This window comes from Diplotaxodon limnothrissa, linkage group LG6 (assembly GCF_057381915.1).
Source record: "Diplotaxodon limnothrissa isolate DT_005_m linkage group LG6, D_limnothrissa_male_GT1.1, whole genome shotgun sequence".
In the NCBI taxonomy this organism is placed as follows: domain Eukaryota; kingdom Metazoa; phylum Chordata; class Actinopteri; order Cichliformes; family Cichlidae; genus Diplotaxodon; species Diplotaxodon limnothrissa.
The window spans coordinates 35,328,896-35,473,074 of record NC_140601.1 but is presented as its reverse complement, the minus strand read 5'-3'; the positions used below and the strand labels follow the sequence as shown (position 1 = coordinate 35,473,074).

General features: G+C 41.4%; 2 protein-coding genes and 1 pseudogene across 2 annotated transcripts; 2 read left to right on the top strand and 1 right to left on the bottom strand.

Annotated features, from left to right (window-relative positions):
- Window positions 1-87,502: 87,502 nt before the first annotated feature.
- LOC146631080 (uncharacterized) lies at window positions 87,503-89,701 on the top strand (annotated as a pseudogene).
- Window positions 89,702-98,578: 8,877 nt separating this feature from the next.
- LOC146631079 (BCL11 transcription factor A-like) lies at window positions 98,579-128,056 on the bottom strand. The gene is made up of 3 exons (XM_085356317.1): window positions 128,002-128,056; window positions 124,963-125,355; window positions 98,579-100,566 (listed from the first exon to the last, which is right to left on the bottom strand). The coding sequence occupies exons 1-3, from the start codon at window positions 128,054-128,056 to the stop codon at window positions 98,579-98,581; spliced, it is 2,436 nt and encodes an 811-aa protein (XP_085212443.1).
- A 3,948-nt stretch (window positions 128,057-132,004) lies between these two features.
- Window positions 132,005-143,719, top strand: cep170ab (centrosomal protein 170Ab). Its single transcript, XM_085356316.1, has 18 exons — window positions 132,005-132,109; window positions 132,234-132,323; window positions 133,300-133,378; window positions 133,590-133,648; window positions 134,099-134,261; window positions 135,640-135,777; window positions 135,883-136,341; window positions 136,445-136,803; window positions 136,892-137,011; window positions 137,127-137,259; window positions 138,718-140,181; window positions 140,328-140,571; window positions 140,803-140,911; window positions 141,106-141,267; window positions 141,795-141,883; window positions 142,255-142,348; window positions 143,251-143,302; window positions 143,457-143,719. Exons 1-18 carry the CDS (start codon window positions 132,005-132,007, stop codon window positions 143,717-143,719), a joined length of 4,182 nt encoding a protein of 1,393 aa, XP_085212442.1.
- Window positions 143,720-144,179: the final 460 nt, after the last annotated feature.

Sequence of the window (144,179 nt, the reverse complement as noted above, 5' to 3'; positions counted from 1 at the left end):
TAGAGTTTGGGTTTAGTGCAAGAGTAGGACGTATATGTGAACCAATGTAATTCCACGTAACTCTAAAGAATACCAGTCAAGTCATTCATTCATACACAACTCAATATTACAACGCTTTCCTATCTTCCAGCTCTTCCATTTGTAAGGTTTATATAAACTAACCTTACAACTCTGACCACCAAGTGCGCAGCCCAGGCCGGTCTGTCATCTCAGTGCAGAAAAATCACGCTAATTTCTTCTCTATGTAACAAACCCCAGAGACAGCCAACAATGCCTCCCCAAACGGTTGAGTAAAGTAACATTTAAACTAAAATCAGCCATGTGATAAAACAATGCAGTGGTTGTTTTGGTGGGATTGTACTGACTAGGATACCAGTGATAAAATGCTGCCAAGTTCGAGTAGCAGATGCTTTCATTTAAAGGCTTATCAGTACAACCGCTATATTTACAGACTCTGGATTTTACAACTCTGGACCTGTATCGCAGCATTAATAAAATATTAGATGGAGACAAATATGATGTAAACACAACAGAAATGCAACATTCATTTTATGACATAATAACAAGAAATGAACCTTACATGCTCTTCCCAAAGAGAATTCTTGTGGTACCAATAAGAGGATTTTCAGTAGTGATCTCAATGCATCTCCTACTAATGTGAGCAGCTCTGGAAACTGTCCCAATTTAATTTTCCCAATGTTTTTCAAAGTCTTTGTGGGAAAACAGTTTAATTATCAAATTATTCCTTACTATGACATTTGTGTGGCCTTGAGATTGGTTCTATGCAGAGTGTTGTGTGTACTCGTGTAAAGCACACTGCCAATGGAGTCATGATGAACGAATATGGGTTTGGAGGTTGCCAAGAGAACGGCACTTGTCTGGACTACATTGTGCCAAGGGTAAAGGTTGTTGGTGGTGGTGGTGGTTAGTGTGTGGCCCCTTTGTTCCGGTGAAAGCTCTTAATGCTTCAGCATACCAAGACATTTTGAATAGTTTCATGTTGGAACAGTTTGGGGATGGCCCCTTCCCATTCCAACATGTCTGCTCACCAATGCACAAAGCCAGGTTCATGAAAGACATGAAAGAGTGAGTTTGGTGTGGAAGGACTTGACTGGCCTGCACAGAATCCTATCCTCAACCTGACTGAAAATCTTTGGGATGAGTTAGAGCAGAGACTGTGAGCAAGGCCTTTTTGTCCAACATCAGTGTCTGATCTCACAAATGTGCTTCTGGAAAAATGGTCAAAGATTCCCATGAACACACTCCTAAACCTACAGAAGTTTCAGCTGTTAAAGTTGCAAAGGGTGGGCTGACATCTGAAAACTCTATGAATTAAGAATGGGATCTAAGGCAGATGAGCACACAAACAAAATGCTCCCACATTGAACACAAACTCTAATCTTCTGGATTGTGATTTGATTGAGCACTTCCTTGTTGTTTTGTAAATTGCACCAACCAGCAACTTTGGACATGTTGGACACTTTTTAGAAGATGCAGGGGGTTGATTTTTCAAAAAAGAAAAGAATAGTTTGTGTCCTGTGAATAAAAATGGGCTGTCTTTTAAATCTTAATTTTTTTTCTCACTCTGCCCTCTCCAACACACACACACACACACACACCCTGCCAGTCTGAAACAATTATCTATACTATCATAACTAATCTGTCTGAACACCGTCCACACACACAAACCTCCACCCCCCAGCAAATTTTCCCACACAGATTGGGTCACTATAACTCGCTGTGGGGTTTTTGGTGTGACCAGTGCTACTGAGTCTGCTAGCAACGATGGTGGTGTGGCTTTCCAGCATTCATCTGTGTATGAAAGAAGGAGAGAAGGCAATGTAAAAAAAAAATGTTCGTGTCCACACGAAGAATTACAACTCCCAGAAATTTATATGACTGAAGAGTGGCAGCGTTTTGACCATACCGGGTCTTCATCAGGCAAAAAATGAGAGAGAAAAGAAAGAGGGGGAACATGTGGTAGTAATCTGGTTGTTTTACTGTCTGGCTCTGGTGGTGAAAGTGTTGGGCAGGGGCTATGAGCGGTCTGGATCGTGTCAGAAGCCGCCGGAGTCAGGTTACCATGACAGACCAGACTGGAACAGAGTACAGTTGGGGGAGAAAGACAGAAAAAGTGGGAGTGAGAAAGATGAGGGGGTAAACAAGTAAGTGAGGAATAGGACTGGAAAGTAGGAGAGTGAGGTGGTGGATTTGAGAGAGCCAACCTTCTGACTTATTTTCTCCTCCCTCAGGACATTTATATTAATCTCAGTGTGTGTGTGTGTGTGTGTGTGTTTATGTGCAGTGCTTTTATGTGTATGTGAGAGTCTCTCTCTCTCTCTCTCTCTGTGTGTGCTGTGTGTGTGTGTGTGTGTGTGTGTGTGTGTGTGTGTGTGAACCTGGGCCAGAGGGCTCCAAAAGACAACCACTTGAACTAGCCCCAGCTGAGAAAACAAATGGCCTTGACTCTGTCTCCCTCTTCTCTTCTTTTCCCCTCGTCCGTCCAATTTTCATCTTTTTTCCCTGACGATGGGCATTTAATCAAGCGAGGGAGCTAATCAAAGCCAGAGAAAGGCTCCTGAACCCTCAGCTATCTCCTGCCTAATCCTAAAGCTCTGTTTCTCATTTGCCATTGACCTAGAGGACCAGACTTGTCCGCTGAACTCCCGCCACCAGGGCATAGGAGGAGCTGGATTGCTGGAGAGCTTAGCAGTTACCAAAAAGGTTATTCTGTGTGTGTTCATGTGTGTGCATGTGTATAAATCCATATTCTAAGGCACAGTAAAATGAAATGTCAACAAACCTCTTCAACTGCAGTGTATAAAACATGCAGAAGATGAGATGAATAGGGTCCAGGAATGAGGGAGTACAGAGGTAAAAGAAGAAGTGAGTAAAGGAGAAAAGCAGGGAGGATGTAGGAGGCATAAGGGGTCACTAGGGTTGAGGTGATAAGTCGCCTGCTGGGGAATTAATAGGGAGCAGATGGGGCTACCTTTACTTAATGTAGGGGTGTGGATGCAAGTAGAGAGATTTATCAGTCTGTATGAGAATGGAGTCTGACAATGGCTGATGGGCCAACTCCCCCACCTGAGGAGGATTTAGCACATTCTTCCTTCACTGTGAACTGGGGGGTGTTGGTGGAATGGCAGAAGTTCCTTGTCAGATAGGAGGTTTTAAAATAATAAAACATGATATTTTTTTCCTTTGCATGATGAAATGTGCTGAGGTTCCTCAATGTGAAGAGGTTTGCTATTGTCACTGTGAATGCTCAAGGTTTCTTGATAATGACTACTTTAGGTAGACGAAGGACAGTTTTTCAGTAAAAATATGTGTAAGTGCACAAGGTTATAGGTTTCAAGAGCTTACAGTTTGTGTTATCTTTTCACTTGCATGAAGTCAGGTTATCTCTTTGTCTAAAATACATTATTAAACTCTAATCTTACATCTTTGAATCATCCAAGGGAACCAATTCAAAGTAAATTGTCTCTGAAAAGATTAGCAGGTACAATGCAGTGGTAAAGTAATCCACTTTTTGATAATAGAGAACTCTAACCTCTAAATGCCACAATCAGAAAACTACACAATAACTAAAAAATAATGTCATTCAATGTTCATTAATAGCGGATTGGGGTTGGGGTGTGATGATTTTGCAGTTTTATCCTCTTAGCCTATAACTAAAGAGAATATGGTTCATCCATTAAAAAAATGCATTATACCAAAGCAAAACAGACTTTTTTGGACATAGCAAAAGCCTTAATTTTATGACCTTCATGACTGACTATGTAATGTCTTCCTCAAGATGACCCAGTCTCAGTTATTTCTATGGATACAGCAAAGGAACCAGGGGGAGCTGAGTGGGCCTATCATTCTTATCACTTTAGTGATAATGGCCGTCACATAAAAGATGACCCCATGAACTCCACAAATGCCAGAGTGGCCCAATTAGCCACTATGCATTTCATACAATTTGCAAAGGGCAAATGTTCCCAAGCTGTAATTATGTACTCGCATTGCCCACCTTGGATGACCTGCCAACTAGTCTTGACGTCCATCCGTTGTAGAGGTCGCCATGACAGCGCTGGCAAAAACACAGAGAAAAATGAGCTGCAGGGTCTACCATTGTTGTTGTAATTGGTCAAGTTGTGCTTGTTACCTAGTAGCGAATACATAATGGATAGTGCTGATTGCACTGCAAGATGGACAGGGAAATGTCACTGTGGAGGATGGATGTGGTTGTGAGTAGGATGCTGTTGGTTATGTCTACAGTTTAGCGGTGCTGCCTGTATCATCAGCAGCTATTAGTTATAAAATAGGGCAAAATGGCATTTTGTGACTTTTGTAAGACCGTGAACACCTTTTATTTGCTCCTGTGTGCAAAGGTTTGCTCTCAAGCTGACTACATCTGTTCATCTAAGAGGTAAAAGATATATATATATAGCGATAGATATAGATAAATATAGATATATATATCAGATCTTTGTGCTGTTTCCAAAATAGAACGTAACTTCTTATTTATTTATTTTATTTTTGTTTTGCTGAGCAATAAGAAAAGCAATACAACTCTGATGTATGTGGTGGCGTATAGTGACAACTATAAAAAAAAAAGGAAAGCAAAACTATTACTCAGAAACTAAATAGACACAAAACAGAAATAGTGATATTCAGTTTTAAACAAAACAAAACTTACTATCAGTAGTGTGCGATGGTTAGCCACATACATTTTGACTATAGATAAATAGTATTTTAATGATTTTGCTAACAACCTTTTATGTTTAACACATGGCTGCAATTTTTCAAAGGGCTCACAGCATAAAGGTCCTGAGTTCGACTCCACCATCTGGCCAGGGCCTGTCTGTGTGGAGTTTACACGTTACGTCAAGTCATTTGTTAAACTACTTGTTACATTACGTTACTGTTACTCTGTAAAATGATGTGAAACACATTGTCACATTATTACCAGCAAACAATACAAACTTATAGGCAATGGTCCTAAACACCAACACGGATCCCTATCTTACTGAGGACACAATGTGTGAACACAAAACTCACAATATAAAGCAAAGCTGAAAACCAGCCAAAAAGAGACTTCAGATCCACTCATTGATTCTACTTTGTAAATATGAACAGGTAGAAACTGAAGATACTGACTGCTCAGCATTGCTTTTGTTAGCTGTTTAAGATCATGGTCTGTCAAGAAAGATTCTTCCTTTAAATCACTCTGGGTTCTTGGCTAGTTTTGTGTCAGCATGCTGTCTGCGAAGACAGTTGAAAAGAACTGATATTGTGTTAGCAGTATAATACAGCATGCACTTTCCACTTTACCATTGTCCTTTTTTGCAATTAAAACAAAGTCCATATCTCCACTCCACTCAAAAGCTGCTCTGCTATTTTCCTCCTCTGGCTGGAGCTGAAGTTAGCTGATTGTGGCAGGAATGCCTGTTACTTTGTAACGGGTGACACCCAGCACTGGTTAGCATGCTTTCTGTGCAGATGCCTTCTTTCTATTTTGCCAGATAATATAAAACCTCTGTATTTTAAGAAATGCCATATTTACTGTACAATGCAGTTACAGTACAGTAATGAATCACATCACACGCAACACTGTTCAATTGTTACTCTGTTCTTATAGTTTGCTTACAGGCTCTTTAGAGGAATTCATTTTCTTACCTAATACGAAGAATAAAAGAGGTGAGAAAAATGTTAAAAAAGCTTTTTAACTTTTACATTTTTTTAAAGTTCATCTACTTCTTTACAACGATTAAATATGGTGATATCTCTACATCCTCTTTGAACATTTCTTGGAAATTATTTGAGTTATTTCAAGTGAAAATACAGGCAGTTTTACTGACGACAGTCACAGATTATAAACAATTCTTTTTAAGAGTTCAGTGGGATGACCTGCCTTAGCTGGTTCCAGGTACTCCTGCTGCTGCGGTGCAGCAGTTTTCAAGAGATGCTGCTGTGAGGCCGGCCCTCCCTAATGTCTCCATTGCCTGCACCTGACCCTGCTAGCCAGCAGTGGCCAAATTTAGTTTGGATACATGCCACCATGGGAGACCCGACAGGCCCATTAATCAGCTGGAGTCTCCCCCCTACTCATCCTGCAGGTCAGAAAGGGAGCAGCGCATACACACATAACAAACACACACGTGTCACAATGCACTATAAAGCACACACTGACTAAACAAATGATGAAACTTTAAAAGAAATTTGACAGCAGTGGTCTTCCTCAGCCCTGTACTACCTGTCTTAAATCCTGCATCACCTCCTTTACACTCACACGTGCAAACACCTGGTCATAGCCCTCTATCACTCCCAGTCTGATCCAGTCTCATATCCCAGCTCTCTTCTTCTCATCTGAGCCAGGTTTTTTGGCAGCTGGCCCCTGGTCAAAGGAGATATCCACACACCACTACCCTTTGTTCACAAAAAGGGTATGAGGGATGAGGTATGAGGGGAACACATGTACAATGAACCAACTCACAAACCTAGGCACAAAGAGTTACAGTGACCCTCAAGTGCACAAAAACAAAGATAATAAACCCTTGGACACATAGACAATCAGCAAAATATGATGGACTATAGATGTGAAGTGAGGAAAAGAGACTTGAAATATATGTGGTTCAAGGCCAGACTGAATGTCATGTTTATTATACATGTCAGGGATGAACTTAAAGTGCTCTTGCCTTTGGGATTAGGCATAGAAATCTGTAAATATGTTGAATTTTTTTTTCATGGAATTTCTTACATCACCTGTTTTTAGTATGTGAAACTACAACATTCTGTTTAAAGCAGCAGTTAATTGGCTTGCAATCACTGTTTACCATCTTGCAATTAACACTAAGAGACAATGGGATCTGAAGATGTGCCACCAGCAGAAGGCAGTTATTGGGCAATATCCCTGAGGTGAGGAAAGATGCCAGAAAGTAACCGCAGAGAATGTGTCTGATAACTAGTAAGCTTTAATATGCAGTGTCACTGGTGCACTTATCCTTTCTAATGTGAAACTCTGCAGGGAGATGAATGGTGGGATTGGGCAAGATTAATGAAGGTTACCAAAGTCCCCAGATGTTTCTGTGGTAATTAGAGGCCTTTGTTTATCAGGAAAACAAGTCACATCAAGAGCAAAGCATTCATTATAATTTTTCATAATCTTAATAATTCAAGTGTAGCTGCTTCATTTTGTTCCTAATTTATCATGCTAATGTTATGAATAAATCTACATAATTTCAATACTGCCTGTTGGATCAGCTAGCACCACACTTTGATTAAGTAAAATATTGAATTTGTGCATCTATTCTTGATGTAGCATACATGCAACAAATAAAGAGGTCAAAGTGTACCCAGAGATAACATGCAATTCAAAAAGCACATTGCTTTATCACTATGTCGACTTGCAAAGATATTAATAATTAACCTTTCTCTGCAGTCACTGTTGAGAAGTCAACTATTCAAGGACTGTTTCTTCCTAATATAGCTGCGCGGACACTCAAAGCCGCATTAAAATGTCCATTTGATGAGGTGAACCGATGGCTGAGTGGTTCGGCGTGTTCAACTCCCAACCCAGACCTTTTCCGAATGATCCCTTGCTTTCTTTTCCAGGTTTTTCCTGATTGTCATCGCTTGGCGATAAAGCATAAATTTGCCCAGTTCCTTGATAAAAAAAAGAAAAAAAAATCACTTTTATTATATTACTAAATATATAGACTTATTCTCACAAAACACTTGAAACCGCAGCAATTTAAAAAGTGCAGATTTTAATTGAATCCAAAATAATGATTAAAAGGTAGATGACCGTTCTGGTTTTCTCAAACTACATTTTTGTAATTTGATGTCAGTGTGAGGACTCAGGGACTGAGCTGGACAGCACTAGTTTGTTTTGTCTCGCCCCAATTGTCTTGTTAAAAATCAATTGGAGATCACAACGTGGTTTTGCAGCAGGAGGTCAGCCCTCACTACAGCGTAAATATTTCATTCCGGACTCACGTCAAGGGGCTTTTAAAGATGTGTGCTGGACCATGCTCCCCTCTTGCTGCCCTCTGAAAGTGACAGGGCTTGCGTTTTAGCCCACTTCAGGACCAGGTTAAATCAATTAAAATCTATTATTCATATGGTTGTGCAGTGACCTCACAAAAGCCCTTGTAATTTCAGAATAGAAAGGAGAAGAAGAAACTGGCACTGAACTTTGGCTTCACAAGTTTTCAAAAGAATATAGAGAACAAGTGACCTTGTTTTAAAAACCAGGCCTTGGAAGCAAAATTGCAGCTTGAAACATAGTGTGCCAGGAGAAGATCTGAGTCACAGTCCTAGGAGTGCCCATTCATAAGAAGCCATTATCATTAATACGGAACATAAATGGATGCCGAATTGTATGGAAACGCTTTCGTGATCTGAACCTCATGTCCATGCAGAGCTAACACTCCATGCATCTCTGAGAGAAAATTGGCTCCACATTTTGGATTGCAGGTAAATACAGTTTTCACTTAGGCTGGAATGTATCGTCTTTACCACCAACCTTAAAAATCACCTTCACAAGGTCACTCCTAACATCTGTAGCTGTGCTCTCAAGGCAAAGCATGGCAAGCCTTAATCGATTGTTCAGAAAAGTGTAACTCTATTCTAAGGAAGATTTTCAGTTGCTTCCACAGATGTCAGGAGGCAGTTTGGTTGGATAATAAGCAGAGAGGAGTCAGAAGGAGGGGAGTCATTAAGACATACTCACATATAATCATCCTAACGCCATCACCATTTCTCTTTTTTTTCCAACAGTCTATCCTTTTTCCTCTACTTCTCCCTCTCACATGAAAAGGCTTTTTTCACTGCATGGCAAATGAAAATGATGGAGAAGCTGATAAAAAGACAAGAAAGAAAGGAAAAGATGAAAAGTGGTTTTGAAGTGGTTTGCCACATTAGCCGTCTCCCCCTACTGACCTTTCAATTTAAGCAAACAATACATTGACTCCCAGACACACCAAGCTTGGGTATTCATGGAGACGGGAGTGCAGCTCAGAAAATAGGTAAAAATTATATGGGTGGACAAAGGAAACAGTGCATAGATAGACAGATGGGCTCGATACGGGTTGAACTGGGGAGAGAATGACTGAACATGTGCAATCTTCAGTTTTTGTTGTTTTTAGAAAAAGAGAACACATATATGACCGTACATCATGCTAACATGCTCGCAACATTTCAATATAACATTGAGCAGATGAGACATCTGTGGTGATCTTGTAAATATATCTTATTAGCTTTCAAACATTTGGAACTTAGCACCAGTTGCCAGTTAACGGTTTGAGCTATTATATCTATAGGGATTCATTTACTGAATAGCGTCACAGGGACAGGAGTGTAAGCAGAAATGTCCAAATCTTCCTTTCCCAAGCCAGATGAGAGACATAATCTCTCCAGGGTGTCCTGGGTCTCTAACAAAAACTGTACCTGGTTGGATTTGACTGAAACACTTTACTTAAGAGGTGCAGGGAAGGCATCCTGGCTGGATCCTCAAATCCCCTCAGCTAGTTCCTTTTAATATGGAGGAGCAGTGTTTTCACTTGGCGACAGTAGGGAGAAAGTGATCCTTTAAAAAAGGAAGTGACCTCTAGCAGCATCAGGCTCTCCAACCAGTTAGGATGATGAAGGCATAAACACCAAACAAAGCCATCACACATGTAAATCAGTGCCTGAAAAAAGAAAGAAAGAAAGAAATCTGCCGCTTTTGCCTAGCTAGCTAGCAGTTAGCAGCACAAATAGGGGGGTCAGCTCCTGCTGGTTGAAAACTGTCTAATGGTCTCTCCTAAATGGTCCAGCTGACCAAAAAATAACTTTTTGACCATAATAAGTAGACCATCTAGGTTCTTGTCATTAATCTTATGTACAGTGGGGCAAAAAAGTATTTAGTCAGCCACCGATTGTGCAAGTTCCCCCACTTAAAATGATGACAGAGGTCTCTGCAACTGTGAGAGACAGAATGTGAAAAAAAAATCCATGAATTCACATAGTAGGATTTGTAAAGAATTTATTCGTAAATTAGGGTGGAAAATAAGTATTTGGTCACCTCAAACAAGGAAAATCTCTGGCTCTCACAGACCTGTAACGTCTTCTGTAAGAAGCTTTTCTGTCCCCCACTCGTTACCTGTATGAATGGCACCTGTTTGAACTCATCATCTGTATAAAAGACACCTGTCCACAGCCTCAAACAGTCAGACTCCAAACTCCGCCATGGCCAAGACCAAAGAGCTTTCGAAGGACACCAGGAAAAGTATTGTAGACCTGCACCAGACTGGGAAGAGTGAATCTACAATAGGCAAGCAGCTTGGTGTGAAAAAATCAACTGTGGGAGCAATCATCAGAAAATGGAAGACATACAAGACCACTGATAATCTCCCTCGATCTGGGGCTCCACGCAAGATCTCATCCCGTGGGGTCAAAATGATCATGAGAACGGTGAGCAAAGATCCCAGAACCACACGGTGAATGACCTGCAGAGAGTTGGGACCAAAGTAACAAAGGTCACCATCAGTAACACACTACAACGGCAGGGAATCAAATCCCGCAGTGCCAGACGTGTACCGCTGCTGAAGCCAGTGCATGTCCAGGCCCGTCTGAAGTTTGCCAGAGAGCACATGGATGATACAGCAGAGGATTGGGAGAATGTCATGTGGTCAGATGAAACCAAAGTAGAACTTTTTGGTATAAACTCAACTCGTCGTGTTTGGAGGAAGAAGAATACTGAGTTGCATCCCAAGAACACCATACCTACTGTGAAGCATGGGGGTGGAAACATCATGCTATGGGGCTGTTTTTCTGCCAAGGGGACAGGATGACTGATCCGTGTTAAGGACAGAATGAATGGGGCCATGTATCGTGAGATTTTGAGGCAAAACCTCCTTCCATCAGTGAGAACTTTGAAGATGAAACGAGGCTGGGTCTTCCAACATGACAATGATCCAAAACACACCGCCCGGGCAACAAAGGAGTGGCTCCGTAAGAAGCATTTGAAAGTCCTGGAGTGGCCTAGCCAGTCTCCAGACCTCAACCCCATAGAAAATCTGTGGCGGGAGTTGAAGGTCCGTGTTGCTCGGCGACAGCCCCAAAACATCACTGCTCTCGAGAAGATCTGCATGGAGGAATGGGCCAAAATACCAGCTACTGTGTGTGCAAACCTGGTAAAGACCTATAGTAAACGTTTGACCTCTGTTATTGGCAACAAAGGTTATGTTACAAAGTATTGAGTTGTATTTTTGTTATTGACCAAATACTTATTTTCCACCCTGATTTACGAATAAATTCTTTACAAATCCTACCATGTGGATTCATGGATTTTTTTTTTCACATTCTGTCTCTCACAGTTGAAGTGTACCTCTGGTGCAAATTACTGACATCTGTCATCATTTTAGGTGGGGGAACTTGCACAATCGGTGGCTGACTAAATACTTTTTTGCCCCACTGTAGTAAATTTTGTCAGTGTAAAGAAGAGGCAATAGTGAACACCAATGAACAAACAATGAAAGCATGCATTTCAGGCAAACTAATATATTTATAAATGACTAGATTAAAGCAGCAGACCATGATTTTCATCAATATTGCTGGCATGGCTAAAACTCAATCCAAATCAGTAAGTGATGATTTGCGTATTCAATGACAGTATGACTCATGTACTGAACCTTGAAACAAATGCAGGTGTCGCTGTCATAATATGTGAATGGTGTAAATAGAGCCTGTCATTTAAGACTGTCTAACCCATCAACTCCTTATATGATCCTCCCCCCTTATACCCTCTGGCCTCAGTTGGTACCATGGCATTATCAGTTGAGCAAAGCAGCCACTTTCACAAATATACGCACATATTGTAAATACGAATACACATATGTACACACACACTCATGCACCACCTCCCAAAAATGGCTTCGGGGCCATTCCAGGAATGTCAAAGAGGGTTAGGGTTTCACCCTTTGTATCTGTCCTCTTTCACCAGTGCTGAATGATGGTGGTCTGTGTGGTTTTAGAGTTTCATGGCCCAGAAACCCATTCGGAGTGACTGAGCTTTTAATAAGGCCATCTAGCCTCTGAGGGTAGAATGTGATGGTAGTGCAAAATGCTAGTCAAATCCAGCATGGTTGCCACTTACAAGATATGTTGTCAGAATTAAAAATATAGCAGAAACAGATGTTGTATGTTGGTTTGTAAGGTTTCTGATTCATAGCCACGTTTAATTTCAGCTTTAATGTATTATTCACTACTTAAAAGGTACTATCCACTTACTCCAGTAGAGTAAGCATATTGTTTCTATCTAATTGACACTAAGCTCATGGCTATTACCATGTCAACACTGGATTACTGCAGCCTTTGAGCCAGTGGAGTGGTTGACTTGGCCCACATTCAGGCCTTGTTTTCCTTTCCACTCTGTCGTCTGCTGCTCACACACGTATAGCTGGACAAGCTCACATGTGCATAGTGCCACATGTGCACACAAACGCAGAGACACAGAAGCCCTCTCTCTCTCACTGTCTCTCTCTCCCACACACGCACCATGTCTTTTTTTCCACCCTTGTCTCGCTCTCTGTCGCTCTCTCTCTCTCTCTCTCTCTCTCTCTCTCTCTCTCTCACACACACACACCCCATGTTCCAGCATTAGACAACTGTTCCAAGGCCAATTTCACTGCAGCTGAAAGTTGCCTCTCCCAGAAGCCCCTTTGGTTCAGAGGCTAGACCGGCAAGCGATTGGCCGGTCAGAGGCTACTCTAGTTGGTGATTGGCCAACGAAGGCCCCTGGTGCACGGTGACAGTAATTAGCACACGCCAACCATTAACAAACACAGATTAGGCATGAACCCATATGGCATTCTGCCACTGCCATGGTGTGTGGATATATGTGTGTGAAGAGTGGTATTCCCCAGTGTGTGTCTGAGTGGTTCTCATTTCTGTGGTTTGTGTTTGCCTGTATTCAAAATTTGGCATGTGAAAATATGTTTGCTGCTGGTACATGCATATGTGTATATCTTTTTCCTTTTTTTTTTTTTCAGTCTGCACATTCATCCAACCAGCCTGTATTCACAACTTTAAGTGCATTTGCAACTGCGTGGCAGCACATGCGTGTCTATTTGTGTTCAGCCTCATTTCCTCTGTGCCTGCTGGTCAATTTTGGCATTTGAGGAGAAGTATGCTGTGCGTTCCCCATGGCGCTTTCCTTTCCAGCACTGAATTAGAGATGGGGCTATGATATGTGGAAATAATTTTTTTAAACGCCACCAATCTGTGTTTCTCTCTCTCTCCTCCTTTCACTGTCTTTCTCTCTTTGCAGCCCCACCCCTCCCCTCTTGAGCTAGTGAATCCGCCCTGCTGTGTGCGCTTAATGAAAGATAAGAAGGGTCCTATACCACTGACACTGAGCCACGGACCCTCAGAGGACTGCACTAATCTGCCTGGCTCCTAATGGGGGCCACTTTGTGTCTGCAGAGGATCATTTCATATCAAACAAATTGTGTCCTGTGAAACCCATTACATTTTAGGCCCTTTGGAGATGCTTCGCCCTTAGCTGACACATAGAGGACATCTTCAGCCTGACTTCTGGTGCTGTAAATATTCCTTAAGATGGTTCTACATTCAGTATCTGTTTGGGCTTTGTGCATCTTTGAAACCTGTTCGCTCTTTCATGAAACAGAGATAGGCAGGGCGAGGGTTAAAACAATAATTCAGAGATCCAATGAAATAAGTATAGAGATAAGAATGTGGAAAAAGAGGAATAAGATATAACAGAGGGAGTGATGAAGGGTTAATGAACTCAGATTCTCATTTCACACGTTCTCAGCTTCCACTGCATTCAGGCTTGCAGCATATAGTACTGATACGAGGTAATTCAAATGATATTTTAACTGTTTAAAAATATCTTCATTTACAGTAGATGTGATCGTGACCTTGTGATCATATAATGAAAAGATGATGATGACGCAGAGCTCGCAAATGAATTGTTGTCACTATCAACATGGGTGATAAGTTGTTTATTTAAAGTACAAAATATGTTTAAATGTGCAATATAATAGCCAGCATGAGGCGATGTGGAAACACCATCACAGACAACATGCTCCTAATTCATCTCCACTCACCCTGCAAAGCACGAATGCCACAGTAAGCAGCAGCAGCTGCGACACATGTATAGTAAATTTCTATTTGTATTGACAATAGTGTAATCTGCTGGGACAGTGTTGCCCCTTGTGCAGGTCATCACTCTTAATGTTTATGTTATGTGTCTGTCCATATGTACGCATGTGTGTTTCTGTGCACATTGTCCAGTGTGTGTTTTGTGTGTGCTTGTGTCTCTAAGTGTATGTCATCAGTTCTGCAAGGGAGAAATCGGGGAGGGGGGGGGGAGCAGAAAATGATCTGGGGCCGATACATATGAAACAGGAGGGCTCATACATAAACATAGCTCCAAGGCCCCGGGGCCAGGCAATCTACGAGGCAAATTGCTCACCAGTCAGCCATGGAGGCCGCACTGTTTACTATGCATGAGGTCTTGTGACATGCTTTAAAGCCGCCCCTAAAACAGGATGACTGGACCAGTGGTAGTGAGGCTTCTTCTATTGCTATGGTATTTTTTCCTGTGAAGAATACATAGTGGCTGGAGAACAGATCAGCATTTTACATTGTGGAGATGTTGGGGCTGCATGAAAGACAGAATATTGGTGTTAGAGTATTCCTACTCCTGTCTCTGTGTTGAGTGTGTGTTTATTTGTGTATGAGAGGTGAGAGGTCTCTGGCCAGAATTGACCTGTTACATTGCAACTGTTATTATACTATAAGGGAAATCAGTTGTTTGTGATGAACAGCTTTAATGTATGTCCATTAAAAAAAAACTACAATATCTGAATGTGTATAAAATCATCAAAAGAATATGTGAAGTACTGAGCGGTGCACAGGAGTGCATTGAGCAATGAGTCTTCTCCATTCAGATACGTTCAACCATTACAAAAGGAGAGAATACTCTGAGACGATGTTACCAAAAAGGTCACAATCAAATGTCTTACAGTGCAATAACATGCAGACATCTTTACTGAAATATGTTCTTTGTGAAGAATCTTCTTATCACTTCACAAAGATCGAAACTTGGATACTTTACACCTGCTATGACTTAATCACTGAGTCTGTCACTGTCGCAGTAACACTTCACACCTCACCTTTTTCACCTCACCCTAACATGATACTTTCAGTGAAATCTGGACTTTGTGTTGCCACTCTTCATGACCTAATTGTACAAGCAAATAAACATGGATGGAAACACACTTTTTGGGTAGGATTTGATAAGTTTTACAAAAGTATTACAAAAGACATGGTTTTCTTTTTGTTTTGAGTTGAAAATATCATCTTAGTTTCTAACTTGTGGTATGATTTATTTTCACAAAAGGAATGATTTTTCTTGGAAAAAACTGATGTTGGGAATGAAATTCTTTAAACACAAAGACAAACTCTTTGAGACCGTAGTCAAACTACCCCATCATTACATGTGAACATGAACGAATACGACTGAGCAGGATGGAATAACACGACCAAATTGTAAGCTATGTTAACATTTAAACAAGCCACCAGTACCACAGCTGCTCCAGCCTGCATTTACCAGCCTGGTATCCCAGGGGGAGCCCTCCCCAATTTAATTTCAATCTGCTCAACCCCAAGGGTCCAAGTTCAAGTTCAAAGTCAGGCAACCGTGGTACCAACAGGAGAATTGCCCACCCACGAGTCCCTGCACAGACTGAACTCTTCCAACTATAGATTAGATCAGGACAAATCCAATACAATATCTATTCAAATGTCCTTTACAAGAATGCATTTCCGTGAGTGTGTATGTGTGTGTGGAGGGGTGGTGGGTTGGTGGGGGACTACTGTCACAACACCTTTGCTGCCTCTCTCTCTCTTTCTCTCACTCCCTCTCTGTCTGTCGATCTTTCTCCCTCTCTCTCTATCTCTCAGGCTATAATTATGCTAATAGTATGTATATAGCTGTGGCCCCAGAGGCTTGGGGCGTATTGAAGGCTCCCAGGTCTTTCTCTCCTGTAACAGTATTAGGGTGCTATTGAAAAGCGGATGGTGGGTGAGAAGGGGGGCCGGATAGAGAGATAGCACGGGGTGGCAAATGGGACATGACCACCGTGCTCTCTGTCACGACGCCGCCCATTGTCTGGACTAAGAAAAGGGCCTCCGCCGCCAGTGGGACAATAATAAAGGAGCAAGAATGGGCTGTGCATATTAAACAACACAACGGACCAAGCAGACCAACCTGCATGGGTACGATGAAAGGGGCAAGAGGAGGAAAACAGAGAGAGAGAGAGAGAGAGAGAGAGGCGGGCATAAAAAAAATGGGAAGGAGTAGATGGGAGAAAAGGGATACAAAAAAGGACACAAAGAGGCCATCATAAAGTGATAACTGTAAAAACATGGTGTATGTTATTTTCCTTAAAAGAGATAAGATCTCCTAATGTCATAGGTCTACTTGGCGTACAATAAGGGATTCAAGGGCCGACACTGTTTCCATGCCATTTGTTGTCACACTAACAGCTCACTTGATCTGGGATTTTATCTTTTCAGTTTTTGTGAAAATTAAACTTTTCCTGGCTTAATGGGATCATATCAGAATTCACGACCGTCTTTAACAGTTTGAAAAACATAATTAAAATTACTTAATTACCTTGATACGTCTGCATGGCTGATAAACACGATTTTACACGCATGAATTGGAGAATTGGAGAATGACATTTTTTTTATCACTAAGTGATGTTTAAATTCAATACATTTTCAAATTATTTGGATTTATTTGAAGATTTTTTGTTTGTTTTTTTAATAGGTGGTAAAATCAGAAGGCTATTGAAACCAAATTATTTGTTTAATTTAGTTTATTTTTTAAATTAAGATATATTTGGACCTGTGATGCCCATCTAACATGAAAAAATTAGAAATATTTACTACTGATGGAATTGCTTTTTTCAGTTTATGATTTATCATGACAACATGTGTCCATGCTCAATATGTGCAAAATAATGGGTTATTTTTAAAAAAAGCTCAAAACCAAAGGAAAAAAAAAACTTTCACATTAAGCCTGGATTTAGAATACTTAATTACCAGTTAAGTAAAGTTTAAAAATCAATCCCCACACTTAAATATTTCTGTGTTACACTATTATTTTAATATTTTTATTTTAATAGTTTTATTAGTTTAAACAATTGTAATTTTAACAAATAAAGAAAGCACTGATCTGTAACCATTTTAAAGACCAAAGTTTGATCAGTGCAGTCGTGTACACACTTTTTTGTACACACCGTGTAGACCTAAACCAGAAGTTTAATCCTTTAAAGAATACACTTACTGGCCATTTCATTACTTTGCTAGTATTGGTGTTGTACTGATATAGAGTAATATTACTTGTAAGTGTCTGAAAAGTTGTTGAGATTTGGTTGCATTACACATGATAACCTCAAAGTCCCCAGAAATGGTGGCACCTGATCATGAAAGCCAGGATATGGACAGTACCTTTGTCCTGGGAGCATACAACAGGGTCTACTTGGTGTGGGAACACAAGAAGAGAGGGTGTTGGCACTTGGTCAGGTGGTGAATCAGTTGGTGGCCTTGAAATGGGCACTTCAGGTGCTGGAAGAGATGGCAGATGACTTAGTGGTACATGAGGGTGGAGGAGGTCGAGTGTGAAAACTGACTTTGAATGTGCATGAGTGTGGAATTATAAGACAAAGTGTGGCTGATGCTGATGCCTTTCATATTGTATATTGGGCCTGATCCTGATGCAAGGCAGGATGAATCCATGCTTTCATGCTGTTTACACCAAAGTCTGAAATCAAGACTCATCAGACCACCAGGCAACATTTTTGCAAATTTCCTCTCACCAAACTGTAGCCTCAGTGTCCTGTTGTTAGCAGAAGTGGCGCCTGGTGTTGTCTTCTGTTACTGTAGCCTATTTATTTAAGAGATGCTCATCTGCATACCTTGGTTGTAACAAGTTGTCAGTGTTGTCTTCCTTTCAATTTGAAGCATTCCAGCCATTCTCCTCTGACTTCTGGCATCAACAAAACATTTTCATCCAGAGAAAAAATTAAAGTTACTCAAATTCCCTTTATTCCCGATTCTGACCCTCAGTTTGAAATTCGGGAGGTTGTCTTGACCATGTCTACATGCCTAAATGCACTGAGTTACTGCCACATGATTTGCCAATTAGATATTTGCCTCAGCAAACAGTTGAACAGGTATTTCTTTGTACAAACTTGCCTTCTCTCTATGCTTTCTATCATTTTACACTTCTGCATACAGATATGTTCCACATCTAATCCAGTACATAATGCTAAAACTTTGTGTCCTGCCCCTGTACTCTCCCCACCCCTCCACTGTCCCTTCCTGAGGTGTCAACTGTATAGGCGTGGGTGTTGAAGGTTCCACCATGGTTCACGGCTATCGCATGTGCCTCAGCGGCTGCAGTGTGGCTACCATCTGTCAGCATGTCACACAGTGCGCTGCTCACTGACTTTCTCCCTTTCCCCATCTTTCTCTATCTTTATGAACAGCTTTTGCATTTCTTTTATTCTACCGATCTGTGCTCCTTTATGTTTCTTGGTGTCCCGTTTTCATTCTTCCTCATCTTCTCTGTTCATAGTTATTTCTGTTCCACAGGGTTCTTAGTTACCTAAAGAGAGTCTTTGCAGGAGTAGCTTTCCCAGACAAGCATGTGAACAAGACATGGACACCTTTATCATAGAAAATCTGCAAATACCTGACCATTTATTATGTAATCTTGAATTATTTAAAATGAAGCATCAAGCACATGGAAATGCAACTTCTCTTCCTTTTTGAAAAGGAAGCATCTGAAATCAAAACAGAATGAGGGTGTTACATAGCGTGTATGAAGTAATATTTTAAGAGTGATAGTAGCTAATGGAGGAGACATAGCTGCACCTCTTACAGACCAGTGAGTGGCAGTGTGCCACAGTTAGAGCTAAGTATTATGTGGTATAGCTATAGATATGTTAAATAAACATGAGTGTGTGTCTGTAAAGCAGTTGATATCCATTTTAAACATATTGATGTATGTGCAAGGAGCTGGGGTGCTCCTTGCATATCCATCAATATGTTATATCCATACAAATATGTGTATATTTGTGTAGATATGTTTTGAATATATCTGTGTTCTAATTTGTGTGTGCATGCATGTCTATGTGTATATATCTGTGTGCACCAAGTCCTCAGACAGACAATAAGAAAGCAGACAAGCAGGGTAAAAGTAGTAGCCAGCTAGCCATAATATTGTCATTAAGGAATTCAACAGATTAATAGCCTTAAATACCTGGAAATGTTCTAAGATCTAGTGCTTTTAGCTTGTAATTTCCTCTCCAGGTCCTAAGCACTAAACCTTCTGTGTTGTTCTTGGCATTCCTCAGCCAGACTGGAGAACATCGCATGGACACTGATACCTTCCTCTGGGATCCATTCTCCTCTCCATTTGATGGAAACCAAAAAAGGGCCTTTGGCCAGGCAGGTCCCATTATGTCTCAGTGACAGAGCCTGAGGGTGAAAAGTGCTGTGTTCTTTCCTCAGCGCACCTTCAGTTTTCAACAAGATATGACATACCCTGACGAACAGAGAAGGGGGCGGTTTGCCTGCCAAAGTCAGGTCAAGTGTTTGGTTACCGTTTTCAACTTTGCTTCTGCTCAAACGTGTTTTCTTCTCCTTTTAATGAGCAGATCTTTTTTTAATTGCATCTATTATCAACAACCTTTGTTGGGAAGAATTGGCAATATAATCATTTCATTTCTTTTATTTAAGTGTAAATTTACATTTTTAAATGCAAACCACAATGCCAGGTGCTGGCTATCCTCAAGTCCAGTGCCCTGTTTGCTCCATGTCACATTCCCACCTCATGACCTCATGACTGGATGTATGCATTAAACAGATGTGATTGGCTATGAGGAGCCTGAAACAGGATAGGACACTCTAGGCTGGTTTTCTCTGGCCTTGAAGCCAGGGGCCTCGGGGTGCAGAGGACAAGATAAACACAAGAAATGTGTGTCTGTATGTGTGTGCATGTGTGTAGGGCTCAGGTATTACTCAGGTTGTGGGTATGCAAAGTTTTTATGCAGCAAAATTATGTTGATATGCATTCTGCAGGGTAGTAAAAATCAGATCCCCATACCATAAGTCATTTGCATAAAGATGAAGACAAGTTTTAAGTGGATGGTAAAGTTACGTTACGGTGTTTGGCAAAGGTTAGGCAAGCAATAGATAGTTACTGTTGGGAATTAATCTTCTGGAAATATATGTAAATAAGGAAATAAAAGTCAATGTAATGTGCTTAAAATTTGTGTGTTTGTGCACGCACATGTGTGTGGATGTCTGTGCATGTGTGTATGCATGTGTGTTAAGTGCTTATGTGTGAAAAAGACAGACAGAAGACAGGCAAACCATAAACACCATAGGAAAAAAAACACCACCACACATTTTTACATGATTTTGTTTTCCCACAGTTGCAGTGTTTTTGAATATTTAATAACACAAAAAAATTTTGAAATAAACTTTTATGTAATAAATCAATCAAATCTGATGCATTTTCCTTATTATGTATATTTTGTAACAAAGAATCAGAGCAGAATAAGTAATAATGTTCTCCCTTTGCCTCTCTCTGAATAGGTTATTAGATATTTAGGTACAAAATTACATTACATTACATGTAATAATATTTTGTATATATGTAAAAACATTATAAAAGTTCTGACATCAGTCATCCAAAATAAAACTTTTTTAAAAACTGTTTGTTCAGGTACTTATTAATAGTTTACATTTAAAGGTACACTACATACCACTGTAGTCCTTAGTGGAAAACTGTACTTATACTTGTACAGGGTGGGCCATTTATATGGATACACTGTAATAATATGGGAATGGTTGGTGATATTAAAATCCTGTTTGTGGCACATTAGTATATGTGAGGGGGCAAACTCCTCAAGATGGGTGGTGACCATGGTGGCCATTTAGAAGTCGGCCATCTTGGATACAACTTTTGTTTTTTCAATAGGAAGAGGGCCATGTGACACATCAAACTTATTGGTAATGTCACAAGAAAAACAATGGTGTGCTTGGTTTCAACATAACTTTATTCTTCCATGAGTTATTTACAAGTTTCTGACCACTTATAAAATGTGTTCAATGTTCTGCCCATTGTGTTGAATTGTCAATGCAACCCTCTTCTCCCACTCTTCACACACTGATAGCAACACCGCAGGAGAAATGCCAGCACAGGTATCCAGTATCCGTAGTTTTTCCAGTATATCACCAACCATTCCCATTTTATTACAGTGTCTCCATATAAATGGAGCACCATGTACTTTACCATCTTACCTGTCAAAGATTCAGATTAAATAAATGAGTTATAGTTGGGGGAGAAGAGACCAGAATACATCATGGAAATTAGAGCTTTTATGTAGTCTGGGAGTGATATATTTGTTTCCTGATATCTGTTTATCAACCTTAGTTTATCAGTGTATACAATACATTATATCAACAAACATATTCACTCACAATCTAAATAATTGAAATCAGGTGTTTCAATCATGGCCACAGGTGCATAAAATAAGCATGCAGACTGTTTCTACAAACTCTTTTTGAAAGAATGGGTCGCTCTCAGGAGCTCAGTGAATTTCAGGATCGCACCTGTGCAACAGGTCAAGCCATGAAATTTCTACTAAATCCTCAGTCAACTGTTAGTGGTATTATAGCAAAGTGGAAGTGATGTGGTAGACCATGCAAAATTGCAGAGTGGGATCAGCGAATGGTGAGGTGCAGTGTGCAGAGATCACCAAATTTCTGCAGAATAAATTGCTACAGTCCTTCAAACTTCACGTGATCTTCAGATTAGTTTCAGAACAGTGCGTGGAGAGCTTCATGGAATTGGGTTTCCATGGCCGAGCAGCTGCATCCAGGCTTCACATCAGCAAACGCAATGCAAAGGGTCAGATGCATTGGTGTAAAGCACGACTCTCAAGCAGTGGAGACGTGTTCTTTGAAGTGACAAATCATGTTTCTCCGTGCAATGGACGAGTCTGGGATTGGTGGTTGCCAGGAGAACGGTCACTACATTGTGCCAAATGTAAAGTGTGGTAGTGGGGGGGGGGGTTTCCAGTGAAAGGGACTGTTAATGGTTCAGCATACCAAGATATTTTGGACAATTCCATGCTCCCAACTTTGTGGGAACAGTTAGGGGATAGCCTCACTAGTGCACAAAGCAAGGTCCATAAAGACATGGATGAGCGAGTTTGGTGTGGAAGAACTTGACTGGCCTTCACAGAGTCCCGACCTCAATGCATCAGAAAACCTTTGGGATGCAATCCAGGCCTCACAAATATGCTTCTGGAATTCCGTAAACACAAAAGCCTTTCCAGAAGAGTTGAAGCTGTTCTAGCTGCAAAGGCTGGGTCGACATCATATTAAACCCTATGGACTAAAACTGGGGTTACAATCAACTACATATGTGAGTAAAGGCAGACAAATAATTGATTTTGGAAAAAATTAGTTGATGTGTATGATATGAAAACCATTTTTTGGAAACAAATGATTTCAGATAATGCATGGAGAACCTGATAAATGTTGTCATCACATACTTTGATGGACCACCAGCACGTGTATAAAAGCATGCAGTAGAGCTGAGTAAAATGTAAAAGCATTGACATATTAATTCTTTCAACAGGTAATTCAGAAATAGTATGTTTTATATCATCAAGGATTATGGCTATTAGTGCTAGCCGAAGAATTCAACTAGTGTTGGTGTCTTTTGGCCACTGTAAGAACTGTAGGAGCACATTTCCTAAAAGCTGCAGTTTTTTTTATAGTGTTTTTAGGGACCCCAGTCATCAAAAAGACTATTTTAATAGTCACTCCTGATAGGAAAACATCATGAATGACTTGGCATTTTGGATAAAGTTTCTGACTTTAGATATGAGACAGACATGATAAATAGTTAAGCTTATTACTCTATTTATGAAATGAGACTATTTGACTAAGATCAGAGTCAACAATACTAAAAGACCAACAACTGCGTCAGTGACAAAGTGATGAATTTTGTTTGTAATAGCTGCTCCCCTGGAGACAGTGCTAAGATGGTACATCACTCTTGCGTCTTCAGAGTGCTTATTCATTTGCACCCATTGTTCTCCATATCTCCTTTAATAGACACATTGCTCCATAGAGTCATATAAACCATACACAATGAACATAGAAGATTTATAATGCTCTACAATGACTGCATGTAGAGCAGCCACACACTGCACCCTGCTGCAGCAAGTTCCGTTGCTATGCTAGCAAAGATACCATTAGCAAGACTATCGCCAACCCAGGCGGTAGGCTCTAACTAGCCCACGGCTTCAGACCCATCTATTTTCAACATGCCACATTTTTATTCATTTTTCCCAAAACCTGACATGGCAATCTGATGATGAACCAACCCCATTATTTTTTTTACGCCAGCAGGAAGAGATAGATCCTCTAACATTGTGCTCTATAGAACCAACATTATCCCTCTATGTCAGAGGTGGGTAATATCCTGGCGGTCCGGGAGTCCAGAAGTGCATACAGAATGATGTCATTAATCCTCCAGGGCAATCGCTTTCTCTCTACCTCACACTCTCTCTTTCTACAACTGGCAATGCTGAAAGCAGAGCCACATTTGCATGCTGCATATGTTGCCAGGTGACTCTGTGGGGCTGCAGGTACAAATTAGATTTTCTGACAACATGGTGTAAGTGAGGAAAGACTAGCGGGAGCCAGCAGTTTCTTTGTTTCTTTCTTATGTCTGTTAGTCATGTGTGATGGATTATGTCTTCTCTTATTTTTTTTTCAAATAACAACTAAAAAACAGAACATTTTGCACCTAAAGAAAAGAAAGTGAAAAAATAGATGCTTGAAACCCTTCTCTGAGCAGTCAGCAATGTTTTCTAGTAATGAGCTTTGTTGTTTTTCTTCTTCATGGTATCAGGCCTTTGTGAATTACTCGTAGGTCACGTTTTCACTAAAAGGTGACCTATTGATCAGATGTGGACAAATGCAGCATCTAAAATTAGGCGGCATGCACACATAGACACAGACATAAGACTTCACCTTGACACTCACTGACAATGGGGTAGAAAAAAAACCTCAGCATGTGGGCTTAAACCTTTGATACCTGCAAGCTTTATGCCTATATGACCATTATGTTTACCACGTTGTCCCAAGCAGAACACACAAACAGGCTGCTGATGATATTAGCATTCTTCTATTGTCCAAACTGCCTCGGTCTCTCTGGAGACGATGATAAGGGGCAGCAAAGCGAAGTCGCTGTTTATTTGAGTGTCGTTGTACACCAAAATCAACAAGCAGTCTCTTGCCTTGTTTCCCCCAAACTGACCATTCCAGCCTCATTGATCTGTCCCTTCAATTAACGGCCAGGTTTCTCCCCAATCAATTTCTATCTTACCCGTTCTCTGTTCCACTATCTGCCCATCTCTTTTTCTGCATTCTCTCTTTTTTTTATTTTTCACATTACAACCCCTGCCTCCCCAACTCACACTCCTACCCACCGTTAGTCCTACCTCACACCCTAAGGTCTCAGGGGTCACTCCCACCAAGGTAATTCACATACAGCAGCTTGTAGACAAATCAATACTTTATCAACAAGCCACAAGGGGCTTTTGTACTTATCCTATATGATCTTTGTGGTAAAGGCCTCTGAGTATCCATCTCCTTCTCTGGTTTGCTCCCTAAGCTCTGTTGCTAAGACAATCAAAAGAAAGGAGAGAGGGATGAAGGGAGGAGGAGGGGCTAAAGAAGGGACGGAGAAAGTGAGGGGATTGTGCAGGGTCTAGAGGCTCGCTGTTAGAGGAGGGATTTGCTGCTCTGCTGCTTTTAGCTTGATCTGCATCTGATTAAGGAGAGAGGGCAGAGCGTTGTCCTTCACCCCAGTGCTCCCCTGTCCCACCATTATGTACCCTGGCACTGAGATCCATCATCCACCTACCACAGGCCTGGCTCCATAGCCTGGGGACTTATTAGACTGGCCCTGCTCTGTTCAACATAACACTATGCTGCAAACCATTGATGGTAAAAAGCCTTTGCTTCCATGGCATGCCGTATATTAACTATGCATCCTTATGACTTGAATAAACTGAAAAGATGTACACAATGAACATGTATTACATATATATATGCAAAACACTTGAGATTATGTACCTATTAGTTATTACTTATAAACCCTGCCAATGAATTTTGATTATTTTGTGTGGTTTATTCACAAGTTTTAAAAAATAAATTACCTATTAAATCTACAGCAACTGAGCCCAACATAAGTAATGTCACTATGTAGCATAGCTGTCAGTTTACAAGAGAAGTGCAAGCGAAGTCGCACTTACATAGAATTCATCAAATGCAAACCATATCTATATATAATGTAATCCACGACACACAGAGCTGTGGCACACGTGTGGCCTGCAGTACTCTTTTGTCAAACGTCAGATAGTGTGTTACCCTGCAGCTCTTTCTTTGCATTTTCCCTTTAAAGTTACGGTGAGATGTACTCTCCTTTTCTGTCATTAACCTGAAACCTCAGTTTTCTAAAAAGTGAGGAAAAAGCCCTCAATGTTGGCAATTTTGCCTTTGATGGTGTAGAATCCAAAAATTTCCCTTGCGGTCCTACCATGGCCTATTGATAAGATTGATAAGACTATTGGCCTATTGATAAGACTATTGGCTTATCAATGGGCCATTAGTGGAAAACAAATGTTAAGCTGATGTATTAAAAGTGATGCTTTGCATTCCCAATTTTGGGGCTTCTGATGTCAGCAGATGTCAAAGCCCCCTACCAAACACAAAAAAAAGTTGTAGTTTTTAAAAATTGTTGTACAAAATAGGTATAAAGAAAAAATAAAATAAAGTTCAGTTACACAGAGCCCATTTCATCTTAAGGCACTTCATTTTATTAGATAGAGACCATACAATATTATTGGTTGTAGGGTGGGTTTAAAGCTGATGTCGGCATAGTACAACAGCTCTATTGTATTCAGATTTGCAGTCATCTATCACCAGCTGTGTACAATATAACAAGGCACAAAAAGTGTTATAATGTGCTCAAACTATGCAGCATTACTTACAGCTATGTCAAAACTACAAAACACCCAACTTAACCAAATCAGAAATTTAAATGTAACTTTTCTGTGTTATGTTATTATTGTATGTGATGGATCTTATATCTTACGTTACTTTCTTGAGGTGCTGTAAAAATACAGGGTGAGTAAAGCATTTTGTATCATATCATATTATATCAGATATCGTACGTAAGGTTTATGGCTGCAAAAAAGCTTTTGAATTGCTTTCATTCTTAAACACCCTGACTACTTTTTTGTGTTTGTTTTCCTTTTTGTTATGAACAAAATTTTAATCTAAATTATATTAATGTCATTAAGTTAGAATTAGTTCACCTCTAAAGCAGAAGGTTGTCTCTGTTCTCCAGGCTGTGAGTCTCCCAGTGGGTCTCTTCCAATAAGCCGGCATCAAACCCATCAGACTGAGAGTGAAAAGTGGAGGAGCCCACCATGTGCAAACATCAATCCTAAATTTCCAGCCTCAATGCCATCATGACCTTGGTTTGGAATGACATCTATTTGCTGGCTGGCTGCACACATCTCTTTGCAAATTGTATGGGCCAGGCTAATTTGTTTTTATGCACGTTTAGTCAAGAATGTGATGCCACGTTAGCTTATGGGAGCACCGCCAGTGTGGTGTGGGGTTCGGAGTGACAGACAGAAAAAGGGTGATTGAGGATGATTGTTCTGCCCGGTTGTGTTGATCTATGAAAAGAAAGGCACACTGTGCATCCTGGAATGGGTTCTCGGGAGATAGGTGTCCTTCTGGGACTACCTAAAGCTGAATATCATCATCTGTACTCAGAAATAAACAATGACCTTTAAAGCTGAAATTCAAGAAAAAAGACAGGAGCTGGGTAAAAGCTTAACAAATGTTGGCCAACGTGCTCGAGTGTGTTTAGAAATAAATAAATAAAATTAGAAATCATTTAAACATGTATAACATAATCTATACGGGAAAAAAATATTCCCTTGACCTGCAGAGCAAAGCAGTTTCTGTGCCCTGACTAAACTGAAATGTAAACACAGTTTATGCAGGAAAATATTTATCTTCCACTCAGCTGCATTGACCTCTTAGCTCTACATATGTAACCTTAAGCTGTCATTCTATTAATTCTTTAGTACAAAATAGAGTTTCAGGTTCAGGTATCTTCCGACATGTTTCCTCATTACCGTCATCATGCTGTCTACACTGAATAATCAAAACAATGATTTACAAGGAACCGTACTGGACATATTGGCAACTTTTCGCAGCAAATAGAGATGGGTCAAGTCAAATATACCCATGTATATATATATATATATATATATATATATATATATATATATATATATATATATATATATATATTTTTTTTTTTTTTGACCAGGGCAGCCACCCAACTGACAAGAAGCCATCTTCATATTACATGACAGAAATAGCACTTGGCCCTCACAAAAATATATGGCAGGGTGGTGGGACAAGCATTCAGGTAAATATGAGCCATAACCTCAATTGTCCATACATGTACTGCACATACACTAGCTATTTAAGGTGAAAGGGTAAAGCATATGTGAACCTGTCCTCACACATACCCATCTAAAGATAAATATACATAAATACTGTAGTAATCCACGCGTTGCAGCATACAGCTCTGCGAGGATCTCTCCACCGTGTCATGGCAAAGGTTACATTCCAAAGATGGAGTCTGAATATGTCTTAAAGTATAACAGGTGTATGTTTCTTGCTCAATACAGTTCACAGTGTAGTTACAGAGCTGAGACAAGAAAACTAAGTATGTTTACCGCCCCACATAATACATCCTTGTATGTACAGAGGTGCACCTCTGGCCAAAATAGTGGATTTCAAAGAATTTTTGTTGTTGTTGTTGTGGGCTATAAAAATTTTAACATCTTAATTTATGTTCATAAATAAATAATAACTAATGTCCCTGTCACATCAGATTGTTATTTTTCTGTGCTTTGATGAGATTTCATTTTACTCTGTTTTGTTGGAGACTCAACAAAGGTTTCAGAGAATGTGGATATGTGTACCATCTTTGTGTCTGTCTACCCCAATCAAAAAAGAGAAAAGAAATATCCTATGTCATTCATATTCTCTGAGATTATTATTGTAGCACCAGCATTGATTTCTCCAATAAATTGGGACATTCATGTAACATTCCCCTTGACTGTCACACTATCCATCAGAAAGTGGCATACAAGAATGATTGACAAGTTCTATTAGCAATAGTCACTTAGTGATCAAAGTAAACTGTTTTTGCAGAAACATAATGTAACATTATGGATAAATAAAAACTCCACATATCGTTCCCATACTTTGCAAACTTTAAGTATTCCAACTTTCTGTTTTTCCCCGTCATTCTGTTGTTCATAATGCAATTAGTGGCAATATTTGATCCTGCCATGAAGTAATTCAGTATTCTTCCAGTCTTTGTACATCTGATAAAGCCTTTAAAACTAATGTATTGCTCAGAGTGAAGATATTTTAATGTTGCATCATGTCTGTAGCAACACATTGTACCAATGCAGTTATTTGATGCAGTGCAAATTCTTTCTAAAATCCAACAAACTTTGATCATTCATTCTGACTGCTGTATACAATTGCATCAAACACACTTTAGAGCTGCTGCATGCCTTTGATCTTGACTGTAGAAATAACTACCGATTGCTGCAAAAATATTCGCACCATAATTATTAGTTAGCACCACTTGAGCATCAGGTAGCATACTTGATTTAATCCTAACTTGTAACCCTTTTGTCCTTGTGTCTGAGAATCCAACATGCTCTCAGGACCACAGATAATATATGTCCTTTCATGTGCAGAGGGCCTGATAGCCACACAGTAGCCTCACACCCTTTGGCTGCCCAAGGCTACTCCTTGCCCACATCAAGTGAAACGTTCAACCAACGTTTGATTGAAACTGGAATGAAGAGATACAAGAAAATGTGATATGGCTGCAGGGACGGACTGCAGTTTTGACACAATCTCACAGACGGAGTGGTATCAGAACTATCAGGTATGCTTGTATACCCGGAGGTTATTCCATAGGATTAGAAACCAGCATTATCTCTCCGCAGCCTGAATGTGAAATAGTCGACACCTGGTTTAAATGTGTGTCAGTCAAAGCACATTCACGTCTGCCATCCTAGCAAAGGCTATCAACGATATCATTTACTATTTCAGGCAGTTTAAGCAAAATATACATAAATATCCACAATATGATTCCTTGCTTTACATACATCAATATTGTGGTGAATTAAGTTACATGGAGCACATTTAGTGACAGTATGCTTAAGTATATAATTTTGCTCAGATGGGTTTTTTTTCTTCATGCAGGATTAGGGACCTAATTATCTACAGAGTTACCTGCTTACTGTGGTCATATGGACAGCACAGATCAAGCCCACATGTTTGCCTAAGCCTTAATAAACTTTAACTGTGGCCCTATGGGAATTTAGGTAATCTCAACAGCTGAATAATCACTTCTCTCATCCTTTTCTAATTCCAGTCTTTTTCTCAAGCACTATCTTTACTTCTAATTTTCCATTTTCTGTCTTCTTCTCTTGCTTTCTTTATCTGTCACTTAATTTTACCTTCCATATTGGAATCTTTCAGTTTGTCACTGATTCATGCTCACCTCCTTCCCTGACCCACAGCTCCTCTCTCCGTCCATCCATCACTCTGCTGTCCCGAGGCGAGTGGACAGGAGCCGCACTGACTGTACAAAAGGTCTTAGAGGGGTGACCGGTCTGTGTTGTCTGCTCAACTCAGTGTTCCTTTGATGATGGGACTGTCCATTTTAAAGATAAACTGGTTGTGTTTGAGCTGCAGATGGCAACAATATATTGTTTATGCTAATTTTAACTGTAATAAACAAAATTTGCAAGCAAACATTAGCATGGATCAGGCATACGATCTGAAGATATAGTAACACTGCAAAGACGTGCCTGTCTTTTCCACTGTTCTCAGTTTTTCCAAGTGGCTCACTAGCTATCCAGATAAAACAGGAAAAATATGTAACCCCCATATTTTTCATCTTTTCTACTTCTGAGACACTTTTCTTGACAATATTTCAAAGAGGTCATTCCACATGTTCAACTAAGCAGCTCAAAATTGGAAACTGATGCCTTCGCTCTAAGATGTCCTCTTTTATTCAGCCTTTTAGGTCATAATACACTCTCTCAATATGCTTTTAAATTGAATATTGGGCTCTTCTCCTATATGTCGAACAGTCAGAAAAGGATATTTTTACCGTTACAACAATTTCTCCTGGATCTCCTGGACTTAATTAAAAGGTGAAAACTAACATAATAATAATAATAATTAATAATAATTCTAAGAAAATAATAATAATAAGATGATGAAGAAGAAGTATGTGAACAAAATTCTTCCATTTATCTTTTTTTTTTAACCGCTTATTCAATGAGTGTCATTGAGGTGGAGCTTAGACCAGCAGTAACTGTGTGAGAGAATCTCCACCTATCCTAACATGCCTGTCTTTGGACAGGCATGTTAGTACCTGAAGAGAATCCATGCAAGTGCAGGGACACCACACCAACATATCAAATTAAATGAAATTAAATGAAGTTCATATATTTAATAAAATTAATTTTGAACTTAAATGCACATTTTAAATGGTTTTCACTGCCAAATTTGTGTCATGTTTTCTGACAAAATCTACATTCCTATGAGTATTTGCTTATTTTTGCAGAACTACACAATACAACTACTGTATACATTAGACACATAGAAAAATAGATATTGGAACATAGTGAATTCCAGTTGGCTGGTACAGCATATGACATCAAAAATGTTCTTGTTCTGTTGCTTTTCAGTGTGTGCTACCGCGTACATTTGCAAATGCTGTTTATACGTCCTTTTTTGTTTTAGCCCCTGCTGGACACTACCACGCATAGTCGTTGGTCTATTCTTCATCAACTATAATCACATATTCTCAGACACACACACACACACAAATACACAAAGACACACACATACAAACACATATATCTAGGTCAAGGCAGCCAGGGATAATAGGGAAAGCCTGAGGCGATTCTGCCCAGCAAATGATCTTATAAAATGATTAAAGAGTGGTTTCTGAAAACAGTGAAAGCACATTGAAGGATATGTAAGGTAATGTAGATGTGTCAATATGTTTGTACTTGTGAGTACAAACTCAATAGTATTTACTCAAAGACTCCATCAGAAGAGGAAGTGAAGAGGCTGTGGGGGTTAGGATGGTGGTTCAGTGGTTTTTCAACTGAAAATAAAGCCCATGCAAGTCCTTCAGTGAAGGTATTGCAAGAAGGTCATGCAATCTTTTTTTTTTTTTTTTGGGATAACCACATTTTATCCTTTAGTCAATATATGACCACAACGTGGTTGTGACACACTAATGTGTGGTCACATCAGGAGTAGTACTTGTTAAAAGAAAGAGAGACTTGTCACCGAAGTGAACCATGTGTAATGAGGTAGTTGCACCCCCCAGCCTCCGGGTGGCGCATTGTTCAGTGAGACAGAATAGCGAGGTCATAGGTCCTCCTCTCCAATATGGCAGAAGCGAGGCAAAGAGAAACTTCACCAGTCGTCTCTGTCTCATCATTTCCCTGTTTTGCAGGTTTGTAACCGGTAAAACTATAGTAAAACGGTTGTAAAATATTGATAAGAAACATAGCTAAATGTGGGGGTATAAATCAGCGGGTAAACGCTGTTATTGGTTACGTTTTATGAAGTAGAAGGACTGAAAAAATGCCAAAGCCCAGCCAGCCGCGGGCGCCATTTTGGTTTCCTTTCTTCACTTATTTCGGGTCGTTTAGCTGAATAAGCTCCTTGTTGTGTCCTGATATTGTGAATATGAATGTTAATCTGCTGTTGGCAGTGAAAAACGACTGTTTACTGGTTCTGAAAAGTGATTTTGAGAATGTTAAAGCTAAAGCTAAGCCTGTCGACATACACATGACTCTTTCATGTATTTGTGAGCCACTAAGCTAAATTGATTTAAGACCAAGCACTGGTATGTTGGTTAAAACAATCAGAATACATAGGTATTTGGGTTAAGAGTTAAATCGAGGTAAAAATGTATTTGAACATGCATTTCATATTGTTTTGAATTGTCATTCAGAGAGAATAGCCGAGTAAATGATTTGAAGGTCACTACACGTGAAGTACTCTTGTTTCCCATGAAAAGATCGTGGTATTGCAGCTTGAACACACAGACGGTTTTACTGTTATTTCTGTTGTATATAGAGAATGGTGATGCTGCAAATTAAAAATACATGTGATTGTATAAATAAATATGGCAGAAGCGAGGCAAAGAGAAACTTCACCAGTCGTCTCTGTCTCATCATTTCCCTGTTTTGCAGGAACATTTAATCTGTTTTACCGGCCCATACTCTGGGTCGGTTACAGATTCTTGGTGGCCCGTACGGGGATTGGTTCCACATCATCAATGGAGCTGATCCTCACACATCCATAAGACCTGCTGCGGAGCTGATGGTCCAAGGAGAGTTGGTGTAAAGCGGAGGAGCTGCTATCCACTACAGAGGGAAGATCCAGTTTAGAACTACCCATCGCAGAGCAACGAGGAGGACATCATGGCTGACGGCGTAAGGAAGAGCCTGGTGTGGGACATCAGGAAGGGCCTTTTCGCGCTGATGCCGGATCAGCTTTTTGAGATTGCTGCAAAGGTGGGTCCAGTACCAGGCAAGGATCTGTCAGAGCTGTCAAGTGATGATGCAGAAGGAAGCTTCGAGTACATCAACTCCTTCATCTACAGCAAGGCAATGTTAGAAGCTGAGGACAGTGGGATGGGGAAATTGTTAGCGCTAAAGGACATGGTAGATGAACTTCTGAATCCTACCGACAACCAGACCAGTGCCGTGGAGACAGATGTGGAAACACGGACGCCAGAGCGTGCACCCCACCCTACCTCAGAGCCCAGCCAGTTCAATGCAGCTCAAGTAAACATGGATCAGTCTAACTCTAGCCTTAACATCCCACAAGAAGAACTCCTTAAAATGATTTCGGACTATGAGAAGGTTGGTAGGACATTGCAAGGTTTAGTAAAAACTCCTGCACTACAGCAAGCTCAAGAACAACTCACCTCACAAAGTAATGTTAGACCTCCCCCAGGCCCTGTAGTTTCCCTCAAAGACCTACCTTATCTTCCGAGACGTGAGTTCAAGGTTCAGGGAGGCCAAGTAGGAGATCACATGTCAGACATCAGCTACAACAGTGTGTGTAGGCAGATAGAGGAGGGTCTAAAAGAGAATTTTACAGAATCTGAGATTGTTAGAGGGGTGTTAAAAATAATTAAACCAGGCAGTTTCAAGGACATGTTAGTTAATAAAGATGACATGACAGTTGCCGGGTTAAAAGGATTCCTGCAGTCCCATCTTGGAGAAAGGAGTAGTACAGAGCTGTTCCAGGAACTGATTTGTGCCAAACAGAGAGAAAATGAAACAACACAACAATTTCTCTACCGCATAATTGGCCTAAAACAAAGAGTTCTTTTTGAGTCCAAAAAGACTGATTCTGAGATTAAATATACCCCAGAAACAGTTCAAGGTGTCTTCTTGCACACAGTTTATCAGGGGATCGGACATAAGGACAATGATATTAGAAGAGAGCTGAAGCCCTTGCTGGCGAACCAGTCAGTGACAGATGAGATGATTCTGAAACATGCAATGAAAGTGACCAGTGAAGAATCTGAGCGTCACCGGAGATTAGGTTCCACACCCCGAGCAAAACAGTTCAGTGCTCATGTTGCCCATGTGGATGAGGGGAAAGTCAAACTAACAAAGAGAGAGGTTGCAGATCAAAAGTCAACAGCCGACACAGTAAAGCAACTGGAAGAGAAGATTGATGCACTCACTAGAGTAGTAGATTCACTCGCAGAAAAAATGAAGAAAGAGTCTTCTAGCAGTACAGCTAGACCAGCTGCAACAAAGACTGAGAGACTTTATGCATGTTCTACATGTTCACAGGTGGGCTCTAAAAATTGTAACCACTGCTTCTCGTGCGGCGAAGAGGGCCATAGAGCAATTGGCTGCCTCAAACGTCCAAAGCAGCCGGGAAACGAGGGCCGGTTGCTGCGGAGGGACCAGCTGTGACCGGGACAACATCGGAGTCCCACCTTGACACAGAGACTGAATCATGTGACAACACCAAAGTGCACCAAGCTAAACTCAAGAGACAGAAATCCAAGAAGAGCAAAAATGAGCCACTAAAAACCGCTGTAAGCAACAGAGAGCCAATAGTAAGACTAATAGGAAAAAAAGCAACAACAAAATGCCTTCTTAATGGGTTAACTGTGACCGCTCTTGTAGATACAGGGGCTCAGGTTAGCTTGATAGACCGAGCTTGGAAAAATAAATACATTCCAGATGTCAATGTTCGTCCGATAGCAGAGCTCATAGAGTTAACTGACTATGGGAAAGTGCCAAAGATTTATGCAGTTAATGGGGAATCTCTTCCATTTGATGGGTGGGTAATATTAACTGTAAATTTGCCAGGCAATGAAGACCCAGAACTTTCCATGAACGTGCCGTTTCTAATTAGCTCAGTGCCCTTAGACACACCACTCATAGGGTTCAATGTGGTGGAAGTGTTAATCCAGGGAAGCCCAGCACAGGCTGCTTCTAACTTAGCTAAGCTACTTGGGGGTGCACTGTCTATTCCAGTCGATGAAGCACAGGGAATGGTACATTTCATCCAGACACATCAGGAGAACACAGCTCAGGGGCGCTTGAGGGTGGGTTACAGAGACACAGTAATTCCTGCTGGCAGCACAACCTGGGTAAAGTGTAAAGTCCCACCACAGCTTGACCCAAGTGAACGTTTAGTCTTGTTTGAGCCTGAAGAGAGTTCTGTCCAGTTGCAGCAGTTAGGATTAGGAGAGGGACTCTTAGAGATCCAGCCCGGCAAACTACCTTATGTAGCTGTGCCTGTAGAAAACCACACTAGACATGACATTGTTCTAACAAGAAAGACTGCTATTGGTAGCGTCCAGGCAATTAAGAAGGTGATAGAGACAGATTCACCCATTGAAAACGACGCTAAAGTAGAGGCAACTACTGTTTGTCAGGCAGAGACAGGTTCCCCTAGAACTTTGTGGCAGCCACCAGTAGATCTAGGCCATCTTGAGAAACAGCAGCAAGACATTGTGGAAAAGATGTTATGGGAGGAGTCAGGCGCTTTCGCTAAAGATGCTCATGACATTGGTTGTATTCCTAGTTTGCACATGTCACTCAACCTCAAAGATGACATCCCAGTGCAGAGGGCCTATTCCTCTGTCCCAAAGCCTTTGTTCTCCGAAGTGAAGGAGTACATTCAGGACCTCCTGGCCAAGGGGTGGATTGTTAAATCCAGGTCACCGTATGCTGCTCCAGTCGTCTGTGTCCGAAAAAAAGACGGCTCGTTACGCCTTTGTATAGACTACCGTCTGCTGAATCAGAAGACCATTCCGGATAAACACCCTCTTCCTCGGATCCAAGACCTGACCGACACGCTGGGGGGGCATTCATGGTTCAGTATCCTTGATCAGGGAAAGGCGTACCACCAGGGCTTCATGGCGGAGGGCTCACGTCACCTCACAGCCTTCGTCACCCCCTGGGGCCTTTATGAGTGGGTACGAATACCCTTCGGCCTCTCCAATGCACCTGCGGCTTTTCAAAGAAGCATGGAGGAGATGTTAGATTCGCTCAGGGACAATTGTTGTATCCCATACCTGGACGACATCTTATGCTATGCACCAACATTTGAAGAGCATGTTGAGGGTGTGAGACAAGTTTTAAGAGCACTCCAGAGGCACGGAGTAAAACTAAGACCCGAAAAATGCGAACTGTTTCGCAAAGAAGTAAGGTATGTTGGCCGCCTTGTATCTGCAGAAGGGGTAAGGATTGATCCAAAAGACTTAGAGGCCGTAGAATCCCTAAAAACTAAGACACCTCAAACAGTTGGTGATATAAGGCGTCTACTTGGCTTCTTAAGCTACTACAGAAGCTACGTCCAAGACTTTTCGAGGATTGCAAAACCTATCTATGAACTGTTAAAAGTAAAACCGGACATGCCAACCTTCCCATCGCGCCAACTGAAGACTAAAGGTCCCCAGTTGTCATCCAAGGCCCCCGTTGAATGGACTAGTGAACACCAGCATGTACTTGAACAGCTAATTACCATGCTTACGAGTCCCCCAGTTTTGGCCTACCCAGATTTTAACTCACCGTTCTGCCTCCACACAGATGCCTCAGAACAGGGCCTCGGTGCTGTTCTTTACCAGCGCCAGGATGGAAAATTACGGGTAATAGCGTATGGGTCCAGGACATTGTCACCAGCAGAAAAGAATTATTGTCTCCATAGCGGCAAGCTAGAATTTCTGGCACTTAAATGGGCAGTGTGTGAGCGTTTTAGAGACTATCTGTACTATGCTCCACACTTTACCGTCTATACAGATAATAATCCATTGACCTACGTTATGAGTACTGCCAAGCTTAATGCCGTGGGCCATCGCTGGGTCGGGGAACTGTCAGACTTTCACTTTGAGATCAAATACAGGCCTGGCCGGGCCAATGTTGATGCTGACACATTGTCCCGTCTCCCTCTTAACATTGACATGTATGTGGGTGAGTGCACTGAAGAGTTATCACCTGAGGTGGTCCAAGCAGCCTGGGGTGGAGCTAGAGCAGCTCGAGAAAGTGATGTTGCATGGATTGCTGCCCTAACTATCGCTGAAAATGCAGCCCGGGAGCCACATCCAGTTTTCCCTGCAATCGACCAAGATGAGCTAGCTCAAGCACAAAGAGAAGACAAAACGGTTGGAGAAATAATGAGGCTAAAGGAGAAAATGACAGTCTTAACAAATGACATCAGAAACACAGTGACTAAAACAACGAGGAAAATGTTGCAGGAGTGGGACAAATTACATTTCAAAAACGGACTGATGTATAGACAGACAGGTGAAAGGCAACAACTAATCCTCCCTGCAAAGTACAAAGAGACGGTGTTAAAGCACCTGCATGATAACATGGGACATATCGGCACAGAGAGAGTACTGGCACTGGTGAGAGAGAGGTTCTACTGGCCGTACATGAAACGGGACATAGAAAGCTATGTTACCAGGAAGTGCCGATGTATCATTAGCAAGAAGCCAACAACCCAAGTACGTGCTCCAATGGGCACCATCACATCCACCTCGCCTTTGGACCTGGTCTGCATCGACTATCTCCACCTGGAGCCCAGCCGGGGGGGATATGAATACATTCTTGTCGTCGTGGACCACTTCACCAGGTTTGCCCAGGCGTACCCCACCAAAAACAAGTCTGGGAAGACAGCAGCTGAGCGAATCTTTGGAGAGTTCATTCCGCGCTTTGGGTACCCAGCACGACTTCACCACGACCAAGGGCGCGAGTTTGAAAATGAACTTTTCAAGACACTGAGGGAGAAATCAGGTACTGGACACTCGAGAACATCCCCATATCATCCTCAAGGTAATCCTGCCGAGAGGTTTAACAGGACACTTTTACAAATGTTAAGGACGCTAGGCGAAAAAGAAAAGGGGAATTGGAAGGATCATTTGCCACACATAGTTCACGCTTACAACTGTACGCGCCATGAATCCACAGGTTTTTCCCCCCATTTTCTACTGTTTGGGCATCACCCGCGCCTTCCTGTAGACATTTTATTTGGTCTAGTTGGGGAGAAGCAGATAATGTCACACAAAAGCTACACAGACAGGTGGGCGAAAAGAATGACAGAAGCGTACAGGATAGCCAGTGAAAAAAGTAGGTTGTCTAGTATCAAAAACAAGTCTTTCTATGATAAAAAGCTGAGGGGTGTAGTGTTACAGCCTGGTGATAGGGTCCTCGTAAGGAACTGCAGTGAACGTGGGGGACCAGGGAAGCTGCGATCTTACTGGGAGAAAACCATTTATTTGGTTAAAGGGCAAATAGGTGATAATCCAGTTTATGCAGTCTATTCGGAGGGCAGTGATGGAAGTAAAACCAGGGTCCTACACCGTAACCTCCTATTACTGGTTAACGACCTCCCAGTTGAGGCTCCGCCTCCGAGATCTGAGCAGGCACCTAAGAAACCGATTAGACAGAGAGAAGCGGAGTTAAGTGAACAAAACAGACAGAAAAGCGATTCTAGTGACTCAGAATCTGATGAGGATGCAGGAGGGTACTGGTTTAGGTTCCCCAGAGAGGCTAGACATGTTGAAAGAGACGTCCATTATAGTCAATCTGGCGTACCCCCAACAAGCCAAAGCCCTGAGGACCAAAGGAACCGCTTCCGGTTACCAACTAGAGACAGTGAAAGAGAAAGAACCTCCAGCGAACATGAACAGACAGGAAGGGACAGTCAGATGCCCCCTGTCCCTGAGGTACAGGCACAGCCAAATTGTCTGGAAGAAAAATGTGAAAGGTCCACTTTACCTGGGCAAGCGCTACCACAGATACCAGCAGGTGACCCACAGACTGAGTTAAGAAGGTCCGCCCGAGAAAGGAGACCTAGACAAGTGTTTACTTATGAGTCACTGGGAGAACCGGCTCTACAGCCACAGGCCATAGTATCTGCACTAGCTGCGCCATTCTTTCCATACCAGCCATGGACACTAACACCTTTTGTACCATTTAGCCCAGGGTTTGCATCTTGTGTGCCTTATCCAGCTGGGCCATATACTTACCCTGCACATATGCCATGTTGAGTATTTGACTGTATTACTTTTGGAAAATGGTTGTATTTTTGAATGTCAGGAGCCATTTCCATTTGTCAGGGAGCGTGTGACACACTAATGTGTGGTCACATCAGGAGTAGTACTTGTTAAAAGAAAGAGAGACTTGTCACCGAAGTGAACCATGTGTAATGAGGTAGTTGCACCCCCCAGCCTCCGGGTGGCGCATTGTTCAGTGAGACAGAATAGCGAGGTCATAGGTCCTCCTCTCCAATATGGCAGAAGCGAGGCAAAGAGAAACTTCACCAGTCGTCTCTGTCTCATCATTTCCCTGTTTTGCAGGTTTGTAACCGGTAAAACTATAGTAAAACGGTTGTAAAATATTGATAAGAAACATAGCTAAATGTGGGGGTATAAATCAGCGGGTAAACGCTGTTATTGGTTACGTTTTATGAAGTAGAAGGACTGAAAAAATGCCAAAGCCCAGCCAGCCGCGGGCGCCATTTTGGTTTCCTTTCTTCACTTATTTCGGGTCGTTTAGCTGAATAAGCTCCTTGTTGTGTCCTGATATTGTGAATATGAATGTTAATCTGCTGTTGGCAGTGAAAAACGACTGTTTACTGGTTCTGAAAAGTGATTTTGAGAATGTTAAAGCTAAAGCTAAGCCTGTCGACATACACATGACTCTTTCATGTATTTGTGAGCCACTAAGCTAAATTGATTTAAGACCAAGCACTGGTATGTTGGTTAAAACAATCAGAATACATAGGTATTTGGGTTAAGAGTTAAATCGAGGTAAAAATGTATTTGAACATGCATTTCATATTGTTTTGAATTGTCATTCAGAGAGAATAGCCGAGTAAATGATTTGAAGGTCACTACACGTGAAGTACTCTTGTTTCCCATGAAAAGATCGTGGTATTGCAGCTTGAACACACAGACGGTTTTACTGTTATTTCTGTTGTATATAGAGAATGGTGATGCTGCAAATTAAAAATACATGTGATTGTATAAATAAATATGGCAGAAGCGAGGCAAAGAGAAACTTCACCAGTCGTCTCTGTCTCATCATTTCCCTGTTTTGCAGGAACATTTAATCTGTTTTACCGGCCCATACTCTGGGTCGGTTACATGGTTAATACTGATTTTGTCATTGATCCACACAATACAGGCAAGCATTAAAGTGGGAAGACGGTCAATATTTTTTCTTTTCTTTCTTTTAAAATGTTTTAAAACTTTACACTTTAAAGAAGAAGCCTTTTTAACTCATTTCATCTTTTAATGAGGAGGTAATCAAAGCAGTGAGAAGGTCTCATATCATTCTTTTTTTTATTGTTTCCCAGAAAATGAAATTTAAAAAATAAAATAAAATACGCAAAAATAAAGAAAAATCAAAAATAAGAAAAATTGTAAGAAAGGGGTGTTGGTATATTTTAAAGGTTAGAAGATAATAAATAATGAAAACATGAGGATAAAAAGACAGAGTATACTTATAGATGTTTGAAGACTGACGATGCAGATATTTTTAGTTTTGGCAAACTGCTAAAAATTTTCATCTGACCACTTTTTTTCTTTTTTTTTGTTAAATGAATTGGCTCTATTGAAAAGTGTAGACAGATATGCAAACAAGCTGAATATGTGTTAATGACTGTTAGCTTAGTGTGTGAATAGCAAGGTGTTGATTAGGGCTGTTGCAAGCCGCTGTAGCCAAGACAAGCCTGGCCCACTGTGGTGAGTTACAGCACACAGCTTCAGCCAACAATAACGAACTTCTGTTTCCATTAACAGTTCTCCAAGTCACTTCAACTCTTGTCCTGACAGAGGCGATGCTGTCTTACTGCAGAGCTGCTGTTTGCCCTCTGGCCATGTGGGGAAAGAAGGGATAGGATAAATGAGACCCTTCTGGACAGCGGTGAAGTGACCCACATGTTTTCTCTGGTCATCTTTCCATCTCTCTTCTTGTCCTCTCTCATTTTGTTCTATTTCCCCACTGGCCATCTCTCTTCCTCTGTCTCTCGCCTCTTTTGCCTTTGCACTAATGCTGATGCCCCACACCATTAGTGTTTCCACAGTGACGGCAGACAGATGTTTGTTGCCACTTTTGCAAAGAAGAAGCCCAGGACAGGAAGTGGAGTCCACACATGCAAATGTATCTACCAGTATGACACTGCGACAGCTGCGCCAAGCTGTCTGTGACTCCTTCTCTCTGTTATATGCAAAGCACATGGTAAATTTCCACAGATATACCCTTAGACACATACATTTAGGGTGCCCACATCAGGAAAGAGATTCTGTGTTGCTGTTCCCAGTGTCACAAGATCGCTCTCACCACAGATGACAAACAGATATAATCAGCTCTCCAGAGACCCATCCTGCTGCGGCCACATTCATTACAGCTGAATTAATACATACTTCACATCAAACAGTCAGGGGCCACTGGCCACTGCATTATACTGACGCACACACTCTTACCCACATAAGTAACAGCAACATATTTAACGCATTTTCACGCACGCACACTTATATACCCATAATTGCACACACTGTCAGCACTCATTGTCGTCACATCAACACATATCTCATATCAAAGGAATTGTCTCTTTGACCCTCCGTGGCACATAGACCAGAATAATCGCATAATCTTCTAACTAAGGAGCGATATACATATCTAAATGACTGGCTGGGCCCGTCTGTCATTCCATCAGTATAGATTTGCATGTGTGTGATGTATTTAATACTTTCTCATGCTGATCCACCACTCCATAATAACACAGCATGTGAATCAAGTCGAGGCAGACCTGAAGCTGATTTATAGTCTTCCACCGGCTGGAAGCTCTGTCCAGGGTGTTTGAAGCAACATGAGTGTGTCTGTGTATATGAATGGGCGTACATAGATATGGATATAGGTGCTTGTGCAAGTGTCATTGTGTGTGTGTGTGTGTGTGTGTGTGTGTGTGTGTGTGTGTGTGTGTGTGTGTGTGTGTGTGTATGGCACGGGGCAGATGAAGGCATGTATATGTGCATGTGTGCGTGTGTGTGTGTTTGGCGGTTCACCCGTCTAATGCATGTCGTCTAGACAACATTTGTGCCCTGCGTCCGAAAGGGTGATTGTCTTATGCAAATGAGGCTACTCTAGCTGTGACATGTCATCCAGCATGTGGGTCATGTGATGAGAAACCAAGGCGAAGCGGTGACGGTTGATAGCCTGCTTTTTTTTATTTATTAGTGTGGCTATTGTTTAACATTACCTTTTCAGGCAGCGAAGACACTGGGTGGTATTCAGGCCAACAGAAAGAATACAATGTCCGATTTGTTAAAACCTTTATGTCGGCGTTTGAGTCCAATAGAAAAACTCGTTCTATTATATGGATGGGAACTGAATTTGATCACATAAATAATGTTTGGGTTTTCCCAAAAAGGGAGTTTAACCAAAAAAACAGGCAATTTACTTCCTTCCTTGTGGCCATATAATTTTAGTTCCAAAATATGTTGAGATTTTATTTGATCGAGCATTCATACGATCTTCTGCACTCGGCACAGGGCTCCAAGGATTCTCTGCCAATGTCCTGGAGCTAGACACCACAGAAGTTTTGTCTCTATGCATCATCCAGTAGAGATCAGAGTCAGAGCTAAAGGTGCTCTTAGACAGTATGAGGCAGTTTGTTTTAATGTTTTACCTCATCAGTATACACAAATGAAATTTAATACAGACAGTTAAGCAGTCTATACGTTTCTTCTGCCATGGAGCTTAAAAATCTGAAATAAGGTTGTATGTGAGCACAGTCATATACTGCTTTAGTACTTTTCACCAAATATGGCAGCCATTTTCACCTAGTTGCCACTCAAAGTGCACTCTTTAATTATGGAAATCTTAAACGAGGAGGTTCTTGGACAGCAGAGAGCAGCATGGACTTGACAACCAAGGGCATGAATCGTGTAAATGGATTTCAAAACAGATGACCTGCATGCTGATCTTATGATCTGTGCCTTCCAGTCCTGCAAGCTTTTTACTTCTCATCTCTCTCATCATTCAGCGTGTTTTGCTCTGTCTTTCTCATGTAGGAATACCCCCCCAAACACACACACACACGCACACACGTAGGACACAGCCTGAGGTATTATCATAGGATATGTCCAGAGGTCCATGCTGACCTTTAACCCCAGTCTCTGGGAGAGATGGGGGGCCCATTCTCTGCCTGAGCATAAAGAGTGGTGGGGCCAACGGCGGTATTGTTGGAGATGGCTGCTGACTGACAGGTCATTTTTCACCCATTGTTTTTTTTTTTCTTCAAACATCAATTTTTATCTTGCAAAGTAACGCCTTGGCAGCCATGAAAAGTGTAGCATGTTATTGTTTAGTGATGATCTGATGCCATTCCAAGCATATAGGTAGCCAAGGTTTGCTTCAGTTTCAAAAAGGTTCAAGCTGTTTAATTTTACTGATCAGCAGCTTCTAAAAAACAATAACAACAGAGTAAAAATAAGTACAGCATTTACAAAATCATTCTAGACATTTTCCTAAAACCAAACTAGAAAATAAACCATGCAGACAAACATATTTTTCAAAGGCTCGTTTACTTGCTGACACATCAACATACGTTCGTCTTAGTAGCCCGGCTCTGTTTTCTGTTGATATCTGGCATTCAATCAAAGCAGGGGAGCAAGACGCACTCCAAGTTTTAAATTGAATTTCATGCTGGATTAGTGGCACTCCTCTGAAATGCATGTGAGCTCGTCTTCACACTCTAGAGACATGCCGTGGATATGTGCGTGTATGTTTCTGTGTTTTTCCTTTGAATAGTACAGATAAGTTTGTCCTGGTAGTAAAGTAATTGTTGGTTCTGTTTGCCAACACTAGCCATGTTATGACCAGAGATGGGCAGTAACGCGTTACTTGTAACTGCGTCCATCGTGCGTGGGAAGAAAACTTCTTTTTACAGCGAGAAAAACCCCTAAACTTCCAAGCAAGCACCGAGTGCGCAACGACGTAATGCACAACTGACCGCGGCACACCTGCACCAAGGTAAACCTCCGCCTACCCCTAGTCCTGCTTTACAGGTGAAAATAGAGCAACAAGACCGCTGAGTCTTTGACTTTATTTTTTTTCTGCTGCGTTTTACTTGCATCTATTTGAAAGAGTGAGTGTAAACACAAAAAATATTTTATTTTATGTGCTGGAATGTGTAGAAAATAGGTTTAAATGTTAAACTAATTTATTCAAGTCAGAGAATGTTGCATATAATTAAATTTTTGCTTGATGCATAGAGTTAAAAGATTAAAACTGATAAAACAAGTTAAAAAAAAAGAGACTTTTCCATTTGATTACATTTTGTATGATGGATTATGCAGAAAAAGTAGAATTGGGCTGAAAGATATATCGCTTTATCACCTATTCAGGTTGTAAATCGTGTTTTTAAAAAGTAACTAAGTAATTAATTACTTTTGAAAATAAGTAATCAGTAAAGTAACGGGATTACTTTTTTGGGGAAGTAATCAGTAATTAGTTACTGATTACTTTTTTCAAGTAACTTGACCAACACTGGTTATGACAGACCAGAATAAAGAAGAAAATAATTTTATTTTATGATATATATACATATATATGTTCTGGAATATACTGAATGTTTAAGCTTAACCTGCAAGGGCTATCTGCAGTCCTGTATCTATTTCTCTAAGTCTCAAGTTCTTCAAAATTACGACAAATCCAATCTAATTCGGAAAGTCTGCACTTGCTCATGTGCACGCACACAATTTCGTGTCTTGCTCCCTCCCTCCCTTCTGTCCCTGGCCAGGTCTGATGGGGTCCAGGCAGCCTTGGGTCTGTCTGTCCTTTGCCATGTGTCCTCTTTAGCACTGACCCATGCTGGAGGAGCAGGGACCAGGGCCTCAGGGCTGAGGTGCTAAAGAAGGGAAGGAGTGTGTGTGAGGAAGGGGGGAGATGGCCTCTGCTAGAGGCAATGGGTGAGCAGAGGGCAACAGTGTGGCAGTTGAATGTAAGCCATGCAAGCCTCTCCTTTCCTGCCATCCACCACTCCACCCCTCCCTCGTGATCCTGCCCTGAATGACATGGATGAATAACAGAGATGTGCAGCGGTACAGGCTGCCCTGCTGCTGACCCTGTCTGCTCTAGCCAGACCATGGACAGAGTGTATGTGTCCGTGTGCACGTGTGTGTGAGACAGAAAGAGAAGAAGAGAGAGTTTCATATATGCAGAAAGTTTCATATATTCCTTCATGCCTGCCTGAAGTGTGCACCGGTATTAGATAGTGCAGAAACTATCTAATATCAATGTTTGTAGGCCTTGCTGTGTATTTTCTTATCGATATGTGTGCGTGTGTGTATGTGTATGTGTGGCCAGCAGGGAAAAATAAACAATGTGCTCTCCTTGTCAAAGGCAAAGCCCCGGGGCTGTGAAATATCTCGGAACCCAGCTCACACAGGGAATGAAATCAAGCAAAGGAAGAGGGAGAAAAAAAGGAGCTTCACTCCATATGGCACATGGCTAAGGCAAGTCGCTGTTCATGTGCAAGCTTATATTGTTTGTATGTGTGTGGGCAGCAATTTATTGTGCTTTTAAAATTATATGATATATAAATCTCCACCTTGAATTTAAAGGAGCAATGTCACTGGATTGTCCTATGCTACAAAAAATGTCTATAATTACACAAATGCAGTTCTTCCCTGCTCATGATTACTGTCTTAACTAGATATATATCTATTTATGTATATGAATGTGAATGGATGTGAATGTGGCATAAATAAATCTGCATTATTGACAAGATAGAAAATTGAAAGCTGTAACTTTACTTAAATTAACATTATATGGTTTTGAATTATTTTACGCTTGCACGTTTTGGTATTTAACGAAATTAATTTAAGTAATTCCAGCTAATCGTCCATGCCATGCCGAAAAAAAGCAAACAATATTTTCATCACTTGAAATTTCAATTACTAAAACATTAAAGAACACATTTTGTAACTCAATTTAGAGATTGATTTTACCTGCAAATATATTATTTAAATCAAAAGACTGGTAACAAGGATCCAAAGGGTCTTGTTGTGTCTGGAAACTTTGTTTGGCACTTGGTATACATTTTTATTCACTGTTTATTATCGTTTTTGATTGCTGTTTGGATAGGTTTACGAACCTTTGATAACCCCTATTATGAAGGGATCCTGACAAAGCAGCCACATGGTTGGTACGAGATAGGAGACAAAACTCTGAAGCAGAAAGTTCCTCTTTTGAAAGATGAAGCTAGAAAATTTTTACTAGAATTTGACAGCTATGAGCAAAGAAGAGCATTAAAATAAGTACATAATAATTAGTTTAAAGAAAGATACAAAATCAGCTTTTTCTGTAATATTTAAAGCAGAATTAATGTACTCAATGTAGCTGTTTTTAGATTTTTAGCAATAATATTTTTATTTTTATATTAAGACTTTTATAATGATATTGGAAATAATCACTTTAAGTCTTTTTCTTTCTTTTTTTTAATTTGATGTGTCCTGTTACGTACAATCGATGTTTACTCACTGCTTCTATATACTAAAAATATGATGACAGCAAACCTTACTGTGTGGTCCGGTGATTAATGTTACAATAAGGATGGACAGTTTTGAAAACTGTTGTAACACGTGTGACAGTAACGATGCTATGCAAATTTGCAGCAATCAATCTTAGCACAGAAGTGGTTAAGTTTCAGAGGGAGGTGGAACAAAAAGCCAGCCATATTGGCAGTGCTGTGTGCCAAGTGATACTCGTGGCCTCTGCCCGGCCCTCCTATTATGAGGCTGGCAATAAGTTGGCCTGCCCGCTGGGGAAAACAGGGAGCTGACACCAGGAACATATGCAGCAACACCTGATTGCTACGCCACCACCACAGCAGACCTGGCTGCCAGGAAGAGCGCAAACACAGCACATGTAGATTCAGCACACGGAGTTTTAATAAAATATCCCTACATTCTAGCACACGTTAACGATATATAGTGAACAGGATGCTTGTGATGGAATATGTACCCTACACATATTTTCACTCATCACTTTCCACGCTTTACACGTAACACCCACAAAGCACATGCATACACAAACACACACACTTATAGAGTAAACCCACTGGGGATTAATTTCCTTATTCAGAGAGTGTGTATGCCAAGCTTGGCTGGTGTGCCAGTTGCCCGCGGTGCACCACACGCTGCCATGCTGTGCCAGCAAACAGCACTGATGCCCTCCATTTGCAGAGTCACATATATCAAATGCATGCTGCTATCACTTAGCCCTCAGTAGTGTGAACCCTGCCCGCCTGCCCGCCTCGCTGTGCAAATGTGTTTGTGTTTAGCATCTGGTTTCATCCTCCGTTATGTACTCTGATGCATTTGATTGACGACAGTCCTGCATAATGCAATGATTGATTGTATGAAAATCTGAGTGAATGGAAATGTTTTCTGGGATTATCTGTGACCAGACACTCACCCCGCTCTGCCTCAACGCAAACTGACGTTTCTTGGGATTTAATTTTCAGCAGTTTTATAGGACTTTATACTAATTTGCAAACCCTTGACCTTCTTAACAAATCCATACAAAATACACTCAAACTGCAACACGATTTTCTGCCCCTCTGGCCGGTAAACCCCTGTTAGTGCATCATTATAGAGCCACGTGTTTTAGTTGGAAGAAAGCTTGAAAGAGAAGGAGGAGGGTGGGGGAGTTGTTAGAGACTAGGCCTGCATTGTCTACAGCCTCTCAAAAGGTTTTACTGTTGTTCATGGTCACGTTCTGAACTGGATGAGACCCTACAGGTGTCCCTGCTCTCAAAATGTGTTCCCCAGACCCTTCACCAGCCCCCCTCAAGCCGCCCGCCTGTGACCCCTGACCCCACAGACCCCGGGAAGTATGGGTAATGGCAGGCTTGTCAATAAAGTCCAGGGTCACTAATAGACCAGCTTTGTTCGGTGATGTCAGCTTCCAAAAAGGAAAAGAAGGGTAAAAAAAAAAACATCTCCCTCCAACCCACCATCCTCATAACGTATCTGGGTCTATTGAAATTACAAATGGGTGCTTTTGATTAAATCCTACTACCCACCACCTTTCTTTACCCCTCTCCTGCTTGTCTGCCTCTCCTCATCTTCTTCCATCACCTTGCCTGGCTCTTCTCGTCTTTAACTCCAAAGAGGTGCTTGTGCACTGGGCTAAAAGGTCTTAATGTGTCTGCATTCATGGAGCCACACCATAGAAGGCTGTTTTTAACCCTGTTTAAGGCCTTGCATCCATTTGGCCAGGAGTCCTTCACTCCTTGTCCCTCCCCCTCTCCGTATCTCTCTCCATTTTCAACCTCCTTCACTCTCTCTTGCTCTCTTTCTCTCTTCCACCCACATCCCAATCCTTTTGTGATAGGATATGAATGCACTTTGCTAGTTGATAATTACACTCTCCTTCTCTGCCCTCCTCTCCCTTTCTGACAGTGGGATCCACAGGCAGTCCTTATTCAGCTAGTAATTTGCCTGTCCTCCTCATTCATTGAGAAGGTACAAATTATCCTTCACACGGGCACTGGCTATTCTCCCTCTCAGCCAGTGTGATGAGGACTGCACTAAAGAGAAAATAGCCAAGAATATGCACTTTGCATCTGCTCTAAGTGTAATCTGAAAGAAGAGATTTGTGTTTCATTCAGAAAGTACAGATTTCTGGTTAATATGGCAGGCAAATAGAAAAAAGTAATAATGAACGCTCATAATCGCGCTGCATTTTTACAATAAAAATATGATCACAATTATACAAGAATCTCCAACTTTCAAACAATTTGTTTTGAATGTTTTGACCATATTAAACACTAAATGTTTAGCACAAGCATCATAATTATAGTCAACGCTATAGTTGGCCATCTTGAGATAATTCACTGTCATGATTCCTGGCATTAGTGTCCAGACTTGGGCACATTTGGACATTTGCTCCTCATTGCCTTCTCATCAACACCCATAGCTGAGGTCTCACCACCAACCCAACTGTGCTTAAGGCTCATCCAAAATAGTCCGAGCGACAAACAGATAGTTAGCAAATGAAAGGATTCCACGACAAATTACTTACAGGACTCTGACTTCTCGAGAGCATATGTGTCTGCAACCATTTATATCGCTTTTATGAGTGTATAGTTTAGTCAGGATTTATGGCTGGATATGAAGTGTGTACAGTATAACACCCTCTCAGGCTGGAGTGTTTTGAATCCTTAGACAGTGTGGGTTTACTTCAGCATATCTGTGTGAATTTAATTATAAGTGCTTTGCTCAGTTAAAAGTGTGACAGCACTATGGGCCATTTCGGTAATTTATTTATGGGCTGCGTTGGCAGCATAGAGGAACCTCATTGGCTGGGAGCAGGGTTCAAGCAGCCGGTGGCGATTACAGGGCAAACGTGACCACTGGATAGACAACGACCGACCCAGGAAGTCAACAGGAAATGCTTTTTTAAAGACCATAATCATGTTTTGTCAAGTAATTACAGAACGAGAAAGAAAGTATGAAAACACATGGTAATAATGGGACAAAGCATTGATCATAACTGTACGAAACAACTCCTGATGGTCATGGAGGGACAATAGAGTACAAAGGCATCCATTGTTCCTTGACTCAGTGAACTATGTAGCTCGTTAGGTGGAGCTTTCCAAGATTAAAGAGATGGATATGAGCGGAGGAGTCAAGGCCTGAGGTTAGAACTGGGGGCGAAAATCGACACTCCGCCACTGCAGAAATGATCCAGCTCCCCAGCCCCTGACCCCACAGTGACCTGCAGCCTTTGATTTCTGTCCTCTTTTTTGTCCCCACATCCAGAACACACATCATTTCATCTCTTTGCATATTATTAAACTCCTCCCCACCCTCCTCATTTCTAATAAGGCCTGTCTGAGTTTTTTCGCCTTTTCCTCCTTTTTCTTGTTTTCTTACAACTGTTGTCGTCTTCCTCCCTGTAAGGGGTCCATAATTGATGGATTACAATGAAAGGTGTAGGTGTATATGTACATCCACCAAAAGCATTGATATTCTCCCCGAGGCAAAGGAAGAGAGAGGGAGAAAGACAGAGAGGGAGAGAGAGGTGACCCTGCTGGCTGAGTGGCAGTGGCCGTCATGCATAGCATCTCTAAAATGGGGATGGGGGGGTGAATGTCACTTTCAAGTCTCTCCTCGGCACTCTCCCTTAATGAGAGATGGGTTCTGCTCCGCAGACAGCCAAGGGGACCAAGGAAATGCCCTCCCCCCCTCCTCCCCATTCCTCCCCTCCACCTCTCAGATCTCTAATCCTCCAAGGAGCTGACAGCTCGAAGATCCGCAAGCCTGCATCTCCTCCACCTGCACAACCTCATTTTCCAATCATAACAACAACAACAAAGGTAGGAAGATTTCTCTTCACAGGTATTCTCCCGGTCTTCGTGACACACATATCATCTTTTACATCACTCTTAATCCAAATGATACCAACATACATTCTAACACTGGCTCAAACCACAGCCCCTACTTCACTCTTCTTAAGTGAGGGACGCACACTAATGCTATTTAGCTAGCCAGGCTAGTGATTCATCCATTCCAGCTGAAAGGAAAGGTGAGAGGAGAGATCTCCCAGGACTCCTTGCAGCCCCCATCTGTCAGACACACCCGGCCCACTGATTTACATTTACCGCAAGGATTTATGGGATGCCCGCCACAAAACGAGTCGAAGCAGCAAGAATCATGGGGCGAGAGACAGAGCGGGGAAATTATTCAAAGCAGTGATTATTTTGGGACGGCCATTACGCATGCACACCTGATCAGGGGGTGTCACCCGTGACTCCCCCCATCCACCATGATGGAGAGGGGCCTCATCCGTGCTGCGCTCTTATTTTACCTGGCTTGCATAAAGGAGAATTCTCTTAGGCACCAGGAGAGCCTACTAAGGCTAAATTAGGCCCCCGGACAGGCAGAGGAGAATGGAGAGAAGAGCAGATGAGGCAGTTATGTATGCACAAGGGATTGAGATGAGGGATACTGGTCAAATTCACGATCAATCTTAAACCAAGTGTATCATAGTTATATATTTGCAAATCCAAATTTGCTACTTTCTGTGTAGTAATTGTTTACGAGGTTTTTTCACTATACTAGGCCAGATTCTTCAGCTTCAAGAAAACATTATATTACGTGCATTTAATATTAAATGCATAAGTACTGCAAACAATTTAAAGCTAAGTACAGCAGATTATCATAAATGTGTGAATTTCTGTATGATTAACAGGTGACATTTGCTAGACCACCTGCACTCTCTGTTATTCAGAAGCCCAGAAAATGTCACAATGACAGCCCTCCTTTCAACATGGCTCTTAAAGCCCTACTCACTTGCCAACTTCAGGAAGGATCATCATTTACAGTCATTACTTACAGCACTTTGCAGTCTGTAGCTGAAAAGGGTTAGCGTAGCCAGCTTTGAGCACATGTTCCTTTGCTGCAGCTTTACAACTAAGGTCAGCTCAACTGCAACTCTCGGCCCTCCTCCTCTCTCCTCCTCCGCTCCCCTTCTCCTCGCCAAGTTCATTACCAGTGGCCCCCAGGTACGACCTGATTTCAATGCACTTTGTTCAATTGCCCTACTTGGAAGATCCTGCCAAAATGGGGCCAGCTGATTATGCGCTACCACCACTTTGCTTATTTTATTTAATGCTCAAAACAGCAGATAATTTCTATGCTACTTCAATGGCAACTATTCAATTTTTACTTCTTGTTTCATTTGCTACCTCATGTATTCAAAGCATCAATTTATTTCTCATGCTAATTACACTTCATAGCAACATTGGAAATAAGTTTTAGGATAGCTTACACTTAGCAAGTGTCAAAGTGGTGTCGAAGAGCAATTGAGAATTTCTGATTAGCTGTTAGCAGTTAACTGACCTCAAGATGAAAAGAGCAAATGTAATATCTTATTTGCAGTGATGGAGTCAACATCGCTGACCTCTAGCATACCGTTCTGCCTTCAGAATGAGATTCATTTAAATCTGTGTCAGTAATTCCACCTGCACTTGTTTTTCATCATTCTAAAAAAAGAAAAAAGAAAACCTATGTATTTGAATTACGTGCCTGTGTGTGTATTCTAAAACTATTTATTGCTTCTCCTGTAAACTTAGCAACTCAAGTTTCAATATTGTCACTCTACACCTAAGTCAATGCTACATTTTTCATTTATCTTAAAATGTAGATGTAGAATCCTTATAATATATGTAAAAGTAAGAGGTAAACAATCGTTGCTGCAAAGACTTTCTGTGTCAGAAGAACTGGGGTGTTTTATTGCGCCTCTGGCCAAGGCTGTGATCCCCTTACCTATGAGATGCATTTACAGGCATTACAGAACTGGCCAAAGTTCAACACTGAGCAGGATAATATTTCTGTTTTACTACACACTCTGTTCCCTATTCATCTACTGCCTGACTGCTAAATAAGGTTTTTTTTACTGAGATGAATAGCAGACTGGGAGTTACTATTTGAATCCAAGTCAAAGGGACTTACTCGTTCTATGATTGTCTTTTTCCTGGCAGTGACGATCAGCTTACTAAAAATGGCCTTCTCTTTGTGCCAGCTGATCCTGGGATGATGAACCATTTCGCTGGGTCCAAAGGAAAGTTGATTTGCCCCCAAAACACAGAATCCTTAATTTGTCTGTTTGAAAGTGGAACACAGAAGGAGAATTGACTGTAGTCCATTTGTGCCATACTAAGTCTCACAGAGAAAGAGGTGTGAGCAAAGTCGACTGTAAGGCTTAAAGAGGCAGCCGGGAGAAAAGCAGCTTGGACAAGAGAAGTGCTGAACTAGGTGGGCAGATTAGTATCACAAGACTTTGTCAGAAGGATGAAACGATGATGGAACAGTCTTCTCTGCATGATATTCTCAAATGTTGTTACTGATAGTAAAAATCAGACTGAGAGGTTAAAGCAGCATACTGAATAAAAGCTGTGCATTTCAGTTCTTATCAGTTTTTCATGAACAATAACAAGTATAATAGTTTTTAGTCACAAATTAGCATACTCCACAGCGCCCAGTCCCCCGATACCATTGTCTTTATAGTGAACTGATAGAAAACTGGGGACATGGTGATTGTGAATATGTGGCATAACATATGTGGGAAATATTCGAAGGCTTTTGTGGCCTGACAGAGGAACCACCTAATCTGCGGGATAGCTTTGCCTCAGATAGCACGTCTGAAAGGCTGTTAAGCAAAATAGGACAAAAGGGAGTCTTAATTTCCAATACGGCTTCATCGGTTGTCAACCCAATTAACATATTAGAAGGGATCAGTCTGTGACAACTGTCAGAGCACAACCTCAAAACAAAACCGCCATTGTGTCCGAAGGAAACCTACATGCCCTGGTCAGATACACAAGTAGGGAATAGGTAAGAGCTAACATGAGGTGAGGAGCCAAAGTGGGCCTACAGGTGCATAGCTGTTCAGTTTCATCCAGTCTTTAGAAAGATGTCTGCTGTCATGAACTTACATGTGCTCCTTTTTCTGTGGCCATGAAAAAACATATCTCCTCAGACTCATTTCATTTCTGCAGCCTTACAAGCACATAGCAGAGGCCAGCGTGCCAGATGCACTGATGGTATTAGTGGTGAGTTGCGGCAGTGTTGAGGCTAAGCGCTGGTGACAAAGAGAGATGCCTGGAGGACTCTTCAAACGTCCATCTTCACACAAGATGAAGCGGACAGGACCCGCAGCGGCTCAGAGACAGGATGCCAGTCTAAGCATATGCTGCACAGAGACAAAGCACCAGGGAGCGACAACGGGGCGAGATGGCCACAGAGAGACAACGGGGTTGATACGCGGCATGATAAGAGGGAGACAAACAGACATGAAGAAAGGCAGACGGACAGACACAGACATGTGGGTTAGAAAAGTAAGAAACTGGGAGGTGGAGGAGTGGGGTGGATGTTGAAAGGAACGGAGAGGCTATGCATGAAAGGAGGAGGGAACGAGGGGTATGGGGGGGTATGGGCAGGGAGGGGTGAAGAGAGGCGGAGAAGTTTGAAGTAAAGTGGTTGGGACATGTGTGACATTGGGGCCCTGGCAGGAGTTGTGTCATTGGTCCATATGACTTGCGTGGAGCCTGGGTGAAGTAACGCGTTGTAACAGTGGTGGAATGGTTACTGTATGTCAGTGACCTTTCCATCAGGGCCCTGTAATGGCATGTCAAAACATGTTGAGGGGCAGCACGCTGCAATGTTGCAGATGACTAATTGTCATTTGTCTCACAGAACCTGCTGTGTTGGTCACTTATCCACTAGTTTCATTTAAGTGAAAAAGTGTATTTGAAAAAAAAAAGGTGCCAAATCTAAACTTCCATCTTACGTCTTGCTTCACTCCTCAGCAAATGAAGCTCTGGTCTTTAGTTGCTGTGGGCTGATGAGAATGAGCAGGGTTCTTCAGTCATGTAAACAAAACCCCTCAGAAGACAAAATGCCACGGTACCCCAGACCCTCCTACCAGCAGATCAGATTTGACAAGAAACAGACACGGGCTCAAGCCTTGGCCTTCTGGTCTTGTTGCATTCTTCAACATTTCATAAAACATAAAGTATTATGGAAATGCTTTTCTGTATGTGTTTCATGTGAACTTCTGACAAATTCATTGTTGAGATTACTGGCACAGTGCTATTGGTTTATATTTCTTTGGCCACATTTTCTGTTATAAATGAAATGTTCAGTTAATTTGGCTGATTGCTAACACAACACAATGCCACTGTAAACTACAAAATCCACCTGATAACACTTTAGCAGAGTTAAATGGGCACTTTACCAATTTTACACATCCAATTTATTCACTCATCTCAAGGAGTTGTACTCTGCCCATGAAAACAGATGTTTCATTTCTATTGTGGCTCTCGACAGGGCTTTCTAATGTAATGACATCATCAGGGTTAACTGAGGTTATGATTAGAAACTAAAAACAGAAAGCCTGTAAAAAAAAATAAGGCAATTTACTAGGCAGGAAAATCAAACAAAACATTTGACCAACTTCAGCTGTTTGAACTTTATGCATTTTTTTTCTTTATTGTGAACTTCCTTTAGGTTTTAAAGCTTGACTGACCTGATAAAGGCTTAAATTTTTATGAAGGGTTTCCTATGTATCCAGCTGCCCCATTTTAACCATCAAAGATTCACTGGATTCAAACCAGCCAGGGACCCATTTTAACATATTTTTTAAAAGAAATTTGGTGACACAGCAATATAATTACTAAGTTCCCCAAAATATAATTTTAGTTGGTGACAAGCTTGCTTTTTTTGTGTGTGTTTGTTTGTTTTTTGCACTGATAGAAAATATTGTCATATGCAGTGTTACATTTATGTGTTTTTTTTTTTTTCAGGTAATGGATGTCACAATGAAAATGAGCTGAAATAGGAGTGCTCAAAGTCATTCTGGGCAATTTTTAGTTTTGACTTTTCTGGACTTTATGTGCTCACAGTACCAAAAAGCTGCACCTTAAACAGTAAAAACATCATTATCAAAAGATAACTGTAGAAATACAGATATCTGTGGTGAACACACTCTGGTAAAAGTACAGATTTAATTTCTTTACCCAAGTAAAGTGGGGGAAAAAGCTCTAAAACAGAAAAAAATGCATAGTTAGGGGTTAAAGTTGGATTAGGCAGACATGGGAATCCCGTGATCAGTTGTAGTGATGCAACAAGAAAATGAGGAAAAGAATCACTTAGAAAAGTCACAATAATTTCTCTTGTGAGCTCTAGTAGATCAGCTGACCTGTTATCCTTGATTTAAGCTAATATTGACCACTACAAATGCTCTCCTCTAGTCCAGCTCAGTGTATAACTCCACCAGAGTACTGCAAACTAATCAGTGTAGCCAGCAGTAAACTGCCTAGTACCTTTGAATAACACACAGTTAGTATGTGAATATGTAAGCTTTAACTTTACAGTTAATCAAATGCCACTGAGCAGTCTTTACCTTTGAAAAATGCTTTTCTTCCTCTGCTGGTCTGTCTTTCTTACATCTTTCTCCATCTCTGAGTGAAGGAATCACTCCCACTCCCTTTCTCCCCCAGAGAAATACAGCAGCTGTACCGTTAGCTAGCAGAAACATAGCATGTGTAACTGAACAGATATTTGTGCTATTTATCTGGCTGCTGATATTTGTTGAACTGTTGGAAACATTGCATTTAAAACTACCTTCCACTTAAAAATTGTTCAGGCTTGTTAAGGTATGGGCATCTGCAGTAAAATCACAGTTCGAGCTTCCTACTGACTATAGTCCTATAATTTATGCATTTTATGCATCATTTTTAATTATATCTTTCTTCGTGCACTGGTGATGGTTATGCCAATAGGATTATCTTTTATGCTATTATTCCCTCTATGTAGGTTCAAATCTTATTTTGTAAAAAACCTGTTTTAAAAATGTAACGAGCAGAACGTAGAAACATTAGTTATAAAATCCAGGGGATAAGAATAAATAAAAGATGTCAGTATAATGAAAGTATGGTAACAAATTGCTTATACTTTACTACTTCCTACCTCTGCAAATCAACCTTGGGTGATACAGTCTGCTAAACTGTGTAGTCCACCTTCAGGGTTAAATATGACAAAAAAGAAGGAAGCGAGAGAAACACAGACAAAAAGACATTTTGAACTTTAATAAGAACACACACCATGGGCCTTCTTGAGGATTAACTCTTTGTTCCCCAAATACTCGATCAATAACCAGGCCCAGACATCTTTATTTGCAGACAGCTCAAATGCTTCTAGAGAGGGGAAAAAAGGAACAGAGCCTCCTATTCTTCTTTCTCTGCATGTTTCAAGCACAGTGTTATTCTTCTCTCCATCCTTAATAATCTGTGATGCTTTCAACTTATCCTTCTTAGTGTGCAGCATTTTTATGTGTGTTTGTGCATTTTAAGGAATTTATACTGCACTGGGTGCACAGTTATCCTGACAGCAGATATATTAAACGTAGTAGCAATTCATATGTAATAAATAAACAGCAAAATACAGTGGTATATATTAAAGATATAGTTTTATAAATGCTTGTTTCAAAGGACAAGGCGATTAAAATATCCAGCCAAGGTGAAAGGAGCGTTTGGAAATTGCAGATAAGGGATGAGAACGACAATGAAGGGGTGCCCTGAACATGTGTTTGCCTCCATAATCCTGAGGCTTCACTCCCACATCCTGGTTTCTTAAAGCTAATCCAAACATAAACAAATAATATTTGCAATACATCTAATTAAAAGAAATATGACAGAATAAGAGACATTGCATGGAGGAAAAAACACTTCTGCTTTTAAAATGTGTGTCCTCATTCCTCCCTCCCTGATGGTGGACTCCCACAGTCCTTGGGCCTTTGTGTCTGTCTCCTCTTTATGAATAGAGGCTTAACCATGGCCTGAAGCAATGCGTCTTCTGCTCCCTCATTGATAGCCAATGCATTATTCATTTATTTTCATCATATCATCAGATGTGCATAAGCTTTACCCAGTTATTTTTGGGGAGATGCATTTATTTATTTAATTTTTTTCCTCAATTACTTCTCCGGGCCTCATCGAACGCATTCCCACTATTCAATCATTCATTGCCTCTCAACTTTATCAAGACGCCAGCTGAGATGAAAGCTAGTCTTTATTATTGATTATCAGAGGGATTAGCTCTCAGTGAAAGTTAAGGTTAGCCCCTCAATGCTGTTAGTCAATGGAAGGGAGCCAGTCCTTTTTGTCAGAAGAGTGCTGCAGCACGCTACCCTCTTATGTGCGTGTTAGACGATTGTATGAATGCAAAGGCAGCAGAAATATTTATCAAATCATACACGCGTTCCTTGTAGTCTCATCTTTTCTTCACATTCATTCAAACTACAAGCGCACAAGGAAAGAGAACGGGTTTTTTTTTTTGTACTTTCAACAGACAAAACGAGCTAGCTAAAGAGAGATGAGGAACTAAGGATTTGAAACTATACCCTGTGTCCACGGTCCTGCATGTAAGTCAGTGCCCAGGACCAGTTATCCATAGCTCTTTCCCCTACCTTTCTTTACTTAGAATGAAAGACAAACAAAAACCCAACAGCAGCTGGCTTGCTTGGTGTTAATCAATAAAAGCATTGCTTCTTTCTCGACCCTCTCTTCATCCAGTGCCCACAAGTCTCCAGCCTTGACCATATATTATCTTTCAGACTCAATGCTTCTCTTCCTCCTCTCTTTTTTCCTCTTCTCTCTTTTTCCCTACCTCTCCAAGAATAAAGCACTCCTAATGACTGTGGGCTCTCAAGGGCCTGCTGGTGCCCGGGTACTCGAAAGTGCGGCGCGGTGGAAAGGGGGGCACCTCCTCCTTCTCTTCCTCCTCTTTTATCACAGGTGAGAATAGAGGGTCAAGAGGGGTTAATGTGCTGCTGTTGCACAGAGGTTTGGGCTATCACCATGGCAGCAAGCATGTCGAATACCAAAGTGTATATCCTTCCTCCTAAAAGAAAGGTTTGTTTGTGACTTGTTTTTTTGGCCTTTGGGTTCAACTTCATTTTCAAATTGTAGGTTGAAAAGGTTTAACTTTGACTCTTTCAAGAAGGATAAAGGTGGGAAAAATGATGTTGTAGTAAAAGTGAAACTGCTGTTGATCCAGTTTTAGGGAAATGTTGTTTATGTTTAGTAGCTCAACAGAGAGCACTAAATTAGCCCAGAAGCACTTTTAGCAGTCCCTAGGCCTGCAGCCCATGAGAGAAAGGTCACAGCGTCAAGGGCTTAGGTCACCTGATGGGTTCAAGGGAACATTCGTTGTGAGGTTCACTGGTGAACCATGATGATGTGCACGCATATACACACACAAAGTAAAAAGCACTTTTGGTCTTGGCATATGTGGCACAGATACAGCAAGAAGCAGAGAAATTGTTTGCTTGCTGCAGACCTGAGAAAATTAATCATTAAAACCCTGCAAGGCTTCTTGTGCTAATTTAACTTCAGCAAATAATATAGCTTGCACCTTTATTCTTGTCCCCTCAAACATGAAACAAATGCAGGCAAATTTAAAATAATTAATTTCAAAGGATGTGAATTAAAGAAAAATTCCATCTAGCCATACTGATGTAATTTACATTCTGATTTCTGCGATTTCTGCACTTTCTTTATTTTGCTCGCTCACAGTCTCTCAAGATTCTCGCTTTAATATCAGTGTGGATCAAAAGCCTTTCATTAAGGTTTTCTGCACTCCTTCCAGCATTGTTTGGCTCCTAGGATAACAACAAAGTGCTTTCCCCTACTCCAGGGCCAGGTTAGCTGAGAAGAAAGGAACAGTTATTCCTGGGCTAAGTTCACATCAAACACAAGGGGCTCCAAGTGAGAGAAGATGAAAGCGCCAGGCCTGACCCGGAAGATTAGACCAACTCTGCTGCCAGCTCTGTAGCACCCAGGGGCCATCCTCACTCTGAGATCCTACCCCTCCTCTTCGTACAACACAATGGACTTTAGCACAGAACAAGCGTAGAAGAAGAGAGTAAAAAATGAGGTGAAAAGGAGGATACAAAAAGAATAGAGAAGGAAAGATACCGAGAAGCAGTGCAAGGAGGACAAAGAAGGAAAAAGAAATGGATGAGCAGAAAAAGAAAAATGCAATATAATTTTAGGAGTGTAAAACTGCAGACTATCCCAACCTACTTTTCTCGCCTCTGCTGCCGCCTCCTCTGACAGATAGCAGTGAGGCAAAAAATAATGCCGATTATCATAATTGCTTAAAGTGTGTGTGAATATTCATGATTTCTCCAGCCTTATTATAGCAACAAATCCATGGCACAATGAATGTAAATTCATTGTGATTATTTTACATAGTGCAATGCCCCCAGTCCTTTCCCCTCCTCTGTGTGTGTGCATGCATGTGAGGACTGCAGCTGGGGGTGTCAAGGTTGGGTGCTATCGCTTACTGGCCCTCATCAGCTGGCCGAGCTGTTGCTATGCATCACATGCAGAGGAGAAAAAAGGCTGTAATGTGAAAGGAAAGGGGTAAGATGGTGGCATGCAAGAAGTGGGAAATGAGGACAGAATAATGGAGTAACAGCAAGAGTGTAAAAGTAAAGGCATTTAGTAAAGAAGAAAAAATGTAAGGAGGGGTCGTCTATTGATCTCTTCATGCATTTATAACTTTACCATCAAAGTTAGGAGGGTTTTTTTTCATAGGTTAAAAGGACAATAAATAAGTATAAATAAAGGAGAATATAAGTTCTTGATGGTGATGTGTTGAGATTGGTTGTACAAAGTGAAGTTAGGATACTTAACGTAATGAAAATATCAAGATAGCAAGTCACACACACACAAACACACACATACACATGTCTCCTCCTGCTCCTGTGCCCATGCGTATGAGGTGCCAGATGGCACAGGACAAATGCTCCTGAGGGGAAACAGCGCGGTGACCCCTCCCTCTCTCACCCGTACTTTCTCACACATTGAAGCCACATGGAAACAGAGCTGTGTTGGGGGGAAGGGGAGAGGAGGGTTAAGGTTATCGATGATGCCTATCAAAGCATACACAAAGACATACGCACACAGAAGCTATGCACTGACTAATTCCCAAGATGCAGCGATATCAAGGCATGTCTTGACATATTCTCAGGCAGGCAAAGAATATGAATAGCCCTTAAAAATTTGGCTAGTCTGTGGGCCTTTTGCACTGCCTCAAGGACGGTGCTCTACAAACATTAGCTAACTTCACTTCGTCTACCGTCTGAAGATGCTATCTCACCTCCGCCTGCATGGCACACGGTGACCCACCCTCAGACCTCTGCTGCTGTGCAACAACAGGACCCATGAATCCTGTCCAAAAACTTTCATAAAGAGCGGTGATGGTTTTGGGTGAGTGGTTCAGAGACAGAGAGATAGAGCAGATAGTAAGTTCAGGAATGAATGTGGGTGAAATTACCAGAGCTAGGGCATACTGGTTTTTTTGCTGGTAGTGGCCCTATTAATCAAAGTACCACCATGGTACTATGTGTGTCACACAAGTATAAACAGTGTAGTAGAGTTAAAAAGTGACATTTCAGTATTTACAGTCAGTCACTTTTTCATTACATATGAAACATCCACAAAGTGTCAGAGAAGGTAGAAGTATGTTAATGAGCCAGATTTTTCAGACATTTCTGTTAAGAAGTCAAGACCAAAGTTAAACACTTTACAAGTTTGACAAACAACACACAGTTACCCAGGCTAACTTCCAGTGGGACAATTTGGTGGATCACATACCGACTTCAGCAAGCAGGAATTATATTTATTCCGCCTTGCTTAAAGAAATTTAGCGTACGAGTAAGAAGTCTTTGTCTGGTACAATTATTTGATTGCACACCAGACTGAACAGCGGGCTTGTGAAATTGGTCAGAGGCACTCAAGGTACCAAGAAGATCTCTGCACTTTTGGATCTTCTACCAGAGAGGCACACTGAACTGTTTCTTAGCTTTTCCCAAAATCTGATTTAGTTCAGTGTTCTTTACTGCTTACCATTCATCCTAGTAAGGAGTTTGCTGGTTATCAAACAGAAATCTCTTATAAATCTGAACATCCCAAGAGATGCAAGACAGACAAAGAAATACAAGATTTTCTCAAGAGATACCAGTCTTATTTGAAATGAAGGCAGCTTATGACACATTTTATATTTTTGTCCACTCTGTGCTTGTCTGTTGTGGTGAAGAGAGAGATGACCGCAAAAGCAAAGCTGTTGATTTAGGTGTTGATCTATGCCCATACCTTCACCTATGGCCATGAGCTTTGGGCAGTAACTGAAAGAATAAGATCACAGATACAAGCGGTGGATATGCATTTTCTCCAAAGGGTGTCTTAGTTCAGCTTTATTCATAGGGTGAGAAGTTCAGTCATTCAGTCAGTAGCTGTGCTGCTCCTCCACTTAAAGGAGTCAGTTGAGGTTGTTTGGGGAACTGATTAGGATGCTTTTGGGCACCTCTTGGGTGAGGTGTTCCAGGTATGTTCTGTTCCTGAGGTACCAGAGTTAAACCAGGACACATTAGAGAGAGAGATTAAATGTCTCGGCTGGCCTCAGAGCGCTTTGTTGTTTCCCCAGATGAGCTGGAGGAGGTGGCTTGGAAAAGATAGGTGTGGGCTACTCTGGTTAGGCTGCTGCTCCTGAGACCCAGCCTTGGGAATAAGAAAGAAAAATGCACGGATAGAAGGATGGACATTTTGGTTCCACTTAGTACTGATGTTTTATTGTAACCTAACAAATATATATAAATATATTTTAATGGCAGAATAGTTGCTTTTATAAAGCTACAATAATCTTGAAAGGCCAATAGAGTAAACTAGAATGGAAGTGAAACCTGAAAACTGGGATGTAAAGTTACATTTTTAAAACCTTTTGGATTATCTGACTATTATTTTTTTCAGCATTGTCTCCTAGTCAGACTTTAACAACTTGATAACAACTTTCAAAAGACAATCTTCAAATACAAAATGTTCCATAATTCGATAATTAATTGACATTTCTTGGGCAATGGCTACATTTGAGCATTGCCCGAATGTCTTTGGGCAAAATACTGAACCCTAAATTGCCCACAGTGTGTCCATCACCGTAGGGATGAACATGTGTGTGAATGGGTGAAAGTGACTTGTAGCCTAAAAAGCTATTTGAGGCGGCAAATAGAAACTTGAGTACAAGCAACAGTCACAGTATATTCTCTTCTGAGCTATTCAGTTATATCTGGCCACAGTTATATCCAAAATACCTCTGTCTTTGCATGCCTGAAGAGTGACCTATTTGATTTAGTCTCACTCCTCTCTCTCTGTGGCGGCTTGGAAGAAAAGACTGCACTGGGAGGACAGGCCAAGATGTCCCAGTGGGCTCCACCACTTATCACCAGCCTTCTGAGATTCCACCAAGATTCACCCCCTTATGAATAATCTCAGCCACCGGCACAACGGAGCATTGGAAGAGGAAAAAAAGCGTCAGATTATTTAGAAAGACACAGGCAGGGATGGAGATAGTTGGAGGGGAAATGAGGAAAAAAGAGAAAGAAAGGAAGGGGAGAGAAGAGTGAGGAAGTCTTTTGATGTGTTTCCCCCTTCAGTGCAGGCATCAGGGTGGATGGTAGATCCAAAGCTAGCCCCACTGCTTGAAGGGGCTGACTGGTTTATTAAACGCTCCCACCGCCCCCATGCCTCCAAGCATGATGGGATTAATGCTGGCATAACCCTTTACTTAATTCATTACAGGGGGACGCTGGCTAATTTGATTTGATATTATTTTAATAAAGTTCTGTGATGATTTGGAAGATTGTTTCAGGCTATCAGAAATAATTTTCCAGTTATTACTGCTGTTCAGGCAAGTCCTTTGATAGCTGCAGTCAGTCTTAGTGTGCAGAATACATTAGCCGTAAGTGCAAGTACTTTAGCTACAAAGCTACTAAAGAAATACTAATAATGAGACGACTCTGAATTGCTGAGTATTGTGAAATGATGTTAAGATGTGCTGTGGGCAGGCGCTGCGTAGAACAAACATGACAGAAGAGGAAGAAGAAAAGGGGTAGGAGAACAGAGAAAGAGATAGAGCAGTGGAGCAATATTTTGTATGCGTTGAGCTTACACATGTCACCATTGTTAAATCTCCTAGGGATACATGGTTGCTTTTCAGAGGAGCACCAGTGCTTTGTGTTATTCATGTGATTACTGAAGGGACTGCTGCTAGTGTAGGTGTCTCGGAACAAAAAGACAGTCCATTTTCTTTTTTCGGGGCTGTGGATTTTGTCAGTGCACAAATGATGAGATGTAGAGCATTAAAAATGACACAATAACAATTGTAATCTTCGGAAAATAGATAATGGTTTTAACAGACTTTTTAGAAGTGTTTGCTATATATTCCTAATACAATGAGCTTATTTTATTTCCAATGTGTTTTGCTTGGCTGTACAGTAGTTTTAGAGAACAAACAGGTTTTGAATCCATCTCAGTAATATATTAGTCCCTCAGTGTTGGAATAATCCTGTTTTCCACCGAGCCATTTGTTCACCTCATCAGACTTTGCCAGTTCTATATAATCTCAGTACTGTCTCTTCACCTATTTACATATTGCTTAAGATAATTGAAGACACTGTAGATGTCTCACACTATTTCCTTAAGCCTCCTTCCAGACCTTGCAAGTTTTGCAAGTGGAGGGAAAGAAACGCAGGGCTGAGGGTTTGGGGAGGGGTTTGAACTGTATAGTAGTGACAGTGTTTTTGTTTTGCTTTTTCCTTAAACCCCAAATGACACACATTTCCCTCTGAAAAGATAAGCCCTCAGTCAAAGGCCGCGGGAGATGTCTGGGACCCTGTGAAAGAAGTGGGGGAATTACCTACCAGGGGTCTGGCATGAAGGGGAGAGTGGGTGGAGGGGTGAGGATGGAGAAAGAGGTAGGGGGGTGGGGGGGTTACCCTTATTCATTAGTCCGTCTGGGGTCCAAGGCGGGGTCACACAATGTGACGGTTGTTCTCCAGACCCCCAGACCCCAGCAGACACGTTTAATGGCCACCGTTTCCTCTCCAGACAGAAAGAGAAAAAAAGGGAGGAGGACAGAGCTTGGAGTGAAGGTGACAGAGGGGGGGGGGGATGGACTTTGACAGAGAAAGAGGAGAAGGATGAAGAAAGAAGTATAGAGAAAAAGCGAAAGGGCTAAAGAGAAAAAGCAGCGAAGGGAAAACTAAGATGAGTGATTCAAGTGGACCAGCATGAGATGCATTTTTGGATCACTGTAGTTTTCATTTGGGGCACGTTAGTACCTGCCCTGGGAGAGAAACGGTAGAGTTCCCACCTCTGTTTTTTCACAGGATCTGCAGTTCACAGGTCACAATTTAGAGCAATTATTTGTCGAGGTGCATAGTTACCATGGGTAAGTGGAATTGCGCAAATGCGGAATTTCACAGCCGATAGCAAATGTCTCCTTAAAAAAAACTAAAAAAAACATGGTCCCTACTTTACATAAATACTTTAGGAGGACTAGACAAAGGCAAGGTTAAAACCAATTCAAATTTTTACTTGATGCTCCACATTAACATCGGCAAACCAAGAGGAATGATGCTCAACTTCTCATCACTTATGGAAATGCAATGCAAATTATATGTATATCACCCTGTATTTTTGTTCCATATGTGCGTTTTAACCAAGGCATTTGATAATGTCAAAATGTCAGAGGTGCCAGTAATAGCTAGCTTTCTTTAAGTTCATTATATCCGCTGAGATATGCTGCTCCAGGTTCAGTAGTATGGCCTCAGGCAGAAATCAATGTCCACAAAAAGGTTTTTTGATACCAAAGCAAGTAATCAAGGTTATAGAAAAGGGCACGCATTAACACAATTTCACTGAAATATGCAGAGTTCATGTGCATATGTTCTCAGATTAAATCAAAAACTCAAATGTCAAGTGTAAATGCATGCAGATCCAGGCAAATAGGGCAGACCTTCTGATATCGATACTGCGACTGCAAGGTTGAGTGAGGCAAAATGAATTTATGTAATGATCAGTCAGTGAATACAAATCAAATACAACTAATGCTTGATATTTAGCCTTTCCCAAGAATAACTTATTGTATCAATTGATTTTCCTCAAAACACAAATTTCACGCAAAAATATTAGCTTCTGCTCTTATTTGTTGCCCAACACCAAGTCGATACCAAAATTAACAGATGTTTGAACAGGTCATAATGAATAAAGACAAATTGTTTCAATCTGATAGGCAGTTGTTTTTTTTCAGCAATTTAGGTTGACATAAGGTTTAAGATGGAATTAGAAGATATAACATTAACTACAAAGGTATGCTTGCCTACATCCTTCTCCAGAGCTTCCCTCTTACTCCCTAGAGTGAAAGGTAGTAATTTGTCACTTTACGCTGGATCCAATTAGATTAATTGCATTAGACAGGCTAGTTTAGTGAAACCCCCTCCTTTGGAACTGAAAGATGTGGGTTTTCTGTCTTTTTTATTCTATCTGTCCTTAATACACTGTTTCTATCCCCACTGGGTTTAGCCATGATCTTGAAAGATTTTAATATCCACAATTGATTTATATATTGCAAAAAAAGCAGCGAGGAACATAAAAAATAAAATGCTGTTCTTAGTGTAACCTGGAGACAAATTATTGTTTTACACTATTTAACAGCAATGAAACACCACAAATAAATACCTGACCCACCCATCCACGTGTCTCAACCATGCTGAAGGTGCACAAATAAGAGCTTGTTCCTCCATAAAACCCCTCATGTCTGCATGTTCCTCTTTAAAGTATTGTGACTAAAACACATGTTGGTGCTGTCAGAGCCTTAGTTAGTACTCTTCATCCTGCTGACTAGAGCAAGAAGATTAGGGGTCATGTCAGCTCCAGATTATTGGAGGATTTTACATTTATAAACTCGTGCTGGCTCTAATTTAACTGCACCTTCAGGGACCTTAAAGTGTGGCTGGAATGAGAGAAACAGATGTGGGGCCCTGTTAATGGGAAAATAGCAGCAATGGACACAGAGACAAGGCCATGCAGGCTCATCTTCTCCCTCCTTGTCTCTTTTTTCCTCGTCTGATTTGTCTTTCTTTCCTTTTTATCACTTCCATAGATTTTTTTTCCCCTTTGAATCTCATCTTTCCTCTCTTGTTTCTTTTTCTCTCCTCCCCTTTCTCTCCCATGTCCTCTTCTTATGTGAAGCTTTGCAAAACCAGGCTGGGTTTCATGCCATGTACTGTTGTCAAGTGTGTTTCTTGCCAAGTGCTCAGTGTTCAGGGATACTACCCTGGCACTGGGGCACTAGCCAGGGCCAAGCCTCTGTAGCTTGTGCTCTGCTAAGCTGGCAGTGTAGTTGAAAGTTAAACACCTTGGACTGTGAAATCAAAGGCACCACAGTGATTTAACTTGCATGATCTTTGCAGAATATTATGTCCCCAAGTCCTCAGGGTAAGACGGATGTAGCTGATAGAGATTATGCCGTGTGAGAGATTGCATTCTGCTGCTACCACTTTATATCTCTGAATGAAAAATGGTTTTAGCCACATTACTGTAAGGCATTTAATACTAACCCGAGTGAACGTGAGCAATGACAGGGCGAATGATTTCTTTACTAACTTGCTAGTTAACTCACTTTTATCATCTGAACCTCTGACCCTCTCAATCTCTCTCTACTGGATTATTTTAGATTCTCAACAAGAAAGAGGTCAGAGTTTAAAAAGGTTTTCTTCTCATTTATGGACCGTTGAAATCATCTAAAAGGTACTTGCTAACATTCATCACTTATCAAGTAGTTTCTGATTAGTTCCTTATTTTTTAATTATATTCAATTAAATTGAATTAATGTAATTTAATCACTTCTGGAAACTGCTCCCAGATGAGATTTGGGAGACAGATTTTTATGAAAAACAAATGTTCTATTTTTAAGAGGAGGCTTAAAACTTTCCTTTTGTGGTTAAGCCTGAATTAAGTGACACTGCTATAGGCTCAGGCTTTTTTTTAACTAATCGTTATCTGATGACTAATTAGAAACTATAAAAATACATTACCTATGAGGTCTAACAATTACTCGTTCTTCCCCTCTAACAGTTCTTTCAGTTAAATTTGTCAATTTAAAGCAGTCGGCATATGTAATGTGCTTATATATTAAAAAGAAAATATAGTCTGTTGAAATATTCATATCATTGAGAAAATTAGTTCAAAGCAAAGAACTTTAAGCAGACAAAAAGACAAAAACTGTGCTCATAAGAGGATGGAGAAACCTGTTGTTAATCTTCTTGTCACCACAGATCAAGCTTTAAAACTGCATCTTTAACTGTGGTGTTCTTCAACAGTTTTGAAACCATCAAGCTACATACGTTTATATAACGTGTGACTGTTTGTAATAATAATCTGTTCTCTTAGATCAACTTACAAATAATGCTTCTGGCAAGTGCCCTCGTCACAAAGGAATCATCCTTATCCGTATTAAATTACTGCCATAATTTGCCCCCTCGCACACAGGCATATACACCCACCCCTGTCAAACAATGGCTTGGTGTGAGAGGGGCGAAGCAATGTCTTATCAGTGGCCAATCAGTGGTTCTGTTCCATATGGCACAGATCCGCAGGCATCGCATGCTCGCTGGCTTCCCAGTCTTACTGCCAGACAGGCCTGTTAATTGGGCGACAAGATCAGAGGCAATATTACAAGCCAATTAAAGCAATTGGGACAGATTGCCAAGTGATGAGCTCCACTGCGTAATTGAGAGTGTGAAGTGCTTGTCACCTCTCTCTCCTTCTCTCTATATCTGTCTCTTTCTCTCTCTCTGGGTCCATCTGAATAAGTGATGAGACTGCCGAGGACTGAAACTAGTTAGTGCATTAGTAATGTCACTTGAGGCCCCTGATCATTACTCTTAGAGCAGGAGGCAGTGGATTTGGGTAGAGGATTTGCTGCACCGCCTCAGTTTTGCTGTTACTGTAGTAAGTGGGCCCATGGCACAGATGTACCAACATCACAGCAGACATTATTCTGTGAAACTAAGGCTCTCTCTAGACGCAAGCATTCAAGTTTGAGAGATTAGCTGTTTCATGAATCTCAGTTGTTTGATATCTGCCATTCTCCTGTGATTTGAGATCGGCTGTGCTTGTTTTGGGTTGGTTTTGTTTTCTTCTGTGTGTGTTTGTTTGTCTGCCTGTGTGTGTGTGTGTGCATGTCTGTGTGTGTGTGCGTGTGCGTGCATGCGTGTCTTTGAGTCCACGTGTCCATGTGTTTGTGTGTGTTTGAGAGAGAGCGAGAGAAAGAGAGAGCGAGAGAGTGATCCATACGACAGCTACTTTAATTTGTTCTGGGAATATTGTACTGGTGCAGTCCATTGGGTAGCACCTGCATGCCAAGTTTGCTTAATCATGCAAAAAGAACAGAAAAATGCATTACAGATGTCAGACTGTGTCCCAGTAGAGACAGAGATTTGACAAACACCTTGAACCCTGAGAGAACAGCGGTGCAAAATTCATTTTTGTAGCATTAAGGCAGAACTCCCTGTCACCATAATATAAGTTCTGCCCATGTATTTTCCACATTAGCCATGCAGAAGATAATTAATCATAGACTAGATGTTATTTTATGTTTTTATGCATAAGGAAGGATGCCTACATTAATAATAAGTATAATAATGTGAGTGGTAAATAAAATACAAAGGCATTCCTTTACCAAGGCCAATGCTATATCTTGCAGTTTTAAAGAAAGTGACTCATATCATTACCAAAATTGAATTCTCCACCTCTACACCAATTTTCATGTAATTCACCCAGTAATAAAACCTACACTTCCCACAATGCAACTCATCTTTCAACACCCATTTCATTCAAGCTCCGGTCTCATGTCTTGTATCTGAGATAATCGAGATGACATCACTATGACTTCATCTGGGTTATTTTCTCAGACTTGACAAGCAGCAGTTGCTCTCACAGGCTGAGTAATACTGTCCTTAACAAGTAATGTAAGGCTAATTGAAGTTAATTTCATACTGTCTAGATTTCGTTTTCAGAATCAGCACTAATTATTCTGTGCCAAATTTTCACCTGTAAAGATAAACTGATAGAAAATTTGACCCTAGATGAAATTAGCAATTCTAATTACTTCCAATTCATTATTTGTTTGTTGTACAATTTTCTGGGCAGAAAGGTAAAATAATATAGAGACTAAGATGAATTACAAATCTTAATGTGGAAGGGTTATGATGTTACTTGTTTAAGGATGGGAGAGGACCTATGATGTATATGTTTGTGAAGCTCATGTAAGGTTATGTAGGCACTGTTTCTATTGTGGCAAATTTGCATAACTTATTAATCTATAACTATCGATACAATTATAATGTTGGACTGAAATTATGCATAATTCATGGCATTGCAAAGTGGAAAAAACACATTAATATTCCTCTCTTGAAAATTATGCTTAATCTGTCTTAATATCTTGTCATCAGTCAAATACTATATTGCAGACTGCAAGCCAATAGTTAGGCCATTTCTCTAGATAAATGAGTTTCTCCAATAAGACAAAGTCACCATTCATATGATAAAACACTATTCATGAGGATGAAAGAGAAAATGGCACAATGTTGCAGCAACATTGTAAATTTTGGCTTCAGCCTGCTTATGTAAGTTAGATCAATGTGTGTTACACACTATGAGGCAAGTAGCTTTTATCAGTGTTTAATTTAACTTTATCATGGAAAACCTTTGCATTTTTTTTTAAATTCATTCATTTTTACCATCTAACTTTTTATAAACTTCATGAAATGATTGAATTTACTCTTCCAATCTTTGGCACCCAGCAGCTATCCACAACTTATAAGGTCTAAAAATGTTTTAATATGTTGCTTACTGCATTCACTGAACTCATGAATCAACGAACTGACCACACAGATTGTTTTTATTGGCTGTCTTCTGTGAGATACAGTAAGCTTGAGTGATGAAAGGATCTTTTAGCCTTTGAAAAATGTTTTTAGGAGCAGAATATGCAAACTGCAGAGGCACCGTAAAGTTGCAGAGCATCATTACGGTGCACTGTGGCAGCCCTAAACCTATGTTCAAGTGGACAGGAGCTAAAAAGGAGCTAATAGAAAAATCACATCAACTTAAAAAATAATAGTTATAAAATAGCATGCTTTAAGCTTTCCACAGCTCCAAAGATCAACTGATCAGTTGCTTTTTGCATTTTCTTAAAAAATGGCAGTAGAGCTCAGTTAAGCGGCTTGTGATTATGTTATGACAGTTTGACACTGAAGACGTATCTTTGGCGATAGCTCCATGTCATGCGTGGTTTGGAGGTAGATGGTATTTAATGTAGCTCAAAACCAAAGTCTATGGCCTTTGCTCCCTGTCTCTCTCTCCCACTGTTGCTCTCTCTTGGTCTACCACTATCTGTGTCTCCCTCAGCCTCTCCCACATCCCTCCATAATACCATGGCAGGCCTTTAATATCCAGCGGCTGTGATTATCCAGTCAAGTCAGAGATTTTCTCTGATATTTTCCATCTGATTTTTAAAACTAATGGGGTGTTGGTGTGCGTTTTGTGCATGATACACTTTTTAAAGGATTGTAGGGGCTCCTTCTAAAGGCTCTGAGCCATTTCAAATAGCAGCTAATGCTAGACTCAACTGGCTTTGTTTGTTTTAAAGAGGGGAGAGTGACATTTAGTGGCTAACCGAGGGGCGAGGGAGCGAACATGAAAGTGAAAGTTTCATTTTTAAAAAGAAAATGCCAGCCTAAGGTTTCTGTTACCGGCAGGTTGTCATGCCACACACCCTCCAAAACCACACGCGCACAAACACGACTGCATCTCCAAAACTAACGACCATTTTCAGTTTTCCCCATCAATTTTAGATCTCCTGCAAGGTGCATCCTTGTCACATTTAAGCACACTTCTCCTTAAATGGGCCATAACTTTAAAGGGAGTTGACACCAACTTCCCATTACAAAACACAGTTACAACTTTCACAACCTTTTTTATGAGCTTTATTGACAACTCTCCCTGCAATGCTGAGCACCAGCAGTTCAGTAGTTGAATTGTCCTTCCTTCCGCTTTTCCCTCTGCTTTTACTGCTGATGTTGTTCTAGTGCTACTTGGGGAATAAGAGACCTCACACTATGGGGACTTGTAAAACCACTGTCATGTTGATGGGGGGAGTCAGAAGAGTGTGTGTTTGCATGCATGCACGTGTATGTTCGTCTTTTTGGATGTGTGTATGAGCACACTGCAGAGACCAGTAAAATGCTGTCTGAATGAAGTCCCAGAGCAGCAGTGGTGAGTAGTGTTTCATGGCCATGTGATTTGTTTGTTCAGCCCCAATGGCCTTTTCTCCTGGCAGAGGGAGGGAGAACGAGGGAGGGAGAGAAAGAGAAACCAGGAGAGAGGGAGGGCCGATCGCTTCGCACCTTCTCCCCTCCTAGCTCCACCAATGAGCCATTTAATCCTCCTTCCTACAGCTAAATCAACACCTTTCACACACTCTGAGCTGGTTTGGACCACCGTTGCTGGCTGTCTGCTGCCTCTATCTGACTCTGTCTTGTCAACTTTTTGCACATTTATTATATTTGTTTTGGAGAAACAACACATATAAATTCAACATGCATTTCCTCACTGACAATGATGCCATTTTATTGTCTTTCCTATCTCATGAAATGGAAGCTCTTATCTCATATCACCTGACTCTAGTGGAAGAGGCAGACAGGCAGAGTGTGTGAATGAGATATAGTAATAATGGAGAGAGAAAGGCATCACAGGGAACGAGCGTTGGGGAGAGTATGGAAGGCCTTTGATGGATACTGTACCTTGTGGGCGGTATGTTTAGCCCAGTGCGGTAATTGTGTGTGGTAGGGGTGAGCTCCTTGGACGTAATCCTGGTCGAGATCAGAGAGCGAGGCAGATCGCTGCAAAGCAGTGAAGGAGAGAGCATTAGAAATGAAGAAAGAACAAGGGAAACCCCACGTGCTTGTATTAGTATGTAAATTGAAGCTCATAACAAGTTTTCTTTTTTTCAGAAAAGATGTATTTCAGTAGCTCAGTAGCTATTAGCAATATTAATGAGCCATCTTAAAAAAATAAATCAGATAAGCTGAGTTAGAGAGCGCTAAAATTCAGTGATGACTGAATTACATTTCGCTTTTTCTATTTCAGCTCTCATGCTGGCTCACCATCACACTGCTGAGGCTGACAGGGATGCTTCAGTTGAACAGCTGTGATTACTGCTATGAGTAACACCTGTGCTTTTTCTATTATGACAAGTCAAAATGTCTGTTGAAGAAAAGACAGGTCTATTAGTAACCTGTGACCTTCTATATGATTCTATACAACTTGGATCTTCTTTTTGCAGTTTGGTCATCACCATTGCTCTCAGTTGTAAAGACGTTAATTACAACATGGCACACTGATAAAAAAGAAGTCGCAGGGTGTAAACTTCACAAGCGGAGAGTTAGACAGGTTTTTAAAAAACAAGCAATTTGCTAGTCAGTCAGACGTATTTAAAAGAGGAAACAATCTAGTACTAGATAACTACATTTCAAAATGCCCTTTGTAAACTTGCATAAAGGTTTACAGTCTGGCCTTCTGGTTCAGCAGTGACCCTTTCTACAACAGCAGCGTTATATAACTTAAATGTTGTTACAGCCATAAAAACTATTCATGGTAACTGGTCACACTATCAAGACGTTCACATAACGAGGGCACGATTAGCTTATTGGCTTGTACTGAAGGTATCAGTAAATTCTAAAACTGGCTGTAATCACTTTGGATCAGTGTACTAATAGCCCCCATTTTCTCCTATTTGGATTCACTTGTTAAATAAATGAGACTTCAATTATTTTAATATTGTTTATAACCCTTGGAATATTGCCTCAACACTCCCGTATTAACATAATGGAAGGTTTTCCTGTTGTTTCCATGCTTCCTATTGTGTCAGTATAGTGGGAATGGATGCACAAACTCATACAGTCTTACAAGTACATTAAAAAGTAGTTTCACATAATCTTATAGGAATGAATCACAGTTTAACTACATATATTTACTACATTTTTAGAAAACTATTTTGTGGTGATCAGTGTGCACTTCTTGCCAGGTAAAAGTTTGCTAACATACAAAACTATGAAAAAAATGGTAAATAATTGACTTTTAAAACTGCAACAATTAATTGCTTTTGCAAATAAAATTAAAATTAGTTGATAGCTTAGATTAGAAGTCACACGTCATACATAGCACCACAAAAATCAACAGATTAGCTAGCCATGATCATTACATTTGAAAATGAATAATGCTCAGTCCATTTTAACGCTCTTCGACATACTTTGTGCTCATGCTCTACTCAGCTAATGTGTGAAAAGCTTTTCTTGGCTATTTTTTTGCAAGCCAGAGTACAGAGGGGCCGCTTTTTTGCTCCCCGCTGAAAGACCAACATACTCTCGTGTGAAACACCTCCTTATCTCCCTCTCCCAGAATGACCAGGTTTGTTTCCCTGCAGGTCCACCAACACACACACACACACACATCAATGCACTCATGCTCACACACCACCCAGGGAGCTAGCAGGACTGTTCGCAGACACATGCTGATGCTCACATAAAAATGTGTATGCAGCAGGACAAATTCAGACAGACACAGAAATCTTTCTGTCTTTCTGTCCCCTCTAGTTTGTCTCTTTTTCTACGTGATGGCAGCAGAGAGTAAGGGGAAACATGAGAATTGGCAGTCCAAGTGCCTTGGTGTCGACTGACAGATATAATTACAGGAGCGGTCTTTAAAACCACACCCATCCTCCCCTCACCCTAGTCCCTCTCTCCGTCTTCCACCCCCCACCCCACCTTTTTCGTCTTGCTACCCCTGTACCCCCCTACCCTCCAACGCCACTCTTACCCCCTCAGCTCTAACCATTATTTATTTTAGCAGCTCCAGCCCGCTTCAGAGGGCTCAGCAGCACTCACAGGGGCCCTGCCAAAAAGTGGCTTTCTGACTGAAAGCTTTCCAAACAAGCTCCGCTGGTCCATTTGGCCGAGCTCCAACGCTGTGCGGTCTCCCTACTCCCGCTCCCTCTCTCTCTCTAAGAAGAGAGGGAGAGAGGGAGTCTGGTTTGCATTAGGGGGAATATGTGTGTATGTGAGCAGCCACATGTGCACTCATACTTCTACAAGTTTGTGTGTATGTGTGTGTGAGTGTGTGTCTTTCTGGCGATCTGACCCAGACCCAGAGTGATGGTCCCTGGAACCTGAAGCCACACCGCGCTATATAAACAATGAGCAGTGTATTTACACAGAGCTAAGAGAGCAGGAGACTGCGGCTCCTCCGGTGCATCACAGCAAAGCCTTGTCTATGATACTATGCAGACAACCTGTTTATAGCCTTCTATGTCTGTGTGTGTGTGTGTGTGTGTGTGTGTGTGTGTGTGTGTGTGTGTGTGTGTGTGTGTGTGTGTGTGTGTGTGTGTAAGAGAGAGAGAGAGAGTTAGAAAGAGACAGACAGAGAGACAGATAGCCTGCCTGAACCCTTTTCTGGTCTACCTCATTCCCAGGTATCTTATCACTGTCGGTGAAGATAGTAGTATATGGAGAAGCCGGTATAATGGCCTCTCAGATAAGACTGTGCACAGAAGAGGGAGGTGGGTAGATAGCATAAGACTAGTTTAAAAAGTTAGCCTGAAAATGTGATGTGCTCCAATTTGTGATGTGATGTGCTGGTCAGCACAAACATAAGGTTAAAAGGACCATTTGATCCTGGCAAATAAAATTATTTGGATACTATACATTATGTTTTTTCCTCTGCAAAACCAACAGTTCATTGAACAAAAGAAACTCTGAAACAGAAGAAGCTTCACAAGTACTTTAAAATTAAATTTAAGCAACCAGTAAATGCCAGAATTTAAATCTGAATCGGACCCTTTGTAATTGGCAAATAAGCAAAGAAGAGGAAATGTTGACTGAAAGGGGGGGGGGGGACAGACAGTTGAAAAAAATAAGTATGTGTGTGAGATCTGCGCATGTTACTCTGTGCTTGGCGTTTGTGTGTCACGGCATTTGTGTGACATGTTGCAGCTCTCCATTTTTCCAGGAATCAAGAACCAGATTCAATCTCACCTGACCTCCTACGATCTGTGGAGTGTGACCGAAAAACATCTACCATACAGATGTGTGCACACATGCACACCTGCATACACAACCCTCAGAGGAACAAAGCAACAGGACACACACTCTTCCCCAGGCCAGCAGAGAGGAAGGAAGTAAGGGCTGGTGGTCACACCAACGGTAGATCTGCCTGTCACACGCATTATATGAAAGTCCCCTTTACCAGTACAACCTCAGAAATGAAATGACTTTGTAATGAGATATGTTATTCATTCTACACCTTCTTTTTTAATCAAACCAGTTTTTTCATTACTGTGAAAAATAGTCACATCAGTTTTTTGAGTCCAGCAGCACTTTTTTGCTTGTGGAAACTTCAAATCTCTTCCAAAGGACACTATCTATAAAAATCCTTGGAGGAGTTTTTGTCTTTTGGATGAGTTTTATAATGGATTTGAGGCATTATGAAATTCTAAAGCTGGAGTCCACTGGACTGTAGTTTAAATCTTAAAATTTCCTAAAACTAAAATTAGGTGGGGACAGACTGAAAGTAAATGAACAACTTATTCCATATAGACTTATCGCCTTTGTTATAGAATACCTCTTTGAAATACTGAGCTAGCAAAAATAATGTCAGATAATTGTTGCTTATAATACCTCAAAAGAGGTTTACTTACTTGAAGCTCTTATCATCAAAATGCCAGGTTAACTCTTCCTTCATTCTTGGTTTTTACACCTCCCGTCTTTGTCTCCTCTGCCTCCTTTGCCTCCTCATCTATCACAAGTAAAGTTTCTACAGTTGCTTTGTTTATTCAGTTGCTCCACCATTTCAACTACCTGTGTTATTTTAGCACTACCTGACAAATCTGTGCTTTTAGCATCTCTCATCTTTATCATGCCTTGATGACCAACTGACAACTGACCATCTAAAAAAATATTTCTTGAAAACCTGCAGATCACGACTAACAGTTAATACAGTTAGTCATAACTGAATTCTGACAAAACATTACATAAAACTGTTGCTTGTAGCAGCAGGGTAACATATGATGATTGTGATTGGTGATTATGCTGAATGACAGCTTTGTGAATGTCGTCGTAGTTTTATAGCCCCAACAAAAAATGTACAAAACTTGAACAGCTGGTTTTATGAGTCTAAAACCGTTTTAAATTACCTGCATTTATAGAAGCACCAACTCAGTAGTGTCCCATAACACAGAAGTGATTGTTCAGCAAGTTAGTTTGCAGTTGCTGTTTATCAGAAAGGGTCAAGGCTGGCGGTTATTGTTTGAGTGCAGCCACTGGTCCCAGGCTGCAAGTAGATGACTGTAATGAGCAAAAGGTTGCCCTCGCTGATAACTGTCAGCGAAGGCAGTGCCACGGCTTACATCAATCATTTCTCTGTGTGCTCAATTCACCCCTTTGTGTCCGTTCTTTCTTCCTCTCCTACATCATTTCTTCCTTTCATTTTTTTTAAGTCATTTTATTACCCTGCAATTACAGCTTATCTGCAGTAGTAAACTTGGCCCTTCCACTTCCTTATCTCTCCGGCTGGGCAGAGCAAGGGTCTCTTGAGTAAGGAGACGGGGAGGACAGAACGAGAAGAGAGAGAATTGAGAACAAGCAAACCAAGTCTGTACTCCCATCTCTACGGTAACAGCCAGCACAATACATTTTATTTTTATTTCTACCCTTCAACAGTCTCAGACATAGAGCAACTAGGTGCATTTCATTTTCTGGTTAATAAATGTGACATTTTTTAATTTGCACAAAATAATAATAATTAGAATAAAGTCCTGTTTCTAAAGTGAATTACTATGTTAATGCACATTTGCACACGCAAATTTTAACTTGCATTTTTCCATCAGTGCATTTGTCCAGAACCATCAGTTGCTCCTTTAGCCATCCCCCATCACCCCATTCTTTCACTCCCCCTTACCCCTCCTCCCTCTCCCCCCTCTCTGTTGGCTGGTCAGCCGGGTTTATTGTGGAAATGTGTATGTCTGTGTCTCTGTGTTCGTCTGAAGGGCCACTGAGGTTAGAGAGTAGACCTTGGCCTTGTGATTTGACCCCAGAGAAGAGACTGGTGTCTGGGTCTGAATGCCCTGTCTGACCTCCCTGTCACAGTGTGTGTGTGTGTGTGTGTGTGTGTGTGTGTGTGTGTGTGTGTGTGTGTGTGTGTGTGTGTGTGTGTGTGTGTGTGTGTGGGTGTCATCTTACAGCACATGTTATGTATCTGTTCTGCATATAAATCTGCCTGTTTATGTTTGCATGCTCATATACTTTTAGTGTGCATGCAGATATTTTATAAACTTTTGTTATGTGTACTCTCACACATGGTGCTTCACCATGTTTTGATGTGTGTGTGTGTGTGTGTGAAATTCTTTGGCTCATAGACTGCCTCACTGTGTGGTGGGGGGCAGGGGAGCAGGGCCAGACGAGACCGAAGTGACAGGTATTGATCATCGTTGTTGCAGTCAAGCAAAGGCCCTCTCAAGCCTCTGTGCTTTGGGATGAGTCCTGTCTGCATCCAGGGTGAGAGCGGGAGAGAGGGACAACTGCAATCAATGCCTGATCCTTCTCTCAGTGCAGCAGGGTCAGTCTGGATTTACATGCTTTTTTTTTTGTTCCTGACTGACACAGTGGTAATTAGATATATGTCCGTAAGCCATTTGTCAAACAACAGAAAAAATGTCAAAACTCAATAAATTTTCCCTTTTTATTCAGTATAAAAAAACAGTTTTACCGTTATTATAGTTAATCTTTTGTTTTTATTCTGCATTTAAACAGAATAAAGATTTAAGGCAAGGCAAGGCAAGGCAAGTTTATTTGTATAGCACAATTCAACAACAAGGTGATTCAAAGTGCTTTACAGAGACATTAGAAACAAGAACAAATAAAAAGCATGATTTAAAATTGAATAAAACAAGCAAATAAACTAACTAACTAATTAACAAACAAACAAACAAACAACAGTATATAAAATCAAAACAGATAAAATCAGAACAGTAGATAAAATCAGTAGTTAAATGTAAGTTTTGAGAAAGGCTATACAACGCCAAGATTCCTTGCTGTTATATGTTAAATTTTGTTGGCTAGACCTAAACTGAAAGATGTGAACCCCATTTCTATTCATCATTATTGACCAAAGTGCCAAAATAGCAACATCCATAGGCAATAAGCTGTGAGTTTTTAAAAATGCATATTGGCAGCTATATGCTGACAAAATAACACTGAAGTGGATTTAACCAAGTGTCAATCTGAAAAACTGAGCAGAGACATTACTTACAACTTTCATTTTAAGTCCCAACCAACAAAACCCTGCTCAACAGCCAGAAAAGCACTGGACTTTGCAAATTAAACCTCAATTTTTCAGTTAATGTTTATGTAATAAAACCTTTTTGTACTGCGCTGTCTATAGTTTGCAAACAATTTCAGTTTGATTAACTATTAAAGACCCACAAGTAACCCCACTACTAATTGGCTTCCATGACAACCTCTTCATTTGCTACCAATATGGCAAAGAATAGGAGATATTGCCATTGTTGAAGAAGTGAGACTTGCATTCCTCAGGCTTTACACCTAGTTGTCCTCCGAGCAGCGCATTTTTCCATCCCACCTCCTTGCCCTCACCTCTCCCACAGACAAATTGATTTGCGAGGGTCCAGAGCAGGCGAGCCCTCAGCAACTTTTTTGCATACAGAGAGCGCTGAGGGGGTAGCACAATGACAGAAACCGACAAAAGATGAGAGGAGAGAGGGATGAGGGGAGAAAGAGAAATGGAGGGAATGGGGGATTGTGGTTAGTGGATGTTTGGGGGTGGGGAGTTGGTTGTACCAGGCCAAACTCAGCAGGACAGGGTGAACTGGCTGGTTCAGATGTCCGTGATAACAACTAACACACACACACACACACACCCTGACACATACACACACACATGCCATGTACACACACACAAATAAGCTTGCATGCACACACACACTCCAGTGTCCTTGTGTCCTCAGCCCTCCCTCCTTGTCCCTTTATCCCCGTCTGGTTGGAAAGGTCAGTGCATGTCTGGGAAAAGGGGTCCCAGAATCCCCAAACCCCTCTTTTACACACACACACACACACACACACACACACACACACACACACACACACACACACACGACAGCTATTTCCATTCATTTTCGTGAACTTGCTGTAATTCATAAATGCTGCACACACACTTACAATACATTCAAAATTATAATCCAGTACACATATAATGATGTCACTTTGGTTGAAGAAATGTGCATGTGCACTGGTCAGCATCAGCTGAGCCTCCTGCCACCACCAACATTACATTCACACACATACATACATACCCCCCCCCCATTACCCTAGCCCACTCCTACCCTACCAACCTCAGTGAAAGAACAGAGTGAACGCATTCAAATGGAAAACATAGCCCATTGTGACCAATGTTTTGTCTCATCATGATGTTAATAGCTACACTGACCAGCATTCAGAAATGTGCAGTTGTGCAGGAATAGCAACAACACAATCCCTGTCTACAATGTCATCATATTAACTGTCATGTGACTTATGGTATTTTACTTAAAGTTTTGCAACATCACTTTTCATCAAAGTATGTGTATGTGTTTCCTGACTAAAGGTTTTTTGAGCTGAATGTCATCTATAAAATATCAATGAAGACAAAAGCACTTAACTGAGAGCAAAGTAGCGTAAAATAACGCAGTGCACACATGCCTGCATGCATGTGCCTGTACATGTTTGGATGTGTAGTGAAATGATCTGCTGTCTGGCTCTCTTCCTTTTCCCTTGATGCCCGTGAGACACAGCCCCTAATACCCACCCCCTCCCCCAGTACGCACACAGAGACGCACAGAGGCACACCGCACACATGCATACACACTTACACAAGATTGTGCGCACACAGATAGAGAGGGAAACCCTCTATATCCTTTATGAACCCCCTGACCCAAAGCCCTATAGCACACCAGGACCAGGGTTAGGTTGTATAGGGGGGGGGGGGGGAAAGAGGAGATGGGGGAAGGAATATTGTAAGGAGAGGCGAGACTGCAGTCCCAGCTGGGGTGGAGGAGGAGCATAAAACCTCCCCTCCTCCCCTTGGGTCCTTCACCTCACTCTGTGATCCCTGACCTGGTGCGAGGCAGAGGACCTTCCATGTCTGGTCCACTGTATAAATTGTACAAAATGCCACACTTAACACTAACAGACAAACTTTTTTGTTATACCCCTGAGTTTGCTCTTTTTTACTATCGATGGTGCTCATGTCGTGATTTGCTCCATCATAACTTTCCAATGTTTTGTTCAGAAATACAAACCTTGGGCCACAGGTGTTTTGGATTTTATGACAGTCAAGCCAGTCTGAAAGTCGATACAGCGTCTGATGAACCGGGACTAGTTATAAACTCATGCTGATGTTCTTGGTTTGATACATTGTATTTGTACTTTTTCTCTGTTATTCACCGTTTTTAGTAGTAGGCTCTCAGCTGTCATCATTTTTTGAAAATTTTAAAGAGCAAGAAAAAAGCACACTCTGATATGAGTGTGTGTACATGTACATGAGTGTACATACACCTGTTCTTCTTTAAGGAGGAAAACAACTAAGTACTTGTGTTAAAAGAAACTCCTGGGGCAAAATGTCATGGCTGTTGATGAAAAGTATTTGTCCACAAGACGTGTTTTCTTAGGTGAATAACTCAACACTGTTGCAGAGGTTTGTAAAAGCTCAAAGAGACACAGCTGCTAGTTGCTGACAGCTTGAGAAGAATCATCTTCTTCTTCATTGTGAACTGTGCATGCCTGCAGGGAAGGACATAAAGACAAAACAGTAACTGGGACCAATGCCTTGAAAAAATACACAAGTCATAAAGAGAGAAAAGAGAGTGAGAAAGTGAAGGGGAAGTCTGTATTGTGTCTGAATTTACTGTTTGTCTGTGACACCACAGATGAAGTGCTATTGCTTTGTCTGTGTCTATACTTTGTGTGTCTGTACAAGAATTTGTATGTTTGTGTGTGTTTAAGTGTGCTGGTGTTTGCATTTTTACACATCAGTGCTTTCGGTGGGTGGGACAAGGGGGGGTCATCCTTCACTTGGTGCTAGGTCCCACACACCATGAGGGTTTCTACTGGTCCTGCCCCTGATCTGGGTCAGGGGACACCCCATTCAGATCCATTCCATCCCCCAGAACCCCCTGCTGCTTCTGTGCGCCATCCTCATCCCAGCAGCCTCTTACTTATCCATGTCAGGGATTGTTTCCAAAGATTAGACTTAATATGAATATCCATAAACAGAATGGGACTCCCAGACTGTGAAAGCTATCAAAGACATATTTGCATCTAATCCTCAAAGAACCCCCTCCCACCCCTTACAGAGAGCTCGCTACCCCTTTCGGCCCCCCGAAAAGATCCTACTAAACCTCATGCAAAAAAAAGACTGCCATCCCCCAGCCCCAGAAACCCTCCCTCTTGCCCCCCGGACCATCCCATCCATTCCCTAACCGTTGGGCCAGACAAGACCAGACCAATTCTGTTGGGGATTATTTGGCTTAGTGATGAATAATGGATGACCATCTCCCCTCTGGCTCTCCACCACAGTAGCACCTCTCAATTGGCCTTGGCATGGAGCCCATCACTGGCCTGTCTGGATGGCTGCTTGGTTGGCTGGCTAGCTACCCAAAGTGATTGCAATATTGGGAAAGTATGGACAAAATAGTCATGAATATTGAATTTAGGCATTCAATTTGTCACATCGGATCAAATCTTTATGTTCTTGGATAATGCAATTTAAATATCAAAAAGGGTTATCTGCAAAACATATTTACTTTATTAGAAGTGGTTTACCTTGGATTCCTTTTTCAATTCACACATTCACAAAGGTGAATCTCTTTCCTTGAAGTATTTCCAAAAGGGTGCTTATTGAACAAATTCCTGATGGCTTTTCAATAAATTAATATATAAATTGATTGTCTTTGACATTAAGTAGACTGCGGTGAAGGAGAGAGTGTTGTCCAGAGCGTGGGAGAAAGGGTTGAACATTGTCCTTGCCCTGAAAAGCAAGGAAGCCACTCTTCTTTTATTCTTCCTCTCATCCTTGTTTTGCACTTTATCTCTTTTCATTTGCTTCGCTCTCCGTCTTATTTTCAATAGAGCACTTGGGGCCAAAGAGATGTCAGTGCTGTGGATACTAACACATGCACACACACAAGGACACACCTGGGCATGAGAGCGCCAGCTGAAAGGAGACAAGTTCATCTAAAGGGCCTGGCTAACAGTAACACAGGAGGGGCCAAGTCCCTTTGTGCCCCAGGTCTGCTGAGAAGCTTCTTACCCCTCACTCTTCTTGAAGACAGACTCCCAAGGTGCAATTTGACAAGATGGTTTTTGTACACTCATTATTTGTGACCCTTTTTTGTCTTTCATTTTCTTGTTTTACGGCTTTGTTTGTTTGTTTCTTTCAGCTCAGGATAGAGTAGCCTTGGGTCTTTTGACGACAGCTGTGCTACCAAGCGCCGCATAGAAACAACACAAGTTCAACACAATGACTGACAAGCGCTTTGTAGGAAAGGAGGCCCACAATGAATGTGTCCCCACTAAAGACTACCGGTTGGCCCCATGAAGGACAGAATATTAGAGGCATCTTGGTTCAAGAGTGTCAACTACACTAGTGTAACCCAAGTGGAAGAGCCTGGACACTTGCAAAGTCCATCATGGCGAATGGCAAATTATGAAAAACTGTGAAGAATTAAATGCACAAACTACCTAAACAGTGACAAATCTGTAGATCTGACAGTGAGAGTGCCACACGAGAAATGACAATAAAAAAAGAGCCTAACTAATAATATCCATTAACATAAACGAAATCTTTATGATTCTCTGTGACACACACTAACTACTTTACATTACTCTGAGATAAATTAAAAAAGGGCTTCCAAAACATTCAAATACAGTTCATGTGATTCGTTCGCAAAACTGTAAATACTGCAGGCAAAAGTAAGTATGTATAGGTTGGAGTAAGGTCAAGGTCAGCCAGGTCAAGCGTGTGACTGTGGCCCTGCAGTCCCTCTGCCCTCCCCCTCATCCCACTCTCTTTAACCCCTGGGCCTCAGGAATGAACCAGGAGTGAACCAAGAGTGGCACAGCAATTCTCAGAAACTTCCAGAAACTTCCAAAGCCCTTCACCCCTCCACCTCAATGGTTTTAGCCTCTATCACCTCTGCAGCAGCAGCTGGAGTGGCTCAGAGAGCTCTGCTGGCCCCTGAAGGGAGGGTTAGTGCCGGAGTATCGCAGTATATACACGTTCATACATAAACAGTCAGAAAAATCAGAAAGAAAATAAACATCTAAACACAAAAGAACTATATGTCATTCTCCCAGTATTTATTAGACCTTTATTTTGCCAATATGATGTGAGTCTCAGTATTGCAACCCTCAATTTTTGGTTCCTGTTTCTTGGAGGTTGTTGGCTGTCACAAGATGAAATTGGCTACAAAGGGGGTGCAGCACCAAAAACCTCCCCCAAAGCTTTGGTTGCTAGCAGATTGCTGTGAGCACCTGAACCTCCTTGGAAGACGTTGGCTTGCCTGCAACTGTTGCTTTGAAGGGAAGGTTTCCATATCCAATTTCTGTCACACCTTTCTTAGATTCACCATCATAATTCAGTCTATAGGTGACCACACTGCAAAAAACGATTTTCAAGAAAGTAAAAAAAACCTTGTTTATGGACATTTTTTCTTATTTTTTGCCTAAAAAGAAAATTTATTCTTAACAAGCAAGTTTTGGACAAGAAAATAAAGCTTATTCTAGGAAAATATGTCTAACTTTTCCTTAAAAGGATATTTCAGCTCATCTTGAGCTTTATTTACCAGTTACAAGGTATGACAATGGTTTGGTTGAATTTCCAGAATAAAAATAAGATTATTTTTCTCATTTCAAGAGTAAGGGCACTTAAACAGCTGCTCAGTTTAAGAAATGTATTTATTGACACTAAAGTTTAATATAATTGCTGTCAAGTTTGACACAATATGCAGTATATGAACAAAGGCCGGAACTAAAAGCACATGGTAAACATGAAAAACAGGCCCATTTGAAAAACAGAAACAGCACAACTCCTTCACTTTAGGCCATGTCAAACAGAATAATAGATCAGCATCAGTATATCTATACTATGGCAATGCTAAAATCGCATTCAACTGTCAGAATTTATAGAAAAACAACGACTTCATTTTAAAAATTGTCACAAAACTGTCCAAAACAATAACCTGAAAATACAGTTCATGCATGTAAAGCAGTGTACCTTTTATAAAACATATGTTGAGCTCACATGTAGTCCAATTACATCACCCAGGTAATATTTCATGACCGCACATGTCATATCTTTGTGTGTGAAACTGTAATATGGAATGGAATCTCATATCATATCATTGTTGGCTGGCTTTCCACCACTGAATCGGTCCTGTATGCCAACATGTTACTCAGATTTCTGTTCACTGCTGATGAGGGTTCCCTCCTAGAACTGCAATTGAGATTAGTTGATTAATTGACTAGTTGCAGATAAGGAAATTAAATACAAGGTACACTGATAATTTCTAAAAAAAATTTAATGTCAGAAATATACTGCATTTTATAATTTACTCTAAAATATGCATGTTTTCAAGCTGAGTTTAATAAATGGATATTCATTTAATGCTCATTGCTATTTGGCAGCTTAACTGTAGTTTAAAAGCCTTGAAAAATCCTCAAAAACCTAAACTGGGAAAGCTAAACTAAAGAACACAGGAAACATGGAAAATGTTGCAAAAACCTTACAACCTTGAACAAGGAACATAAGACATGAAAACATCAGGGAGGGAACACAGATGATAACACAGGAGAGAATACAGACGACCCGACAAAGAACACACTAAATATACACACACAAAAGGAAACGAGGAATTGGCAGACAGGCACGAAACACAGCTGACACTAATCAGATGAGAAGAGACCAGGAGGAAGCAAAACAGAATACACCGATGCAAGGCAGGGACTATCAAAGTAAAACAGGAATAAACACGAATATCGAACCAGGGACAATACACTGAAGACAAGGGAGGTACAGAGAACACCTAAACACTGGAAATAATTAACAAATAACTAGGAAACTAACTGACACAATGAATATTAATAAACACAAACAACCAAGGAGACTGCGGACCATGACAATCGGTTTATTTAAAACAAAAGTTTAAAAAAATACAAAATGTTGTTTTCTCTAGTAGAAGAAATTAAACACTATCAGAATATTCTTTATAAATAGATAGCATTGTTGTGGATTATAAGGAATAAGCATTAACATATCTACTGTTAAGCTGTAAAAACAAGTAGATATCTAACATGAATTTTTTATATGATTATTTTCAAAGATATTAAAGTATATAGTCAGTCTCACCTTACAGATTTTTGTGTCCTAATCGATCCACTGCATCGTCCATTGGCAAGGTAGTCGGAGTGTGTTCGAAGAATGTGATACCAAAATTAGCTGTAAACACGATATTCTTTGACACATCCATCTATGCCACAAACTTCACGGAAATCTGGACTATGGCTATGTGCAGAATTAATATGACTCAGTAGGGATTTGAGGGTCAGACCCACAAAAACGATGTAGATAACACAGCACCAAATCATTTTGTTTTACTGGTCTGTGAACTACTTTTCCCATAAAGTCAAGATAACCAGGATTATTCCATTATGGGGTAGGAATGGCTATCCTAATTCAGTGCCTTATAACAGCTGTAGTAAGTAACAGTACACACAAGTCAGTATTTACAGAACATAATCTAACTAAATAGTCAAATATTTAAATATATATCATTTTATAGGTATAAAAGAGCGAACTAAACCATTTCCGTACACAACCCCATACTCCTGAGTTGGTACAGCCCACCTTCCCGCCTCTAGCTCCGTGCCTAAGCGGTTGGATTGCAGGATCAGATTTTGGGGTCTGGGTGTAGATGCGATACAGTTGGTACAGTGTGAAGAAATTAAGGCACGCTATGGAAAAACTGGACGAAATAACAATTGCCAACCTGAAAGGTATATGACTGTTTTGTTTTTTCTATGTTTTGTGTTCTGGTATGTTGCATGTTAAGTCGCTAGCATGGCAGGCTATACCCGGTTGTTAGCTTAGCTTAGCTGTGCGGTTAGCTTAGTTGCATTAGCATTTTTAAATATGCTAGTGCAGAGAGTTATGAAAGAATTCATGTCCAGTTATTAGTTTCAGTGTCTGTGAATTTATTCAACAAGTGTACAAAGTGCCATAAGTTAATGCCAGTTTTACAGAAATTTTGGGAGTTTCAAATTTCCATTAGTGAAGTTATTTCATTATATATTTTAGCCCAGGAAGCAAAAAGAAATACATTTATATGTATACATGCATTTAATTGATGTATCACAAATATATTACTTTTACCAGTCAATAGGAGGAAGGTAATTTAGAACCTGTGGAGCAGTGAGGAGGGAGAATAATGGAATAGAGTCATGGTTTTAAATGGTAAATATTAAATTATGTTTCCTATGTATCCTGTCTGTTACCCAAGCAAAGCTGTCAGCTGGCTTGCACATGAGGATAATGCAATGTAGTGATAATTGGAAACTCCTATTGCAGAAGCAAATGTTGGAGAAGACCTGCTCTCATCACTTTCACGAGATGACATCAAAGATCTGTTTCCTGGTCCTGAACATTTCCTCAGGCGTCGGGCTCTATGGCTTGCAGTGCACAAATGTGAAGAAGTAAGTTCTGTCCTATCGCTGTGTGACAAAACTGAGAACACACCAGCTTGTTTTATGCAGTTTCAAGTAATTCCACCAATACTCACTTAACAGATAGACAGTAGAATCTTCTTTAGTTTTGATTTAAATCAAGTGGCCTACACATTTATTAAATATACATATTTTTTATTGTTCAACACTTTACTGATATTTTGTTGTACTTTCTTTCATATTTAGAGACCTAAAGTTCTTGTGCAATTTTATGTGAAATTAGCCCTATGTACACTGTATTTTAGAACAAGACTGCTGCTGAAAAAACGCTAACAACTACTGGAGATGGTGACTTCTCCAGAGAGGAACCCAGCACTTCTAAGTTTGTGACTATGTCCAACCCAGAGTACATAGTCTTCACAGACAGTGAACTTGAGCAAGCTCGACATTCCTACTTTGAAAAGAAGCAACTGGGGACAGAGTGTGCTGAACCTTTGTCAAAGGAACTCTTTTGTCGACTCGTAAGAAACACCATGACAAATATGATTTTGATAGCAAGAGCAGCTGAAGACTCCAGATACCCCAGCAAACATGAGGTTGATGCCATGGCAAAGCGATTAATGGAGTACTACCCAATGCTTAAAGAAACGTGTGGTGAGTGGGTAAGTAGCATTTTCTCAATACCACTCTGTGTTAATCATGAGTGATGTATCTTATCATCTTTTAATTTTTATCGTTTGTACCTGTTAGGAGCATGTTGCTAAAAAGCTAATGAAGAGACTCTCCAATGTCAAAAGTCCAAGGAAGGGCAAAAAACCTCCTGCGAAGAAGCCAAGAAAGGATGGGAATGAAAGCGTTGCAAAAAGTGACAGCAGTGGGGAGTCCAGTGCATCAACTATTATTCTAGATAAATCACCAGTTAGATCGATGGGCACCCCAGTGCACCACCAGGATGGCAGTCATGAAGAATGTAAGTATAATATATTGCACCCTCTTATTACACGCTGAGTGTAAATGTGGTTTGGACAATACTTTTTGTTTTTTGTTAAAAATTCTGCTAACAATGGAACACAACTACTTCACTGTTTATCTTGGAATCTTTGTGTTCCATTTAATAGTGACAACTTGACAGGATGAATGAACAATTTTAAGATAGGTGGTTAGTTAATTTGTTGATCTAATTTACAGATATATTTTGGTATTTTTGTTTTATTGTTTTGCACCAATAACAGATATATAAAGCCTTACTGTGGCAATAAATGATTTACACACCTCTGCTCTGTGTGTTTAGCTGGTTCAGCTGACTTCTTTGACAGCCAAAAAACCCAGGCAAGACACTACAAGACACTTCAAGAAATATACAAGACCAAAAAACCGAACGAAGCTGCTGTTACCCAACTGCTGAACCTGGAGTTTGAGTCTAGAGGACAATTCATTAACTCTGATGCTATAAAGGAGCAGGACAGAGCAGTGAAGATACTAGAGGCATATCCTTGTTTCAGAGAACTGGACCATGTAAGCAGCACTTATTTCTTTTAGCCATCCTGTTATTCCTTTGGGGACATTTTGATATGATTTTCAAATTTCTTAAATACTTTCCCTCATGTTTAAATTGTTATCACTTATTGTCAAGACCAGATACAGAGCTAGACAGATCTATCAGTTGGGTTTCTGTCTGTATTTTTCAGGTCCTTGATGAGCTGTGGAGAATTATTCAACCATCCAACTTGAAATACATTTCTGAGATGAAGGATAGATGGGAAATCTTCTACTCGAAGGTGCAGTTTTATGGTGTCATGAAGAAAGTTATTAAGCCGCCAAAAACTTTGGATGGAGGTAATGCTACAGTATCTTGATTTGTCTACATTTATGCTTTGCAGATTACATTATTTGCAATGCTTAATGGTGTTGCCCTGTCTTATTTTTCTTTTTTCAAACCAGTGGAACATGCAGCAGCTGTGTTCAGAGCCCTTCCCATGCTTTTCCCTTCCAGCACAGTACCACCTAAGAAGCTAGGCATCTGTAGTGAGGCTTTTTTCCATGTCCTAAAGGTAAGGCTGCAATATTCTATTTGTATATATTGTTGAATTTTGCAGTTACTCATGTTTTCATTTTATATATTTACTGTGGAGTCAGTCAAATATCCTTAAAGTTCAGATCCCCATAACATGTTGATGTTAATAAAACCTACAAAAAAAGTTGATCTATTTTAAACTGTAATGCAACTCAAAAATTGTGTTTCTTACAGTCTTGTTCTAATCCTCTTTTTTTCTGTCATGTAGACTTCAGAAGACCCTGAAGGCTACCTGCGTCAGCGACCCCTGGCTTGTCCAGTTCTGCTTGTCTCTGAAGGCAACTGCATGATAGCTGTTGGAACCACACCGGTGAGCACTTTTGACCGGAAGGATCTTAATGAGGGACTGCTCTATCTGATGGCATATTACTATGCCCTCCACCTCACATATCCATAGTGCATTTCCACGCTGCTGTCTGTCTTGCAAACTGAAATACTCAAAGACTCCATCCATGACCGAGATTCAACCCCCTCTTACAAGAAGGCGCTTGGTGAGTGGAAGTCATTCATTGAGTGAGTCTCTCAGATGACAGACTCCATCTGCCTTGTTTATCAGACTCAGTGTTAGTCAGTGAGGTTGTTTTTTTTTTTTCTCTAGAAAAGTTGTTCAAATGTTTGTTTGTGTGGTCGTTAAACTTGTTCTTCTAAAATGTTATGTAATATAGGATTTGAAATAGTGATTGTTTTAAGCTTCAGCAAAATTTATTTTTGATACCAGCCATGAGTGTGTTATACTGTTATTATTCATGTTAAGAGTATCTGGAGTATGCACTTCTTATATTGGCCATGTTACACAGTACCCTGCTGAAATGTATAATTTTAGGCATGATTCTCCTGGAACAGACCTCAGTGAGTTACTGACCCATTGCTGTGTCAATAAAAGCGCAAAATCTAAGAGTGCTTTTGCTGTCTTAATTTAAGATGAATTCCCTTATTTTTAGTAGCTTTTTGAAGAGATGGTGTCTTATTCTCAGGAATTTTTGCTGATTATTGTTCTCAGAGTCGAAACATAATTCTTATAGTTAGCTCAATCAAGAAAGAAACAATTCAGTTTTAAGAAAATTTGTCCTATAGTAAGGTGTTTTTTTTATGTGAAAAATCTAAATTAAGGTGTAGAATCTTAAAGTAAGCAAATAATTCTTGAAAACAGCTTGTTCAAGAAAGCATAATACTCATTTTAGGTACAGATTTTCTAAATATCAAAGTGTCTTTTACTTATAATAAGTCACATTTTCTTCAAATAAGCATACATTTTAGACAATTTTGTCTAGTTAAAAGGCATATGGCAGTTAGATTAATTTGCTAGTTTTAAGAATTCTAGTCAAGCAACTTTTGCTTACCCCATTGGCAGATTTTTTTGCTCAAAACAAGAAAATTTGGTCAGATTTAAGAATATTTGGCTTGTTTCAAGTATAGCTGTTTTTGCAGTGCATGACACACTCTTAGCAACCAAAAGAAATCACGAGGAAGTTTTTCAAAACTTCAGGGAATCTAAATTTTTCTTTAACAACTAATTGTTGCCAGAGGCTCACTGACTGGTCTCTAGGCCCATATGACTGGAGTATTAATACTTGATTTCCCAGCAACTGCAATCAATCTCCACCAGATACTTGCCCTCCAGTTAGGGGATATAGATTTTTCCATCATGGCCAGTGATTTCCAGATGGTTGTGGACCATCTCTAGGCCTATGTGTCTCACTTGGCCCTACACTATCACCATGATTGTCACCCAACCAAAATCGCAGACAAGCAAGCGCTATGCTTCTTCATTTATTGGCTACCTGACCTTTGTCAGCAGATGAAAGCAAAGAGATGTTAATCAATGTACATGTAATACTTCGTAGTATCGGGCTACTAAGGTCACAACTTCATCTTCTTTCTTCACAACCTTAACTTACACCTATTGAGAATTTTTACATTATCTACCAAAAATGTGTGATTTTTGCAATTATATTGCAATCATATGTTTTGTCTATTTGTTTATGCCAAACTGCTGGGAATGTCATTTTGGCAAATACTGGTTTATTTTATTTCATAAAACATGCTTCTGTACAGTCATCTGGCTGTAACCTTATATTTACTGGACATGTATGACCATGATTTCAGTGTTCTCATTTCACATTTAAAAATACAATGTAAAGATTATCTTGGTAGTTAAATATAAGTCAGAATTAATAACTCGGAGATTTGCTTCGATGGGTGACATAGTTTAGCAGCTATAAATTACTGTCCAGCTTTAACAGGCACTGAAATATGCAATATAGGGACATGAAGAGGCCAGCAGGATGAACTTTGGCTCTTTATTCACAGGACAGTAAACAGGCGCCCTGCTGTCTCCAGTTGCACACACAGCATACAGCGCACACATGCAGACACACATGCAGGTGAAATGAAAAGCACACACAAGGCAAGAGGGTATGGATAGCATGACCCTGTTTTACTGGCCATATAAATTCTGCCAGTACTGTTGCACCTGGAGAGCACACAAGCACCTAAACACAAATATGAAAATATAAGCATGCACTAAACTGGACATATATATCATGCACACCACCCCAGTGTAATACACGTAACACACACAAGTACACATATAAACACATTTTATTTGGCCACGACAGCAAAGATGCAGGTGTTTAACCATTAAACATTGTGTCACTCTAAGCTCAATTTACAGAGGTTCAAGGTCAGATCAGTCAGTGTCTCAGATCTACTGCCCTTTTCTGCTCCATCGTCCACAATCTCTCTTCCAGTCTGACCACACTAGCTTTGGAATGAGCCAATCGTGTAGTCTTCAAAGAAAGGTAGAACAACCACATACTGATACAATGCAATAGCAGTGACTCTTACATATATAGTGCCTCCCTGTAAAGCAGTACAGACACATACGGCATTGGGATATAATTAATATGCAGAATTACAACATCTATCCTAAGACCCATATTTGATTGTGCACCAAGAAACCAAAAGAGGCCACCCAATTATGGCCAGTGCTGTATTCAAGAAATTCTTTGCTTCACCCCCTGTCCTTTTTTTTTTTTCGCTGTGAGGTCAAAGTTTTCACCTTATCTGGAAGCCATCAGCAGTACCAGTCCCACCTCTGTGAGTCATTTAGTTGAAAATGTTGCACGTCGTTAAAATATTTCTCTCTAGGTCTGAGAAGTAGGAAAAAGGAAAAAAAATTACACACAGAGACATTTAAAGCAATACTTCACAAACGAGGTAATCCAGGTCTCCGCCAAGATTTTCACTGCCAGTTACGCCATATATTGTCTAGCGGGCAGACTACAACTCAGATGTTGCGAAGGAGAAAGAGGAGGAGGAGAAGGCAAAGGAGGGGGTTGATTCTGCTGTGATCCAGTTTACTATTTTGGCTGGGGCTTTCTTCTCGCTGTGTGGTCATGGAGAGATCGGCAAAGCCAGCAGGCATTGAGGACACTGGCTGGCCGCAGCCCGACACAGAGGCCACATGGTCATAGCAAGAAGGAGACAGAGGGAGGAGAGGGAGAAGTGCACGGAGAAAGGCAAGCAGAGCTATCGAGTGAGGAATGTGGGTTAGGTTTTTCTGGTTTTTCTTTTATGTTCTCACATTTTCTCATTCTCATCTCTTGTTCCTCTCCTGTGCCCTTCTCAAAAACTTCCTCTTCAGTCTTGCATTTTGACTTCAGCCGTCGCTGACCAAACTTCAACTTCATCCACACATCCATCCGTCTGTCCCTCTTTTCTCCCTTCCCCCCCTCACTCTATCTCTCGCTCTCCTCAGACAGACACAGCTACCCTCCTGGACGTTTCCTTTCTGCCGGCCTGCCCCAACAAAGGTGCTCAGTCATGTGAAACCTAATCTCCAGCCCCCCAAAACCTGACCCTTGACCCCTTCAGTCTTCACACAGCCAGAGGGGGAGGGGAGCTGAGGCAGGAAAGGGAGGCTTTTGGGAAAAGGTCACATTCCCGAAGACACTTTTGTGTGCGCACGTGTGTGTGTCTGTGTGTGTGTTTGTGAGCGTGCAAGCACCCAATCCATTATGTGGTTTGTGTTCCCGAGTAAGCATGTGTGTTTGATTGTCTGTCTGCGTACAAACATGCATGGGGGTAAATTTTCCTTTATACCCCTCTGTACTTAACTGCCTTTTAAATTTTCATGCGTGTGTTCTATACGTGACTGCTGTGTAGCAGATATAAGCATCTGCGTGCATAGTCACACTGTACATACATATGTCCGTGTTTATGAGAAATCACTTTCAGCCCTGAAGCATTGCTGCCCATAGACAAAACACAGACTTTGTTTTCCAGCCAGGCCAGACCTGCAAGTCTTGTCTGGGCAGAGCTCTCTCCTTCCACCCTATAATGGCAATCCTCAGATCTTTGTGCATGTGTGAGTGTGTCTATGAAACGGTGTGTATATGTGTGAGGCACTGGGTGTCAGCTGTCCTGGGTGATTAGTGCTTTTATATTGTTCCAAGGAGTCCGGACGAGGCCCCTCTTCGCTGCACCCCAGCACAGCTGCAGTCTGCTTCGCCATCTCTGCTCTTCAGCCTTTTCTACTGACACTCGTGAGTTAGGCTCAGACCCAAGAAAAAATTAGGCTGAATCAGAGGCAAGAACAAAAATAAAGCATGAGAGAATCTATATAATATAGGGAATGAATAACGGGGGGTTGGGAGAGATAAATAAGCACAATCCAGTGACAGCTGACACAAGAAGGAAAAAGAAGCAATAAAGAAAAGGAGCAAGGTAGAGGAACAGACAGAGAGGGAGCATTGGGCAGGGAGAAGCAGCATATTGGGAGGATTACAGAGTTGATTTAGCGTCCCTGCTATTTGCTGGACGCGCTCTCCAGAGCTATGCTGGGAGGCCTTTACAGCATCAAACACGTGCGAATGAGAAAGATAAATTATAGGAAAAGTAAAAGAGGAAGGTAGTAATCTTCATCTTCACGGCACTTTTTGTGAAGTCTTTTAATTAACATAATAAACGAATACATTTCTTGCCCTCCAACTGAGAATTCTTGTAAGATTAGTATAATATATTCTTTATTTTCTCTGACATTATTTTCCCAAATTTCATGAACAAAACTAGTCTAAGATTATAAGCATTTTTTAACATGTAAAACTCACAAAAAACAAGACAAAAAACTTTGCAGTCAGAGTGCAGCGACTGTTAAATTTAGGAGTTAAGGATATATGTTTATGTATGGAGGAGGAGGAGGAAGGCAGGGAATTGCAGGCAAGGGCCAAGAGTCTGCTATGGGAAAAGTATGTCTGCTATGCATGGGTTGATTGGTGGCAGGATTTGTGGACCAAAGCATTGTTGTACTCCTGACATTGAACTTGGGTGATCTTAGATTAGTGGGCGGGAGTAACCCCCCTGCTAAAGATTAGAAGTGTGTATATGTGCAAGAACACACACAGGGTTCCTCTCTCCCAACACCCACCCAACCAGCCTCACTTCCTTGCAACTCTGCTTTATCTCAACTGTCAACACCTGGCCTAAGCAGGAACCTCTCTCTATCTGTGAACTTTAATCTGGCCCTGCTAGGCAAACAGCACCAGGCTCGGACAAGGAAAGCGATTAGTCTGTCACATTGCCCTCCAGTGCTTCAGCAGGGTTAGGAGGAAACAGGGAAAGGAGTGGTCTGAAAAAGAAAAAAGAGATTTGGACACAGGCACATATATAAAGTCAGATAAAGGACGATAAAAGTGAAGACCAAAGGCAAGAAGGGCAAAAAGAGACAGAAAGAAAGCTATTGCTAGAGGTGTGGGTGGGGAAACTAGGGGGGTAGGGTGAATAGAAGTTTGCTGGAGATATAACACAGATCTTTAGCTGACCTAACAAGGCCACTGCCCACAGATATGATTGTAAACTTCCACCCTGATGACATGTGATCCAAGCTGACCCATGCAAACATATCTGTGGAATGTATTAAAATGTTTATGTAACACTATTAATTGTCTTATACAGTATTGTGACTGTGCATACTATGACAAAAAAAATTAATAAAAGCACCAAATTCAAATATGTATGTAATACTTTTTATTATTTTTCAAGACAAAATGGCTGAGTGAAGAGAATAATGCAGACAACGGCTGAAAATAGAGTGGCATCTCCATAACTGAAAAAAACAACAACAACAATAAATTCTTTAATTCAAGCAAGAACTTGTAAATGTTGGTCAATGACCTTTGGTCATCATAGAAATTAAGCCATCACACTTCATCAGGAGAGAGAAAACTGAACAGATTTGTTTTGCAGTGACTGTGTTCTGAATGGAACATGCGTGTTTGTAGTCATAATAAATAATGTCAACCAATGCCAAAGGTCAACTTCAAGTTCAGGTTAGAACAAACAGCTTGAGAGTAAATACACAGGATGAAATAAGGTTGAAAACCTATATGTACCTTAGTACCGTCAGCATGGATAACATGTACCAAACTTTTCTTCGCATGAGTTCAGTTATTTAGAATATGCCTTGCATATGAGATGTACCATATTTAAATTATAAAGCACCGTGGATCTTTTGGCAATGAAAAAAAAACAATCTGTAGCAAAAAAAATAAAAAAAAATCTTTCAGATTAATGTTGAATTGATTGCATATGACAAAATGTCCTTAAAAAAAAGCAAAACAGCTGGAATGTTTTTAGGTGGTACATGATCAAAGACAGTAAAAACTTTTCTACCAAGAAAACCCAACAATAGCTTGTATTACTGCATATAAAATGGCAGGAGAGAAAAATATATAAAACAAACTAAAAAGATATGTACAACCACCTGTTTTTACCTCATTGTGGTCACTCCAGCGGGACTGCCTGAAAAGGCCATCATATGACCTCTCACCCTTGGGGAACACCACAACATTTTATTTTTCAGAAATACTTATTTTCAAGCATACAAATTATTCACACTATATTATCCTGCCAAATTAAGAAAATATACGGTGGCAGCTTGTTGGGATTTTTTTTTTCACTACAGAAAAAGGGTACATTGAAACCTTTAAAGAGTACAGGCAAAACAGTTAAAAATACAGGCTCCAACATAAATACTATAAGTGCCTACACTAAGTGAACATTAATTTCAAATACCATTCTAAATACAGGAAAAAAAGTAGACCATAAATGTGTTTTGAACATAGGAACTTACATGAGTGTGCAATTTCCTAAGTATTTTAAGTTCTCTCTATATATTTATATATCATAAATCTCTCCCCAATGCAAATTTTTGTTCAACCTGAAGACTTGTGTATAGTAAAGGCAAAAAACATGAGAGACATTACAGTTCATTACATAGTGATCAAGTCCTGGTGTCTCCAGGACAGAAAAGAGAAACAACAGTAAACAAACAAAATTTAAATAAGGTTCTCCCCTAAAGATATTGATGTTTTACTTTTTTTTTTTTTTTAAATCAACAGCACATTTTACTTATCTGTTTAAATCAAATTTGTAGAATTTTTATTTTTCTGTACTGAGCAGTATATTTCTATAGTTTGTAGTATGAAGCAGGATGTTTCTATGGCAGTTCCTGCATTATTACTTCCAAGATCCAAACCAATGTTTAGTTCTCAGAAGGAGACATGGCTGGCAACAGTTTCTAGTTCAACGTTCTTTTTCTTCTTTTTTTTCTTCTTTTTTTCTTTTAATGCAAAGCAATGACACCACACTAATCTGTCAGCATAAGAGCTAGTTTTCCCTTGAGCGTCCGACTGTAAACTGGGAAAATTGAACAGTGCACGTAGGCAGTACCAGACCTGAAATCCGGTACTCATTTTATACTCAACCGACTGTACCTCCGATTAGAGAGACAGATACAGAATCCAAGGCAGAGTGACAAGTGCTATATCATCAACAATGACAGGGAGTGAAGACTAAAAATAAAATAAAAAACAAAAACACATGGCTACCACGCGTAGGTCTAGACAAACGAAAAGAAAACTAAATGTGAAAACTTAAAACCTTGTCTGCGAGGGAAAATTTGCTGATTTTTTTCAATATTCTTGTCCTTTGATTTAGAATCACATTTTGGATTTCAGTGTGACTTGTTAAAAAAAATTTGGATCGCTAAACAGTTTCTAAGATCTAATGCGGTGACGGGAAATAACACTACAGCGACATAGATTTTTGAATTGTAGAGACACCTGGTAAACCCACTCCCCACTTACTACCCTGAACATCATCCACCCTTATGCTCTTACACCCACCCAACCCTCACCTGAAAAAATCTGTCTGGCTTACAACAACTAAATCCCACACTGGGGTCTTCAAGTGGCTGTTGGCGGACACCAAAGAAACATTACTCTGTGTTACTTGCAAAAAACACCTGCAAATTGTTTAATTATCAAAGAAAATAAACTCTGAAAAATTAAGAGCTTTATGTTGGTAAAACAACTCGCCAGAGTACCCCCTCAGTACGGTACCAAAAAACATATTCACCTATACCAAAACTCTACACCAAACTCAAGCATGTAACATGCCCGTAAACAGAACTGTAATCTCGAAAAAAAAAATCTACAGGAGGCAAGCAGATAAATGATTCACCAGAGATACACGTAATGTTTTTTTTCTTTTTTTCTTTTTGTTTTAGCTGGTTCTCTATGCTCCACTAAGTCAAAAAAAACACAAGGGTCGTACAGGTGCTTGATGCAAGGACCTGCTTATTTCACATGTGCACAAAATGTTGTGTAATCTTTTATAGCTGAAACTCCGAGCTTATAGCAAAAAGGAGGATTAACTAATGCAGGTAAAATATCCAAGGCACTCGTTGTTGTCATTTCACACCATATTGTTAATTTCACTGCTGTTTGTAAAAGAAATATTTAATGGCGCCAGTGCCTAGCATTTCATAGGCGGCCTAATTCTCTCTATATATATTTATCATATCTAAATGTTGCATGGAAAATCTTTCACAAAGATCAGTTTTTAAGTGTGACCCTGCTTGTCTTGATGTTTTGATTATATGACACTGCCCGCTATGTTTGAACTCAAAACTGTACATGATATGTAAAACAGTATGTACTGTATGCAGCATGGGTTTTAATAAGTCTTTTTTTTTATGTTGAAGAAATCAAAAGTATAAACAGCAACACATGTACAACCAAACCCACCAGCTGAGGACAATTTTCTCTCTAGGTAGCCAAAACACACAGAGCATGCTGTCCAGTTACAAAAAATACAAAACGTGTAAATTATTGCACAATAGAAAGGCTCAAAAAGTTTTAAGTGTGATGCAATAGTATTGCCCCGGTAATGGATCATGCATCTAGCTTCTTCCAGTCGGGATGAAAACAGGGCTGTACTGTGTACTGGTGTCTAACCCTGTTGTCCTTTCCCCTTACTTATTGGCTAGTTAGCCAGGGTTGCTTTTTAGCCAGAGGAGCTGAGAGAGAGCAACCAGCATGCTGCTCTTTGCCTACTCAGTCTTAATGTCATTAGCCAGAGGGCGGTCGCTGTGCCACTTTTTCATGTGTTTCTCCAGAGTGCTGTATACACTAAAAGGCATGTGGCAGATTTCACATTTGTACACGTCCTTGCCCATCTGTCCATGGGTCTTCATGTGACGGGTGAGCTTTGAGCTCTGAGCGCATGCATAGCTGCACAGCTCGCATTTGTAGGGCCGCTCTCCAGTATGACTGCGTCGGTGCACAGTCAAGTTGCTGCAGTTCTTAAACACCTTGCCACAATATTCACAGGTGTCACTGCGGCGACCATCCTTCGAGCTCGGCCTGCCATTGCCGCTGACACCGTGGGGAGTGCTGGCCCCGCTGCCGGTGCCGCTCCGTACTGATGCGGCACGTTCCCCATCGAGTTCACCGGGTGGAGTAGAGAAGCGCAAGCTGCCGTTTTCTGAAGAGTGCTCAGATGAAGAGGCAAAGGGTGATTGTCTGGAGTCCCCACCTGTGAAGCTGATGAAGGGGTCCTTGAGTTGCCGGGAGGCAGCGTAGCCAGCAAGCCACTGAGAGTAGACGTTCTCTGTGTTTGGGATTGTGGGAGTGGGAGGGTCAAGGTCTTTCTCTACCTTGATGCGCTTGGACAGGGGACTGAGGGAACCAGGACTGACCCCTCCACCCAACAGCTTCCTGGACAGGTTGTCATTAGATAGAGGTCTCAAGCCATTGATAGTAGTAGTGGTTCCATCATCTGCCCGGTCTGACTCCATGGCTGAGTTTTCATCAATAGGCTCCCTGGATAAGCTCCGGCGATGTGGGTGCAGAGCCTCGCTGTTCTGGTGATGGCGAGCCCCTTCAAGCCTCAAGCTAAATCGGTAGTCATTCCTTCCCTCTTCTTCTACTCCAGGCTTTCTCTCAATTTCCTCCTCCTCCTCCCCCTCCTCCTCTTCTTCCTCCTCCTCCTCTTCTTCTTCTTCTTCTTCCTCTTCCTCATCATCTTCCTCTTCCTCCTCCTCCTCTCCATTTTCAGGCAGAAGGCCATTGTTCTCACTTTTGAACTTTGCCACCACTGACTTGAGTGCATCTGTGGCACTGCCCATCAGCTCACTCGTACCAGGTTCAGGTGAGCTAGCAGTTGAAAGACCATCATCTGACTTGGCATTAAGCAGTGAAGACTTACTCTGACAATGTGTCTTCATGTGACGTTTTAGTTTGCTAGCCTGTGTGCAGGCATGGTTACAGAGGTGACACTTAAATGGCTTTTCCCCTGTATGGCTACGCCGGTGAACAATAAGGTTGCTCTGGAATTTGAAGGTCTTCCCGCAGAACTCACAAGATTTTGCTTTGAGAGGGGTGGTCGATTGGACTGCATTTGTTACAGGATTAGGTGTGGAACGTGAGCCAGAAGGTGACTGAGAGGTGGAGAGGGGAGGTGTTGCTGAAAATGGAGGCTTAGAACCTGGCTGGAAAGGCTGCAGCAGCCGTTGCATAGGGTTGGGTCTGTTAGGGGAAAGAGGCGGAGAACCTCCTGTGGCATTTCCGGCCAGCTCACGTAGACGTCTAGAAAAGTCCATGGTCTGAGGGGCTTCTAATGGCACAGAGTTCAGCCTCATCACCCGGTCAAAAGCACTGGGATGGTGTGTTGCCAAGGCTAAGTCATCAGGGCTGAGGTGATGGCGCGGTGGTGGGCTGAATAGCGGTGGCGTTCGGGGATAGCGGCCCTCACGAGGCGTGGACGCTGAATCCCGACCAGACCCAGAACCCGGCATTCTCAGGAGGCTGTAAGGGCTGCCATCAGCCAAGTGTACAGCATGAAGAGGGGGCTGGGAGGAATTACAGTCACCCCCCATTCCGGGAGCTGCAGCCACACGAGGGGTGAGGGGGCTGCCGGGCTCGCTCTCCATATAGATACGGAAGCCATGGGTGTTCTGGGCATGCTGGAGCAGGAACCAGGCACTGGTGAAAGGCTGTTTGCATGTGGTGCAGGTGTAACTGCTGGGCTCATCTTTATCTGACAAAAAGAAACACACAGAGAGAAAATAAATGTAAACTGGGAGATTCAAACTATAAAAAGAACATTAGTAATTTTATTAACACCATATATTATTATAAAAGGAAACATGATGCTTAAATAATGCAAGTAGGGTTTTAAAATAGGTAAAGTAATTATCAAAAACCAAGAGAATATAGACTAATTTGACAACAGCCTATAAAATATCTGCGATCACTTCTGACCAGAACTATTATGATTAGATGAAGGTATTGAATAACATTTAAAAAAAAAAATTTACAATTGCACTCTATTTAAACAGAGCAAATTATTCGTCTTAGTAAAATTGTTATTGCTCAATATCACAGCTATAAAATGTGAAAACTGTGTGTGTGTGTGTGTGTGTGTGTGTGTGTGTGTGTGTGTGTGTGTGTGTGTGTGAATTTAGATTTAACACTTAACAGAACAAAAGATAAAACACAATTACAAGAGACAGGCAACAAACACACAAATTACACGGGAAGAAGGCATAGGAATATTTAAAACAATAATTGACTTTCAATAGCACTTGCACACTGACCTGAGATTTGCCTGACAATGCACGCCTAATCTCGTTAAAAACACTCATCTCCCCTCCAAAGCCTTGTTTACAGAATTAGCAGGGCTAAAGTGGGACATGTATCTGATGCTGCATATTAACACTGAATACAAATAAGAGGTCACATGTTAATAAATTGTACCAGCGTTTATCACAAAAAACACACATTCACAGGAAAAAAAGAAGCGAAGAGGAAAATTGGGTATGTGTGTTTGTGTGTGGGTGGGGAGGCTCCAATGAAAATGCATTTCATGCATTACTTTTCTATTTCTGATATTTCATGCTTTATGGATTTATTTAAATCCTCTCAGGTGAATAGAAAAGGAGAAGAAGGAGAAAGAAGAAGTGAGAGATATGCAAAATAAGAAGCATCCGCCACTTGCAAATGTGCTCCCTCTTTCATCTTTGGGGTTTCTTATCATTTCTTCCCTTTTTTCTTCTTTCACTTGAGGGCATTTTTCTGAAGTCATTTGCCAATGCTGAACCCAAACCATGGCCATACTGTGTTTGAAGAGGGAAAACAAGGGAGCGGGAGAGAGGATGATAGGCTATGTGTGCCTGATTGAAACTATGGGTGATCCCTAAGATGGTGGATGGACAGTTTTGCATGTTTTAAGCCTTCTACTGTTGAAGAAAAAGGGTGAGAGGGGCCAGAAAAATATAGTGACAGTCTAAAAGAAAGAGGAGGGATGTGGTGGATGAGCAACATAGGGAACGGATTGGTGTTTTTTGGTTTGTTTCTCTATCTTATGTGTCCAGAGTCAATGTGGCCCCCTCCGAACAATCTCACTTAAAGACCAGGACACAGCTAAAATGTGCACCCAATCAAACCTCCACACAAACCTTTTTCTCTTGACTGAAAAGAGTTGGAAGGGGGTATACTGGTAAATTATGGATCATTACAATCTGCAAAAATTACAGTTAATTGCTGCCACCTGCAAGGGGCTTTGACCCACTATGGAATTTTTCCATCATAAAAAAGCCATTTGCCCATACACATTTTTTTCTCCCTCTCTCATAAGCACAAATAAAATGTGCCCATTACATTAACTGCTATATGTATGTTTCCTTATTATGTGTGTGTTTTTATGGCTTTAAGTAGAAAGCCCCGTGTCACTTGTAAAACAGTTGCAATAACCTGGCCTCTCCCGTTCACTTTGCTTTGATTCAGTCTACACGCTTCCTCATCCCCGTCTTAATGTGCGAGCACACAGTATATATGCATGAGGGGGGAAAATAGATTAATTTTTTTTGTTATTGTGAAGGACAAGAAAAAAGGAGGGGCTGGCTGGAATGTGAGACGTCCATGTTTTTAGAGGAAAGTGAGCACTAAAGGATCATGGAAGGAGGCAGGGGGAAGGAAGGGAGCAAAGGAGAGAAGTGTGGCGTGAAGGAGACATTCCTAATGACAACCCACCATATTTCTGAAGGACACAAGAGCCACAAGAATGCACTTCAAAGCCAGTACTCAATTCATTTTCTTATGCATCAAAACCAGCATGTCTTGTGCTATGCAATCACTACTCCATCTATAGACATTTGACAAACTGTGTTCATGCCACAAGCAGTGATGATAATTGTTATTCCCATCCGAGCAGTGGACACATTGATGGGCATCAACAAGCCAGACCAACACATGCCCAGATTTACAACAATGGCAGAGGAGATATCTAAATAAGCCCACTATTGTTCTTAATAGCTGTCCTCAAAGGGATGGAAGGACAGCTTTTCAAAAGGATAAAAGACATTCTGACGAGGCGTTTGATGGCCTTGAAGGGTTTTTTTTTTTCCTTTTTCTGCTTGTATGGAGAAGCACGAAACTGTGCGAGGGAGGAAGGATGATCTTATAAATGAGTCTGTCCTCTAATAGAATAAAGGAAAGCTCTCCCTCGCTTTCTCAGTCCGTTTCTCTTCTTCTAGTAACTTTAAGTCTGTGATGAGTTAGGGCTGGAGAGCAGAAGAGCAAGAGAGCTGGAGCTAATGCTGAATCTACACGTCCCTTTGAAATAGGATCAGCAGAGAGGAGAAACCACACTGACAACCCCTTAGCTGCCATTTCATGGCAGAGGCTGAAAGAAGAGACTGTGAAGGAAAGAGGAGACAGAAAGAATATAGAAGAAGTGAGAAAGGGCAGGTGGTTTGGGAGCAAAAAGTTAGAAGGATGACAGAGAAAAGAAAAATAGAAAGTAGAAGATACACAGTCAAAGGAATGAAATGGGAGGTTAACAATTCCTTCAAAGCCTTTCGAAGCATTGCAACACAAAGCAGCGGGAGGCTATTATTGTGATATTAATGGACATTGCACTGATATCAGAGAGAAATGATTTGATCTAGGGGTAGGCCTGTTGCAAGGACAGAAGAGAAAGTATGATAAGTCAAAGAGAAGATAAGGTAGCCTCGCAGCAACACTCACAAAACATCGTAGCCAACAATTTTGACCAAAGTCATACAGAATCCTGAAATTCTAGGCAACTGAGGAACACATTGCTTGTGCATATTCCTCTATCGTTAATGGCCCATTTCCCATAATTAGTCTTACTTGCACTCTCTCAACAACATGTACTTACACAAAGAGTAGCTATACCACCCTGTTCCACGTTGTCCCATAAGCCCAAACACTGGCAAAACCACAACAAAATCAAGTAACAGACACAAAGACAACCCATTGACCAAGTGCTGGCAAGTTAAAGATGCACTGACACAAAAATGTCAACAGCTTTCTCTTCCTCACCCACCACTCACAGATGTATTGTTTACAACTATTTAGCCATACAATAAAAAGTTAGCAGACTTACCATGCCCTCCATTTTTATTTTTATTTTTGTCCTTGACCAGTTGCGATAGTGGGCTGAGCCTGTCCTGGTGTGACCATGCAGCTTTCACTGATATTGGTCATTTAGCTAATGGAGGAATGGGCTAACAGGATTAGCTTGCTTGGCTTCCAAAGGAGGAGGAAGCCACAGAGACAGAAGACACGAGGGACACAGTGTGTCACTGCCATTTCTCAAAGTTATCAGTCGCTATGGCTCGAGAGAGCACTCACACACACCTGAAAAGTGATTATGCTAATAGAAGGTCTTTGCCAATATTCATAAGTGTTTATAGGTGTTGGAGTGAGTGCCTCGGGAAGACAGAGGGTTGTCAATACAGTGCCTCTTAAGAGTGCCTCGGCCGTAACTCCTGTTAATGTGATTACCACTCTGTTTATGTCATTAGGGTATTCACAGTCAGGGACTGGACAGGGGTGAAGGGTGAAGCAGGAAAGGAGAGGTTGAGGAAAAAGATGGGGGAGTAACAGAAGCTCACAATAGGGGCCTTCTTGGTTTACATGACTTTCAGCTCAGTTAACACCAGAACTGTAATTTTTCATTAGCAGCTTTAGAGACTAAGAGAAGGATCTGTCATATGCCTCATACATGTTATCACCTTAACGTTTTTTCTCTGTCTCTGCTTTTTTTTCTTTGTGTGTGTGTCTGAAACCTGATAGAGCAAATGGACTGGCCTTGACCTTCTTTCTTACTTCTACGTCTCGATCTGTTTGTCTGTGTTTCTCTGCCACAGCCACATACACCCAGCTCTTTGTCCCAGCCAGGCTCGTTATGGTGCGCTAAGCCACTGGCCACAGACAAAAGGCTTGTTTGACAAACACTTGTTCCTGAGACAAAGCCGGATGCAGGAAATACAGTTTACTAAACAGAAAACCAGCCAACACTGACTGGTGTTGGAGTCACACATTATACAGTATGGGGAAGCTGACCACTACTCACTACATAAGGCACAAATGTAGGGAAAGTGAAAAGGAGACACACAATGAGGGGGGGGGGGGGGGGGGGGGGGGGAGAATGGAGAGCTAAAACAGAAAGGAACGGGGAAAGACAGAGGTAGACTAGGAGAAGAAAAGCAGCTGGCATGAGCAAGACAGGGGAGGGGGTGCAGATCTCCAGATAAAGATGCATGGTGGTCTTTGAAGGCCTGTGCCAGTATAAAGTAAGCTGCTGGCTGTAGCTTTGTTCCCAATCAGACTTTTACACTTCTTACCTTTCCTTTCTCCTTCTCATGAAAGGTGATAAGAGCAACAGTTGAGCTCGGGAGTTTTTTCTGAGCCACTAAGAAACCACAGATGGCACCCACACAGAGGCCAATGAATGAATGCGCCATACACAGTAGACAAATGTGTGTTCTCGTATAATTTCGTACTTTCTTTTTGTAATCAGCACGCACACTCACTGTTAGAATGACTATATGACTGTTTCCTGTAGTATCCATGCATTCATGTCTGTGTATTTGCATTCAACACACTTGCCAGAATAATTTTAAATTTGCATCACTCTACGCTGTCTGTTTCCCGGCATAACCTTAGTCTTTTTGATCTTTTCTCAGTTGAACTGTGTTTGAACTGACCATCCATCTACCCATTCATCCATCTCTCTTTCACTCCATCTATCATTCTCTCCATCCATTCATCCACTCCGACTAAGCGCAGCTGGACAGCTTCGTGTTTGGGTGCGGCTCGGGTCCGGCAGACCTTATAATAGGCAGGGCCAGCCGTGTCTCTGATGCAGATCATTATTTGCTCTCTGCTTACCAGTGACAGTGGGAGGCCGCGCACTATTGTTTCTCATCCTAGCTCTAATAGTACAGTGAAAAGACCTCTGGGCTTCTAAGCTTAACCAGTCTAATTAAATGGACCGTCGCTTATGTAAGCATCCGCAGAGATTATTTATTGAGTTGGGATCCGTTTCACAGGATCAAACCACCGTCAACAAAAGCCAATGCTCAGTGGAGAAGGTATTAAATAAAGGACGGGAATCAAAGAAACTGCAAACTGCCAAGTGTCAGTTTAAGCACACATATCCAGGTACATAAGAAGACTTAATCAAGCAGGAGTATTTTTGGACTCGGGCAATATCCCAGATGGGTGAGAAGTCTCTGAGCACTTCAGAGGGGAAATGTGAAAAGTGTTCTGTCAAAGAAAAGATATGTCTCAATAAATTGCAGCTTAGGGGGAGGATAGCAGAATAAAATAGGCTAACAAAGAGCATAACACAATATATTAGAAATCAGTGGAATACAAAAGATTATTGTAAATACACGAACATTTTTGGGTTATACAACCTTCAACATTCACATGAGCGCATCTCTGTCATTTCTTACAAGCATCATGTGTGTTTCAAGTGCAATGTCAAGATAGCCTTCGTATAACATGAGGCCAGAGCCTGAGCTTCACTATCTCTGCAAAGCTCAGCTTATGACAGGCTGCCGTCCCTGCAGAAAGGATGGAAGGGGACCAGTGAGGTCGACTAGCTGCACATTTCTGCATAAATCTCTAGATAGATAGCATCAGGAGAAGAGAAACAGGGGAAGGAGGCAGGCAAGCAGCAAAGGATGATAAGGCCCCCGGGGCAGGGCATTCAACACTGTCAAAACTGTTTCGTCTCCGGCTATTGGATGAGTGGAGCGCGTTATGAGCCTGCATACCATTTGCCAGGACGCGATATGGCTTCACCGGAGCATACAGGCCCCTGTGTCTGACCTCCCCCCCCACTACATGTCTTCACAGACATGTAGGAAGATGGACAAAACATCACAAATGCCACATGGAAGCAATTCTGAAGATCTAATGTATGCATACTGAAGTCACGTTACCAAAGAGCTTACAGAAAAGCTCTGATAAACAGAGCTATTGACTACTCTGAGCAATAAGAAGGCAGTTTAAAATTTGGAAACACAAAGTGCAGACCTGAAAAACTGTCTTACTTTAAATAAAGCCTCATATTTGTGTCTTTATGTGCTTTTGCTTCATTTGCTTCTGGGCAGAGCACAGAATGAGCCAGGCTGCAACATCCTTGTATCGTTTATGAAATAGAAATTGTTTAAAGCCAGTTAAGCAGTCTCCTATATACCTATAAAGATACTGAAATCCATAGTAGCTTTAAGAACAGGATGCTCTCTTGCAATAAACACTCATGTTGAATTTCATGGTATTTTATCGTTTGCCTCTATTCCTCTGGAATAGGGACTAGGTTAAGTGAAATGTGTGGATGTATGAGGCAAGATCTGCATTCACTACCATGTACTCCTAGATGGACTTGCACAAACAGCCAAACATAAATAATAAATTAAAAGTCGGGGTAAAACACAAAGCAGATGAAAAATAAACACGAAGTTGGCCTAAGTTTAAGAAGAAGAGAAGTTAAAGAGACTTTCTCTCATCTACAGGCACGGACCTGTAGTCTGTGCATCTCTGGACATCCAAACAGATAAAAACAGCTTCACACACTGTAACACACATACACACAGTGTATCTGTCTGGACTGAGTAAACACTTAAGCCTGTCTAAGGTTGAAGTCATTCCCTTTTTGTCCCTGATGCAGCCTGCATGCTCCTCTTTCCATCACGTTATTTTCTTAACACGCTCTGATGACAGCACTGAAAGAGGTCAGAGCAGGTCTTTCTCTCGCAATCACACACACTCTGTAACCCACCCATAGCTTCTCCCTTGCCCCTTTCAATGCATCTATTAGCTTTTACCTTTGGCCTATATCACACACAGATACTGTAACTCACACACAAGCAAAAAAATTTTCTCTAAATCCTTCTTTTCTTAAACCCCAAGGGACTCTTCACTTATAAACACCTGTGTCTCAAAATACTTCTCATTTTCTTCTCGCATGTATTTTGTGCCAGGTATATCTCAAAATGTATCCGTTCGGCCAGCGTGTGCAAATTTTTTTGACTCTCTGTTACTTTTACTTGACACAAATGAGAAGGATAAACTCTTTGCACTAATACTTCTGTAAAAAAAAAAAATCAGCACTGAAGGTGCATTTGTTTGATGGTCTTTGTGGTGGTTTTAGGCTTCAGATGCACTTGGATCAACGGTAATCTATACCAGTACTATATTTTCTTTGCCTTGTGCAAAAGTGGACAGCTTTTAGAAAACACAAAGTTTTGCCTGATGTTGACCTGAGTTGTTTGTTCATAAACACGCTCACAGTAGCCCCAGAAGCTCTCAGGCATGGGTCATCATTTGGATATCAGTGAACAAGGGCTGTTTTAAACATGCAGTTATTTTTCACCCTGTCCTACCACCTCAGGGTGAGAGGACCAGGGCATGTGAGCTTGGGCCAAGCATAGCAGCTCGTTATGCATAGGAGCCTCAAGGCATTGTGGAGGGACATGGCACTTTAAAACAAGAGGGCCAGTGTGTTGGAGTGTCCCGTGGCCTGGAGCTGTGGAGGCTGAGGGTTTAACACGCGTCCCATCTGGTGTGTGTGACTGTGCACACGGTGGTCGAGTGGTTAAGGAAGCATCAATAGCCAGACTCTTTAGATCAAGGGGTGTCTCAGGGTCAGATCTAGCTCACAAATCCATTTTCCTTAGGAAAAAGACACAGTTTAAGTTACAGAATTATTTGATCATTATATTCTGTGATTTTCTTTTTTAATCTTATTTTACCAAGAAGAGCACACTGGAATTGAAGCTTAGGACATGAAGTTCTCTGATCCCATAATAAGGACACAGGCCCTAACAGTGAGACCTCAGTGCCCCAACCAACCACCATCCATTCTTCCAAGCCTCCATTCCCCATTACATTATTAATTCATCAAGGAGAAAACTGTGTTGGGCCATTGCTCTGCCCAGGCGCTTTCCAAATCTTGATTAAAATTGCAAAATGGCCTCCTGTTCAGCCCTAAATTCAGCCCCTTACTACAGAAGCAGGGAGAGACATAAGAGAGCGAAGAAGTGGTCAGAGATCCAAAGTGACCTATATATATTTCTTTTTGGGCTCCTTTTCTAGACCTTTACAGCAGGATTGCTCTCACTGTAGTTATTGCAGCTTTATTTGTACATGGTTACCATGTTATTACCATGTTATTACCAAGTTGTAATATGAAGTGTTACGAGAGGTTAATGCCAAAAAGTCACATAACATTTGTTGATTTGTTTTTTATTTATTCATTGTTATTTGGTCTAATGCCTTAAAATAATTTGCCAAATCAGTGATTTGAAGTTTGATTGCACTTCATGCTAAATTATATTTTTTCTCAGCAACACAACTTGGAGGAGAGAAGACTGAGCAGGTTTAAGGCATTCAGTTCATGTACATGTAACGTTTACCATCGATAACAGTCTGTAAGATGGATGGGCCATATGCTTGGCAATAGCAGGCCATGCTTCACACAATTCTTCATCTTCGAGTCTCGCCGTACCAGATTCCTGCCTACTAATTGAAGACATGTGGTCTGATCAGCCACTATAGCAAAGAATGGAAGATAATGGGCCAAACAGTACAGAATGGGACTTACAGATCAGAACGCCAACACCCATAACCAATATTGCTATTGAAGACCAATTTAGCATATATATCAGTGATGGCTTCAGTTTGGCTGCACTGCATGTGCTTTTAAAAGCATGCTTAACACAGGTACAAGTTTTTTGTATTTGTTTTTGTTTTTTCAGCTGTCTTTTCAGTTACGTGCACACTCACACCATCTACCATCACGTGGATCTTTCTGCATATTCTCCCCGGAGGTGTGTCAGATCCTTGCATAGGTCCAAGCTGTAGTGAGCGTGATATTAATTAAGGTAGCCAACCTGTAGGTTCCTTTGTGCCCAGCTGTAAAGCATAAATCAGGCTTTTAACGAGGCTAGGGCCGTAAGATCTCAAACCGTGCTGGAATGCTACCTGTACAGCCATGCCAAAAATCTGTCTGGGTCTAGGGCTCCTATAGATTACTATGTTTATAAGGGGGACTATAGCAACCTACCCTGAGGATGGAAAGAGGGAGAGCAAAGCAGAGGAGCAAAAAGGGAGGGTGGCAAAAGGGGGAAAAGAACTGTTTCTATGAAGTCATCAGCTTTAAGTAAACATGTTGTGTTGGTGGGCAAGTGTGCAAAACATTAATTTACTGTTTTTACAAAGGCTGCGTAAAACCAAAGGTAACCAAGATAAAATAATCCAAGGCAGACTGAGCACATCAGAGAGATAATAGTAGTAACAAGTCCAAATTTCAGCAAGAATAATCTCCAAATAAGCAATCGTATTTTACTTTAAATCTAGTAAAAGATGTCTTCGAAAAATACCAAAATGAGCTTTTACTTCTCAAAAAGAGTTGATAAGCAGGACAGGTGAAGAAAGCCTGTGTGCATTTAGTGACAGAAGGATTTATTCACAAACAGCTGCAGAACAGGACACATGCATGTACAGCTAGCTGGCAGGGAGGCAGGCTGGTTGAGTCCACCTCAAAGCCATTATTTCTTTACAGAAAGGGCCAATGAGCTGAGACATTCCTCAACAGGCAGTGGCAAGACATATTCAAAAAAAAACATAGGAAATATACAAACTCATATACTTGCTGTATGCACACTGCAGAAGCAATGCATTGAACTGTGCTTTCAGGTTATTTTCACATGTATTAGACAGTACAGAAGCACTTCACAGTGCAATGCCTACAATAGAAAGACTTCTTGTAAACATTATATAAATGCATGTGGAAATGCAGACATTTGGATTAATGGCTGATCAGGGGATAGATAGAACTGGCTCCTCAGACTGCACTCTGCAGCACCACCTGAGATTTATGGGCCAGATGTTTGTGCCATTGCTTCTCTAACAGACTATAAAACTTCATTTACAGAAGTTACTACTTGAGTAAAGCATCGCCGGCCAGTTAAAAAATTTGCTATGCTGATACAAACGTCAACTTCAAACAAGTCTTCCTTCCACAGCTTCTTCCGCATGCTACTCATACAATCGCAGAATTTTTTTCTCAATTCTCAGATTCCCGAGATCCACCTTGTCATTTTGAGAAATCATGACAACTGACACAAGGGTCAGCAGACTGGTTGTGTTTCATTCTGAAAAATTAACTTTGTTTGCAGAAGGTTAACCTGCATAGCTCCTCATTCCATACATTTCTAGCTGATATAGTGTAGGCCTATAGAAAATAAAGCCAAGGTGGCTGAGAATGCTTTGCAGATGACCCAAATGCTATCTCATGTACCTTTGACACCGCTGTATAGATATATAAAGACATAAAAAGATATGTTTGCTCATAAAACACATGCCCTTTATTGCTCTCCCCCAGTTTCATCACCTCTACAGTACATGGAGGGGTAGCTGATGAAAAGAGGAATTAAAGGCAATGAGAGAACAAGGATATTATCAGGAGAGGAAGGGGTGTAGTTGAAGGGTGTCAAGAAAGGCATAAAGAGCTGCAAAGAAGAGAAGAATGGAAAAACAAAAGAGTGGTGGACAGCTTTACACTGCAGCACCCCATTCTAGATTACATTAGTGGCAGCTGCTTCCTTTGTGTGGTTTTATGGCCTAGTCCCAAGAAAAAGCTGCTAAAATTTCATTTAATCTGCAGCACAAACTCAAGTGTCTGTCAGCCACTCAAACAAGGGGTCCTAAAAGCACCATGCTCTCATATAACTCCGGCAAAATAACGCTAATAATATCTCTCTCCGTAGCCATACAGGCAGACATTTTGTGTAACCAAAGAGGGCCTGCGTGTGCTGCCCGTGCATGGGAAACTGGCCCACTCTTTCAGTCCAGGGGCAGGCCTTTAATGGTGGGTGAGGGAGCCAGACAACATCCCCCCCCCCCCCCCCCCCCTTTTATCTTCACCTCCTGTTCATCCTTCCAAAGTCATTAGCTTATGTTAATCACTTAAACTACCAGGAATGACCCCCCAATTTCATTTATACTTAACAGCTTTCATACTCAACAGCAGATGATGACACAGCTGCTACAACCGATTTATTTAGGTAAAATAACTGTACAGACAAGGCTGAATTTTTCGTTAATTTAAATTTACTTCTCATCAAACGTGTGTTATATTCTGTGAGAATAAAAAAAATCATATTTTTGTAACTTAGCTTAGCTAATTTTTTTTATTTATTTTTTTACCATAGCTGTATTATGTAAGGAGAAAGGCTTCTGAATAACTTACGGCAAAAGTTGTCCAATGTCTAAAATAATTAAAATCATGGCTAAAGGAGTTATGACAAATGAAGAGAAATGTGCAAATCCAAATCCAGCGTTATCTATATTTCAGTTATCTCAATATCCTGCTCAAAAAGATCCACAAACCAAATATTTTATTAGCTGTGCTGGCCGGACGCGAGGATGGAGCTTTGACGGCAGTGCTAACTGACAGAATGCAGCAGCACAGGCAGCGGTTAGAGGCAGCTTCCTTCCTGAGCTTTGGGATCACAAAGCGACATGTCCACATGTATATCTTGCCATGTGACACCGCTGCTGAAGCTTAAGGCAAAAAAAAAAAACAGAGAGAGAGAGGGAGGGAAGGAGGGAGGGAGGGAGAGGATGAGGAGGAGTTCCCTCCAAGATAAAAAGATTGCAACATTGAAGAGAACTACGAAGATCAGGGAGAAAGAGGTAACTGAGAGGAAAAAAGAAAATACCAAAGTACCAAGCGTACTGGAGATGGAGTACTCCTCTCCATCTGTTTAAATGAGGTGGCTCTCAGTCTCACTTGCACATTGCTCATCCACTCAGGTTTGACTTAGGCTTAAGAGACTGACATCACTGTGTGAGGATAATAACAATGAAGTATGGCCTCCATATAGACGGAAAGAGCTGTCAATCTTTCTCCTCATTTGACTGGACAGGCATGTGTTTATTTTCACCGTCATCTCATGGACTTCCTAGAATTACTGTAAAGCTTAGGATGTTTTTGGTATTTGTTAAGCTTGATTGAGTTTGAGGAAACTTTTCAAAACAAGTACACGCCCCAGTTTATCCTTCAAGCTGGGCTCTTCCAGCTGCCTGGGAGCTTTATGGTCCTGCGCAGTATCTTTGCTGTTCTTAGGACTCTCTCTTCTGGACAGAGATAGATAGATAGATAGATAGATAGATAGATAGATAGATAGATAGATAGATAGATAGATAGATAGATAGATAGATAGATAGATAGATAGATAGATAGATAGATAGATAGATAGATAGATAGATAGATAGATAGATAGATAGATAGATAGATAGATAGATAGATAGATATGAGCAAGATTTGCAATTATCTTCTCATCTTAGTTTCTCCAAGAAAGCTGTAAATATATTTTCTTTAAGCCCATGCATCCTCTACTGAGACTGCTCAGTTAATCAAAGTGACATTAAGCAGGAAGTTGTGCGCTCAAGACTGATTGCTGAATTTAACATTATTTGCTTGGCCAAGGCTACAAAAGCACTTTGAAACCACTGACAGCAATTTAATTCATATGCTGGCTCAAAAAATATGTTAATGGCCATTCAGTCTTACCTTTTCAACTTAAAGCAGTATTTACAGAAACCAAGTAAAATGAGAGAGAAAGAGAAAAGAAAGCTACACCGACACAAATGAGTGTTAATGAAGACATAGTAAAGCTGTGGGGGGGGGGGGGGGGGGGGGGGGGGGATGCGGAAGAGATCGGCGAGGGCAAATTAACCTTTTTAATTGGAGAGTGGTAGCCCTCTTTGGACCCTGCAGTTGGATCCAGAGTGCTGACAGATGATGAGAGGGAAATGGCAGGCCTATTACAGGCAATCTGGCCCTGCAACTTGGCAGACCAATGCAGTACCAGAGCCTGGGGAGAACAGGGCATGTCCAGCACAGAAAGCACTGCCAGACCGTTCACCAGCAGAGAAGGGCTTGCCTCAATAAAGGTATAAAAAGGGAATAGTTATCTTGGCACTTTGAGCTGTGGGGCAAAAGGTTGTCATAAGGGAATCTAGTTTCTTGTCTGATAACAAAATACTACCTGGTCAAGAAAACGGAGAAGGGCTTTGCTTTAATGAAAGAGAACCAGTTTGACAGGTCTCAGAGAAGAGAAGGGCCTGAGTCGGAGGCGTGTGTGTGTGTTTGTGTGTGTGGTGGAGGGTGTAAAAAAATGCACACTGAAAAATTCACACAACATTTGTGTTCGCCTGACTTTGTTCTCGTGCACACAAATTTTCAAACCCACTACTTCTGTCCTGTGTTCACATAGGAGCCAGATGCAAGAGAAAAACATCAGAGGATAACTTCCTGACTGTCTGTGTGTCTGGATGCGAGAAGCATGTTTATGTCTGGGGATACAAGGAAAACAAACATCAAGGTCAGAGAAGCTGGAGTCTGTCCAAGCAATAGATAGCCCCTTCTTAACAGGGCTGAAGGCTTGCTTTAACATACACCCCCAGGGAGACACCAGGATTTAGACAGAACCCTTAAGCAGGATTTCATATTGAATATCTGGACTCCTATACCGTTAGAATTATTTGCCAAGTTGAATACTTTTTACATGACATATGAGAGACACTCGTAGGTCCTGACTCATTGTCTTGCTTCCCAGCAGACAGTTGAGGTAAACATAATCCTGACGCCTAGTCTTCAAGGCTGACCCCATTAGAGAGGTGCCCATTGACATCTCTAGGTCATCACCTTTAAAAATGACCAATCTTTGTCTCTCCTCCTCCATCCCATCTTTTTGTCCCATTTTGTCCATCCCTGAGTCTTCAAATTATCCGTTTCTGTTTTCTTGTCCAGCTATCTTGAATTATGTATTCCAATGCATTTCAAACAAGATGCACATCATCCACACCCATCCAAAGGATGAATTAAAGCCTCACAGTCTTTAGATGTCTTTATGTATGCTTACTCAAGTTATGGCCATCTCTCAGCATCTGCTTGAATCTCATGCACACAAACACTCACAAATTTCTCCATCACTCAGTCTTTCTGGATGTCTGTGTCCACACACACATACACACACAAATACACACACATACAAATACCAGACACATGGCCGAAGAGAGCAGGCTACCATCTGGGAGTAGTGGCCGGCTTTGTCTGAGGGGGTGAAAGCGCCAATAAGACTCCCCTTTAACACACACACACACACACACATACACACACACACATAAACCATACACACAACCCTTGCAGCAGCCCCCATCACCCTCCCCATCCAACTGCTCTAAGTGTGAGAGCTCTTCTCATACAATCTGCACATATACATATGCAAATTTGCAGGGGGCATTATAAAAACAGCCATCATCTCTCTCTCCCACACACACACACACACACACGCACACATATAAAAGCAAGATATTTTTTTGGCCTCAGCACCAAAGTAGCCACACAAGATTTTTGGGAAAGAAAACATGTTTCTAAGAAATAGAGCAATAGCTTGAAGGCTGAAAGTAAAGGGGGAAGATAAAAAGAAGAACCTTCTTTATAAATAACAAACTAATGTGGGCATGTGTGAAATACATGCAAATAGGATTGCACACATTTACATGTAGACAATTAAGTGCATACACTCACAGTCATGCAAATATATATTATCCACATTTTTCCTGCAGCATGCATGTGATGGGTACGTATAATCACATCTATTGTCCTTATATTAAAACATCACACTTGTCTATTTTTGGATTCGAATGTGAACTTGTTTATAAAATCATTGCATTTATAGTCATCAACTGTTTCTAAACTTGGGGGGAAAAATCAAAGAGATTACTGCAATTAAGATAAGATAAGAAAATCTGCACTTGAACTTTAAAGATTTTCCCTGGTGTCCATTTGTCATAATCAAATAACAAAAGGCTCTGAGCGAGAACAGAAGAAGAGAAGAAGAAGTGAGGGAGAGAAAGTCAGGCATCAGGTAAAAAAAAAAAAGAGTGGCAGACACCTGCAAGGCTAGCTGAAAAGGTGACACCTAATCCACTCCTTTTCTTAAACATCCCCACGTCTTCACAACCAACCTTTCACACAAGTATCACACCTTTTAAAAAAGTCAGTTTTCTCACCTTAGCATTACGCACTTCTGCTTGAGTCATAACCCCACTTTTCACTTAAAATTATGAGTATGCGAGCGGCCAAAAATGTAAACATCTTGTCAATCACAGAAGCAATTTTATTAAAATCATAAATATTCTAAAGAGGGAGGCTCTGTTTTTTTCAAAACCTGCAATCATAAAGTGACAAAAATGTGGCATCCGAGAATTCCTTAGATGTTCGTGATGTGACAGAGCCTTCTGATCTGCCACGCTGAGGGAAGGTTTGTGTGTGAGCTGAGAACATTTGAAGTAGAATCGCGAACAGCTTGCTCTCAAAACTCGAGGGACACATCCGAGTCATAATTAGGAGAGAAGTTGCGTCCACATTTTTTACAGCTCACACAGACAAACACGTTCATCAACGCCGACACATACAGTATGCTATATGGAATATGGCTGCAACTGACACAGGCGGTTTTTCGCCCACACAGCACAACAGTCCATTATGTGCATTTTCCACATCAAATTCTTTCCCCCAATCTCGTGTTTGCCGTCATGTTTTCAGTACACAATAGCAGCAGTGGTGTTAAGCTAATGTTGCCCCATCAAGAGGAGAGCACCAACAACAACCAAACACTTTTCTCTCCTCTTCCCACCCTGTTTGCGACCGGATCCATTCGTCTCTCGCTTTGTTCCCACGCTCCCCCGCTTCTTTTTTCTCTCCTCTGCATTGTCCTGTGCCCTCAGGTTAGAGGTTCTCTCTGTTCCTTCCACTAAAGCCTGGAAAACAGAGGAGGAGGACGAGGAAAGAGAGAGAAGAGGAGGGCTGAGCAACAAGGCCCGTCCGTCTGCCTCCTTCGGCCTGGCTGACTAACCGGTCTGAACTGGTTCTGACATAGGTGAACCAGAGACGTGTCCTGTTTCGCCTCTGGACAAAAAAGAACCATGGTGGCATTCCATCCACAGTGAGCAGGTACCAGGAAAGTGTACATCTGTCTATGTGTGTGCATGTGTGAATATATGTGCATGTGTGTCTGTCTCCCAAGACCTTTGAGGCCTGGACCATTGCCAAGTTCATCTGTTAATGGACAGCTACTAGGAAAGCTCCCCCCCCCCCCTCCCCTCCACCCCTCCTCCCTCCTCTCTGTCTCTCCAGCAGCCGTGCCTGCTCACGACCCCCCCTTAACCTCCCCAACCCCCATGCAGGCCTGCTCAGACACTAGCCCGGCCCGCAATCTCCCCTCTTCGTTCCCCTGAAAGCTATATCATTCTCTTTCTCCCTCTCCTGCTCACTGCCCCCCAATACTATGTGCGTCTCCTATTCAAGATAAACAGAGTGCTTCAAGTTCAGGGGACACCCTGGGACCCTTTAACAAAGCCATCTATCATGCTGTCTGCCCAAGCCTCCTTTGGACATACTGGGCCTTGCTGCTGCTCCTGCTGATGCTGTTATGTCTCTCTCTCACATGTGAATGAGACTATGAACATCCATATGCTGCATATAAACCATCCAGGCAGCCTATTAACTCTAACTAGGAACTTGCTATAGCTGATCCAGATCTTGATCATTTCTGTAATGTGTTTGGGGCTCCTCCACAACCACGGCAAAGACAAACTGACAGCTTGCTCACCCACCCATCCAAAATGAGACAAACTCCCAATAAAAGGCATGCCACAGAGCGCACACATGTAAGCCACTTTCTCAACACACCTTGGAGACAGACATTGCTGACCTCTCTCTGATTCCCCTTAAGTCAAACTGTGGGACGATTAACCAAACTGTCAACAGCTTAATAGTCTGTGAATAAGAGACTGACAGTAGGCCTCGAAGCTCTGTGTAAACACTATGGAGATTATGAATGGTACATGAGAGGGAGAAAAAGAGAGCGAGGGGAGAGAGAAGAAGAATCATAACTGAATGAAAGTATCCCTCTTCACACAAGCAATATTTTATGGATCAAAATATCTGGGTGGTCTGTCATACAGAAAAATGCAGTGACATGACTTTTCCATTTGTAATTATATTCTCTGCTTTTTTTGCTATAAATACAGTTGGAAGCAACAATTGTGAAACTGTAGCAGCAAGGAGCGAAAAAGGAAAATAAGTTTATAATTACTTTAATTTGATTTTTTTTTTTTGCTTCATGTCCAGTAAACCACCTCTACAAGCTCTAAATTAGATATTTGGATTAGTTTAGCTCCTGAAGTGCTAGTGAGGACTGTGTTAGAAATATTTTCAAGTTAAGATGCATTATTTTATTTTATTTTATTTTTTTAAGCTGCTGTGACCGGAGCTGGGCAATCAACACAGTTGAGATATTCAAATCGTGGTCACAGAAACACTTCTGCATTTTATTTCTGTCTTCCTGCCTCGTTTACTCCCTCTCTTACACATCTTTCTGTTTGTTCTCATTTATTTTTCCAACAAACAGTCACAGCAGCGGCCCCGAAAGCCCAGCAGCTGCTGTCCTCTTTAGCCTTCTAGAGAGGTGGACTGGCCTGCAGGTTTTAGAGTGCTAAATTATCCATTAGATGTTATCAAGTTGTAGCAGGCTGATGCCATTCTGCTAGGAACCATCAATCTTTCATGAGTCCCAGACACAACGTGCATTGGGATGCACTATCAGAATCTCTCCGCTCCCAACACAGCACCCCTCCCTATCCAGCTGCACGCAAACTTGGGTACATACACATAGTAAAGTTGACATCCACACACAGAGTCAACAAATACGCATGCTGACATAAATGCAGTGAGGTACACACTCTTGCACTCAAGCTCTGCAGAAACAAGCACGATGGAGCTTGCTTAGGGAACATCCAATTCTACAGCTTTTACATTTCTTTTTCTTTTTTTTTTTGCCCCCTTCTAGCTCACCCCACTTTCCCCCCGAAACAACACTTTGAGCCAAGCCTCAAAATTTACGCTGCCTAAACCGTGTTTCACCACCCTTCGCACTAGGTTCCCTTGCACTCTCTTCTTTTATTTTCTCATCTCTCTCTCCCCCTCCCTCCGATTCTTGCTGTGGCCTGGCAGGCAGGCAGGGCAGACATGTTCAGAATGTGCTTCGGTAATGGGCTAATCAAAAATGCAAAACAATTGGCAATTACCGTGCAGGGCCCTAATGGTCATTAGAATTTACAACAAGGTAATGAACTGAGAGTCAGCTCAGTCCATGCATATTCATAAAGCAATCAGGCCTTTGAAGATTAAAGAAGCGCTTCAAATTTAAATGAGGGCGCCAGCATGTTATCAGTGAGATTCAGCCTGCAAAAGTAAAGGGTGCCTGGGACAGGAGTGTGCATTTATGAGTGTGCGTACATGCGTGTGTCTGTGTGGAATGATGGCTGGGGGTCAGTTGTGGAAGTATGTGTGTGCATGCATGCATCCGTGCATAAGTGATCACCTTGTGTGCATCACTCTCATTTGTGTGCAAGCTTGTGCTCGTATGCTTGTGTGCAAAGCAAACTGCAGTGTGCCGATACCACCTTACAGCCTAAATTTAATCTAATGACTAAATCAAGATACTCTCAAAAGTAAATGAATTAACTATCTTCTGAATGTTTAAAAGATCTGGGATTTGAATCTAAGATGAAATGTATGGTTAATTTGAGCTATTAGGAGGCAATGCATTTCTGAGCACCCACCAAGGAATATACCAAGAATAAAGGTTGGGAATTTTCACGAGTGCAGCATCAGACAGAAAGGCCCTGTGTCCTGTAACTTTGTGGTTGAGATGAGGTGGGCAAGACTGAGGTGTCCGCAACCATCCAACCAAGTTCAAATGTACAAATAGATACACACACACCAACAGACTCACAGTTCTGACAAGTCAGTACTGTCACTGAAACCTGTAGTGAGCCAGACTGTGGAGGAAGAAACTAGATAGTGACCAGGATCAGTGGGATCAGACTAACACAATGTCCTTGTCACTGTGGCTCTCCCATGGCCTCAGAATTATCACCTTCAGTTGGAGAAAGACAAAGCAACCATCCAACAGCACTACACCCTTAAATGCTACAGTCACAAAAGGAATATCAGAGGTTGAGATGACATTCTGCATAGAGATAGAAGCTGTGATAGTGTGTTACTCTTAGAGATACAAAATTTCCAAATCTGGTTCGGTTTCAGTGACCTAAATAAAGACTTACAGGATTATGACAAAATGGGTATTTTTTTAGGAAAATATCAAAGGGAAAATTACTTTGTCAAATCTGCTCCCATTCTCACCTCAAACTAACCTGCCTACTTCCTAAAATACTACTTCTCTCCTCTCTGCTCTCATCTGCCACTTCCTGAGCAACAGCTGTATCAAAGACACTTTTTCTTCTCTGTTTCTGTTCTGTCTAAAAATAAAGTCATTAACCTGCAGGTGGTGAAGCCGGCGGCTGGCATGACAGGCCCTGATGCCGTCAGATGCCCTCTGACCCCGTGATGTGACTGCCTGCCACAGTATTGACAGGACAGCAGCAAGACATGCTTATTTCTGAGGATACTTTCTCATCCAGCATGACGTGGCTGTAGACAAACAAGAATGTTTCTGTTGTATAGCTTTGTTTGACAGTGGGTAAAGGGGATGGATGGAGGCAGTGTATGTGTGAGTGTTTATGTCTGCCTCACTCTGCAGCCAAATCTGCGAGAGTGAGAATGAGCTCTAGAGTGGACGTTGGAAGGCTTTAAGAGGTGCAGACACACTAATGTAGCCAAAACTTTCAGTTTCCACTCCCCCAAGACAAACTACTGGAGCGATGTGTGGAGAGAGGCTGTGAGCGAGGGAGGGAGAGAAAGAGATAGGGACAGAGAGGAAAGGCTAAGCGGAAGAGAGTGGGAGGGACAGAGGGGAGGGGGGTAAAATAAGGATCATATGTTTCTGACAGATCTCATCAACTCACAACACATCATGGGGCCTCTACCGTAACACATTTATTACAGACAAAACACAGGTTCACAGGAGGGGGTTTACACTGTATGTGTGCACTGTAGCATATGTGTGCATCTTTAAAGGAGGCGTGTGCACTGTTGTGTTCATAGAACAGGTGTGTGTGCATCTGTGGGTGCGTGCATGCATTTGTGGGAGCCTATTTTTGAATGTTCACATGCATGTTTGTGTGTGTAGATGTGTGTGTGTGTGTGCATATTTCAGCTAGCCTCCACCTGAATGGCCCGAGGCTGTGATGCCGGAGTTGTTAGAAGACAAACAGAGGCACAGGAAGTCCAAGCCAGGAGGCCCTGAGGACAGCACGCACAATCTACTGCATATCTGCTCTTAACTTCACACACTCCCACTGTCAGTCATAGCCACCACCTCACCATACGTTTTGCCTCCTAAACCCACAAAACAGACACACCTCCTCTAACTCCCTCTTAGACACACACATTTAGGCCCGGCCTGTCCCTCAGGCCCACTGCTGTGTGCCAAGTCTGGCCTGGCATAGTCCTCAGAGGGGTGTCCTCAGGCAAGGCTTGCCAAGTCAAAGACTCTTTCATGTTCAGCCTGCACGCCCAGGGTAGTAAAGCTACAAACAGCAAGACACACACACTTTTACACACACACGGAAACCTATAAACATTTTAAGTGGTCAAAACCACACTTATACACACATAAATGTACACATTTACACGTACATTAGTTTCACAGCATCCGCACTCAAGATGTAAACACTCAGTAGACTTGAATACAGCCAGAACCACTAACATTTAATCCAACAACAAAGGCTGACGAATTTCCACTGACAACATTTGTGGGTGTTTAGAGCTTGGCTTCAGCATACAAAAATGTCCTCCATGAAAAATTCATCCTAAAAACCACTCCTGTTCACCTTCATTAAAACGTAGTGGAGCCCACTGCCAAAAATAGGACTGATTTTATTACAGCCCAAAGCGACTGTAGGATCAAATTAGAGTCACTTTTTACAGACAATGGAGTCCTTATGTTAAAATATTAGCTGGTGTCCAATCATTGCAGCAGCACGCATCTTTGCCTTTTCAGTATCAATTAAAGTGATCACCCAAACAAAAGCACCGGATATAAACTTGCACAGTGACCCATATGTCTGCTGACGCATATGCACACTGGACACAGGAAAAGATATCGCTACCAAGGAGCCCCCCACCCCCACCCCCCACCGCCGCCACTAATGCACAATCTCCACGCACTGCCCAGCCCCCCAGTTCTGCATGACAGGCACCCTGTGTGTATATGTATTTGCTTGGTGAAGGAGGGGATATTGGAGAAAGGTGGCACAATGCCAATATGGAGCCTGCTAAATACCTTTGTCTCCACAACACACGGGGAGAAACAGGACAGGCAAGCTGCTGCAAGAAAATGCTCCACAGCCACAGAGGTGTTGCAAGAAATGCTTCTCTGTTGTTTGAATGTTTTCTTCCTCATAGAGAAAAAAGGGTGAAAGGTGGCTGCCGTAATTGACTCAGTATCGATTCAGAGTCCAGGTTACAATGGAGGCAGGGCGCTGGAAAGAAGCTGAAGTGTGAGATGGTGGTCGATTTCCACAGTTGCAGTGGCCTCATTAACACACGTGGCTACACTGGTGAGAATTCAAAAGGGTGCTAATGCTGGGATGGATAAATACAGGGCAGAACAATGTAGTAATAATACCTCAAAAAATGTGGTACAAAATTCATGCAATCTTTTCTTGTAATTTCTTGTAAATAGGTCAAGAAGAAGACAATATGCACTGTGGTTGTGTATCTAATTTATAAAGACTAGACTCTAATTTATTTATTGTGCTAATAACAATTGCGTTTACTCCATGAAATAACTAATGTAAATGAAAACTTTGAATCCACTTTACCGGTTTGTCTCTTTAATAGCAATTTTATGCTGGGAAATAAAAGCAGCTTTATACGCTGCAATCACATTTGCTTGAGAAGCCATCATCTGCTCTATTTCTGGGACAACCGTGGTCTGTAGACAAGCTACGATGTCTCTATGCATATCTTTAATTGTTTATCATGCAAATGACGGTACGCAGGCTGCTCTGCCCTCGTCTAACAGCTCAGAGCCCCAGACTGCAGACCCAAACCCCAGCTGCAGTCATGAGACTCCCAGACGGCCTCAGCTGTCCTGTAGAGACAGACTGAGGGGCACAGCTTCATCTCGAGCTATCGGTCTATTACGTACTGCCCCTAATTCCTCAGCCCTCACCCTTCTCATATCCCCCCACCTACAAGTCAGCCATTCTGGGTGTCAGCTCCCTTTAGTCAAGCAGCAACTTTCCTTAACCTAGCCAGAGCCACTGCCTTCGCAAACTGCTGTCCATATGGAAATCCGTCCGTGTCAAGTGATATTTCAGGAGTGGGGTGGAGATTGGAAGGGTCACTTTCATTTGAATGATGCAGGGGAGCAAGATGCAGGGAAATCTTTAAGGGTGTAATTCATCATACACTCGCCTGGATTGGACTGGGCTTGAGGCATAGGAACAGTATATATTGAGATGCCTTAGCTCAGTGTCAGCCTCTAACTGAGCAGGGTAAGAGAACATGGCAGCTAGCATATGGAGTATGGGGTGGCGCGCTGGCACTGCCAGTCTGTATCCATCAATCTTGGACAAAAAAAAAAGCGGTGGGACGAGGCCATCTTATATGCAATGCATATATAACTGATATGATGTCCTGCACAGACTCTGCAGCACAGACTGTTAATTTTGACCTCAGATTTTATAACAGGATGATAACAAAAGGTGAGGTGAGGCGTCACAACAGGATGCAATCTTGCACCACATACAGTCAATTTAACCTATTCATTATTAACCCAAGGAAATCCTGACTGTTACACAATGTCCAAAGAAATGAGACCTATAAATAAAGCTCTTCGCACAGTGTTAGTGACCTCATGATATCATGTGAACTCCATTGCACGATGATCCAAGTGAGCAAGGAAAGGCGTGTTCGAACAGCTGACAAGGCCAAGAGGCATGTCAGAAGAATGTGTGTTTTTTGAGCATGTGTGCGTCCATCCCAGTTTGTGAGAAAGATTTTCAACAAACTGCACACTAATGAACAGTGGTTATTCTGTATGGCAGAGTGCTAAAACATTGACAACAAGTAACAGTAGCCCTTTACAATGCCATCTGCAAAGCTGAAGCGCTGACTAATACAGCACAGTAGTGCTCATTATTGAAAACTACCCTCTATGCATTCAGCCTGAATTGGCTTCAAATTCAATCACAACTGCCCAGGCAATCAGCGCAGTCTGGCACATGCTATCAGATCTGTTAAAGGAAATGAATAAACATCAAAATGGGCTGGTCAAAATCAAACTCCACTCTATAAAACCAGTCATAAGGGACCCATGCTTGTTTGCACAGCAACTCATGTTTTCACAACAGCCTCATTTAGCCCCAGTGGACAACCAACAAACCAACTAGCTGCCTTAAGAAGTCCTTAATTACTCAAATCAAGAAAAACACTGACAATTAGTGGCTGTAGTGTTCCTCAAATAAACAGTTCTTCCTTGACAGATCAACGTAATTACATTCTTTCCTATCTCTTTAATTTTAGAATCACAGTGAGCTTCAGCAGGCGCATATTTGAGGGTACAAGAGATATGGCAGTGTAATAAGCCAGGCAGGGATAGAGATACATCTCTCGCGACCACATGAGAGAGAATGTGAAGTCCAAAGGATCTGAGCACATCTGTGATGCAGCAACAAACCAAAAGAAACTGATCTCTTCTTTCTCTGTCTTTTTATAATCTGTTTCTTTGTCTGTCTCCATGCGTCTTTTTCGGTGCCTTTTATCAATATCCTTATTAATCTTCATGTGTATTCATGACTCTACTGAGGGAAATTCGCAACTCCTAAATGTAGCAGCAGACATTTCGCCGTCAGGTTACGTTGATTGGACACATCCTCACTACTAGAAGGGAAATTTCAGCGAGTATTTGTTGTCTTCTGTGATAAACTGCCTATGAACCTTAAAAGTGTGACCCACTCCACACAATCTAGAGCTTCAAGACTCTATTCACACTTGAATGCAAATTTCTCCTGCTCATCTGTTTACTCTTGCATGGCAGCCATGTTAAGCTTCCAGTGTGTTTACCTGTCATATTCTCCTGCTTAGGGATTATTCCTTGCAAGGGTGCAGATAAACAATCCTCATCCTGCGGTGACACCTGAACAGCCACCTCGACAGGTTGACGCACCCTCCTTTGGTGCTGATGTTGGGTCCGCGAGTGTGATGAGGATGTGGAAAGAGGAGAGGCGAGTGGGGAGGATGGTGGCCTGTCCAGAGGTTTGTCCACACAGAGGCTACCGTGGCACTGCCTCCGTTTGTGTTCAATGAAAAGCAGGATGTCAGCTAAGGGGAAGCGAGAGTGGCACTGGCCGCAGGTCAGCAGGTCCTGGTCCCCTTTTAGGGGCTCGCCCTGAGCCACTCCCAGGCTGGGGGAGTCCTGAGAGTCTTCTTCTGGTAAAACACCTGAGAGCGGCTCAGCTGGATAAGGAAAAGAAGAAAGACAGTTGTGACATGTAGTGAAGCGAGAATTGATATTTTTCTGAGTTTACATACACTGTTATTATATTTTCTTGTAAAGGAATAAGGCCGAGGAGTATATGTGCAGATGGGATTTTTAGGAAAGAAAGAAGGCAGAAAGGAAGAAAGAGCACACAGACAGCTTCGATAAGGACTGACATGTTCAGCTCGCAGGCAGCAGTCAAACGATTAAGTTGCTTGACCCTCTTTATTGTGCTGCCAATCTCGCTTTTTTAATGAACCTAACACCTCTGAGAATCAAAAAATAGATTCTAATTTGAGTTCAAGATGATTGGACCCCATTTCGTTAAAAGTGCTGGGATCTCGTGAACCAAGGTTAGACATTGAGGGGTTGGATGTGGAGTAGGTCCCTGAAGTAGAGCGAGAGAAAGAGAGAGAGAGAGAGAGTGAGCAGAGAGAGCATTTTAAAAGAAGTCATCTAGCCACATGGTAAACGACACTTGGCGCCCCGACTGGGATGTTGAGATAAGATGTGATGAATTCTTGCCGCCGGTTCAAGCTTTAATTCTATATCAGGTCAGATGAGAAGGTGGTGAGGGACTATGCAAGATAGGCCCTGTTACTTGTATGTTGAGTTGCATTAAAGATGAGGGAATTCACCCCTATTTTACTTATCTTAACCAGCTTATGCCATGGACACATACAAGGTGTATGAGATTGGTTTAGGTGGAAAGATTTTCTTCAAACCAAATAATCTCATTCTGATGTCAAGCAAGAGTGATGTGAATAACTTTGAAAGCTAAAATATAATGTGTTTTTTTTTCCTGATATCACACTGTGCTAGAATTTAAAGTAGTTTAGGCGAAGGTTTCCCACTGGGTTACAGCAGCAGGTCTCTTCCACTATCAGAAAAATCATTAGGTCTTTTTTTACTGTTTTAGAGTATTATGACTCCCTGTAATACCGGCAGATCATTCATTGTATTCTACAGTCCCTCGTTGAAAACACCAAAGGGATTATTTTCATTTTAAAATAAATGCAAAAATTAAAAGGAAGTGCCTACTTAAATTTCTAATGGTGCCTTTTTGCAACACAAAAGCTGACAATTAGCACTAGAACAGAATTTTGCAGTGTTTTCATGCAGTCTTATTTATTTTGCAATAATTAAAAAAAACAATTAATATTCCAAAGTAAATTAAACAGATTTGGGTCATAACCAATAACAGAATTATACTGGTCAAAAGCAAAATCTTCATGTCATTAAACAAAAGCATATTTATACTCTTTGGTCATTTTTTCTTCATAATTTAAGGTCTGTAACTGTTTCTTTGTAAACACTTTATTTCTGGATCCTCTTTGAATGTGGGGAATATTGTACCTTTAGTGTACCTTTAGAAAAAAATATGAATACATTCAAGAGAACATAAAATATGTAATAACCTACTGCTGCTGAACCGATCCTGTGCATGAGCTTGGTCAAGCAGGACAGGATAAAGTGGATCAAGTTCAAGTTCACGAGTGGCCTGTAGGACTACAATCAAATTGCGCCCCCCACTGGCAACCCATCTGACAGCTTTCCGACAAATCATAGAATAAATGTTGCCAGAGCATAATTTGTTTCAGCGGCAATAAGAAGAGCATGCAGAAATATATACAAGAATAAAGATAAAAGAAAAGCACAGGTTGTTCATTTCGATCTCTAACTTACACTTAAACAGCCTATCTAGTCTGGAAACGTCTCCGCATTTACTGACGCGCGAAGAGTGCATTGATAAAGCAATATACTGATAAAGCTCTTAACCGACGAATGGAGCGAAATAATTCTTCGGCAAACAACAATTGGTCTAAACTGTGCGAAGAATGTGACATTCAATCAAAATCAATGCCCTGCAGTTTTACACGCGCGTAAAACAACTGTCCTTCTTTTCTCTTCCTTCATCTCAAAACAGTGTCGCGCACGGAGATTTCTGCGTATTTATGCAATTTATGGATACAAATGGATTGGATATGCCGTGTTTAAACGCCAGCGGTGAAAAAATTGTTGCAAAGAAACTGCATTCCTTGTAGGTAACGCACACGAGGTCTTTGCGCTTCGGACACGTGTGTGTGTGTGTGTGTCTGTGTGTGTGTGTGTGTGTGTGTGTGTGTGTGTGTGTGTGTGTGTGTGTGTGTAAACACCACTTCCCTGTGTCCAAACCAACTAGGACCTTTGTAAATGCATTTTTACAGTTAAAAAGGACCTGCACTGTAGTAGTGCTGTGGCTTCAAAAGGTGCACATGGAAACTTAAGTGAATGGCAGCAGTTGTAACTCTGTGCCGCCTTCATATAGGCAAAGGTCTCTGGCCATAAAGCTCATGCATGCCCTTTAATGGCGAAAGAAACCTTGAAGGCTGTGTTATACAACGCGTTAACCAACACAAGTTGAGCTTCCCTGTCACGCTGCTCCAAAACTTCCTATAGAAGACCTCGTGATGATTATAAAGATAACCTGTAGTCTTGGATATGTTTGCGATTTGTCATTTTAGTCAGGACAGCGGTGGACGTATCCTAAGTATTAAAAGAAAGTTGCCGTATACAGAAAAAGATGGGTCACCGAGAGGAAAAACCAATGAAATTAAGTCGAAATGCAATGTATCTCCACTTACGCGAAAACTCCCGTTTGCTCAAGTGCTGGGGTTTGCCCTGCTTGCGGCGAGACATGTTGGTTTAGTGACGGATTTTCAGCTGAGTTCACATTGGGAAATCCTTTCCTACAAGGTAAACTCCAAATGAAATATCTTCATTGATGCGTCTGACAGCCAACAAGGGAGAAAAAAAAAAGCAATGAGCTGCTGATCATACAGAGGGTGAGGAGTAGTGCGGTGCGGGCTGTGCGGAGCTCTTCATGACTTTTTTGCAAAGAGAGAGTGATGGGGGTATAGTGAAGCCCCCTGCGCTGCAAGTTCAAGTGCGGACGTGACGTTCTGCGAACTTGAACGTCAGGCGCTGGACGAACTGAGACATACAAAACATGGGCAGGGCGAAGGCGGCCAGTGGGAGGGGGACAAGTCATAATAAAAGCCAATGGACACTCATTATGGACTACCTATGGAAGAGAAGAGAAAAAAGGGAGACCCCGAAGACACCAATGGACGAAGGGGATCAAGGGGGCTGGGCTAAGAGGGAGAGCGAGGGAGAGAAAGAGAGACACTGTTTTACAAGGAAAGCAGTAAAAAGCGCGTGAACCAAAGAGCGTATGTAACAAGGATGTAGTGGTGGATAAACCCAGCTCTTGCACTCGTGTTTATTAGTTGTTGTTGGGGGTTTTTTTTCAAGCCACTATGAATATGCAGTCTTTATGCAAATTTACAGTGCAGACTGGAAATGTCATTAACACTGAATAAAGTGTTTTTATTTCAGTCGGCCTTCTTGAGCTAAACTAATTGAAATGTTATTCTCCGACAGGATGAACTAAACTCTGTTTTTTGTTGTTGTTGCTGAATTTGTTTAATTTGTTTGCTTTCTTGAGAAGTGGTGATAGACCGGCCATTCTCTCTGGGCTTTTGCCTTGTATACAGGGAAACCTAAAGTTAACTACCTGCAATTAAAATAATGTGAAATGAGATTCATAAATAGTTTTATATAATATACTTAAATATAAGAATATATTTAGATATAATGTACTCGTTTTGTTTCGATGGTGGACGTGTAAAAGATAAAGAAAGGGAAAAAAGATATTAGAGTTAGAGTGTAACGTGCTTTGATTTACAAAACAATTTGTAATCTGTCAGCTTGTGTAATGCACCTGAGCCTGTATTCCAAAACTGAAGAGAAACGTGGATTTAACTCTTATCCACTCCAAAGGTCTAATTTATGTTACAGGTAAGCAACATTTCAGTAAAGCATTCTGAAATACTTAACAACAACAACAACAACAACAACAACAACAACAACAACAACAACAACAACAACAAAAAAGTAATATTATGCATTCCAGACCTAATGGAATTTTATAACTCACCGATAAAACTTAAGTCTCAGCTTCATTCATTCAGCTGTTGCATTTAAATATTGGGCCCATTCATTATGGCTGAAGCCAATGTGGGATTTTAATTTTTTCCAAGTTTTCCAGTGATCAGATTGGATTAACGTGTACAGTCAAGTGCGCTTGCTTTTAAACAAAGCTAGTAATTCATGACTAATGGAACCTATAGGGGGCATGTCCAACAAAAACAGTGTGTGTCAAGTGGATTAGGGTGGCCTGATGGGCAGGTTTATACCCTATACTCTCTCACCTGACCTTCGTATGTCGTTATGCAGTTACAGAACAGCCGAAAAGATGCGGGGCAATTCTTTTTTCATTTATTTTGGTTTCATGATGAATAAAGTTTATTAGAATCGCATAAAAGCCCCTTCTCTAACTTAACGCAAATAAAGCCGGAGGACCTTAACAGCACCCATACTTTTAAAAATGGTTTGCTTTTATTTTGTTGATTATATACTAGCTTCCTAATCAGGCTCAACAATTGAATTTACGTCGGCATCGAAATCACAGCACAGTACTTTGGCTCCATCTAGTGGTTCAACACAAGACTGACCTTTAATAGACTATCATAAGCTGTGTCCTAACATAATTATACGGAGCTGGAAACCAGTAGATTACTCACTCTAGCGCTTAATCTAAAACATTGAAATACTAACATAGCAGCTACATTGTAATTTTAAAAAGTTTCAATGCAAATATAATCAAATCGTATCATTTATATACAATGCATGCATTTAATTTCCTATTATTATACTTTCAGCGTTTCCAGTCTTACGACTGTAATTTATATGCCAACTCAATTTAATTATCGAGTCACTGCCCAAAATAAATGATCCATCATCCACCTAATATGGGCCACTCATGGTTCGCTGTCTATATTACATAACCTCATCTTTTCCTACATGAGCGCATTGCGCCACCTTGAGGCCAAGACACAGCAGTGTTGAAGGACCTAGGCTGGGCAGAGGGGTTGCAGGAGCAGCAGCAGCATCGCTGTTCATAACCTTCTACTCATCGGATGCTGTTTGCCCATAGAGCACCTGGTGAGAGACATTTTGCCATTGTTTTATTTCCCTAACAGGCCTGCGCTGATGCCTTTGGTTGCTTCCTCTGATATAAGGATGAAGACAGTGAAATGAGCTTCGCTGTTTGTGCGACAGACCTATACGTCGCCCATAATGGTCGATCGTGGGATATCAGCAGGCAGCATCCTAAACATGATTTGGTTGGCTTTAAAGCACGTGATAACAGATATCTGTCTAAATTAGCCTGTGTTTGGCTTAAAAGGTGTGCGTAAAGGGATGTACTGAACGTGACAGATTAATGCACGCTTCAGATGACATGTCGCTAATAAATGTTAGACTCATTGTGGCCAGTCTTGTGTTTATCCTACAATCTGCGCGATATTGGGATGAAATTAGATGATACTTTTTGCTTATTATTAGCTGGTCTTTGCTATCATTCTTAAATGGCTCCACGATGAACGCTGGACTGAGATATGGCCTAACCGAGCTAATTTTCAGGCTCAGTCATTGGCCGACTCTAACTCATCAGCTGCTGCCGCTTGCAGCCTCAGTTGATGTGTGGTCATTTGCAGAGGAGATTCATATCAGAGTGGGTGAAGCCGTGTGTGTGATCAAGCGTCTAAAGAGAAAATCTGGGCCACTAGGAGCCAGCCTACTGAAAGGATGGACCACGTAGTTCTCTATTGGGAGGTTGGGGGCTGTCCCATTGGGCTTGAGCTGACGTACAAAAAGGAGCCTCACATATGACAACGTGTGCGTAATTAAATCTTACTAATTCACCTATGACTCTCTCGGAGCATGAGTCAGCAGGCCTGCCTACTAATAATGCAGAGAGGGGACGGGGTGTTTGTGTCAGTGAAAAGCGCTGTTGTGCTGTTTTGTGTGCATGGGAATCCTGACAACTGCCTGGAAGTCATATGAGAGAATCATGGGGAGCAGAGAAGTGGATATTCTATTTACGTCTCTATTTTCTCTGTTTCCTTGACTTCCTGTGGTCGGTGTATATGCCTGTCTTCTGTTTGGCTCAGAGTTTCTGGATCTGATTGAATTAGCTGTCATATTACATGTTTTATTATCTCTTTCTTTCTAAGCCCCATCTCCCTGTCACCCTCACATGCACTCTCTTTTTGCACAGTATCTAACTATTCTTCCTCCTTTTTCAGTGGAGTGCGTTGTGAAGCTGATGACAGGACAATCCTGCTGAGCGACTCACTTTGGGAGTTTAGAAGAATGCCTGAAATACTGTAAGCTGTCTCTTTATTTTTGGAACTTACATTTTTTTTAAATTTCTTGTTGTTAGCTGCACTACATGGACTGATAAGCTTGCCAATGTCCTCGGGTGATAACCGAAATAGCTACTGTGCATATGACACACAAGCACACGCACAAATGCTGAAATAATTTTTGCTTTATGTAATTATATGAAACAGCATGCCTCACCCACTCCTGTTTACAGTGTAAGAGTATATTTTTTCATTGATCGAAGGATAAATATTTAATGGTCTCATTAATAGATTTATAGCTATAAACTGCAGTCTAACACTGTTCTTGTTTTCAGCAGGATGCATTAAGGGGCACATGTGAACTTGTCAGGCAGAGATGAGTCTGACTTCCTGGTTCCTGGTGAGCGGTGGGGGGACACGCCATCGTCTCCCCCGAGAGATGATCTTTGTAGGGAGGGATGACTGTGAGCTTATGCTGCAGGTACTGTACTGTGAATCCACCCGACATATGATCTGAGCTGTCATTCTTACTCTGACTGGATTTTTATCTGAAGCACTGAGATTAGTGAGGATTATAGTGATTGACTGGATCTTGTATGGTTTAGTCCCGTAGTGTGGACAAACAGCATGCTGTCATCAACTATGAGCCAAATACGGATGAACACAAAGTTAAGGACCTGGGCAGCTTAAATGGGGTGAGTGAATTTTTTTTAATTTATGTGTATGTGTCTTAAAGCAACCCCTGCCTAATGTTTTTTAATGCAATAAAATCTACATCAGTGTGTCCCAAAATTAAATATCAAACATTTCCCTGAAAGTATACCTTATTTATTCTTATTTATTCTTTTTCGGGCCGTGGCTTTCTCATCTTCTACTGCTTCCGTTTTTACAAATTTTTATTAGTTTCTCTTAAGCCCTCAGTATTCAAGGAAATGCATTACTTTGAGTACTAAATTGCCAGAGTGCCCCTTAACTGCTTCAGCAATTTACTGCTTACAAAAGTAGTCGTGAACCTGTTCTAACATAATTTGGTTTTTTCTTTGGATTTAAATTATTTTCCAACCCTAAATAAACTGAAAGACGTCATTTTTGGTAGTGCAAATATTATACATAGCTTATGACAGGCAGCTTGATGGTGCAGCGGCTAGCGCTGTCACTTCACTGCTCCTGGTTCAAACCTCTTAGTCGGCTGGGGCCTTTCTTTGTGGAGCTTGCATGTTCTTCTTGTGCTTCCTGTGAATCTGTGGGTTTCCTCCAAGTGCTCTGGTTTCTTCCCATAACCCAAAGACATAAATTTTATCCTAATTAGTGATTCTAAATTGACCGTGGGTGTGTGTGTGTTTGTCTATGTTCAGGGTCACACCCATGATCCTAATTTGGGTAAGAGCTTTAAGACAGATGGATGAAAAAAGTGGCAGAGTACAAACATTTTTATGTGTGTACAGATGTTTCCCTGCTTAAATTCAACATGAAATAAGCTTTTTTGTGTTAGATCTGGTTAGGATTGTGACTAAAGGTCTGGTACAAAATTGGCAGTTGGTTTGTGTGTTATGGACAGCATCATTGTTATGCAAGCAGTACTGAGATTTCAGGAGACTCTAAATAATCTCACTTTTGTACAAAGTCCTCATATGTTGTTCATAACCACATTGTTTCTTTGTTTGTTCCCAGACATTTGTCAACGATGTCAGAATACAGGAGCAAATCTATGTCACGCTGAAAATTGATGACAAATTGAGGTTTGGATATGATATCCTTTGAATGTATTCTTGTGTTATCTGTCAAACCCAGTAGCACGCAGTACAAGGTCAGTGAACATGGGGTGCACTGTAACTTTATCGGTTCTTGAATAGCCTGTGAATTCTCATTGCACTCTGCCTACTGCATAATAGATAAGGCTATCAGTGCAGGTTTCTCATCCCTGCAAAGGGCTCGTCATCTTTTACCTTAACTTGTCTCACATACCAACCTGTTTACTGTGGTTCGAGGAGAGATGCATATTCCTGAGGAGGCCCTCAAGGTTAGATGACACGCTACACAGAAGAACAATATTCATATGTTTGAAGACGGTGTAAATAGTTGTGTTTGAAACAGGATAGGTGCAAAGATCTTGTACTTTTTCATCAGTTAGGAGCAATATTGTAGAGAATAGATCAAAGAGTTCTGCTGAAGTGGGCAAAATGACTTTTCAAGATTGATGAATTTGCTGTTTCATCAACAAAAACTGCCCAGGTAGCTGCAGAAAAAAAAATAATGCAGATTTCTTATTCATGAGCTAGAGGAACATAGCACATTATCATTCAAAATATATGCGAACAGTATGGCATACGATCAGTATGCCATACTGCTATCTGGAAGATTAAAAAGCAAGAAAAAATCTAGACAAGATATACATCGTAATTATTTTGACAGTATTGTGTAACCTTTGTCTTTGGCTAATTCCCCTTGTTTCTGTTGTCTAATTTGTCAGCATGAAAAGTTTAGCAGCCAACTTCAGTTGAACCAGAAGAAACTCCCAGAGGCAGAATCATCCAAATCTCAAGTCAAACCACCTGAGGCAGCAGCTGCACAGGTGTGTGAGGGAGCCACTGCCAAGCCAAGTGAGGCCAACAGGTCAGAGGACAAGGCAACAGGTAAGTCTGAGCATTGAAAGTTAAAGGACACTGGACACATATAATATAGTAAATCTAATACCTTGAATCGATAAAATATTCCCAGATACATAAACTGATAATGAAAGAATTTTTAGAGGTAGTTCTTAAATAGATTTTAGGACTACAAACTATAGCAGCCGTACTCTAGGACAGTGGCAGACGTTTGGTAATTTAGCTTCTGTATAATGCCACAGAGGATTCAAAATCAGACAGTCAAGATGTGTGAAATATATTTCCCTGTTTTCACAGGTTCAGATGAAGTCTTTTCTGTTATTATTTAATGACAAATTAGACAGATAAAAGACAGCTAATTCCAAATGTTGAACTTGCATTTGGTATCCATTTTCGGGAACTCTTAGTATGATCCAAAGAGATGTAGACACAAAATCTTACGGTGTCAAAATAAACAATCTGGTGCATTCTGAAAACAAAGGAATGCAGTGGTCCACCCAGCAACACCCCAAGGCCTGAAAGACCATGAAAAATCAGAATCAGAATCAGAATACTTTATTGATCCCTGGGGGAAATTATTTTTTGTTACAGTGCTCCATTTTAAACCAACATTAAGACAAGACAGACAATACGCTAACTAAGAATAGTACAATATATACATATATATACATACATACATAAGTCACTTATAAATAAATATTTGGAAAAGAAACATGTGTAGTTGTAGCAGCAAACAGTGTGTTAAGTGGATGCGTTGTACAGGGAGATGGCCACAGGCAGGAATGATTTCCTGTGTCGTTCAGTGGTGCTTTTCGGTAATCTCAGTCTCTCACTGAACGAGCTCCTGTGACTGACCAACATGTCATGGAGTGGGTGGGAGGTGTTATCCAACATTGTCTTTATCTTGGACAGCATCCGCCTCTCCGACACCACCTTGAGGGAGTCCAGCTCCATCCCCACAACATTGCTGGCCTTACGGATCAGTTTATTAAGTCTGTTGGCATCTGCGACCCTCAGCCTGCTCCCCCAGCATGCAACAGCATAGAGGATCGCACTGGCCACAACAGACTCATAGAAAATCCTCAGCATTTTCTGGCAGATGTTGAAGGACCTCAGTCGCCTCAAAAAATAGAGACGACTCTGAAACAACTAAAGTCAATGATCACAGAGGGTTGCAGGGTTGTTACCTTACAATAAAAAGCACCTTGGGAAACTGTTGTGATTTGACACTATATAAATAGAATTTAACTGAATCAAGGGCCTAAATATAGATGGCAAATTATATGCAGTAATATTGGGGATGTTGCATTACAATGACCTTTACCTGAAGCCTATTTAGGGTCTCTAAGCCTCAATTAATACATATGTGCATTCCTATATATAAAGAAATGTACTGTTTTGGCAGGGGATGTCACAGTGCTGCACAGGGGCACCCCCCTGTATGGCCAGCCTGCCTGGTGGGGAGATGGAGACACTGAAGACCAGCATCCAGGAAAGTCAGAGGACAAGAGTTCAGACCGGAAACGAGAAAAAGTTGAAGCAGGTACCAACAATTATTGCTCATTATCAGTTTACTTTTTTGGAAATATTACAAATATTCTGTAAACTTTATGGTGCCAGACAAATATCTTTGTATTAATTGTGCCAGAATCTAAGAAAAGTGAGGAGATCCCAAAGTGTACCCTGCAAACAGCCTCTAATCAGGAGCCTAGCTACTTCGAGATCCCAACAAAGGATGCAAAGGATCCCTCAGGAAGTAAAGTCAGCAGTGAATCCATCTCAAGAGAACAAGAGGGTGGTGCTTCTGCTGCAGCAGAGCCTGCCCATGGCCACGCCTCCTTCACCATTGAGTTTGATCCTGGGGCCTCAGGTAAAGTGACTGTCAAAGACAGGGTTGCGAAGGTAGGACCAGAGACCAGGCCACGCCCTAAAAGGGCTGTTGGGGAGGAGCTGAGTCCTCTTCAGACAGCCATGGTCGCAGCAGAAGTCAAAGTTGCTGACTGGCTTGCTCAGAATGAGTTACCATTGGCTCTAAAAGAAACGGTTGCAGAGGATGATGGCGAAAGCGTGAAAAGCGATGTGCCTGTACAACTGCGGAGTCTTAAAGGTGTGTTTATATGATATAGAGTTTGGTATAGTGTACAGTATTACACGCGATACTTACTTTATCACTCTTATGCAACATTTTGATCTATTACCTCACTATCCAGGAAGTAAACATGAGGATGGCACTCAGAGTGATTCAGAAAATGCACTGGGTGAACAGCGCAGGGATGCAGCGCTAGAAGAGCGCTCATGGGGACTCTGGGGAAGCATGGGGATGAAGATCAGAGAGGGTCGTGCAAACGTACCAGAGGGTCTCTTTGCAGAGGAAGACAGTCCTGCACGTCGTCGTAAACCTTCAACATCCAAAGTAGCAGAGAGGAGACGTGGCTCAGCACCCCATCAACAGAGCGGGCGCGACGAGTGCTATCATCATGGAGATGATTATAGTGATAGAGGGACTTATACCATCGAGCTGGAGAATGGAGATCATGAAGAAGAAGAGGCTAGGAAACTGATTGACAAGGTAAAAACGTTAAAGTTATAACTCTTTTTTATAGTTTATCATCTAATCTCCTGATCATAATATGTTTTCTTACTTGTGTATATGTTAGGTGTTTGGTGTGGACCAGGAGTCTGGGTCCAGGGTGGGGAGTGCTGACCAGAGAGAAAGACTCGCCTCCCAAAGGTCTGGCACTGGAGACCGAGGAAAACCCGGACGCATGGAGACAGAGGTGTAACAGCGTTCTTCTAAGTTATACTCAATAAGCTGTCTTCTGACTGACTAAAGCAACATCTGTTTCCAGTTATTGACATGTTTTTGTTTTATTTCCACGTTTGCTTGTTTAGGTCTTGTCTGAAGAGTTGATGGTGGGTGGTCCACGCTGGGTGTCACAGTGGGCTACTCTAGCTGCCAGTCATATTAGGACTGACCCTGAAGGGTCAGGAGGCGAAAGCCACATCTTGGTCACGGAGGACAGAGGTATTAAGTTTAGGTTTACTAAATCTCAAAAAAGGATTCCTTTAATATTTATTAAATTAATTTCAGCATTTTGTTCATGCTTCAGTATGTAAACGTTTGCTAAACAAAGTCCACAGGGTCCAATCACACACTGGGGTTAAATGATAAACACGTTGTAAAAGCAGCATAAGTAGACAGGTGTCACAAATTTACTCATAATTCAGTTATACAGCAGTCTGTCACATTAGGCTTGTCATTTTTCTGTAATAGCTATGGTATACTGTTACAGTGGTGGATAATTACAATGCAAAGAGTAATCCAGATGAGATAAAAGTTAAATTAATTTGTCAAGGATATGAATGCTTGCAGGCCTTCTTCTTAATTGGTTTGTGCAATATAGCCAACCAATGACAACTTATCACTCTCTTTATGTAGTTTCTACTCTTCAGACTGTGGACAACAAATAGAGTGGCCATCTTAGGCACACAGCAGCCACTCAGAAGAAAGTTAGCTTAGGTGGTCTCCTTAAATGCACAGAAGCTAAAATGGCATGTGTCAGAAAGAGTATGACGCCTACTTCAGGTTAGCTAACATAGCTGCCAGGCTGCTGGTCACATTTCACCAAATAGGCATTAGGCAAGCAACTTTTCATATCCAAGAGGAAGATTTATTCCTGATTATTTCACTAACATACAGCAGACTGTAATTATTTGCATTTGGCACAATAGAGTCACGTGACCACAGTGAAGCCAGAGGTTTCATGTTAAAATATTGAAGTATCGCAATATTTTACAAGTGGAAGACAAAATAGTTTCTTAACGTGTGCCACTTTCAGTCAAAGGTCTGAAATTGCAGCTTTTTTGTTTTTTAAAGAAAATAACCTTTCTGACTAACTACAGTGGAACACCAACTTACGAATACCCCATTTAACAAAAAAATTCAAGTTACGAAGGCACGTAACGGCAATATTTCTGCCCGTGTTACGGCAAAATACCCGTGTAACGAAATCCACTGGCTCTGATTGGCTGAGCCCAGAATGCCCACAATGCCTTCCGTATCATATGACAACCCCCTTGGCTTTCGTACTTGCGCTTCGCTGTTCCACTTGAACGACGTATTGTTGTTGCAGTTAGCAATTAGCCTATAGCCTATCGTTCACTCAAAAGGCGCGATGGGTGCTTTGACTTACGAACATTTTTGACTTACGAAAGACCCTCGGGAACGAATTAATTTCGTAAGTCGGGGTTCCACTGTATCTGAATTTTATGTTTTAGCTTCTCGTTGCTTCAAGTTGCAAAAATAATTGAACAAATTTTTATTGGGACTTTCTATTAAGGATCTTTATTATAGCCAACTATTAAATTAAAAATCTGGCAAACACCTCTAACAGTGCACTGATTCTACCAGTATATAATCCACTATATATGTATATATGTATGTTTAATGCACATTCTGATCAAATATTTTCTTTCTTTTCAGCTGATATAAGTGAATCCAGCCACTCAGCCTCCTTTGCCTCTACTGGGTACACAGAGCGCAAGAGGAGAACCCTACCCCAGCTGCCTGGTGAGGATCTCAGCCTAGGAAGGAGGACCCCAGGCTCAGGCCTACGTGCAGATATGGGGGAGAAACAGGACACAGAGCTACAGGAGAAAGAAAACCAGGAGGAAAAGGTGGGCAGAGGAAAGACTCGACCCGGCCAGTGCACAGGAGGTGTGGGCAGTCACAGTGGCAGCCCTAGTCGTTCGTCACCAGCCAAGTCGCAGGATAGTGGTGGTGGGAGGTCAAGTCAGTCAGGTGTGTTGACAAAGCTCCCACCTCGTCCCATGACCAGCGGGGAAAAAAGAATGGAGGAAGTACGGAGGAGGAAAAAAGAAGAGGAGAAAGCCAGGGAAAGTAGTGGGAAACCCCTATTGAGACAGGAGAGCTTCACTGTGGAGAAGCCAAGTTCCAACGTCCCTATAGAGCTCATACCACGTATTGATGGTCTCACAGGCAAAACTCAATCTAGAGAGCCTGGCATCGACAGCGCCACACTGCAGAAAGACTCAGAGGCTGTAGCAGCCTTTCTAGAAACCACTGTGTCAGACCAAGGCGATCCCCCAAGTCAGTCCATTGAAGGATCCATGTCACCAGAGTCAGATGTTGACACGACAAGTACAGTAAGCCAAGCTGATGGAGCAAGGAAAGTAGTCCAGAAACGCCGAACTCTAGCAGGACAGCAGAAAGAAAAAACTGTAGTTTGCTCATCTGGCAAGGGTCCTGCTGGTGGTAGGGAGACCCAGGACAAGAGGGTCAAGAATAGAACTTCTGGTCCTTCACAGCCAAACCGTCCTTGGACTTCCCTGGATCTCACTGATGATGATGTCAACTCCAATTCTCTCTTATCAGACTCACAGCCCACCTCCACGAAAGACTCCAAAAACTCACATGCTAGAGGTCAGACAGGGAGCACAACAGTTGGAGCCAGCACTAAGTCTAGCCGGGCTAAGATCAGTCAAGCTCCTGCCTCTGCTTCCGCCAGTAAAGCCACCAGTGTCCCCAAGCCCAGGCCTACCAGGGCATCACTGTTGCGGCGAGCCCGGCTGGGGGATTCCTCAGACACTGAACCTGCTGACCTAGACCGGATGTCTGTGGCCTCTGAGGCCTCCACTGCTAGTTCCACATCCAAGACAGGGATGGCAAAAAGAGGCATGTCCAGAATAGAAGCTCTGGCACAGCCAAGGAGGCCAAGAGTGGGCTCCCCGTCTGCCCAGAGTGACTCAGAGGCCACTGTGACAAGGAGTAGAGGTCTGGGGGCCCGCGGTGCAGGTGATTATGGCATCAGGCAAGGATTGAGAGGGTCCAATATGACTTCAATGCCTGGACCCAGAGCAAGAGCTAACAGTGCCTCCAAGCTACCTGACAAGAGTAAAGGAACCTCATCACATGCCACACCTGCATGTAAGTGTGTACACATTTTTTTTAAATGTTCCTAATTATGCTTTGACTGCCAAAAGATTGTACAGTTACCTGCAATTATCTACTTAAAGAAGAATTCATCTGGCATCTTAAGCTTCATCTAAGCTTCACTGCCATTCTTTCCTCAGCTGGAACTCGGTGGCGCCGTGTACCAGTGGAGTATGCTTCCACCTCAGAGGATGAGTATGGCTCAAATCGTCACATATCCAAGCAGGGGCACACACGGCTATTCCCGTCTACTCGAGTAGCCCAGCTTGGAGGTTCAGCTCCAGCAACCCCAAATCCTGCAGGCCTAGCTACCGTGAAGCAGCACTCTAGGGAACAGGATGAGTATATGAGAGATTGGACAGCACACAGCGAGGAAATAGCCAGGTACGTAGGTGAGAAGTACTCCTGTGTATATGAGTGGATGAATGAGTCAGATAGCAGTATTCTAACACATTTTTCCTGCTTTAGGGCATGTGCCTCTTTATTGCTTCTTTTTTTTTAGCTTAGGGTTGCAGTTCTTTTTATTGGATCTTATTTTACAGCTGTTATTTTGTTTTAAATAAATATCACAAAATAACACAACAAAATAACATCACACTTATGTTTGCTCCACAGGATAAGTCAAGATCTTGCAAAAGACCTGGCCATGCTAGCCAGAGAGATTCATGATGTGGCAGGGGAGATTGACTCAGTGAGCCCTGCAGCGACCGACCCTGGAGCTCTGGTATAGTTGTTGCATCTTAAACTAATTATAGCATACAAAATATAAGGATTCAGTTTATTCAATAACATTTATAGCAATCCTAATGCTAATAGAATACAGATTCTTAATTCTTAAGTTTGATTACATAACATGGACAAAAAAATTGGATCTGAGGAAAGAATATCAATTTTCAATATATTTTATTTCCGTTTCAGTTGGAGGAGCGTGTGTTTGATGACAGTTTGGACCTCGGCGGCTCCTCCACACAGCATAATAGCATTCTGGGAACCAATGGGCAGTCTGTGGAGCTTCGATCTCGTAGGTCTAGCGGACAGAGCTCCAGGTCCATTCGGCGACAGACATGGAATAGAGATGATGTAAGGCCTTGCTTCAATTTTAAATATAATGTTCTCCTCAATATATGGCCTGCTATGTACCATACTGCTAATCTAGATTTTGAATTTGATGTGCTTCTCTGCATTAGAAAGTGAAAGTATGTGGAGCAGCAAACACAGCAAGTTTAGAGTTATGTTAAGAGCAAAAATAGCAAGACGTTCATGTCAGTCTGTACCACTGTTTGACACTAGAGGGAGCTCGATACATGCTAGTTACAGTCATCCCTTAATTGGTATGTGACTTTTGTTGCCATGATGCCAGGTCTCTCTTGGAAATGAGATTTTTAATCTCAATGAGATTTTTTACCTGGATAAATAAAGGACTAATAAAAAAATAGGCCAATGTAAACCTAAAAGCAGTGGTAAAGCTAATGAAAAAAATGATGTACTTAAATTAACTAAATGTAGCAATAGTACAGGTTGTTTACATTTTACCGTGTAAATTAATCACTTTTTGCCAGTAATTTATAACTGGTAGATTCAGATGATATTTTTTTACTGTCTTTCAGGCGGTCCCAGACAATTTGCTGCTAGCTTCTGTGACTCAGCTGTCAACCAGGATACGCCAATCTGTTGACAGAACAACCTGCAAAATCAGGCAAGTATTGTTTGACCACGCTAAACAAAAATTGATTTTCACGTGTTGTTGTGGTTATTTATATATTCAATGCACACACTAAAGAGGGATTGCATGATACAAATATTGTCTGTGTGTGTACAGATTCTTGTCTGTGTTTTTTGTTGGAAATAGCAGGTGACACAGTTTGAATGACACATCACACAGGCTTACTCCGCCACCCAGTTACATATTTTTCTCATTAGAATGACAATTCAAAGGCAGATTTTTTTCAATGCTACAATGTGCTGATGGCATCTGAATGAAATAATTTAAGCAGTCACTTAATCTATATTAAACATGTTTTATGTATTTCACTTTTATCCTATTTTTGTAACAACCTGGCTTTGCAGGATCCTCTTCAAGGATAAAGAACGAAAATGGGATGAGATTGAGACCAAACTGCAAGCAGAGCATGACTCCTTACTGCTCAAGAGCTCAAACAAGGTGATGAATCTGCTGAAGGCTTGTGAAACAGACAGGACTGTGATATTTATAGCCAAATAGGCAGCACTGGTGTAGAAATTACAATATTAGTGTAGCATTTTGGTCCATCAGTCAGTACAGCGCTTGTTCACCGTGAAATATTTTAAAAGGATGGATTGCAATGGAGAAAAACAGATACAGTGTGTAACAAGATTGTGATCCGATTCTGTCTTTATTTTATGGAGACTCTACATTTAATGTATTGAAGCTTCTGGAATGTGAGCCGATAGATAACCAACCGCAAACTCATCTTTCCTTATTGGGGTTATTTTGGCACAGTTTAATTCAACCAAATTTTAAAAAAGAAGTCCACAGTCACAGTATATTCCATAAGTACACATTTATAGAAGTAATCTTTTAGCCTTTTCTTGGCTTGAATTAATTGAACACTATTTTCAATCCAGTCATTCCTTACCATTTTCTGATTACTTATTCTAAGCAATCATAGTGAGTGCTCACAGTGCTATAGCTGTTTGGAGAATGAAATCAACAATGTCATACACCCTTTAGATTAACTTCAAATTAATTTCAGTATTTAGGCACCAAATGTGATTAGACTGTTTGGAGAAAAAAAAAGACTTACAACTTCACCTCTACACACTTTTACCTCTCTCCAGCACAGGATCATAAATTCTGACTGTAACACTGTCTGGCCTCATGTGAACCTCTGAAAAGAGATATGTGTGTCCACGACACAAGTTAAAGGGCTCGTAAAGCATTACTGAGTGTAAAGGGCTCGGCTCCAAACTTTTTCCTGAGGCAATGAAAAGATTAATCGAGTTGATTTATTTGCTGTAAGAGCCTTCACTTACTTAATCAGGCCTGAGACCAGCTTTCATTTTTCTATCACATTCTCTTAACAGGAAATTTCAACCATCATTCAAGACTTGAAGAGGGTGGAAAGACAACTGATGGGTATGGCTCTACCTATGCTTCTCTTTAGTTTTTGGAAGAAAAGCGTGAAATATTGTATTGTTGTATTGTATTCTGCAGTGTTACTGCAGTCTACACCACGGGAAGTCTTATGATGTATTAAGTGGGACTGTTTTTCTCTGCTCCAAACTGACAGTAATTGACATGATGGTAGATCCAGATGGAACTCTGGATGCCCTGTCCAACCTGGGCTTGACCAGTCCTCTGACTGACCAGAAGATCAGCCCAGGGGCTCAGCAGAGGGCAGCTGTGTTACAAACTGAAGCAGAAGCTTCTTCACGCACACTTTCATCCTCCAGGCCTGAATTACTGTCCACTGAACCTGTTGGATCTTCAAACCATGCAGAAGTGTCAGAACGAGACCCAGGGCTACAGCAGAGCTCTAATTCCTACAACTGACATTCCACGGTGGATTAATCCAGAATGCAATCAATTGGAGATATCAGACACCCTCAGAGCAGACCCTGGTGTGAGGTTAGAAGTTTTTCTGAGATAAGATGAGGACCCAGAGCAATGCCTTTTATATGGAAAAGTCTCTCTGCTCTGTCAGTCAAACTAAATTATGTTAGGACTCTAAAATTCCAACACTGTCAAAGGGAATCTCTTGAGATGACAGCTCTATTATATGACAGTATTACACTATTAACTGCTAGGCTAACGAAGAAGCTTTGACATCATATACAGTAACCCATCTGTGTTTTTGTGTTGCAGCTCATTATCATTACCCATTATCCTTGAAAACATTTGAGAAAAAGGGCAGATGTGATGTTAAACCTAAACCTACCAAATTCCCTTTTAATTATTCTACTGTTTTGGCTTGAAATGAGCAAAAGCAGACCAACCTTTTACCTTGCATTCT

Bases quoted from the DNA above. Each gene is read 5' to 3' on its own strand.
- LOC146631079 (XM_085356317.1), bottom strand. From the start codon at position 128,056: ATGTCTCGCCGCAAGCAGGGCAAACCCCAGCACTTGAGCAAACGGGAG. The intron at 125,356-128,001 runs GTAAGTGGAGAT...TTCCTTATCCAG, and splicing joins GAGCAAACGGGAGTTTTCGC to CTGAGCCGCTCTCAGGTGTT. The intron at 100,567-124,962 runs GTAAACACACTG...TCTTTTTGTCAG, and splicing joins TAAGCAGGAGAATATGACAG to ATAAAGATGAGCCCAGCAGT.
- cep170ab (XM_085356316.1), top strand. From the start codon at position 132,005: ATGAGTCTGACTTCCTGGTTCCTGGTGAGCGGTGGGGGGACACGCCAT. The intron at 135,778-135,882 runs GTACCAACAATT...TAATTGTGCCAG, and splicing joins ACGAGAAAAAGTTGAAGCAG to AATCTAAGAAAAGTGAGGAG. The intron at 141,268-141,794 runs GTAAGGCCTTGC...ACTGTCTTTCAG, and splicing joins AGACATGGAATAGAGATGAT to GCGGTCCCAGACAATTTGCT.